Source organism: Parasteatoda tepidariorum, chromosome 9 (assembly GCF_982258835.1).
Source record: "Parasteatoda tepidariorum strain Cologne lab strain chromosome 9, Ptep-v5.0, whole genome shotgun sequence".
Lineage (NCBI taxonomy): Eukaryota > Metazoa > Arthropoda > Arachnida > Araneae > Theridiidae > Parasteatoda > Parasteatoda tepidariorum.
The window spans coordinates 71530469-71674647 of record NC_141763.1 but is presented as its reverse complement, the minus strand read 5'-3'; the positions used below and the strand labels follow the sequence as shown (position 1 = coordinate 71674647).

The following is a 144179-nucleotide window of genomic DNA, read 5'->3' as shown; positions in this document are numbered from 1 at the left end:
GCTTCTTTTTTTCTTTGTATCATCGACCGCCATTTCTTTTCATGCACAATAGCGGAGCGAACGCTATAGTTAAATAAACGAATTTTCAAATAATTTGCGTACTTCAGTGTATTTAAAAAAATATATACAACATAAAAAATTTTTTTAAAAATCTCTAAATTGAATTTTGAAAGTTTTATCAATAAATAAAAAAGATGTTATATTTTTAAAGTGTATAGGTTAAAAAAATTCATTCATATGAAAAAAAAGTTATAACATAAAAAACGACATGCACTTTTTTTTTTAACGTTCAACAAATAAAACAAAATGATGAATCCTAAAAGTGCATTACAAAATAGTATATGTTAATAACTATTTTTAAAAAAAAAAAAATGCTTGTCATGGGAACGTTTATAGTTCCACAGAATGTTGTAATATTTTAATTTTAAATATATATTCATTTACCATAATGATTCAGCAATGCAGTACTCTAAAAACTATTCAATTTTACTCGATGATTGTTTGTTTGTTTTTTCCAGGAAAAACTATATGTGCAATAGGACTTGAGTAAAACAAGCTAAATTGAAAATGATGCATACTTTCGAAAACCTTAAAACAGAAAGAAAATAAAAATGATATTTTACGATTTCTAAATTTGTGAACTACCAAAATTAAGGGGAGTTCACTGTAAAATCCAGTAAAAAAAAAAGGATTTTTAATAATATTAGCAACAATTGAGATAAATTTAACTTAATGCATTTCTTAAATCTTATTTTAAACATTTTAAATTTCATTTTATCGAGTTACATATACAAACATTTAAAGAAAAATTATCACTTGCATGGTACAAAGTTTATAAGTTAGCTCTTAAATTTTGAATTATATAAATCTTTCAGTAGATCTATTGTTATTCTAGTAACAGTTAATCTTGCAATATTTTGCACAACTCAAATCATTTTGACTTTGAATTTTTATTCGATAGGTATATCCATTGTTATTCAACTAAAAGCCGAACTTAGAATAACTCAAATCCTTAGCATAATAACTATCGAAACAAATCCGCATTTTCTATCACTCGCTTACCCGTTTCAATGAAGTACATAATTAAGTATTTTATAAATAAAATATTACAATTAAATCATTTCAGTTTCAAATAAAAAAAAGTGTTACAACTTCTTTATTAACTTTGAAAAAATATTTTAATGAAAGATTTCAAATATGGTAAACCTTTTATAATAAAAGTCTTTTTTTAATGTCGTTTTAGTTTTATGTTGAAATTACAGAAACAAAAATACAGTTAAAAAAAATTTAAAACATTATGTAAAAGATTAAAAAATATTGCATCTAAAATTTCAAGATAATATAGAATGGAATATATCATATTCATCATAGCATAGAATGACAAAACGTCATAAATCAACATGCGTGATTCTTTTTTATAATTGACATTCAAAAGATAAAATTGAACAATCAGAAAATAACAGATGTTCTTTCTTATTAATTCGAACAAATTCTAACTGAGTGCAACTCAGAAGTAGATCACAATTTTTTTCCCCTTTTGGAAACAATCCAAAACTATTTGAAACTCTTATATGGCCTTATCTAAAAAAGAAAAGTATGATTCATTTTATTTATCTTAACTTGAAAGAAAAATTTTTTATCAACGTTTACACTGCATCATAAATTAATACTCTACATGACACTTTTATTCTAATCATTTGATGTGATTATGTTTTCCTTTTATGATGCAATTCTATTGTTTTCCCAGTAAAAGATTTTATTCTAGTCTTCCCTAATATTAATGTTACATCAAAAACCAATAACTTTTTTTTCCCCCAGTAATGCAATTACACAGTATATTTTTCCTCGGAACATATCTCCAAAATAACTTGAAATGCTCGTACTAATTGTTAATCTGAACGTAAAATCAATTTAGTCTCAGAATTTTAATAGTTTTTATTTCGATAATACAAAATGAGAATTATTGTAGCAAAAAGAACTTTAATAAAAATTTTAAATCATATTAAAAATATTAACAAAAGAAATTCTAAAAAAATCCAGAGCACCACAAAAAGTCCCACTCATATTTAAATTTTTTTTTTTTTTTTTTTTTTTTTTTTTTTTTTTTGTTTAGAAAGACTATTATTTTATGAGAAAATCTTTAAAAATGTTGGTAAAATTAACAACAAGATATGGTTTTGTAATATGTTATAAAATTTGGTAAATGTGACAAAATTTGGTATTTTCATAACGATACCTTAGAGCATAGCATATAGAAAGCATTTATTCGATTAAATTTACTTTTCAGTTTTGTATTTTTTACTAAATCTGTGATAATCAGAGCTATTATTTTGAAAACCAGTATACCATCACCATATGAACAGAAAAATTACCAAATGGATGGTTTGAATACTGTATATTTTCGTTTTATTGACCAGAATAATATTTTTTTTTACCATAAATTTGATTACCATACGTAACTTTACAATAGTTTTTCTCCTACGCGCAAAAACGTTTTTATTTACTTGTTAAAACGTCGAAACATTCTCGTTATGGCTCTAATTTATGAACCCTAACAGTTTATTTATCTAAGCAATGATGAACTTAATAAAACATTTCAGAAGAGTTTTAAATCTTTATAAACTCTTTTGTTCAAAAATTCACATTAACGGCACTAAAAATTTATGCTTACATAAACGCACTTACGTTGAATACATAAATTTTTGAAAAGGTTTTTCAAAAATTTATGTATTTTTTCGTTAAAAAAAATTTTTTTTTGACTGAGCTTGACCATTCGAAATTTAAAGAATGTTTTGTATAATGATAGATTATGATTTCAATTTCATTTGCAGGAAAACAAAAATTTGATGCTGAAATAATTCATAACGTTTCGAATACTGTTTGGGACTTTTTTGATGGGCTAATAAGATTAAAATTGTTTACAATTTAATACCTCAAACTACTTCACATTTGCCTACAAATATGAATAATTTTTTGCATACAAAAAAAAAGAGTCGCTAAAAAATTATATGCAATTGCGAACTGCTTATAATTTGTATAGAAATTAAATGTATTTCAAATTTAATACAAATTAAAACTGTGTTTAAAATTTAATACAAATTAAAACTGTGTTTAAAATTTAATACAAATTAAAACTGTGTTTAAAATTTGTATAGACATTAACATGTTTAAAATTTGCACAGACATTAACATGTTTAAACTTTGTTTGAGCATTAAAATTGCTCAAAATTAAATTAGAACCACATAACACAATCAATTTTCCCGTTGAAATTTCTAAAATAAAAATATTTGACAGTTTATTCGCATTAAAATATAATTTTTTTTAAATTTGTACTTATTTATAAGTAATTTAATTTTCGTTTTTATTATTTTAACTTTTTTTATTTACTTATTTTTTTACTTCAGCTACTTTATTTTAATTTATTTATTTATTTATTTTGTTAAGTACCAGCAACACAGCTGGAGATATATAAATAAAAAATACATTTTTCTTTTTTATTAAATTATTCTGTTTACAAGTCTATGATATTGTTTACTTTAGATGCACAACAGCATATATTGCTTTCTTTCTTTAGTACTTATAGAAAACCAATATTTGTTTATCATAAATCTTGTCTTACCAAAGTATTAATAGATAGATTTTGCTTCCATTTTATGAGTAAACAACTTAACAAGATTGTCATCTCCCTTCAGAGAAAAACTATTATCTTAACTGCTTTTTTTCCCTGTCAGTATATTTTTATGATTTGTTTTTTTAAATGGTAAAATATCTGCTCTAAACCAAAATAGATCAATAAATGAAATAAAAATATAAATTAATAAATTTGTTAATAATAGGTAAAATCTATCATCTCATTGAACTTTTTTTTAAGAAAAAATCAAGCAAAGGTTAATAACAATTTATTTAATTAAATTACAATAATATAATTGCAATTCATTTAATTACAATAATAACAATTTATTTAATCAATTGGTTAAATAACAACTTATTTAGTTGTTATTTTACTATACTCAAACAAAACAGTCAAATAACTATACATTATCTAAACTGTGGGAAAAAACGTTTATAGAAAAACGGTTAAATGCTTTCCCTTAATATGGTTAAACAACCAGAATTTTATTGCACTATAAAGTCTAAAAATATTTTTTAAAAAATAATTGGCTAGCAAAAGCATGAATAAAAGTAAAAATATTTCTAGTCATACTAGTTATAAACGGTTTCAAAACCATAGAAGTAAAAAGTGTTTCTTACTGCAAACTTACTGTTAATTGGATGGACAAACTACGGCAGGTTGTTTTACTGTTCTTATAGATTAAAAAATACTAAAATTGTATTGTGAAACAATGACAAGTCACAATTATATTTTCGAAAATTATATTTTCATCACCGTAAACCTATATATTTTCCTTGTTAAAAAATAATACATTTTTTTCGTTGGAAAACTATATATTTTCCTTTCTGAAAAATTATGCATTATCTTTGTCGATAGATTAGATTTTTTCTTTGTAGAAACCTTATGTATTTTCACTGTCAAAAAATAGAATATTTATTTTGCCAACCATCAGATTGAGATTTAAAATCTAATTGTGAAAGTTACAAAATTAAATCTGAAAGGTTACATCAATTACAAAAATACTGCTTTTCATTGTTTCCCCAAAAGCCTCAAGATAATAATTCTTCACTAAAAAGAAAATTTGAAATTGTCAAAATAGCCAAATCTTATTTTCTATAAGAAGGATATTTAATTTATTGTAATCTCTAAAAAACATATCGTTAATTAAAATACTTACGTATTATTATTATTATTTTTCAACATAAATATTTATTTTATTTGATAAAATCTTACCCTTTTTAAGTTGTATAAATAAATTAACTCACGTAATTAAACTGAAAGTTTCACGAAAGTCAAAAACTAATTTAAAGATGATCTTTTCATAACGAATTACAATTTCATATTGTAAATTAAAATATTAAAATTCAAAGATATAAATTATATAAATATGTAAGACGTTGACAATTTATAATTTTTGCTTTAAATAAATTGGAATTTTCAAAAGGTTAAAAAATTTCAACATTCTGCGATTACTTTAAATTAAGAATATTTTATCTGAAAAAAATTGCAGAAAGTCAAAAATGTTAGTTATTACAAAATATAAAACATAAGAACAAAAAAGATCTGATGACGTTTTTGTGAAAATGTCATCACCTTTACTTTAAACTGTACATTAATTTCGTTTTATTCCAAACTGATTGTGAAATTTCTATTTAATATAATATAGTAAAAAAAGTTATGAAATTTTAAAAACAAAAATTATTAAAATAAATCAGTTTTTTTAAAAAAGTGTAAAAATGAGATAAATTAATCCGGAAACGCTGTATTATTTTATTTTATTATTTTTACTTATTTTCTTGAGTCGTTTGCAAAATTTTAATTTATTTGACAATGTTTATCGAACACTTACGAATTAAGAATTCTAAATTAATTAAAATTAAGAATCGAATCAAGAATTCTAAATTAATTGAAATTATCAAATTTTAAAAGGAAATTTAAACTAGAAATAAATAAATAAATAAAAAGAATTAAATTATAAACTTAAGTATGAAACGATGAAATAGAAAATAAATTTTTTTACATTACTATCATTAATGTTCTAAACTAAAATTTGCTTTTAAAAAACCTCAATTTCAAAAATCTCAGACGATTTTTTATTCCTTTTAACCATTTGCTCTTTTTCCTGATTGAGCAATCTATTGAAAAACTATTTTTAAGCTTAAATTTCATTTTTCTCAGACGATATTTTTTTTTTTTTTTTTTTTTCAGATGCACTTTCACATGCACTTTCACATGATCTAGCAATCTAGTTCATTCAAATTTTCGTTTATAGGAATTTACCTAATTATTATAATAGGTGGGCACAGATTTATTATCTTGATTTGTTTTCCCTCATTTCAAATTAAGCATAATTCTTTAATATTTGTTTAGTTTTTTTTTATGAATAATTCTATCAGAGAAGAGCTTCTAAATCGTTTGGGTAGCCGGAAATTGGGTATGGCTTTTGTGAACGTCTGCCATCAATTCCAAGAATAAATCATGTTACACTGCAGGACACGAATCCTCCGAAGATTTATTACCATTTTGGTCCATTGCAAAACCTGTTAGTCTACTTAAATGCCTATTCGTTGATAAGGCGAAGTAATTATGGTAGCTTTCATTTATCTATAATGACTAATAGTAAAAATTTATTCCATCGACTAATGGTTTCAGATTTCGCTGTCGCACTTCACTTTGAGTGAGTTTTAAAAGTTTGTTTATCGATTTTGTCATTCATAACACATTTTAGATAGCTCATTATGTTCTTTTTAATCGTAAGCACGTGAACAATGGTGATATTTAAGTTCATTGTAAGGATGATGGACTATAGTCATATTGATTTTTGATATTTAGGTATTAATGGTATGATACAAAAAATATTAAAATTCTTGCTTAAAAGAACACTTTTTAAGCAAAAATTCTTTTGAATTTTTTTTTTTTTAAATTATTTATAATTTTTTTTAATTAAATGTTTTTTTTTAAATTATCAATTTCATTATAAATATTTTTATTCTTCTTCTTTATATTATTATTATTTTACTCAATTCGACAATTTTCATATTCGATCATATTTCTTTAAGAAAATATGGGCTGAAGTGTTGTTAAAACAAAAAATAGCTATTAGATGCAGTTCTAACTTCTTTTCAATTTCCACAAACAGTTTTTTTTCTTCTTCTTTTTATTAGATATTTTTCTGATAATACTGATCATTGTAACTATTGTAAAAAAAAATTCCAAAATTACATAAAATAACATTATTATTATATTAGCTATTAATATTAATTATTTAACGCAATTTAACAGTTCGGGCAATCGAGAAAAATTTCTCTTATTTTCGTAATTCTTCTAAGAGGCTGTATTGCAAATCATACAAGCGACGAAGATACAATACATATTTGATCAACTAGCAAAACCTGTAAATCTGCACTGCACTAAAAAATTACTGTAAAGAGTCCCGGCCCCTTGGTGCATCATCCGTAAAATTAATTCCACCGTAAAATCCATTGTTACCGTATATTGTACTTTAATAATTATTTCACTAAAGTGATTCAGCGACTTCACAATAAATATTACTGTAAAAAATACGGCATATATTTTTTGTTCCGTAAAATTTTACGATGGAAATGGATTTTATAGTTTTACGAATTATGCACCTAGTACCCAAGGCTGCCGGTACATTTCACAGATGAATACTGATACTACAGATAAATACTGATTTTGATCCGGAATGCTTTGCAATGTACAGTTACAATATGACTTAATTTTTTTTTTTTTTTTTTTTTGGATATTGTTACATTTTATAAAGAATAATTTTTAACTGAGAATAATAATATATAATAATAATAATAATAATAGAATAATAATAACAATAATATATGTAATTGTAATTCTTTGTTTCGAAATACCTCATTTCCGTAAGGGAATGTAACCTAAGAAGAATCTTTGCATTTATTCCAATTAGTTTTTACTATTTTTTTATTATTATTATTTTAATATTTTTATATTTATTAAGGATAATTGTTCTGCTGCAATTTTCTGCGATTACTACACTATATTTATTTATTTTATTTTTTCATGCTTCTTACTCGTCATTGCAAATGTTCTCCTGTTGCTTTAGAAATGGTTGCTTGTACATAAGATTTTCTTCGAAATAATTTTTTTGGTTCTTTGCTGATTCAGGCAAGCATCCTGCTCAGTTCAAATTTCCCGATAATAATTCTGAAGATAAATACAAATAAAAAACAAATTAGTTATCGAGTCAAATGAATAAAATTGAGAACTTTTTTTTCGTTCGTTGCTTTGTTAAAGTATTCAATATGTACTCAATATATATAATATAGTTCTCAATGTAACTCACAATAATTATAAAAATAAAAATCTATATAAACTTAAACTAAAATAAACACATCAATCGGAAAAGTAATTAACATTACGAGCAGAAATATTATCATCATACAATATAATATTTTGCCCTTAATTTATTTTCAAACAAAAGCAAAGATATTTGAAAAATTTCTGTGTCTCCACATTTTTGAATAGTTAGTTTAAACAGCTTTGAATAAACTTTAGATCTTTCTATAACTATAACATTTCTCGTAAACACGAAGTATATCCACAATTTATATTTGAGCAGTAGAAAAATGTTCTTTTTCGAATATATTTACATTTACGAGCGGAGAATTCTTACAAAATTGTATATTAAACATAATACAAAATTTGAAGGGCTGCGTTTGAAACAAATAAAACCCTTTGTTTTGAACTATTTTATTTTATTCCAACCTTTTATTCCTTCGCAGATTGTTTGACTCTCGTGATAAGAAACCGAACGATTTTTATCTTCGTATCTTTTTATACTCTTTTGAGAGGTTAAGTTTAATTCCAAACAATTTACTGGGACTAAACTATTCAAGAAGGTAAATACCTTCAGTTCGGCTTTGTGCGTGACGTATTGATTAATAGATATCGATTTCGTGTATCTGTTAAGTCAAGCATTAACAACCGTTACTTATCTCTCGTTATCAAGGCATTCTGAGTTAAAGGTTCTGGAGTAAATTATGCCCTTAAATCATGTTACTTGTTGTTTAATGATATATTATTAAGTGAACTATTATTCTAAAATATTTTGTTATTTATCATGCTTTTCAGAACACATTGTTTATTTTATAAATGGCGTCTTCACAGTAAATAAACTTTCAAAAATGTTTTTTTTATTTTTTTTTAAATTGTGTTTTTATTTATTTATTTATTTATTTATTAGATTTCGTTGTTCTGGTATTTTATTTAATTAATATAACATAGTGAAAATTTAGCATTTTGTACACTGTAAAAATTCCAGATCTAATTACGGTAAAAAGTACGGGCACTTGGGATCCCGGTACTTTTAACCGGAACGTGCTAGGGACCAAAATATCTGATATACCGTAATTTTAACAGTTATAATTACAGCAAAATCATTTAATCACTATAATTAAAAAAAATGCTGTAAAAATTACGGTATAATATTTTACGGTTTAATTCAATTTTACGGAAAAATGGATTTCACGGATGATGCACCCAAAGTGCCGGTACTTTATACTATAATTTGATCCGGAATCTTTTACAGTGTGAAGTTTAAGGTCTGGTGCTGTAACAGTCTGTTGCTTCGTCTGATTTTTTATTTGCTTTACGAATTCACAACTCAACTGGAAGAAAAAGTTCCAAAAAAATATCCAGTTGAAAAAAGAAAACCCATTTAAGATTACATTATAACACCGTTATGTTCCGAATTTAATGTAATTGGATATTTATTCGAATATACTTAAATATTATTTTAAAAATTTGTTAATATCCAAAGCTTATGGTTTTGAAGTTCATGGAAAGGAATTTTCAGATTTTTTACGTTTTAACAAAATAACTATACTATAAAAATTCAGGATGAAATTACGGTATAAAATGCAAGCACTTCGGGTGCATATCATCCGTAAAATGCATATTAACCGTAAAATTCATTTGTACCATAAAATATTATACCGTTATTTGTACAGTAATGCTTACTTAATTCGAGTGATTCATTGATTTTACTGTAATTATTGCTGCAAAAATTACGGTATATCAGATATTTCGTTCCGTAACATGTACCGGTAAAAATAGTTTTTACTGTAATTTGATCCGAAATTTTGATCCGAATTTTGATCCTGTAAGTTGATCCGAAAACAAAATCATATACTATTTGTACTAATTATTTACGTCAATTCTTTTGATAGTTAGAAATTAATTTTGCGTCAGTTATACGCATATTAAAAACATGAAATTTATGTAAAACTTAAGTGTTAAATTATAGTAAAAAAAGAATATCAAATAAAAGTATCATTAATGTAAATAAAAACGTAAAAAAAACTAGTTTTATTTACGTATATTTTATCACAATCTCTTAACTAGGTAAAAAAAAAAAAAAAAAAACATATGCTATTTAAACTAATTAATTTACGTCAATTCTTTATGTTATTTGGGCATTAACTTTGAGTCCGCGCATGGCAAAAACATAAAATTTACATATAACTTAAACGTCAAATTACAGTAAAAAAATGGATGTCAAATAAAAGTAAAATTAACGTAAATAAATGCGGAAAAAAACTCGTTTTTTACGCATATTTTATCAGAATCATTTTACTATGTAAAATAGTTTACTATCTTAACAAATTATTTACGTCAATTTTATTGTTGTTTGGATATCAATTTTCGTCCATTATTCGAATATTAAACACGTAAAATTTATGAAAAACTTATATTTTATCTTAATCTTTTTACTAACTAAAAAAAAGCATAGGCTATTTTTACAAATTTTTCATTTCCCTTTTATTGTTATTTGGACATTAATTTTTTGTCCATTATACGCATATTAAACACGCGAAATCTACGTGAAACTTAGACGTCAAATTATAGTAAAACTAGACATCACATCTAAAAAAAATTGACGTAAATAATCATGTGAAAAATACGTTTACTTAACTTAAAATTGATAATAATAATTTATTTTAAAATTTATAATGCTCTAGTATATTTTATAGCTGATGATTTTATAGTAATTTTTTATTCTAGGAAACTCTTTTTGATGTTAAAACCATTTTTGATGTAAATTATGGCATTTTGTTTTATGATTAGATTCTTTCAGTTTTATGCATGCAATTCGCTTACAATTTGATAATAAGTGGTGTATGAAGTCCGGATCTGCAACAATTTTTGAAATAAAATATTTTGTAATAAAAAAAATTAAGAATTTATACAAAAGTTGTGGTATTTGTTAAAATAAGGTACTCAAATTAGAACAAACAAAAAGATAATTAAAGATTAAGTTTTGTTATTATAATTATTTTAATCAATGTAGTTACGAATATAAATAAAAACTCTTTTGTATATTTTTATTTAATCATCCAAATTGTGTACAGAAATTTTTTTAATAATACGGTAATAAAATAATAAGTAAAATCAATTTAGGTCAGAATTCCAAAGTTAATAAAGTATACTAATAATATAATTAATTTTATTACAAAACTATAAATGTGTGTACATTAAATTGTTAGTTTACAATCATAAAACTCATCTATACATTTTTCAAAATTATAACATTCTATGTATGTTTTTGGGCTTTACAATTTTGCTATAAACAAAAACCTTTTTGATTCATAAACAATTCATACAAGACCTATTTTCAGAAAAGCAGAATAGCGCAAATTATATTCGTGATTTAAGTATAATAAGTTAACATTAAAATGAAGTAACAAATCAAACTAGAATAAGTATTTTGCTATGATATAAAATAGTAAAAATTAAGCTATCACAAAGTGAAAAATACATCAACTGATATTGTTTTATATTAAAATAAACTATTGACTCTTCGCTTCTCCCTCCCCCTCAAAAAAGGGGGGTGACTAAAGAAACTACCAAACTAAAAGGAATTTAAATTAAATTATACTATTTATTTTCGTTCCCCAAAGCACTTGACGACAGAAAGAAGTACCAGAACAATTTTTAGCTCCGCACACAACTAAATAACAATAAATATTAAATAACCTGCAATGAAAACTAAGCAGGTCATATCTAAACTTGATCGTTTGATGTAAATGGCGATTACAGACTATATGTAGCATCCTTTTTCAAACCTCCAGTTTAGGAGGAGTTAACTCATGATTCGACCTGCTTTTATTCTTCTAATTTAGAAATAAAAGAAGAACAAGTTGATGTCATTTACATGATCTCCTGACTTTAAGGTGACCCCTGCCATTGAAAGATACGCCCTGCAGAACTGACTATTTATCTTAACCTACGCATATTCCTTCAGGTAACAATATGGCGGATAATTCCCGTCTTTTTTATGACTTGTTAATTCGAGCAGACGATTTAACTTTGAAATCTGACAAATATGGAGAGTTTTTGAATCTCGTTTTCAAGTTAATGACTTCGAGCTCAAAATAAATGAATTAAATCGCTCTACTGTTGCTTTTTTTTAATTTCATTTTTTTTTTTATTTTTACTGAAATAAGAAAAATTTACAAATTTATTTTTTAAAATATTATTGCTTCATTTAAATAATTTTTTAGTTGTCTAGTTTCATGTAATTTTAGAATTTTTCTTATTTTTTAAATTTTTTTTTTTTTTAATTTAGTTTACATTTTCGAAATCTGACCATTATTGAGAACACCTGAACATAAAGTAGTACATGATTTGATCGCTTTAAACTTGTTTGATTGCTTTCAATATAGTTGAGATTCGAATGTTTTTAGCTTTTCTTTGGTTCTTCTTTCAGGCAATAAACGCCACCCACTTCTACCTATTTTTTTAAATTCAAACAAATGAAATTTAAAATTTGTGTAAGAATCTAATTCATTTATCTAATCTAACTTATATATTTATTTATTATTCTAATCTAAATTATTATAATTTATTTTGTTTCATTTTACTTAGAAATCTGATTATTATGAATGATTCTTGAACAACGATTTGAAATTATTATGTAGCTTATTTCCTTCTTTTTTGGTTTGTTTATTTATTTGTTCATTTATTTTTTAATTAATTTTTTTGTACATATTTATTTATTTATTTATTTATTATTAATCTTACTACTATTTGGAGCTTTGAATACAGAATATAGACCTTTACTATCCTTTCTTTAAATTCAAATAAATAAAATCTACATATTTCGTTGAAATTTTATTTTAATCAATAGAATTGTTATTATTATTATTGTATTTAACTTAAACTATGCTACAAAAACAAAAATATTTTTTCTCTTCTTTCCACGACATTTTTTCGTAATTGATTAATTTCTTAAATATTTCATTTAATCGTAATATTTTTTTCCCTTTTCAACTTCCAAGCTATGTCTGAAATAGCTATTATTTGCGATGTATTCAACCGGCATTTTGCAAATAAAATTCGTTTACACAAACAAATTACCTTGATATGCACCATCTTAATAAAATAAATGAACAAATAAGAATCATACAAATGGAAAAAGGGATTAAATTTTTTTTTAACAAACAATTATTTGAAGTGGCAGAATTTATATGTTTTTTTTTCTGATTTCTAAAAATTTTTTTTTTTTTTAACTAAAATGAGAAACGTATAGACATGTTTTTGAGTAACTGTTTATTTTGTCGAAATATTTTAAAAACATATTTTGAATATTGAGGCCATTTTTTTTTCTATTCTACAATATTTTTTTTCTTTTCTCTTTTTTATATTATTCTTTTTTTTCCCCTCAATAGTTAAACAACCGATTAATTTTGGATTTGAGGCAATAAATGTTCACCTCCGTAGCCTTGTGATTTTGAGCCCAACCCAAAACTCCTGAATCCTGCATTGGGACTAAATCGCGTTTGTGGAGAATTTTGATAGAACTAGTATTCACTTGTGTTACAGGGAGAGAAAAACCACAAAATGTTCTTACAGTTACACTATAAAAAATTACAGATTCAATTTCGGTAAAAAGTACCGGCGCTCAAGGTGCCACGTAAAATCACTGAATCACTCTAATTAAATAAATACTACTGTAAAAGTTACGGTGCAATATTTTACGGTAAAAATGGATTTTACGGATGATGAAAAAAACAAAAAAATTCCGGGACTTTATACCGTAATTTGATCCGGAATTTTTTATAGTGTAGTTGCATATTTTAACAAAAAGGGGATTTTACTTATGATCTTTCCGTCACAGAGGTTATGTTACGTCAGCACCGGAAGTAGTTTACGAATCGTCCAGCCATCACCATTTGAACCTAAGTCACCTCCCAGGTAGGCATTTTTTAATGTCAGACGACAACAGCCTAAAATTATGTTTTTAATATTTCGAAGTAAAACAAAAGGATAATAGTAATCTGCGCTCAGAAAACTATTTTGTTAAATTTAATTTTGTAGTCAGAACTTTAAAAGAAAAAAATAAACCGGAAAGAAAGAAAAAAAGATTCATTCTCCGACGTAAATTCGCAGAAAAACTATAAATCAAATGCTTCAAACTCTATAATTAGGGATGAAGTCTGGTTTGAAGTAAAAAAAGAAAGTTTTCTATGGGGAATATCTCGGAAGAAGAAAAATAAAAAATCTAAGGATAGTGAAAATATGTATGTTGATTCTAAAAGGATAGGGCAGTGATAAATTGTTTTTAGATTCTTTATTTCAACTCAATGAAGCCAAGTAAAATAAAAGTTTACTTTACGGACATAAAAGCTGCTTTATTTCAAATTATTTTATCTACTCCAATTGGCAACATGTTCAACAACTTACTGATAATAGTGCAAAAGAAAACGCAATCTTTTCCAAAAGTTATCTGAAAAATAAAGTTTTTTTTTTCTCTCTTCAAAAGTTGCCTTTGATAATTTTTTGTTCTATTTATTTCCCTGGCGCTATCTCGATGAGACGGCATTTAAAATGTGTTGGTTTTGAAACGGATATTGAATATTAAAGTTTCTTAATATGTGTTATTAGGTCACACCTTATTAGTTTCTTTTATTGCTGGATTTTATAGCATTAAGACTTGATTGCCGGATTTTATTCAGCAATGCTACCGTTTTCGAAAATTATGGCTTTCTTTTATACGTAAGAGGAAGCTATAACGAGAAAGAAATTTTTTATGGCAAATTCTGTTTCATATCCATTGGTACATTAAAATTTTTAAGTTCAGAGAGAAGTGAGTTCATGAAAAACTAGAGTAAATTATGATGTTTTAAAAGTTGAGGAAAAGGTTTCTAAAACTTCAAAAAGCAAATAAATTATTGAAGAATTTCCCCGCAGCGTATTCCTCTCATAAGTTATTTGCTTTTCAATATTTTGGAAACGTTTTTTCAGTAATTCAAACTTCATGGTTTTCTCTAAATTTATTTGAAATAACTTTTTCTATGCTTTAAATTTTGATATTCCAATCGAGACAAAAATAATTCGTCGTGAAAGATCTTCCAGTAACAGTCAAATAAGATCTTAACAGTCAAATAAGCAAGTGTTGTGGCTATTTCAAAAGAAGTGATATTTTTAGTTCTTAAATAAAAATTATAGTTTTTAATATATTTAAATTATTATTCAAAAAACTTTTGTTATTTCGAAATTAAATTACTTCAGATGTTTTTTTCTCTCCATTAAAAACAAAAAGAGCAACTTTTTTATTACCTACAAGTATTGACATTTAATATTTTACGATTATTTTAATCAACTATGTTTTTAATTTGATTATTTTTCAAATTTTAAATGGAGCTCTTTAATTTTATTTTTGGAATAAAAGCAAGTTTCGTGGTTATTTTAAAATAGGTGATATTTATAGTTTTTAAATAAAAATTATAGTTTCTAATATATTTAAATTATTATTTAAAAGCCTTTTTATAAATTAAAGTAGTGAAAATAAATGTAAATCAAGTTTTCTAATTCCCCCCCCCCCCCTCCTCCTTAGGATTTGATAATATTAATGGCGTAACTGCATGCAAAGTACCAATATCAGATTAGATTTATCCCTAAAATGTTTTAGTTTGTCATAAGAAAAAAAAACTATAAATTCATTGAAAAATTTATTAGTTATTAAAACTACGCTATTCGATACATTCATATTATTATAACAATATTTATAAATAAATTTAAAATATCACACACCGCGCTCAGAAAAAAGTATCGTCAGAATTATCAGAATATGGTAAAATTTAGCGTTTCTCTATGGAAACACCTAAAAGCACAGTAATTTTTACCGAAGCGCTTTGGTAATGATTTTGGTAAAATTAGCAATAAATTATGGTTTTATAATAGGTGATAAAACTTGGTAAGTGTGGTAAAATTTGCTAATTTTATCATGATACCTTGGAGCATGACATAAACACCATTTATTCGGTTAGATTTAATTTTCAATTTTGTCTTTTTTTACTAAATGTGTCGTGTTAAGAACTACAATTTTGAAAACAGAATTTCCGGCAAATCGTTACCATATGGAAGAAAAAATTTCCAAATGAATGGTTTAAATACTGCATATTCTCGTTTTATTATACAAAATTGCGTTTTTCTTTTCCTTTTTTTTTTTTTTTTTTTTTTTTTTTTTTTTTTTTTTTGCTAAATCAGAAATTCTATTACCATACAGTTTTTATGCTTAACAATTTTTACAACAATTTTTATGCCATACAACAATTTTTATGCTTTATTATTTAACTGCTACCTTGCTGTCCAATTATCGTTATTTCTTAAATCCAGCTAAAGGTTTATCATCGCGAAAATTTTAAATTTTAATGTTAGTTTTAATTCTAAGGTAAAAAATAAAATCCTACATTAGTAAACTATTCAGTATTTATGCAAAACAATTTAGCTAAACGCTCAAGACCAATTATGGCTGTTGAGTTAAAAATTCCTTAATTATAAATTAATTAAAAAAAACAAGTAAAATATACGAATAAGGTAAGTAAGAAGTTTATGGAGGGAAAGAATTCTTACAAAGTAGCAAACATCTCCCTTTAAATTGAAGAAAAGGAGATTCCAAACAATGGTTTTTGGAATGTTACATTTAACTTCTTAGGTTTCTTACATCATTTATTTATTTTTTGACAAAACGCCATCATTGTATCTTTGTTAATCTCGATTCTTTGTGAGCAATAGTTGACAATGAGAATTTATATGACAAATTTAATTTTGATGTACGATTGAATTAAACACTCCTGACGTTTTTTCAATTTTTTTGATTCAATTGCATAAGCGAATTTAAATTAAGGATCGTATAGTTTGTGGATTTTAAAAATTGTAGGGAATGCTAACAAATTGTAAACGTTCATGTTTAAAAATTATCGTTCTTACGTTCAATTTTTTTTTTCTTTAAATATTTTATCGCGATATTTTTAAATCATTTTTTTTATTATGACGTACTAATATTTGAGGGAAGTTTTCATTGTAATAATTTATTTGGATTACAAAATATGTGCGCCTAAATTCTTACTGTGTAACAAAAGCCTAATTTTTGTATCTAAAATTATCAATATTATTGGCGGGATATCTAACTAAAGAACTAATTAATATTATAATTTTTTTTTTTAATATTCGTGCAATTCTATAATGCATTATTTTCAATTATCACTCAAATTTTTAAAGCAAATTTTCTAAATCGGAAATCACTAATTTGGTTAGCAGTAAATTCAACAGTATAAATTATAATTATTTTTTTTTCACAATTAATTATTTACTATGATTTTTTCTAATATTCTTCGAATTCTACGGTGTAATTATTTTTTTTAGAAAGAACCTCAATTTTTAAAGAAAATTTTCTATGTATGAAATCCTTAATTTATTTAGCTTCTCATTCATGTGCATAAATTATTATTCTTAATTATTTACTAAGATTTTTCGTTTTATTTAATCTTCCTACGATTCTATGATGCACTTATTCCCGATTTTTAAAGAAATTTTCTGCATCTGAAATCCTCAATGTGATTAGCTGTATATTCGACTACAAAACTCAATTGCATAATTAAAAATTCTTAAGATTCATTACTTATTACGATTTTTAAATGAGTTCTTAATATTCTTACGATTTTACGATGTAATTATTATCATTGAAAAGCCACATTTTTATAATAAACTTTCCGCATATGAAACCATTTCTTTATTGGAAAGCTATTGAACAGTGCAAAGTGTAATTTATTTTCGCGTATATGCAATTAATCGTTTGCTAAGATTTTTTTATTAATAGTCTTGCGATATTACGAAGTAATAATTTTCTATCAAATCCCAATTTCTATAGCAAATTTTCTGCATCTGAAATAATTTATTTGATGCGATATTCTTATAACGATATACAGTCGAACTCGTTTATAACGAGCACAAAGGGACCGTAACATGCACTCGTTAAATCCGAGTGCTCGTAATAAACGGGTCCTTAAGGCAGACGTGCAACCAGAAGATATGGGGGGCTTGGGAGGTCAAATTATTGAGTTGACTTAAAATTTAATTAATACTTACTTACTTTAATTACATTAATTAATTTAATTAAATACTTATCTTAATTTATTGACAACTAACCCCACCCCCAAGCCAGCAAAAAATTTCTAGTTGCCCTACAGTCTTAAAGGAAAGGAAATATAAACAGAAAGAAAAATAAAGGAAAAGATTCTTACCAAAACATTTATTTTTTTCATTAATCTACATATTTAAAATAGTTTGTCAGCTTACTTTCATTTGAATCTTACTTTCATTTGTTTGTTAGCTTACTTTCATTACTATCATTTTGAAAAAAAGATGAGAAGGAAGATTGCAAGACAGAAAAATATTGCTCGCTAAAACCGGGTCTTGCTCGTTAAAAGCGACTTCTGTTCCATAGACTTAACATTGATCCTACCAAATATTCTCGTTTCCCTCGGTAAATCCGAGTTCTCGTTAAATCCGAGCTCGTTATAAACGAGTTCGACTGTACTCATAACTTAACCTCATAATAATTTATGAGGCAATGCATTTTAATAATAACTCAAACAAGTGTTTCAAACTAGCATTATAACGAAGTATAATTAGTATTCTTATGATTAATTACTTATTACGTTTTTTCATTTTTTATTGAGTTCTTAATATCCTTACAATCCTACGCTGCAATTATTTTTGTTCAAAAGCCACATTGTTATTATAAATTTTCTAAATCTGATACCATTACTTTTTAAGAAAGATATTCAACTGTGCAATTTATTTACGAGTATATTCTTACAATTAATCGTTTGCAGAGTTTTTATTTTTATTTTTTATTAATATTCTTACGATGTAATTATTTTCAACCAAATCCCAATTTCTACAGCAAATTTTCTCCATCTGAAATAATTTATTTGACACGATATTCAACAGCATAGCCTAACCTCATAAATTAAACAAATACAGACATGCATTTAAATAAGAAATTCTCACAAGTGTTTCGAATTAGCATAATGACGAGATAGCAGTAAAAGGATATCTTCAAATCTGACATTAACGATTCCTTTTAAAAACACCCCTTTAATTTTAAATGACATTTTCTTCCTTTTATTACCGGGGAACAGTTGTCTACTTAAACGATGAGCTTGACCATAACAATTGATAACTGAAACTGTAATCTGATCTGTAAATCAGAAAAATTGCTATTCTTAGTGCAAAGTCATGTGGCAATAGGCTTTCAGACACCCCACATCGTTTCCGTCGTCTCCAACCTAACTACCCAATAAATTTCCCCACATCACCTTCCCTATAGAATATGACCCCTCCACAGGGGGTAGAAATTGAAGAAGGAATTTTAGGTCGGGGGGCTGATCATAAGCAACTGTAAACTCCATCCCCTTTTAGCCTTCTGTTGCCCTTTCAGTTGGATTATTGCAGTCCCTGAAAAATATCTTTTCTCCTCTTTGTAATACGAACCAAAAAACATGATTTTGAATTACCTCTTTATAATTGGATTTCTAAGTTGATGTTGTTGCTTTACTTAAATTATTAAATTTTATTGTTCAAAAATTCGCATGTTTTGAAAAATTTTTCAAGTATTTGAGTGTTGTAATTAAAATATTGAAATTTAAAAAATATATATGCATGGATAGATATATATTTTTAAGGGCAAGTTACACAGAACCACGTAAGCCAGAAATATAAGAATACCATCCCTTAATCCATCAATTTAAATTTGGCAAACAATTAACATTTCTGTGAAGAAACAGATAAATTAATAAATAAGAACTATACCCCATCACGTCTTCTTCAAATAAAGATAATTTAGATGGAATTTTATTGAAATTTAAGAGTTTTCAATACGATATCACAAAGGAGAAAAAAATTCATAACTTCTTTGAACCAGGACAATATTTTTAACCCTGCAGCCCACAATTATTCTGAATTTCTGTTAATTTTTTATTTTTAAACGGATAAAATTTGACTAAATTTTACTACGATATTCTTGGCACCGTGGCGACCTGGGTTTGTAGACTATCATATTAAAAGAAATTTTTAGTTTAATAAAACAAACATAGCAATTTTCTTTATTGTGTAAGGAAAATGATCTACGTTTGATCTCCCAATATCCGTGCTTTTAATTTATTTTTATCTTTTCATTGCATTTCTACAGTACTAAGATTTTGATTATAATTTCACTATTGAGTGTTTAGATGGTAAACGCTTGTATTAGCTTAACATTCATGCGAACCTGTAACCTTCTCTACCTTGGATCTGCATCTTAAGAATCTCGGAGGCAACCTTTCAATTAGTTAATGTTTTTAATGTATCAAAAAGTTTAATCACCGAGATATATCATATTTTGCTCTTAATGGCACATTATTTTATACTCGTAACAATACTATTATGTATTATATAATTGTTTTTACAATTAAAAGTATATAAAGTATTAAAAGTTTCTCTCAGACAACTTCAAATTTAACTTTGTTTTTTAGAAATTATTTAAAAATATTTTAAAAACATTTTTTAAAAAATATCTAAATACGTTCGAATAATAATTTAATTACATTGAATAATTATTTAATTGACTCAATGACCTGAATCAAAAACGTATGTTGAATTTACGTCGGAGTTCATGAAGAGCTTTTTTCCCCGTTATTTTTTACAGTGCCTTTTTTCAGTGCTTTTGTTCGTTGCATTTTTCCAGTGTTTCTTCAGCTCTTTTCCAAGTGTTTTTTAAATGCTTTTTTTCGTGCTTTTTTGTGCTTTTTTCAGAGTATTTTTTCCAATGTTTTTTTTTCCAGTAAATTTTTTCCCGTGCTTTTTTTAATGTTTTTTCTCCCAGTATTTTTTTTGTCAGTGCTTTTTTCCGAGTGCTTTTTTTCTTCCGTGATTCACAATAACAAAGTGTTTGTAGACTTTTTGACATTAAAACCAACAATTTCTTAAAAATTTCTTCTAGGTTCCTTCACCCGCTACCAGAGAGAGAAAAAAAAAAGAAGAAGAAAAAACAAGCATCTCGTGAAATCATGGCTCGTATTAAACAAGTTCAATTTTTCAAATAAATGAAATTTTTTCCTCGACGTTTTTTTATTAAAAAAAATAAGAAAAAACAAAATGAGCAATCCATCTTTTTATTTTTCTTAACTTTATTTTTATAAATGACTGTACAACTTCCACGTTATCTTGTCAGTCAGAAATTAAAGCATCACTGATTTTAAATTCTGAAATGAATCAGCGGAAATTCGACGAGTGAATGATTTATCGTTTGCGCAAGTTTCATCCGTTTTAGAAAGAACAATTTTTGTTCTTTCCAAATAGGTTGAGAGGAGGCTGATTCTAAAAACGTCACGTAATGTACTCAAATTTTAGGCAGATGTTTTTCTGCCTTATCACTCACTGCCTTCTTTATCTCTGGAAATTCACTTGTGATCATGAATATATTGTTTTTTATTTTCTAAGAAACGAAAGGCTTCAAAAATATTTATTAATAACTTCATTAAATAGCGGAAATGAAATGAGTGATATACAATATGATATAGTGATATAATTTTGAACAAAATGATGAGCAATGAGTGATATAATTTTGAACAAAAGTTAATTTCAGAGATATTATATAAAATGACTTATTATATAATTTATAAAAATACTTTCAGGATTTTATTTTTTTTAATTGGTGAGTCAACTTGTTTCCAGTATTTAAAACTATTTACGAGCTTGATATTTTTTGTCGATAGCCATTAATTTTTTTTTTTTTTAGGTTATAGATTGATACTAATAGTATATTAAAGCACTAATAGTATATTAAAGTACTAATAGTACTAATGGTACATTAAAATTGCAAGATCAGAAATAAAATATTTACGTATGTATACCATGCTACGCACATGTTCCAATTATTAACCCCTACTCATTAACTAAGTAATTGATATTTTAAAAAAAAATATCTATGCCTATAATTCACCAATTTTGAGTGATTTTATTAAAAACACCTACTACCTATTTTCTTTATTTATATATCATATTTTTAAACAGCTGGTTTGTTTTTACAATATCTGTTTTTAACTTGCACTATTACAGAAAGACAGTTAACAAAATAAGCAATTAAGTTTATTTATTTGTTTTTTATTTAAAAATATGTTTAAGATACTTTATAACTAAATAAAGAAGATAAAACCAGCCAACGCACCTAAATCGAAGAAAATCCGCCGATTTGTATTGTATTTAAATCAAATCAATACAAAAGCATATCATTTATTTATTATTATTGCACAAAAGAAAACTCATATTTACTTTATTAACATTGTCTTAAAATAATCTTAATCTCAACTAAATTCGAAAACAACAGAAATAATTTATATCCACGGTTGAACGAAGTTTTCTGCTTCTCCGATTTCGAAATTGAACATCTTCAATAAAAATGCGTATTGAAATATTGTCACATTTCAATGCAAAATTAAAAAATAAATAAACAATAATAATAAAGAGAGTAAAAAATTATATTTGTTTCTTCTTAGATATTACTATATTACAACTAATTACATGATACTTTTAATAAAGACACTTTATTAAAAAATCAAGTTCTTCAGCTTAGTATTTCCTTCATCAAGCGTGAAAATTAAATAAGGAAAAACATATCCTACCACTCAATTTTTTATATAGCAACCAAATTCACCTAGTAAACATAGGGATCCTTAAAAATTGGTCTTAAAAAGAATTGAAATTTAATAATAAATCATGAGCCAATTTTAGATGAGTGGAAGAACTTTTCAAATGAAAAAAGTTCATTACTCGTCTAGGAGGGGAAAAAATTGTTCGTTAAACTCTTTAGATCAAATAAATAGTTATTAAGAATTTTTACAAAGGAATTCTTAGGATATTGATCCACGTGAATAATTTTAGATAAAAATATTGAAGCACTAATTATTCGAGAGACAAAATTCCAAATTACTTTAGATGTTTTTTTTTTATTAAAAACAAAAAAAAAAGTTACTTTTTATTACTAAGCATTGACAGTTAAGATTTTATGATTACTTTAATCAACTAGGTTTTTAATTTGATTCCTTTTCAAATTTTAAATGAATAGAGCTCTTCAATTTTATTTTTGAAATAAGAACATTATGTTAGACTTGAAAGAAGTTATTTAGTTAGCGAAAGGAATTTTTTTTATGCATAATTATTATTTCAATGAATGTCAATTAAAATAATAAAACTCTCGAATTTTCATTTATAAAAAAAATATTTTTAAAGAATATAATAAATTAAATGTTTTAAACTGTTTTTTAAATTCATCGAGTTCTTCGAAACTATTTTGTAAAATTTTCTTTTTGATTTCAGAAAAAAATAAAAAAAAAAAGGTTGAGTTCTTTTAATGAAACACAAAGTATTGATTTTTTTTAATCTCCTTTTAAGTAATGCTTTGAGACTTGAATTAAGCGTTATTTTTTTACTTATAAAAAATAAAATAAATTTAAAAATAACAAAAAAGTTGTTCAGCATTAAAAATTAACTTTCGAAGGTTTTTTTTAAATTTTATAAGCTAGGTAAATTTTTTTTCGGATTTACGAATATGATAATTGATTCATAGATTCCGAATATAATTATTTACTTAATTTATTTGCTTTTCCTGAAAAATTCTAACTATAAAAATTATTTATTTTTTAAGATTTTTTAAAAGTTGAATTTTAGAGCATAAGAAATCACTTGCAATTTTTTTAAATAAACTATTGATGGTTTCTAAATTAGCATAATTTAAAAATGCAAATATTGAAGCCCTTTTTTTTGTTATTGAAATTAGTGACTAACAGCAAATGAAAAGAAAATAATTAAAATTAATTTTTTAAAAGAAATCGATCTAAAATTTGTGTACGGGTAAATTTTAAACATACGGGGCAAAATTATGTTTTTCCCCACTTAAGCCCTATTTAAAATAAATTGAAATATTTTGTTTTTTAATTTTCAGCCCAACACGATTAAACAGGCAAAATTTAAACAGATGGTAAGTATTTTATTTTGAATCGCAGATTTGTATACATACCAAATTTTGATTCGTATATATATTGATTGTATATACAAATGTGAGATTTTATATTTTTGATGCCGCTTCCCTCTGTCTATAAATTATAGATCAAGTATTTTGGTTTTCCCTGAAAATTCACAACTTCAATTAATGTTTACAATTTTAAAAATGATTTTTTCAGATGTTATTTTTATTATTAAACACACTTAAACAAATATTATATTTCACAAAATCTTCACATTTTACTCATTGATGCATTGATTTAAATCGTAAATGGTTGAATAAGATTTACATTTAAGTGGGTTTGCTTGACGTGCTAGATTCGATGCACAGAGTTATGGATAAACTCACATACTGCGCCAAACAATGAACGAATTCTCTCAATTTCGTATAAAATATTACTACATTTTATTATGCATTAAATATTTTATTATTCAATTATATTTATTATTTTTATAATTACTATATTTTATTAGATATTATTTTTAAAAAAAATATCAAAGGGACAAACACCAGCGTCAGTTTTAATCGGAATATTCAAGTTAAGAGCTATTTGAAAGAAATGACTGGAAATTTTCAAAGGAACACTTTCTTTTTTAAAAGTAAATAAATCAAACAGTTTTGACCTTTAAAAACAGAACTTGTTTTGATAGTGCTTCTCTGTTCCGTACTTTTAGCACTTTCCTCCTCCCTATAAAACATCACTTTGCGAGTCACCCATTTCCCCCCCTCCCCTTCCTCTGGAGACTAGGAAATCCTCTCCTTTCTGCTTATCCATGCTGTTTCACTGACCCTTCCTCGCTTCCCCCTACCATCAATAGCTGTAAAACAAAGATAAAATAAAACTGGGAATGAGATTGATTGGTAAATATTATGCTTTTACTCCCCGTAGGTTTCCGTTCGGGAAATCTGTTCTGATAGCTTAATAACAACTGCAAATAAGTAAATTAATGAATATTGTTTATCGATCGCTAATGATCGTCAATATGCGTTTAAGAATTCGATATTTTGTTGTTCGAGTTTAGAAAATGCAAATAATTATTGTTATCTGTCTCTGCGCATCTCTAAAAATGGGTTCGTCATCCGAGTTTGAGTATTTGAAATCATTTTCTTTTTTAAATTTGTTCTTGGTAATGCACCTTATTTGAGAATTTAAAATTAATTTAAAATTAATTAAGTTCCTGAAACATATTTAAATTTCTTGAAAAAATTTATTTTTGAGCTGAAATCCCATTATTATTTGCAAAAAAAAAAAAAAAAAAAAACATTTTTCTTTTAGTTTATTCTGTTTAAGCGTTGGAAAATTCTGTAATCAGGAAATGTGTTGAGATTAGTTTTTAGATATTGCACTGAATAATTTGTTGCAAAATCAAGGTAAAAAAAATTTTTAAAAAAATTATTTCTTTTAAGTGGCGGATTAACATAATAACTGAAAGAAATTCCAATAGGCAGTGGGAATAATATGAATTTAAAATTGATTGTCATTAAACAAAAAATAGATCAGCAGATTTATCTAGTATAGTGCGCAAAAAAATAAAAAAAATAAACGGATCCTAACATTCGGATTTTCACGTTCTAGGACTCAATCGTAATGGTTCAAGGGCGTGATCTCAAATATACTAACTAATTAGTGCGGACGATTATTTAAGTTACGAGATCGGACACAAAACGTACTTTCTCTAAATAAACATACCTTTTTTTATGGATTTGATTTTCTGACAACCAAAATATAGGGGTGGTCGCAATCTGGGAAATATGGAAATATGGTCTCAATAGTTTGGTCCGGAGAACACTCCAAAGTTTGGAAACTTTAATGTTAATTTTACTTTTTGCGTATTTCCCCATATCTCGAGAACAATTTTAGCGAATTGAAAATTTTTGCACGCGATTATATAATTTTTTAATCCTAAGATACTTCCATGCAAAAAATAACTTTTAGTAAATATTTATTATTTTTTATGCATCTAACAAAATATTAATCCCAAGACTCAGATTCACTCAGGTTCATGGCTGCAAGAGAGAAGGTCGCGAGTTTGTGGTTTGGAAATACTGCTGAAATATAACACAAGCGAAAAACAACTGCAGAAATAGTATAATTAACTAAAACATCAAAGTTTAGGAAGCCTGTTTCAACATTTTAACACAGATTGAACACCAGTGTCCCGCTAATATATGTATCTATTTTTTTTCCGGACCCTCTAATTACAAGCAAAAATATATTTTGTTATAATTTTAATTATAAAAAACAATTTAATAGTTACTTAAAAAACAAATCTGTTCGACTATTGAAATTATCTTTGTACTAAAATATAAAATCCATAAAAAGTAGTTTGAATTTTTTTTTTTTTTTTTTTAAATTCATATTCAAAAATGTATCGATAACTGATTTTGTAAATTAAGGAAATTTTAATGATAAATAACTGTTTCTTTTGAATCTAAATAACTTCAAATTTGAAGAAATTATTGTAAGGAAGTGAACCATGTTTGGAAGATCTTGCTTTTTCAGTTTCACCGGTGTTTCATGCCGTATTTCATAACTGTAACTTATTAAAATTCTAAATTTAAAAATTTTCACTTATTTTGACCAAAATTAATACAAAATAATGTAAAAAGTAAAAAAATTTGTTTAATAAAAATTCTGCTGTGAAGGGATAGATAGAATAACTAAATTGCCTAACTTATAAAATTACATGTACAATCGCATTAAGAAAAAAACTATTAATTTAAGAGAATAACAAAAATGGAGATTGAAGTACAATTGAATTTACTAGGCATTATAATAAATTAAGGGGAGTCCGTAGGGCATATACCAATAATGTTAGAATGGATTTTTTTCGATGTACCTTTTCTCAGCATCTAAACAAGATGTTGCTTCAGTTTTTTTTTTGCTTTTTTTTTGGACAGAATATTTGCATGCACATGTTTACACTGTGATAACTGTTAATACATATCTTTCGCAGAAATTTTTAAAAAAAATAAATTATAAACTGAGAATTTTTAATTTTTAAAAACAGTTTCATTTTGAGCAAAAATCTTTCTTTACTCATAAAGTATTCCTGTTAAAACTAAAATATTGTCTCAGCATACAGCGGATATAATCTCAAATATCTCCAAAAAATGTAAAAACATGATAAGTAGTTTCTTAGCAAAGATACATAGAAAAAGATCAGTTTTAACATTATTGATTTATGCCCTACCAACTCCCTTTAAATATTACAATGTTTTGCAATAAATTAAGTGTTACGATGTATTGTAGTAAATTAAATATTACAATAAATTAAAAGATAATTATTTGATTACGAAAAAACAATAAATATTTAACAATTATGGAACTTTTGTTGTCAAAAATTACGATACCTGCTCTCCTGTCATGCTAAACTATTTTTCCAAAACTATTTTTTAGACAAATACGAATTTTATTTTAAAACCTGAACTAAGTGGTTTATGAGCATAACAATAAAAGCGATGACATACGTACTTTTACTGATGATAAATATATAAATTATATAAAACTTTTCAGTCTACTGATTTCAAAATTTTTGTTTTGACCAAAGTTTGATGCCATACATTTTGTTACCCCCTCTTTCTGCCTTGTCCCAATCTGATATATTTGTATTATATCATTTGTATACGGCTTCGTACTTTAAAAACTGCAAATAAAAATAATTATTTTTTTCAAATAGTTCTTAGTAAAAAAATTGCTAATTAAAAATATTATTTTAATCGAAAAAACATTAACTTAAATACTTCTAAAAATATACCAATTCAAATATCAAATAGAAACTGTTCATCAAAATCATAATCCCTCGCCCCTTGTATGATATCAATTGTAAACGGCCCCCTACTTCAAAGACTATTGATAAAAATAATTTTGATTAATTTATAAAAATTACTAATTAATAAATTTAATTTTTATAGAAAAAATTTTTATTTTAAAAAATAATACTTTCAAAATTATAAGATTAAAATATTAACTTATAAAAACATGCGATTAAAAACATTACTTTTAAGAAATAACTTAAATTAGCAATTAGCACTTAAAATATGTTTCGCAACAAACCTGTAATTTAATATGCTTTAATACTAATAAACCTAAACGAGTAATGCAATACAAATGAGTAACGTCAACTTTACTCGATCTTCTAAATCGATAAAAATCTTTCAGCTATAAGCTAAAGTAAAATGAAAAGCCTCATACGTATAATTTTTTCTTTTCCCTTTTTCTATTATTTGTTTGAAAGTCGATATTACACCGCCAAGTTGAAATGTTTTCATTCCTTACGTTGGCTGATTTTATTCCCGCCATCTTGAAACTTAGTGAAATTTTTTTGGCATTATTTATTAACAACGTGACTTAATGAGTTATAATTAAAATAACATAATTTTTAATAAAAATAAATTAATTAAATGACTAAACTGAAACAAATGAATAAATAAATAAATGAAGTAAATTAAATAAAAAAAATTTGAACAATTAATATAAAATAAATAAATATATGAGTAAAATCAAATTTAAGTATTGAAATTGCAACATAGTAAAACATCATTATGCCACATCTTGAAGTAAATTTCCAAATAATGCTTAATAGTCTTATTAAAATAATTGTAATTGAAAAAATTAAAAAAAAAATTGAACCTTTCTATTTTTGAAAATATATTAGATATGCGAGAATAATTATATTTATTATTATTATTATCTTATTAACTGTTTATATTTTTTAATATTTTAATTTTTGATTGAAAAAAGCATCTTAGAAATTTCAAAAAAAATACGAAAAGGATTTGATTACGCATCAGAAAACTGTAATGTTTGAAATTAACAAGAAATCTTGCAAAATACCACATCCAATCTAATCTGGCATTGATCTTTTTTTTTTATATCAATTTAAAAGATATTATTATTTACAGAAAGCAGAAATCATTTGTTTACGGGTAGAAATAAAAAAAAACGTCGAAAAATAAATACAAATATTGTGCTAGTTGACTTTAAAAGCGAGTCCTTTTAAATAAGCGATAAAGGAGCCATTTGAGGTAAACCCTAGTTTTCTATCTTGAGAAGGGGAGAGAGAGATTGCGCAAAGCATCTTGGGATTGATAACTGACAGAACGAGCGGCCGCTCGCCCTCTAGGATATTGTTTGCAATTTGTTTTTATTTATACGGTGGTCTTTTGGCGCTGTGAGAAGTGGTTATGTCAATTCTTCTTTGCGCCAGATTCCGTGCGGATGTTTAAGCATGCGTTTCAATAAAACTGCGCTTCTCTGATTCAAGGATAATGGAATATTATTAATTTGTGCAACATATCGGGAATTTATTAATCATTTATCCTTTTGGTGAGGTTATGTTAAGGTTTATCAAAATAAACTGGATTTCATAAATGCGTCAATAATAATTTGTCGCCAATGGAGGCGCAATCGCCACAGGTAAATATTATTATATTTTTTAAAAATCGAATTATATAAAAATGAAAATATTTAATTTTTTCCGATTGCTAAAAAAAAAAAAAAATTGCTCGTTTTAAAAAAAAATAAATGTATGTTGTTTTAAACTTGAATATTTATTTTGATACGCATATTTTTATGAATAAATATTATTTATATCATTTCAATATTTAAATTTTAAATTTGTAGTTATTTTTGAAAAGTTTGATGTATATTTAGTATAGTCACATTAATGTTTTATTTGCTTTTTAAAATTCGTATTAAAATGTTTATTTTATTAAAAATAGTTTAGCTTTTTTTAATAAGTTGATTTTAAATTGTATCAATTTGTTAAATTTAAAATATTTATATTAGCTTGAATAGGTATTGCATAGCTCAAATTTGCGTTCTAGTTTCTAGTAAATCTTGGTAATTGTGAAACTTTTATATTTTTGTCATAATATTTTATAAATGTTAAAAATATATGAATAAATGATTAAAGGCGATTATATATATATTATTTGATAAATATATAATGTGCCAACATCGTGACTATGCTATCTTAAGTTATTTATTATACTGTGTTAATTTATATTTAGATTTGCTGATTTAAATAAAAAAAATATCAAAATATGTAATTGGTTCATCCCTAGTTAGCTATCATGCAAATTAAATATTCTTAGGATTCAAAATGGCGGAATTTAAGTTTGGTATTTTAAAACTACTCGTTATACTAAATAGATCTTTGTAATTGTTTTAAATTGAGAATCGTATTTTTTTTTAACCATTCACAAGTAGCTAATATTTTGAATTTTTTTTAAAAATATTTGTTAATTGTAATTAAAATTCTATTTTAATTGATGTGAATTTAAAAGCTTGAAAGAATAATACGAAAATTAACTTGATTAATCTGATTAAACAGATTCGCAATAATTATAAATAAATAATTTTTTTTAAAAGACGATTTTTTTACCATTTATTTTCTAAATAATTCATCATCTATTTTTAATTATTATTCATAGTTTGTATTAATTTGAAATAGCAAAAGATAATTAGCGAGATAAATCAATATTTAAATACAACTTTCAAAATTATTTTTGATTAAACTTTCAAATTTTTCTATAATTTTTGCTGATTATTTTATATTTAAATCATCACGTTTTTTTCTGCTTCTTTGTTTATTATTTTGCTTTTCGACTTTGCAAATTCGAAAATATAACGGATTATTGACGGAGATAATTCAGAATAATTATTAAAAAAAAGAAGCTTTTAGAAAGGATAAATTGAAAGTCGATGAGTTATTGTATTCGCGTTCCGAAGATAAAGGGGGGGAACGAAACGGTCTAGTGAGGGTCGGGGGGGGGGAAGGAGAGGAGAATTCAACTCTATCGGTAGGTCGGGTTGTTGAGTTAAGAATCCCATCAGTTTGAGTCTGGATTTTGTGCTATGTGCATCGTGTTATTTTATTGTCTTTGTTCTAAATGTGGATTTCACAGTTTACAGGTGTTCCTTGCGGTCAGTATAAATCTCACACCTTTTACAGTGGATTCAAATACAGCAACAAACAAGGAAAGTGTAAAAATTTGAAATTGGGTGATTTTTTCTTTGTGAGGATTTCTGCAGAAGAAGATCCTTGCATTGGTGAACTACAGTTATTGTGTTCTAATAGGAATAATGACCAACAGTTGTCGGCGCTTAGGTTATATTTTTTACCGGAGCAAACTCCGGAAGGACGACTAGCTCATCATGGGGAGGTAAGTTGTTTTATTGATTTTTTATTAGCGCTGTGTTTATTATCGTTTGCGCTTTGGATGTTATCGATTCGTCGCATCTTTAATATCGCATTCTTCTCTAATTATAGATTAGCGTGTTTTGTGATAAGGTTTTACGTAATGCGCAGTGTAAATGCCTCGTTTAATTTGTTCTTTATAGATTTTTATTTGTTAGCATTATTATGTTGAACTCTTAACGCTTTGTTTTTGTTACAAATTTGCATATTAAATTATTTATTTCAAATTCATGCATATTTTATTTTAGTTTAATTAAATGACTGTTTTTAATTTATGGAATTTCGGATTATATAATAACTAAGCTAATATAGTTTTTTAAGGAGATTATTATTTATTAAATATTATCATCACAATTTCATTTTTTTAAAATTTATTTATTCAATTGAAGTAAGCAATTTAGTTAATTGCATTTTTAATTTTAAAGATTATTGCTAGTTTTATTTTTTTATAGAAATATTGTGAAGTTTACATTTAATTATAAATAATTCTTACCTTTAATGACAAAGGGGTTTAATCTAATCTATATAGCAGTAGAAGATGCCTAAAATTTATGAGTCATTGATTAAAAGCTAGTTTTATATTTTATTTAATTAGTTCTTTAGTGTTTCTGCACTATAAACTTTTTTAATTGCAAGTTTCATATGTCTTTTTTATGACTAATGCATTTGATTTATTGAAATGTGTGTTATTATCAATTAAAGCTCAGTTTATTCAGTGCTAAATCTAAAAATATTTATTTGAGAGTTTAAATATGTTAATATTTATGTAAAATTTTATTGTATTTTATGAGCCAATAAAAAAAAGGTGAATAAATCTTCAGTTTTCTAAAGACCATGATAAGATTTTTGCAAATCCCATGGGAGGTGCAAACTTCATTTCTCTAGGGGGGGGGGGCTGCAATTTTTAGATACAAATTTAAAGTTTTATCTCAAAGTTCTAAGTTCATGCTAATTAGATTATATTTAAGTAAACGCCACTGAAAGTGTGAAGATTATCGTTTATAGTACCATATATTAATTTTATGCATGCAAAATCTGTTTCTTTTAATTTCAGTTTCATTAACATCGACTAATTTTAAACAATTTTCAATTTTCTAAGCTGATTTAAGAAATTATCTACAAAGTGTTATTACACCGTATTGTTAATTAAATTTTTTAATATTTTGATAATTGTGTTTTTCATCGCATGATTATTTTATTTATGAGTATTTATTATTTGCGTGTTTTAATATTTTTTTACTGCAATTTAAATTGTATCTTCACTTAAAATATTTTACAATTTATTTGAACTTCTATTCTTAAAACACGTTTTTTAAATTGTGTGTTTAAATGGATTAAATATTACAGAAGCTGTGAATTATGATTTTTATTTTGACTATAAAGTATATTGTCTGAAATTTTCTTTTTTGAGTTTTGAAATATTTATTCAGAGGAAATAGCTGGTCGAGTAACATCAAAAAATCAATAACTCTGAATCAGATGTTTCATCCGGAGTAATATATTAGAAATTTCTCTAGTACATATTTATATTATCTGCAATATTGATTATTCGTCCCTGCATTATTGAGCGTTTCCTAGTGTCATCTTTTCTTGATACTTTGTTTCATGAAGCGTTTGTAATATTTTTTCCTCTCTCGCTAAGCGGATGGGGGTAGGGTTGCTATAAGAATGGATTATTGCTTTAGAACTTGGGAATGCTTAAAATGTGCCATTCTTGGTATTTTATGATTAACTGTTCTATAATTTTTGACGTTTTATGGTTTAAAAAAAATTTAATCCGATATTGAGTTTAATCATTTAGTATCGACGGATTATCAAGAATATATATATTTTAATAATAATTAATAATTTGTTTATAATTACTTATATTTTAAATTATAATTTAATTAATTTATAATTTAATTATTCGCGTGATTAGTTTATAATGTCTTTAAAAATTTAAACTTAAAAAAAAATTTGAAATTTGAACCCACGTTTAAAAATTATAATAATAATTATAGTTTTAATTGATCATTATTTTAAATTTTAGATGTAAAAGTAGTTTAATTTGAATTTAAAAAGTGAAAAATTATTGTTAATAATTTTTATTAAATGCCTTACGATAATTAGATTGCAATTACAATTTACGATAATTAGACTACGATTTTTTATTTAAGGGGCAATATTTTTTATTTGAGATAAGATTTCTCAATATTCTTTCTTACTTATTGTTCAAATCTAGTTTTCAGTTATTTAAAATTTTTACTGTTGCACTTATATGCAGTGGCAAGTTCATATCCGAAAAATTTCTTAACGACATTAAACACGCATATGTAAAATCCTTTTATGACCAAATAATTCGAGTTATAGATATTTTAGATTGAATAAATTAAAAATTACATTGCATTTAAATTCTTGTGTAACATTTTTATCTTCCTTGCCTTGTTCTAAACTAAGATTTTTATTTGATTTATTGTTTAATGATTCTCAAATCTTGACCGAAAAAAATTGTTTTCGTTTTTACAGCTATAGCTTTTTTTTTTCCCCTTAGAAGAATATTTTGTTCCACATAAATACTGGTTGTATTATGACAATCGACTCAGAAATCGCCCAAGCCTATCTTAATGTTTTTTCGACTCCGCCTGTATTAGGTTGTGTGTTCGTGTTGATTAATGTTTGAACGTGATTTTCAAGTTTAGGTCTATAATTGATGTGCCTAGTTCTGTCTTTTTTTTCTTTCAATATTCGTTTCTATTTTTTCTATGTATTGAGTGAATCCCGATGATCAAATTAATGTCCTCAGTACTAAATGTTTAATAGTTTTTTTTTTTTTAATTATTAAGGTTAACCACTCAGAAATGAAAACGATTAAAAAGAGTTGTTAGCTTGTAAAGTTGGCGAATTCTTCTCTTTCGTAGCAGAAGTGAAATTTAAATAAATTTTTTTATTAAGTCTTTTTTTACTTTATTTTTGTTAATTAGACAGTGAATAAGTAATTACAAGTAGAACGACATAGGCTTGTACAATGATCGATTGTTGTGTTCGGGTTCATTACTTTTTCATGTTTCAATTTCCAAGCTTCAATTAAGTAAGAGCTACAACTTTTTTAAGTTATTTGTTTAGAAAATAAAAATGAAGTCGTCCCCACTTAATTTGCATATCGGATAATCGAATAACCCACTTATACGAAACCAAATCATTTCACATTAAATTTTCTGGTTTAAGTGGATCTTTGTTGCTTCCAGTCCTCGCTTAATTGCATAAAGATACTGAAATGAAAAAATCTGTTTATTTTTAAGAAATGTTTCACCAAAAATGACAGTTAAGAAGATAATACAGAATGGGTCAGTTAAGAAGATAAGAATACAGAAAATTGGTCACTTCAATAAGGACTTTTTGTTCATTTGTTGCCCGGAACAGGTGTTAGGAGTGTAGTTAAAGAATTAAAATCTTACTGGCAGAGTTATATATTGTAGTGAATGAAGGGGTTTTTTCTTCACTCACACATTATTCAGAATGTAAAAAGGTACGGAGTGATTTGTTTCACGGTGAAGACTTATGGTCCCCTCCTATTGTGCTATTAGTTTTGATCAGAAAAAGTTTCAAAACTCTGACACACTAGTCTACAGTGAGTCTTTCTCTAAAGCAGAATAATCATTGCCTACCCCAGTGAATACAAGATGAGTGTGAAAAGGAATGATTTGAAATAATGAATGATTGAAAGGAATGATTTGAGAAAAGAAAAAAAAATCGAAGTTTTGGAAGACATAATTTCAAAAATCCCAGACTGAAATAGCAAATTAATTTGGAATTTCTCAAATTTCAAGGATTAAAAAAAGAAAAAAAAAGAAATTGAAACTTCCTTTTTAATCGAATAACCCACATAAATAGTATTGGTTGGAACCAATGGTACTCCTAAAAGCAGGGTTGACTGTATCAAATTATAGTTTCTATTAGTTTTCTTCAAAAATTAGTATTTTTGCAAGTCTTGTCCTTTAAAATATTTATTAAGTTTTTACTCGAAATTTTTGCTGCATATAATTAATAAAATTAACAAGAGTATAATAGCAAGAAACAGAACTAATTATTATTTTAATTTGTTATAAAAACAATGAGATATTTTGTTAGAATAATATTTTGTAGTGGCAAAACTCTTTATTTAAACCAATTATATATACAAAGAATATACTGGTGATTAAAACACATTTTGTTTTAAAACCTGTGACTAAATATTATTCATGAGTTTCCGACAGAAATTCGCTTTTTCTTTATAGTTAGCAAGTGTCAAAAATGGTCACGTTGCTAGAGTTCCCCTTGAACAAATCTATTCAAATATTTTTAAAAACCTGTTTAAAGGGTTTGCAAGATCAGTTTTTTGAAGATGAAAAAAATCGTAACTCATCTACTCCCATCAGTTCTAACAGAGTTTCAAACAGGAACTAGAATAAATTTCAAATTTTATTTTTTACATCCTCACTTCATAGAAAGTTATGGATATTTTTATTTCGTACCATTGCATAGTAAGACGTGACGTATATTAAACAAAATAATAAAAGTTTTTTTTTCTTCTAAAAATTGATTTTTCGAATCAGCGGCTAATTAAATGTGAGTTGTATTATCATTCATTGCTTTTTTTTTAGAGCATGTGGGGATGTGATAGTGGACACATGAGATAATAAAACGACAACATCACGAGTTCAATTGCAATTATATATCACTCTGTAATTCAATAAAACATGTCATTTTTTTATTAATTTGTTTGTTTACACGTTTGCTTATGTATTTTGGATTCGAGGTAATTACGGAATTACTTATAAGTAGTGCATTTCAAATTAATGATGCGGCATTATAAATGAAACAAAAAAAAAACAGTTGAAACTAAAACTACGAAGATTTATCGCAAAATCGATAATACTATAAGTTTTACATCATTCTTAAATATTCAACAACTCTGGGAAATAATGATAAATTCTTCTCTAATAGTTCCTTAGCGTAACCGTGACTGTATCCTTTTCCCCATTGAAATGATGTATGTCTCCCCTGTTGATTACATTCGAATTCTCTTTTTCGAAGTGAAAGGGGAGGGTGGAGAAAACGACCTTATCCCTCCCTGCATTTCTAGAAGCTACTCCCCCCCCTCCACCTTGACGACTGCACTTCTGGTTTAGGGATGAATCGATCCAAGTGCTAAAGCCTTTTCGATATGTGCATTTTGGCAACTTTTATCTGGGCATTGTGGGCAAAGGAGGGAAAAGGTTTTATGCTTTTTTCATTTTCTTCTGCCCTTGGCACCTCTTTTTGCTTTTTAGAGGTACGATTGGATTATTTATTGTTTTTTTTTCTTTTTCCGGGCAGACGATAATTAAAGAGCGCTGGTGATAATCTTAAACGATCTCCCTTCGTTAAGTTTAAATGTAATCTGAAATGAATTCGATGGTGTAATCCTTTAATTATTTATTGAGTCGTTTTATTATCGAATAATGACTTATTAGTCCGATTAATAACAATGATGTCTCATTGTTACGTCATTAAATACATTTTAAAAGCAATAAAATTGCCTGCGCTTTAGATTGGATTCGATTTTGTTTACTATTTTTTTTATCAACATGTTTTTTTTTTGTTAGTAATTTTGTTTTTTTCTTCCTAATATTTTGTTATTTCTACGGAATTAATATTTTGGTATATCTATAGAATATAGATTTTAAATAAAACAAATTCGGTTTTTTATTTAATTGAACTTTATTCTGATCTTAATTTATGATTAAAAAAAAATCGTCAACAAAATGCCGAGAAACAATTTTTGGTTTTGATTAAAAGCAATTTTTCTGATTAATAATATATCAAGCTATTTTATCTGATAATATTTTATAACTTAACATATGTTAGTTTATAGCACTTGAATGGTTTGTTTCTTATTTTAAATTGTTATATAGGAAATATTCTCTAGAAATTTTTAAATCAAGCTAGTAAACTTCAATTTTGGTATTTATTGAATTCTTTCATTGTCGGATTATAGATGAAATCGCATTTAATCATTGCGAAATTTCTTAAATTCGACGATAAAATACGAAATGAAGTTTTTGAAACTAAAACATAAATATGATCCTAAATTTCTTATTGTTAAAGGCTAATTTATCTTTTGAATTTATAAACATAATATTAATTCATTGAAAGGTGAAACCTAGTATTTATTTTTTTACCGACATTTATTAGTTTGATTTCAGTTACAATTCGAGATAAACAGGATGCTCAGGGTTCAATTTATGCCCCAGATATGCGTCAGATAAAAGCCAAATTTCCCGGTCTCGCCATTCGACCGTTGTAAACTAAACCAGGAAATTTTTTTTAATCACATTTAATTATTAAAATATAAATTTTTTTATACTTAATAACTAATTCATATGTTTTTTTTCAATAGTAGTAAAAAGATAATAAGAATTTTATCTTTAGTTTGAGTCAGTTTCCTCTCTAGCTTTTAGGAGGAAAAAAATATTCAGAGAATGCTATCCTATGTACAGAGTTTATTTCTTAGGAAATATTTCCGTGCTTATTCTTGCGCTAAATAATTTCGTAACTTTTTACTCTATTAAAGGAAGAGTCGATATAACAAAATTAACTTAATTGCCGTCTCTCTCTGAATATTTCATGTTTTTACATTTTTATTAGTCTATTGATAATCTAATTTGTTATGTCTAGACTACTTTTTACTTGCACTTCTAATCATTTACGATGTTTTGATAGTAGTTTCCAAATATCAAGAGAATATTAATTTTCTTTGTATCTTCTTTCCATCGAATGTTTTACGTCAGTATTTACTCCCCCCCCCCTCTTTAACAGAAGATATGAAACAAATTAGGTATTTCTTTTATTTATTTATAAGTTAAAAAGAGACGTATAAAATTAAAATTTCATTACTGCGACTGCTGTCTGTTTTATTATTGTGAAATTAATTTTTTTTTCAAAATGTCTTTCTTTAAATGTTACACTTATGTTTGTTATTTTTAAATTTTTCAATCTAAGTTTTATTATGATGCTTTATTCTGTATTTTTTATCATGATGAGTAATAGCATAACCCTATTTTATAAGCATTCAATTTACAATTGATATGCAAGCCGATAAGATTTAAGTTTTTGTGACATTTCTTTCTGTTTTTATAATACAATTAATTGGCCCACCTTTTTTAAAAATATTATTTTTCCCATTAACAAGACATTTAAATATGCATTACCATCATATTAATTGTGTCTATAAATTTCGCTATAACTGAAACAATTATGTCTCATCCCATATTAATCTTAACAACTTATCCCATTCTCTTAAAAAATAAAAAATTGTATACTCCCATTTTTTTTAAAAAACATAAAGCTTGTGTTTGCTATAAAACCGATAAACCTTAAATCAAAATTTATGTCGATTTTTTGTCTGTATTTTTTTAAATCTCTTTTGTATTAATTTATCCCATTTTACTTTTCGTTTCATATTAACAAACATAAATAGAACAAGCATTGTATAATATCATATTTATTGTATCTGTCACTCAATTTCAACACCCAACATAACTTAGCTTTCATTTTTTGCTGAAACTGGAGTAATCTTATCTTTTATAAGATTCAATTTCCCCCTCTGCATAGAGGCAGCTGCTATGCAAACTCAGGGGTTGCCGATTTTCAGAACTTTTTCTGCGTTTGCGGTTTGGCGATGCTTTCTTCCCGCATATTTTTCTTATTAATATAAGCGTAGGTAAATAAATCTTTTTTTGTTTTGTTTAATTTCACGCTTTTAAAGTTAAAATCAGCCTATTGCTAGGTATTTTTAATAACATTTTAAAATGTACTTATTCTTAATTAACGTTCTATAAAAATTTTTATTGTTTTGATTCAATTATTTTCAAAAAAAATTTAATTTAGGTATAATGTTAGTTTTGTTTGAATTGAAAATATATTCATAGCTAATTGAAAATATATTCATTTATTTTGTATTTTTATACTCTTATTTGGCATAAGTTTTTGTGTTTTAATTATAGAGTAAGTTTTGTAACCATATTCAATGTTTGTAATATATTTAGGAAATAATGCCCTTTCTATTATATATTCCTAAAAAGATTTTTTTTTACTTTTTAAATAAAATAAACTAAATAATGCAGCATTAATACGAGCTATAAGTTTTGAATATGGCAAAAATTCGTAAAAAAGTTTTTTTTCTTCATATATATATAAAAAAACTTCAAAGATGTTATTTTTGCGTATTATAAATAGAGACAATTGCATTTTTATTAATCGTATGGTAGTTTACATTATTTGCACAAACCATTTTAAAAACCTTAGATCTGGCTAATCTTCATTTAAAACAAATATAGTTATTATTAAAATTATTTTATGATTTACCAATGCTTAATAATAATAATAATTTTAAAAAAAACTTTTATACTCCAAAACAGTCCTGTGTTAAAATTCAAATTCTATTATTCAAATAATTGCATGATCCGAAAACCGTGCGTATTTTTAATTACTTACCTTAGTTTAATAATAAAAAATACTGTTATTAAAAAAATATAAACCTCTGTGTTTAAATTCTAATTATTAAATGTGATTATGATAAGATTGTGACATGTGTTGTTTATAATTTAATGCAAATTAGCAAAATTATTGAAAGAAAAAGAAAATTTATTAATAAACGTGGCTGCATTTTATAATAATTGATGCGAAAGGAAAAGCGCTTAGATGCCAAAAGAGCCAAGTCGTTATCGTATTATAGTTATTTCCAACTCTTCTGCCATTCACCGCTTTATCAAATCATGCATTCGTTTTGGATGGACGCCAAAACACTGCTTTCGCTTTGTCTTCACTCCCGCCAAGATATATATATATTTTTTTATGTTGCTGTTCCTTTTTATATACTTAATCGTTTGCGTCTGGTAGCTGTGATTGTGTTTAGAACAAATTTGTTTTCTACTTCCCTTGAATTTGAATAAATTATTTATATAATACTGATTTATTTAACACCGTGTGTTTGCGTTCAGCTAACTTTAAACAATTTTGTTTAATATGGGCCCAAGTTAAATGCGTATTGTTATCGTCTGTTTGTTTATCCCTAAATAAGTAATTTTTTTTATCGCTTTATTAGATACATCTTATTTGTAATTTTTAAATTCATATTTGTTAATAAATACGGAATAAATCTTTTAATCTTCTAAAGAATAAATTCTTTAATCTTCTGTAGTATGTGCTACTATTATCAAAACAAGTATAGTTGTAGTTCATTAAATACGGATATTTTTTTTTGAAATTCTTTTCATGATGTTGGCAGCTTGCTTTGTATTATCAACCAAAATAAACTCATCGAATCTCCAAATATCAAATATATGACATAAATTTATCTCATTTATTTTTGCAATTTAAGGGATTTCTTAGGACAAAGAAAAATACTCTTTTTCGCAATCATTGTTTAGATGTAATATTCTAACAGCCCTTTGAGTAATTTAGGAGTGTTTAAATTTGTCCATATGGCTTTGTATTGTCAGTTTAATTTGTTATAAAATATTATTTAATTAATTGCGTAATTATATGTATATATTAATTGTAAAAATTCTGCTTGCTGTACACAAGTCTTATTGAAAAATTTTGTCTCTTATTAAATGTGACAAGTGCCAATGGCAGATGCATTTTAATTTATTTACTTCATGCTTAAGTATTAATATATATTTATTTTATTCTATTTATTTGTTATTATTTTAAATAATGCGCATGAAGTTTATATAATCCATCCCTTAAATGTTAATATTTTTTAAACACGAGCTCGTGTTATCTGATTTAAAATTGCTCTTTATTTCATATTTAATCCTTTAGTTTGGTGTCGATGCACGGTATAAAGGAATATTATCTTTTCGTTCGTTTTATGATAAGATATTTTATCTTCTTGCATTGACTGTTCTCAAAGTCTCAACACCTTGTATAAACTTAGAGCTGTCTAATCTTATCTGGAAGTATGCGAATTTTGACAGTAAACTTTCCATTGTTAAAAATCAATAAAAAAAAAGAAGGTTTTGATGTGTTGTTTGTCATAAAGACATGAAATATTAGCATTTTGACCCTGATAAATAAAAATATTTTTTTGCTGAAGTAATTTTCTGTTTTTTAAAGTTTTGCGTTCAAATATTTTTTTGTTTTTAAAGATTTTTTCATCGTTTATTTTTTCTGTCTAATTATTAAGAATTTTTAATTGTCATACTTATTAAACATAGTTTTTATTAAATGTTTAATATATTGACTAAATTAATTTTTAAAAAAATTAACAAAATGCGTTGCTTTAATTGCGTTTAAATTAAGTATACTGTATATGTTTTTATTAAATTGTAAATATTAAAATGTGTATCTGTATTCTGTACTTACAGGAAATTACAATTCCCAACAGAGTTTCATTGAAAAAATTAAATCATGGCTAAGATAGCTCTTTGAATTATGGGTTACATTTTTAGACACTCACTTTTTTTTAAATTTCTTACAATAAAATGTTAGTTGTATTTTTTTAATAATAAAAAGTAAGAGTTACTGCAGACATTAAGAAAAATGCAATCTCTTACTTTAAAATTGAAAATTGTATTGTGATCAAAAATATAGCTGAAAATAAGTTGCAAAAAGTAACTCGTTGTAGAAAATAAATTAATTTTAAAAAAATGGATTATCAATATTCCGGTTCTGATGACATAATCCACAAAAACATTTTATTTCTCAAATGCAATTACTTTATCGATTCTTTTTTAATTATGGATTATTTAGAATTTATTAAAATTAAATTTTTACCGAAATCTTTTTTTATTAATTTAATCCGTTCTAACTAGAGTGGGGATATTTTTTTATTGTATTAACGCGTTATTCGTGACTATTTTAATATCTTCCTGTGAATTGATTTTTAATTCATTAGAGTAATGGTATTTCTTTATGTCAGTGTTATATTGGTTGCGCAAATATAACATTCGATATGTTGTGTAAGTCATAAATTTTTCTTATTTTTAATTTAATATATTAAAAAGTAAAATTTAAAAAAAAAAACAATAAAAAAGTAAATTTTACCGAAATTTTTTTCTTCTTTTCAATATTATAACTCAATATGCAAATAGTGATAAATTTTTTATTAAATAATCACCTTTAGCCTATTATTTGAGCGTATTTTTAATACTTTATTCGTGAACTGATTCTAAATTCTTGAGAAGTGAGAAACATTTCCTTATTTCCAATGTTATTTCACCTGCTCAAATGTAACATTTCGTAATCTGTGGCGATGGTAGGCATTAATTCTTTGTTGCATAAGAATATTTTTTTGAAATTTTTTTTCGTTTTCTATATTACGTAGGTTCCGTATATACCGGTAATTTTTGATGACGAGATTTGGTCTCTTATGTCAAATGTCAAGTTGATTAGTGAAAAAACCAAATATGAAAATTTCATCAGTTTTCATATTTTTTGAAATACTCTAATGAATTATCTTAAATTTTCTCGTTCTTAATTTTTTTTTTCTGATGGAAATGTGAATTCCTGAAAGAAAAAAATATATATATAATGGCAGAAAAGGCAAAAATACTTGAATACAATATATTTTACTTGAATACAATATATTTTACTTGAATATAATATATTTTATTACTTGAATATAATATATTTTATTACTTGAATACAATATATTCTACTTGAATATAATATTTTTTATTACTTGAATACAATATATTTTACTTGAATATAATATATTTTATTACTCGAATACAATATATTTTATTATTTGAATACAATATATTTTATTATTTGATTACAATCTATTTGTATTTGAAAGGGGTAAATCGATACAGAGTTAATTAAAACTATCTCATTGGTTATAATGCACCGATGTTTGCACCGTTATAATGCACCTATTTTGGCGGTTAGACAAGTCGACTTATACACCGGGATACTACGCCATTTTGGATTTCACGTTAATTTTATTCATAATTTTCTCGAGCATTTTAGTTTTTAACAAAATTATTATTAGATTATTCAATATGTAATATCATTAATAACTAATCGTAGATTCCATTTTATGAAGTATGAATGCCTTCAAAAATTAATAAAAATATAGCCATATTTTTGTTTTAATTTATGAATGGGGAACACGTTTAAAGGTATGATTGTTCAGATTTTTTTGCTGTTTAAATTTGATAAATCTGTAATTTAATATTATTGACCAAAATAAAAGGCGTGAGTAATTTAAAAAAAATATTTTTTTATACCAAAACAACTTCTGTTTATTTTAATGAAATTTTTTTTAAAATAATTTTAGTGCGATTTTTTTTTCCTGCCTCTCTTTTTTTTTATTTCTTTTAAACTAAAATTTTATGAGTTTTTTTTATATTGGCGAATTAAAGAGATTTCTCCCGTAATATAGTAACCCTAACAGCTCTGAATCAAAATTCAACCCAACTTCGCTCTTTTAACTTTCTGCTTCAAGGAAATAGTGGCGATTAATTTTAGGCTTAGAGGAAATGCCTTTTATTTTTTCTTTGCCTTATTAATTCTTAAACAATTTTTTTCCCCTCTTGTCAGCGCACAAAACAGCTGTTTATTTTCTTGCTGTGTGTTTGATTTTAAGAATATTTAGTAACAAAAATGTGGGTGGTGTAAATCATTCTTTGCCATGGTTGAAATATCAGACATTTTTCGGTCGACAATAATGTCGTCGCTTTTAAAATCAATCCTTGGTTTTGAATGTTTGTAGGGTTGGAATTTTCTATTCTCTTTCACTGAGTTTAATGCTTGGACAGCTGCTTGTTTTAGGTCATTTAACGCACTTAGGAATGCAAGAACTATTTCTGAACGAATGGATTCTACGGATTATTTTATTTGCGATTGCGTTATCCGTTACTTAATTGTTAATCTATTATTTTATTTAATATTGCGATATCAGTAACTTATTAATCTACTATTTAATATTGCGTTATCTGTAGCTTAATTAATCTGTTATTCTTTCTTTAAAGAGATTAATTATTAGTATGAATTTTATAACTGTATTCACATTCGCTATAAATATTTATTATTGGTAGGGATGGAAATTTTTTAAACGTTTTTTTAAATATTTATTAGTTATCGTTATTTTTGATTAATTGTATCAAAAACTAATAAACTGAATTGTATCACTGTGATAAAGTATAAAATTGGTGCATAATTTAAACAGTTTTTTTTTTTCTCTCATTATTTTGATACTATTACATATTTGCGTTCTGTCTGATGTTTATTTAAATCGTATATAAGTACAAAAGTTATGGTAATATAAATGTAGAACTAAAATTAAATTTAGTTTCAGTAAATATTTTTATTGGTTTATTAGCCTTAAATCTACTTTTTATTAACGAGTTCTTTGTATTTTAAATATTATGAAATTTGTTTGTAAAAAAATTGCTTTCAATTAGTATTTTTCTTTGTTAAATGATTGGTATTACAGTCAAGGATTAAAATAAGTCATCTTTTTATAAATGAGTTCTTTGTATTTTATTTTCATGAAAATTTTTTGTAAAAACATTGTTTTCAATTAATATTTTTCTTTAACATTACAAACAGAAATTAAAATAAATAAGTTTTTTTATACGTTTTTTGTATTTAATTTTCATGTAAATTTTATAATATAATAAAAAAATTACTTTTAAATAATACTATTCTATTAAAATGTTTGCCATTATAAATAAATAAAAATTAATTACTATTACCCTATGTATTTCTTTGCTGTCAAATTTTTGTATTAAAAATAGTCGATTTCTTGTAAAAATTAGACAGAAGGAAATATTCTAACTTTTTCTCCCCCCCCCCTTCTTTCATTAACATTAGGCAATGGGAGTTGTGGTTTAAAGTTGCAAAAACTGCTCTATTTGATTAATAGTGTATTTTTTAAATATCAATTGGAGGCCACTCAAATATCTATTAAATAACTATTAGTATAACTTCCTAAAAATTTTTAAAAAAAAACGTAAATTAAAAATTAATTAGCACTTTTTTAATTAATTAAAAAAATTTAATAAAATACAATTTTATTAATTTTTTTAAATTTATACTATTTTTGAATATTTTGTCGCTTTAGTTATCGTAATTTATCTCTAAATTTATGCCATTAGTTATCTTAATTCATCTTTTAAGATTGTTAGCTAAGAAAAAAAAAATGCACTTTTTAATTTTAATAGAATTTAAAACTTGTCGAGATATTTAATTCATTATCAGTCGATTCATTCGAGATAATGCTGATGGATTAACTCACAAGATCAGTTTATACCTTACTGAGAATTAAAGAAGAAGAAAATAATTCTAGTTTATTAGGTGTTTCCTATCTTGTTATCTTTCTGCCTGGAAGCGAACGGATATCCGCAAATCGTTTTTAATATAAACATGCTATGAGCACACTGCAAAAAACTACTAAACACTCATTGTTTAATCGCTTACGAATACAGCGATAAACTCTTTATTTTGACAGTCAGTGTAGTGCATATCTTACAAGCGATTTCTTTTAAGGGTTGCCATTAAGATGAAAGAAAAAGAAACCTTTTCCTCCATTAAACTTGTTACCTTTTTTTAATGTCGTTTTCTTTTGTTCGGCAAATAAAAATGGCGAGAATTTACCTCCTGCCTCTCTGGAAGATGGACTGCTATTAATTAATATTTCAAAAGCTTGTAAGACCGGAAATTCTTTTTAGTCTGTCTTTCTTTTTTTTTAAGCCTTTCTTTGTTACGATTCCTGCTAAAGGAATGAGATTAACATAATTTTTAACTAAAATAGTGTTTCAAACTTAAATTTTAAAAAAGATTTTTCTTTTAAATTTGAAGTATATTTTAATAAGGGATTGTAAAATTGTATAATTTATTTACAGAACCGTATCTGAAGTGTTTTTAATTTATTTGTCTCTTAATTTTCAAATTTTTTTCCTAATGTTAATTCTCTAAATTATAAGCTTATATTCTAGATTATTGGAACATGGTTGGCAAGACACATTTTTTTTTTTAAATTTCTTTTTTAATTTCATTTTTTTTTCATTTTCTGCAGGGTTTATGAACCTCAGGATATTTTAGATTAGTTTTAAGAAAAATTACGAGTGTACTTTGGGAAAATAAAAAATTTTGCTAAGAACCAGAAAATTTTTAATTGTATGTCTTATTTTTAATTATATTTTTTTTAAAGAATTTTTTTTCTTCAAAATTGTTGACTTTCCATCGCGATATTGGAATTTTATAAATATTTATTTACTGTGATGTCATTGACATTTATTTGCATTTAATTTATGTTTCGTTTCGAACCAAATTTTAATTCTTTTTAAACCTAGTTCTCACTCTTTTAAATTACCGAGTAAATCCTAAATAATATGGAGAGCTACAGAATTTTAATTATTATTATTATTATTATTTAGAATTATTATTATTATTATTATTATTATTTTTTTTTTTTTTGAGTTTACTAAGTTCTCAATTCCATAACCTAATTTTTAAGCAAACAGAATCTATCACAATATCGCTATTAATGTTTTTTTTTTTCCCAACCCTTTTAGGCAGAATTTTTATTAAACAAATTTTCATCTTTTTATCTTCTTCGTTTTTTGTATTTATTTATGTCAAAATAAGTGAAATATATCATATTTAGCATTTTAATAATTTATGGGTGTGAAGTACAGCATAGAACGCCGAAGCTTTTTTTTGCACTAAAGGTAAAATCTTCCAAACACTGCTCACTTCCAGACAATAATTTTTCAAATTTACACTTATTTGCAGTTATTTACATCGACGAGAAACAGATATTCATCATTGAAATTTCTTCAATTTAAAAAATAAATTACTGAAATTTTTCTGATTATGAATAAAAATTTTTTTTTTCAAGCTGCTTTTTTTATATTTTAGAACAAATATAATTCCGATAATCTAACAGATTTTCTTAATAACTGTTTTTTATAATTAAAAAATTCCACAAAATATTTTTGCTTGTAATTAGAGCGTCAATTTTTGCTTTTAATATATGCGTATATAAAAGAGACACCGATGTCCCATCTTCGTCAAAGGGTTAATTAAATACCGAATTTGATGTTATGAATTGTTAAAAAGTCGGAATGCAAATTTTTATAAATATGTTGATTTTAAGAAAATTTATATATATTTTAAGGGACTTATTTCCATTTATTTTTTGTATTTACTTAAACGCTATTTTTTCCTCATTCAAATAAATGCAATCATTATCTATGAAATAGTTTGTATTTATATTAGAAATAAATGTAGTTTTGTAACATAACTTAATTAATCGATTTGTGCGTTGTATGAACGTTGAAAGCATTAATTTGCTTTCTTTGAATATATTCAAATTCAAACTGTTTTAAACAAAAAAAGTTAGCCATCCTCAACCTATTAATTTTAATTCCGCCGTCAGCTGGAAGCTATTAGAATTTTTATCGTTTTGTGTAAATTCAAAGCCAAGTCAACCGGTTTCTCTTTTTCTAACCTTGATATCGCTGAACCTGCAAACCTGAGGAAGGGGGAAGGGAGAAAGGTGGGTAGAATTAAAACATAAAGAAAAGGAAAAGCTGTGTGACCTAATATTGGAGAAGCTTTCCCTATTGTGTGTATATGCTCATGATGTAAGGCCCGCACTCTAACTCTAGAGGGAGGAATGGCTATAACAACTAAATAAATAAAAAAAATGTAATGTTACCAGCAGTAAGTATAAAAAGCTACGAGACGGGAATAATAAATCGTTTATTTTTAGGCGTTACTCATTGCACGCGATGTGTTTGTATTCCGTTTGCTTTTATTGTGCCCGTTTTACGGATTTTTCAATTTACTCATCTTTTTATTTTATTTCCTTTTCCTTATACCAAATCGTTTTCTAAAAGTTTTCTGCGTCGTAATTTAAATCGTTTTCTTTTTTAAGTTCACGTTCATAATTAATTAGTTATCGATTTCGATGCTTTAAAATTCTACAAAATTAATTTATTTACTTATTGTTTTGAGTTGTTTTAATCTCAATTTGTTCTTTTGATAATCTGTTTCATATATCGTTTTCTAAAAGTTCCTACTTGCATTTTAATTTTAAATGCAAGCAATGTATTTTTATGAAATTCACTATTTTCTTCCTTTAAAAAGCTTTGTTTTGGGCTTAATGTTAAAAAATATTTATTTCAAGGCTTAAAATAATAAAATATTAATTTTCCAATAAATTATTGTTTTAGGAAATTTAAAATCAAAATCGTTTTCTTAATTAAAACTTTTGTGTAAATTCTAATGCAACATTTCTTTATAGGTTGAGGTTTGTTCCACAAATCAAATGATTGAAATCAAATTATAACATAGTTTGATATTTATTTCAAGTAAATTAAGTCTAATATGGAAAATTACTTAAATAAAGTATTAATAAAATGTAGCTAACGATTTAATAACGATATCTCTTGTCATGAATTATTAAAATTGAATTGTATTCATATAATATTTGTATTCTACAAAATAAATTGTTTTGGTTCTTCCATTGGCATGAAAAACAAATGGAAAAATCTGTATACAAACGATTTAAATTTAATAACTCTAATTATATAAACGAAGAAAACAAATAAAGAGTTTTATACTTTTTTAATATATTTGATTTATAGGGTAGAGAGGACACAGTTTTGCTTGCGCTTTTGAACTTTTTTCTTTTTTAATTTAATCAATCCATCTAGAAAAAAAAAACCTCGTGAATGCGTAGTGCATATTTTTAACTTCAACTATATTTGTTTTTAAACATAAGTCGCAATATTTTTCAGACCTTCAAAAATCTTTCAATATGTTCTATGTTCTTTTGTACCCACAACATTATAAAAAATGATCGTATCCAGTTTTCCTCTTACTATTTTGCATGGCACACTTTCAAGATAATAATTTCATGATTTCGCAATAAATTTTCTTATTAATGTATACATAATAGATATTTTAAGTTCGTTTTATTACTTTGTGATAATTATTGGGTTTATGGGTGTAATTTGCATTTATTTTTAAATTAGTAAAACAATTTTCTTATTTAGCCTCATTTATATTTTATTGTTTTTAAATTTAATAAAATTAATATTTAAGAGTGATATTTTATTTACGAATATCAGCTTTTCTTTCTATATTTGCTAATACAATTATTAAATTGAATTGAAAATCTAATTGAGTTTATGAAAGATTTTTTTTTTTGTGAAGATTATAAAATATTTTTATTGACGTTGAACAAATTTCTATGGAATAAATATTGGCTTCTGTCATTGAAGTTTATTTAGATATTAGATTTTATCTATGGGGATTATATAGATCATTTTATGTGTTATTTACTAGATTTTTTCGATCAAAATGCTTATTTATGAAAATAATACATTTATTTAGATTTATCTTCAATGGTACATTATATATCACAGTTGGAATAAATTTCTATAGACATTAGCTTACAATGATTAAATTTACCTAAAAAAAACAAACAACATATTTGAGCATTATATTGGTGATTTATTACCTAGATTTTGTCTACAAAATGCTTATTTCTATTACTTGAATTTACCTAAAAATATATTTGATCTAAGAGAATTATATTGATGTTTATTTTAGATTTTATTTATCAAAATGCTGAGTTATAAAAATTCTAAATTTAAATAAATTTATCGTCAATAGTTCATAAAGACGTCGACCAAATTTCTATGGTGAAATATTAGGAAGAAATATTAGCTTCCATTATTTAGATTTATCTAAATATTTTTTATCAATACGGATTACATAGGTTTTATTTTTGAAGAAAATAAGCTTCTGTGTAATAAAATAAGCCACTCAATTCTTTCCAAGCCATTGCTATCCATATTTTCCTCCCCCCCCCTAAAGAAAAATTTTGAGAACAAATAAAATTCTTTAATTAAATCGAAAAATCTGATTTAGTTTATGAAAGAGTTCTTCGCTGTTTGGTGAAGAGCATCGAATATCACCATTGACGTTGAATAAATTTTGTTCCATTAGTGTATAAAAGATTAAATACCCCTAATGCCGATCGTTACTTACGCCGTTATTAATTTAGAATTCCTGCTTATGTGCCAGGACCGCCATTCATTATGGCGACCGCTAATTTCCTTTGGCGAATGCATTTTGAATGCGACGATAAATTCTCTCTTGTTCTCTGAAGTTGAGTTCATAATGAAATAAATTCACTTGTTTCTCTGCTCCTTTTCATGTAAGAGTTGGCTAAATTTTAGTAATTTCAAATTGGCTGGCTAAATTAGTTTTATGGTGAATTGTCTGTCAAATGCGGTTTTAGCTTCATGCTTTGTAAGTTAAAGTTAATAATTGAAGCTTTTTGTGAGTTTAATCATAATATATTGTATAAGGCATTAATATCAGTCTTGCTTAAATTTTACTTATGTAGTCTTTTTTTTTTTTTTTTTTTTTTTCTTTCTTGTATTTGCAATTTTGAATGTTAGGGGCCGTTCTACCTCTTCAAAAAATTTTAAAAGTGCCAAAAAAAAAAAAAAAAAAAAAAATTGTGATTTGTTTATATTTTGTGATATTTTGTAAACTGCAAAAAACATACTTACGTAATATATGAACGTCGCCTTACGAAATTAGAATAATGTATTAAACTACTGTTTGTTGATAGTAATATACTTTAGAATAACAATCAGATCATAAACAAGTATTTATTTAACTAAATGATTATGACGAATAAATTCTTACATTCCAAAGTAAATATTCAACTTTAGTTATATAAATTGTAAATCACTATAATTTATTTTTTGAAATCTTGCATATTTAAATTTGATTGTTGCTTTCCTTAAAAGGAAATTCAAATATCCTTTAAAATTGGATAAAAAAAATTTTTGGTCTGTGCTATATTCACATTGTTTTCGTTTTAGTATTCGCTAATCAAACATTTTTAAGTTATTGTTTAAACAATGCATTATAGAATCGAAAAACATCTATATATTTTTCAGAATTTTCATAAAAAAGTACGTGAAGTACCCGGTTTAATTTGTTTACCCTTTTATTCTAATTTCATAAGTAAACAATTGAAATTTCTTGTCACAGTTTTATTTCAGTAAAGTCTATAAGCCTTTCACTTCACTTGCGTCAAATTAACTTAGAAGTGATTTCAAATAAGATAAAAGGAATAAGATAAAGAAACAGAACTTATTGAAACATCTGCCTCTCGCTTGTCGACCCGATGTATCCTCTTTTCTACCTGCCGCGGGCAATCCATTGTCTCAATTGCGCATGTTTGCGTGCCAGCCATTATTTCCGGTGTGTGTCAATCTTTCAATTTTCTAATAAGTGCAGAACGTGTGTGAATTATAGCTCCTATTGAGGCCCCTGCATTTGGTTTCAAAGGGCTCCCCACTTGGTATAAGAGTTACTGCTCCTCTTGATGTTTGTATAAGAATTAAATGGTACATTTTATTAGATTTTCAATTTTGTTAGCTCAAGAAGTAGGCGGATCATGACTTGGAATCCCCTTGCAGTCGGGCTAACAGTAAAAGGTTTTCATGATTTTCCTCTCCATGTAATGCAAATGCGGTTTAGTCCCATCAAGAAGTCCTCCACGAAGACTAGATGTCTTCTGAGTTGGGATCAAAATTACATAGCTACGGAGTTGAACATTGATAGTCGTCAATTGGGTTGTCTGTTCAATGCCGCTTATAAAATAAAATATTAAAACTGAAGAACATTACAAAAATTTTTGATTTTAATCATTGTTGATTATTAATTATGTTAATTATTAATGACAATTTTTTTAAATTTTTAATTTTTTTATTTGATTTTAATTATTGTCGAAAAATTAATTATTATTTCCGGGAAATGATAGATGGTGTAGCTCATAGGTAATTTTTTTTTTTTTTTTTTTTTTTTTACATCATAGTAAGGCAAAGTTGCAAACTTAATTTTTATTATAATTTTGGCATGTAACATAGTCTAAAATTTCAACTTAGAAGCAAATATATTAATTTTTTTTAAAAATTTATTTGTGTTCTAATAATTTTTGTATTGCATAGTGAAAGAAAATTAAATTTTTCTTTTTTTTTATTACATTGATTGATAATTTACTTAAGTATATTTTAATGCCTAATCTAAATTTTAAGTAAAGTGCCTAGTAAACTTATCGTTGGTTTGAAAATTATTAGCCTATCATTGGGCTTATTACTTTAAACTTGACAACTAAGATTTTCCCCTCTATTTTTAGTAGCTGATAATTTTGTACCAAAATATACGAGAATAAAATCATTGAAAAGATTTACTTTTTTTTAATCCAATTTCTTATTGCTTATGTTAAATAAACAGTTCTTTTTATCCTGAATTGTTTTTCAAGTATAAAGTTAAGCCATATTTTTTCCGAAGTTGACACTTTTACTTCAAACTTTTCCCTAATATTCTTTCCCTATAGGTATATTACATGGTTTTGAGGCTTTCATTAATAGCAGCAACATACAGAAAAACATAACTATCAACAAGGAAATTTTGATGTTTTTCACCGATAACATTCTTTTGAAGAATTTAAAAATTTATCCCATTAATTGAAAAACGACAATTTTTACTTTATAATCATGGCACTATATTGTAGTTTTTTTTAGAGATTATTATAAACTCAACCTCATTCAATTTGAAATGAGTACGAAAAAATGATCTTTTATTTATTGCTATATAATAATTATTATGATTTTGCTAATTTTTTATTACAATTTAAAGCTACTTATAATTTCACGAATTTAAATTGTTCTTGCGTGCAAATAGTGCTTTCGAAGAAAATACATACTATATCACTAGTCTCTTCTCCCCCCTTAACCTTTTTCAAATGAAAATGAAAGCTTCGAAGAAAAGAAGAGAGTAAGAAGTAAAAAACAATAAAAAAAGTGGGGTAGGAAACGAATACGGAATTGCTGTTTAGCGAAAGAGAGCAAAAAGGTTTTCTTAAAAAAAAAATGGCGCAACGAGACAAAATCTCAGAAAGGTTTCTCTAAGTGCTGTTATGTATTATGTATGTGGAATCGTTTGCCATCGCATCCGTGTGATTACTCAGAAAAAAAAGGGAATGACTCAACAGTGAAAAGTTTCCCTTTTATTTAAAAGATCCCTTTTGTTTTTATTTTGCGGTTTAGTGTGCAGACGGAGAAGTCATTTATATTTTGTGGATGCTCTATAAAAAAATGTAGATAATTAGAAACATGTGGCGAGAGGTTTAAAGGGATTACTCTGTGCTATGAAGGTGTTGGATAATTAGATACCGTTGTCACGTGAGGGTATTTGTAAACAGCTAATTTATGGAATATTTTGCGGAGTTAAGTCCAATCTTTACCTTGATGTAAAAAAAAAAAAAAAAAAGAAGTCATGTTTGGGTTTAGGCTTAATTATTTTTTTTAGTCTTATACATTAAAATTAAGTTTTTTTTTTTTTTTTTTTTTTTTTGGCAGCGAAGCTGTTTTTATTAAGCACAATTTTATCTTTATGTGATATTTAGATAATAAAAACTGTAGATAATTTTGTAAACAATTTTATCTGTCATAAATTTGTATTTAAGGCGATAATTATTTTTATTGTTTAGCTTAAAGAATTTATTCGTAACCTATTCTGTTATCTATTTTAATGGTTTCGTTTTGTAAACATTGGGAAAATGTTATGCCTTGATTGTTTAAAGGTCTCCCTCTTATTTAAAAAAATTTGCTTAAGTAACTGCATTAAAAAATATTATTTTAATATATTCCTTTTAAAATTCCATTTTCTTTAAGAATTATTAAAGTATGTTGTAATAATTTAACTTATATTTGAAGAATATAGTCTGTGTACACATGACTACAACATGGAACATTTAAAATTTTTATTTGTTGTATTATTTTATTGTTACTATTTTTTAATGTTAAGTCTATAAAATGTGTTTTACACTAAAGTAATTGGAAATTACTACTGTTCTTGTTTTTTTTTTAAATAATTATTGTTGTCATTATTATTAAAATATTTGAGAAATAAATTAGTTGACTTCCTTGCGTCAAATAATATAATTATATTCAATTACAGAAGGTAGTATTTTTCTAAGGAATTCGGATATTTAATGATTTTCAATATAATACTTTCTTATATTTTTGTTATTAATATTTTCAAAATATAAAATATTAATTTTCTCCTTACGATATTATCTAAGTTAATGTATTTTTCTAGCAATCGAAATTTCAGTACATTACTTTACAGAAATTTTTTTACCAATTTATAATTTAAAAAAAAGTCATCTGATCGAATTATTTTTAACGAAAATAATAACGTTTACTTCTTTAGTGAAACGCAACCCTATTATTCTTATAGATTGAGCTATAAACGGTGTTTTTCTTTTAAGACCTAAAGGCATGACTCCGTTATGCATGTTATGTATTCTTTTTTTATCTTTATTTTTTCCAACTACGCAATCTGTCCAAGCGTGGCTAGAGTAAAAGCGAGATTGTGGCAAAGCATTATCTATCTACGCGCCATTGACTCTTCCCGTGAGTCAGTGTCTCAGCTTATTTCCAAATAACCAATGATGACTGTCCAATCAGCGACTGGGAGGTTTTTTACGTCATTATGTATTCTACTCTCTTTTCCCTTTCTTTAAACCTTATGATAAAACGTAGATAAAGAGGAAATATTTGTTGGTAGAAGAATATATTCAATGAATATCCGTTTTGGTTAATGATTTGAATAAGCTAAATTCTAATATCAACTTTAAGATTTTCTTGTACAATAACGAAATAATTCATTGTTTTGTTTATTGTACGAATTATTTTTTATCGTTTTTTTTTCCCCGCTACTATTCTGCTTATTCATTTATTTGCTTTTCCTAAATATTATTTATTATTATAACCAGGGCAAAATTAAATTTTTTTTTCCATTTTAGATTGGGTTTTATTAGATTGGTTATAGGGCATTATTTATGTTTCCTTAATTTTTTTTTACGCATTTTAAATGGCATTTTTCTTTTTTTAATTTAAGAATGTTAGCTTGTGAATTAAATTTTTTCCCATGTAAATTTATCATTTCAATCTTGTTATTTTAAATATCCCTCCAATAACAAGTGTTCATTTTCAAGAAATAAGAATTTGCCTTAGGGCAAAAGAATGAATTGAATGAAGAAAGCAAAAACATTTGACAATACAATGCTATTCTGATGTTAAAGGTAATAACTGAAAAATAATAAAATTCCTATTTATCTTATTCGGATATTTATTTTTAATTTATTTAATTTAAAATGTATATATTTATTTTAATTATGACCTTAATTTTTACTAAATTTATGAATACTAATTACAACTTTTTTTTTGTTATTTTTTTTATATATAAAATAATGTGAATTATGCTCTCGAAAGGGTCATTTTTAAATTTTTTTATTTATTAATATTTACTTCTAATGGAATTAAAAGATTTTATGTCATTATTCTAGCCTTGATAATAACTTTCAGTTGATTTCTTTATTTATCATTCTGTTTTTTCAAATAGAATATAGGACATTATTCTTAGTAACATCCAAAAATTTCGAATAGAAAATATTAATTAAAAATGTAGGATTTAATAATGTTATGTATTTAGTGCTATATTTACTTGTAGTCGAGGTTATAATAATCATTAAAAAAATAAAGATCATTGCAGAAAATACCCCTTCTATACAAATAGATTTTATCATGTATTATCTATTTGTACAGTCTAATGTAAACATTACAAAAATGTTACGTCAACTTATAGTGGTTTTTAATTGCTTATTGTAGAATAAAAATAAATTAATAATAAAATAAATAATTTCTATCAAAATTTTTTATTTTATTGCCATTTGCTTGTACTTAAAAAATTAATTATTAAAAAGAACTGTAAACCAATATCTTTATAATTTTTTTAATTTTAAATGAAAAACTCAATAAGGAAACTTAATAATTTAAATTATTTTGTATTTCTAATCTCACTTTTTTTTTTCTAATTCTAATTGTAAAACATACAATTTCTTTATAAGATGTTTTTTTTCCCCTCTTCATAAATTACGTTTTCGACTTTGTTAAATTTTATTTCTTGTCAAACTTTTATTTTTAATAGCTTTATTAAAGAAGTTACAGTAAAAATACTCATATTTTACAAGGTTTCTTTGTCTACTATGTAAACTGCCTTTTTTTTCTTCTTTTTTTTAAAACTTCGATAAACGCCTGGCGAAGTAGATTTTGTTAATTTTTTTTTCTCCCTTTAAACTACAAATTTTGCAAGTTTGTAATACTTCTAAATGATTAAATATACTGAAGCTAGATAATTTATTTACCTTATTCTGCAAATTTTTCTATCCAGCTTCAGAATCCTGTTAAAATTTGTTTTTCTTTTTCTCCCTTCTTAAATTTTTCTATTTACTTGCAGCTTATCTTTCTTTCTTCATTTTCTTCTTCTCTCTGTCTCTTTCAACTGATCACCTTGAATTTGCCTGAGGCGACATAATCAATTATCTTCCGTAACTCGGTGTGGCTGAAACACATTGGAGTTTTTCTACGCCATTTTTGACTTTGATTTTTATAAAACTGCCATCTATTTTTTTTATTATGAAATTGTCATTCTATTTTACTATGTTTGATAAATTTCTACCATTTTCTTTTGTTAATATTTTTTACAGCACTTTTATAAACTGTAATTTTATTTTTTTGGTGGTAAAATACGAAATGAAAAAAAAGATGCACAATGATTATGATAATTAAAACTTGTTAGTGATTTGATCTAATTTAAGGTATTTATTTCATGCATTTTATTTTCTATATTGAATCAAAAGACTTTTGAAAGATTAGCATTTAAAAATAACGAATATTCTGAAATTAGCTTCTTTTTTTTTATCTTCGTATCTTATTAAATGACAGAATCTTATTATTATTATTTTTTTTTTTGAACTCTTTGGCCGAAAAAAGCTTTTTTTATAACTTTACTTTAGTCTAGATACTTAAACTGCAACTTTTATTTATTTATTTTTTTAAATAAATAAATAAATAAAGTTGCAGTTTAAGTGTTTAGACCTAGAGTAAAGTTATAATCTTAATCTTTATACTCCATACTGTGGTAAATTGTTGTTTAGGCTTAAGAACTGATCAATAACTTAATTTTAAACTTATTAAACTTTTTCAAAAATCACCTATTTGGCGAGATATATCCACGAGATCACAAGTGCTTTTAATTTTCTTAAAACTGTGGCTTTTCGGGATATTGACATTTGGCGTCGTTTTGAGGATTAGTTTAGAAGGCGCTGGCTAAAGAATGCCTTAACTTGACATAACAGTTATGAATAACTGTTGCAAACTCACTGAATATTCGCAAAAGAGCTTTATTTCATGTGATGATTAAGCCTCTGAAAAACAGTCTAAATTCACCACGATGTTTAGCGGCAAAAAAAAAAAGTGTTTGGATTTGTGAAAGCTAAAAATCTTATAAGTTATAAATTTTATTTACTGTAGCACAAACTGCAACGCTTTCTAACTACGCGTCACCATTTTAATTTATTCTCGTAAGAAATAGTCACTCTTACTGCCGTGTTTTTATTCTGATTTTATATATACTATTTATTAAAATGTTTATTTACTATCGAATTATTCAAAAAGATTTCTTTTTGTAGCTTAAAAAACTATCTTGTATCTAATCTTTAAATTATTCATCTAGTTTTTAAAATAAATATCTGTGAATGGGCTAACATTTATTTCAACGCTGAATAAATTTTCTGGGAATCAAAAAAATATAAATCGTCACCACACGAAAATGAGGGAGAAAAAAAGCTATTAGTGACGCTTTTGTTACCTTGATAATTGCCGTTGGAACTAGAAAAAAACAATTTATTTTTCCGTTGTTTTCTTCACGCGTAAAACTTGTCTTTTATAAAAACCCTTTTTCATAGTTAAAAAGATTTTCGGTGTCGTTCCGATCTATTTCGAAAGTAAATCATTAAAATTTATCCCGTGTGTCTTTTTACTTTTTAAATTGCGATTCTATTAATGAACTTACATAGGCCTATTACTTCTTCATGTGTTAACTCATAAAAGCCAGCAGTTCTGACAATAAAGACATATAATGATTACTCTAACGTTCCGAGATAATAATAATGATAAAACCTTTCGAACACAAGGCCAACATACGTTTCCATCAATGGGTGTGTTAGTTTAGTATCTTGAATATATTCCTATCTCGACATTCATGCACCAATTCATCCATCCGCTCTAACACTCTTGACAGGTGAATCGCTGAGCCGAAAGAGACGCCATGTTTGTTCCCCCGGGGATAATTTGAGCCCATAGTTTTTTCTAAGTTACCCACTTTTTTTTAATAATGAAAATTATCTGTCTTTGAATAATGTGATAATGGATGGATATTTTTCTAGTTTTTTTTTCCTTCCTCCTTTATGATTAGATGTATTTAAATATTTAGAAACACCAGAAATTGATTTTAAGACTGCAAGTTAGCCAATAGTTTTTTCTAAGTTACCCACTTTTTTTTTTTTTAATAATGAAAATTAATTATCTGTCTTTGGATACTGTGATAATGGATGGATATTTTACTAGTTTTTTTTTTCTCCTTTATGATTAGATGTATTTAAATATTTAGAAACACCAGAAATTGATTTTAAGACTGCAAGTTAGCCAATAGTTTTTTCTAAGTTACCCACTTTTTTTTTTTTAATAATGAAAATTATCTGTCTTTGGATACTGTGATAATGGATGGCTATTTTACTAGTTTTTTTTTCCTTCCTCCTTTATGATTAGATGTATTTAAATATTTAGAAACACCAGAAATTGATTTTAAGACTGCAAGTTAGCCAATAGTTTTTTCTAAGTTACCCACTTTTTTTTTTTAATAATGAAAATTATCTGTCTTTGAATAATGTGATAATGGATGGATATTTTACTAGTTTTTTTTCCTTCCTCCTTTATGATTAGATGTATTTAAATATTTAGAAACACCAGAAATTGATTTTAAGACTGCAAGTTAGCCAATAGTTTTTTCTAAGTTACCCACTGTTTTTTTTTAATAATGAAAATTATCTGTCTTTGGATACTGTGATAATGGATGGATATTTTACTAGTTTTTTTTTTCTCCTTTATGATTAGATGTATTTAAATATTTAGAAACACCAGAAGTTGATTTTAAGGCTGCAAGTAATAAGATTTTTCTGTGTTTATTTTAAATGAGAATGGCAATTTGAAGTTGTATTGATTTTATGTTGGTAAGTTAATAAATGGAATAATCACATACTGATGTAATTTCTTTTATACATATATTTTAATATTAAAATAACATGAAAAATAATATCGAATATTTCTTAATAAAGTGATTAAAATAATTTAAAAATAAGATTTTGCTTTTCAAATTAACTTATTCTGAATTTCCTTGTTTTTTTATTCGATAATATTTTGTTGAAAAATTGTTTTTTGTTTTTCTAAATTTTTCAATTATTCATTAATTATTTATTCACTAATATTCGTATTTTCCAATTCGCGTATTATATTTATATCATCAAAGTTGCGATTAGATGTACTATCTTGAATTTATTCACCGGATTGAATTTACCACTTTTTAATACCTAAGTGAATTTATTCATTTTAATGAATTTTCCTTCTTCGTGAACCAAGTTGAATTTATTCATTTGATCGTTGAATTAACTTTTTTATATATCTCGCTGAATTTATTCATTAAAGTTGAAAAGCAAAGAAGCCATCGATTGCATTTATACGTGAGCAAAAATGGATGGATTAATCACATATAATGTAAAAAATTTTCAGTATATTAAATTAATGTAAAATCTTTTTTATACCAAATAGTTCTTAATAAGATAAATTTTTCCTCTGAAAATTAACATTTTCTGAATTTCTTGATATTTTATTCCATGAAGTTTTAATAAAAAAAATTCTTTGTTATCATGTTTGGATTTTCTAACTCATGTACTATATTTATTAATCTCATTGAAATCGCGGTTTGAAGCCCCATGTTGAATTTATTAATTAGATAGAATTAACCACTTCGTTATAATGTGTTGAATTTATTCCCCAGATTGAATTTACCACATTTTAATACCTTAGTGCATTTATTCATTTTAATGAATTTTCCTTCTTTATAAACCAAGTTGAATTTATTCATTTTATCGTTGAATTTAATATTTGATGTATCACTCCGAATTTATTCATTAAAATTGAAAAGCAAAGAAGCCATCGATTGCATTTATACGTGAGCAAAAATGGATGCAGAAGCCCCTTCAATTGCGACAAACCGAAAGAAAGAAACTATTTCAGCATTCCTTTCTCGTGCTTCTTCCTGAACAGGAAGAAATCAATAATGAATAAGTAAATAAAATAACGGGCAAGGAGAGAGGGGGCGGGGTGAGGGTCTTCACTGCAGATCCTGCGAAAAATAGAGGGTATAAGAGTTCTTGCTTTTCATACACAATATCAAAAGTACCTCCCATCAAGATATAAAAATGAAATAGGGGAAGGAATATATATAAATATAATAGAAGAAAACATCTCCGGAACTCTGAGAATAAAATACAGAATATCTTGTTCCACTGAGCTTAGTGAAATTGGGTGGATTTACTTCTTTTATGATATTTGACCTTTTTTATAAGAAGCATTTCTTTGCAATTACGTTTAAGTGTTTTTGAATTTCAAAATTCAGTTGTCGGAAAAAGTATTTGGATAAAATGAATAGATAAATGTAATTATTTTAAGCAAAAAATGAGAGTTTGGCTGAGGTTTGATGTTTTGTGAAATATTGATTATCATTACATCATTTTTTTAAATATTTTTTTATTTCCAATGAGCTGCACAATTTGTCTTGCCAATGAGCAGACCTAGTGCGTTCTCCAGAGGTGGTATCCACTCTTTCAGGACCACCACAATGGGTGAGATACCGTTGGTTATGTTAATTTGGACGTCTAGTTTCTGCCACACTAGATGGCAGCACCGAGACTCTATTTGGATGCTAAAGTGCACTAGGAATTTAATTTTGCCGGAAATGCCAAGAGCCAATGAGGCTCTCCAGGGATCTTTTACATGCCGCATAATCATACGACATGGCCGCTGAGGATTTTTTGCATCCCGAAAATCCGGTGTCTGGGCCGGGGATCGAACCCGCAGACTTGGGCTCAGAAGGCCGACTATAAACCAACTGCGCCACCCAGCCACTTTTTTTTATATAAGAATATTAAACATCATAATTACGAAGTTACAAAAAGTATTCGCATGGATATTGTGAGTTACAACAAATATCGAACATGCGAGAATCATCAACATCGATAATTTCGGTGATCACTATTGACAATGATACTATCACGATCATTATTAATAGATAATTATCGAACTGTGTAGTGAGTCAACATAATCAAACATAACATAAACATATCAAACATAAATATTTATTGTTTTAAAATAATTTTAAAAGGGAATGGGGAAAAAATACCACTCTATTCATATAAATAATGAAATAGTGATTGTAGAAATATCTATCATTACTATCTATTTATTATATATCTATCATTATTATTTAAATTTCTGTATCATCCAATACTAATAATGAGTTCATTGCTGCTATTTTGAAATATTTAATGTTGCTGTGTCATAGAGTATTTGAACGTATAAAATTTATTTTTATGATTAACATTAATCTAGTCAATTTCTTAAAAATATTTTGCTTTGTAATTCGGTTTAGAAAAGAACTTACAGTTACCGCCTCCTAGATAAGAAGTTACATTTTACTGATAAAATTTTCTAGGATTTTTATTAGAATTTAAAGCACAAAGCAATTTACATAAATTAAAAGATTTGAAATAATATTTTACATATAATGCAATAAATTTTGCATATGCCATTAAACGGTTCAAACTCTACCTGACATACGAATGCAGGTCTATAAATCATAGAAAAAAGCATTCTTATCTTTGCAAATATTTTACTGTATTATGTTTATTGATAGATTGTTATTTTTAAATTTTGTAATTAAAATTTATTTTATTGCATAGCATTTTTTACTAATTGAAATGAATAGGAATTAATCTGGCTCAAAGCAAGAAATTTACAATTACATCATATTTGTTTAACAATTTACATGTTTTTGAAGAACGAACTAACCATAGAATTGAAAATGCCAGATAAATCTTAAATACAATTAAAATTCTAATTATTTTTTAAAAAAATAATAAATTATTGTTTATAAAAAAAATCAAGTGGTATATAAACGAGCCATGTTACTTCATATTCATATTTTTTTCAATTAGTAAAAAATGCTATGCAATAAAATAAATTTAATTAATTAAATGAAATTTTTTTGTAATTTTTGAATATGAATGTCGTATTGAAAATAAATGTAAATAAAAGTGAATTTTATTTTTCAAACGCTTGTTCGAAGTAAGAAACAAAAATTATTTATCAAAGCAAGAAATTTGCAATGACTATTGGTTTTTATAGTGAAAAAAAATCCATTTTTTAATATTTTCTGTACCCTTATTCTCGTAAAATGCTCCGAAGTTTTTAACATTTGAAAAAAACGTAGGAAAAATTATTATCACAATTTATAGTGTTCTTTCCTTCTAATATAGATCAAGGTATTGATGTTTTTAGTTTCTTAATTATTTTTATAAGTTATATTTATCCTTATTAATAATTATATTTATCTTTTTATTAATTATATTTATCCTTAAGTTTATATTTTTGGTTTCATAGTTCATATACTTTGAATTCCTATTTTATAAACTTCATGTCTTCATTTGAACTATTAAATAAAAATTAAATTCGCTTAGCTTTTTAAATGACATTCTATTCAACTTTATGTTCAGAGAATTACTTCAAAGAAAAGGGGGAAATGATCTTGCTAGAAAAAAAAAATTTCAAAATTGCTTTGACTTATTCTCGAAAAATCGTTTTAGGTTTCGAACATTTAAAACGAATTATCTCTATTACCAAACGAGTTTTAAAAGCGAACATTACGTCATCCAAGTCAAAACGAATGCCATTTTCTTTTCAGAAATTAATATCACAGATTATCATGTTCTTTTTATCTACGTAGATTAATATCTTGATATTTCTACTTTATTGTCAGCGAGGACAAAAAAATATTTATAAAAGGCAAGAAATGAACTATTACCATAAGATAACATTTTATTTTTCACTTTGATAATTCAAAAATACTTTTAATTTCTATCTTTAAAACTTCTCATCATTTGAAGCAGAGAAACAACAAATTAAATCCGCTGGGCGGTCATTATTCAACTTCCTCTACGCTCGAAGAATGGCTTTTTCGAAAAGCAATAAAAAAATAAATTTTTTTCATGATCTTTTGTCAGAAGAAAGAAAATAATTTCTAAAAAATTGCTTTCAGTTATTCTAGGAAATAGCTTCTAAGTTTTGAACATTTAAAAAGAATTATGTCTCTTTCCAAATGAGTTTTTAAAGTGAACGTTACGTCAACCAATCGAAAATGAATGATGCCATTTTTCGGAAATTAATATCACAAATTATAGTCTTCTGCGTGTTCTTTTCATCTATGTAGATCAGTTCCTAATGTTTTTTATTTTATTGTTTAGGAAATGTTGGAGTTTAATTTCGTAATATTAATCATGCTTAAAAGATGTTTAATATTTTAATTACATCGCTCTTTGCACTGATTGTTAATTATTCTTTTAATTACGAGAAATCCTTTTATAACGACTGTTTTTAACTATTTTTATAACAGGAAAAGTTCTTATGAAATAGTTTTTAAAAATTACTTTGAAATTATAAACCATTGTTTGTTTTTTCAAAACTATAATAAAAGCAATTTTGTTTAGTTTTTTTAATAATGCGAAAATATGATAGAATTATAACTTAAATTCATTATTCTTATAAACACGTTTCTGAAGAATAATTGCTATTGAATAAAGTAGCGTATTTCGAATCTTTGTATTTAATTATACTCGCTTTAAATTATACTAAAATAATTGATTTTAATTATACTCATATATTTTGATTAAAAAAAAAGAGCTGATATTGTACAATTTTGTTTTTAACATTGATATTTAACTTTTACTTGTTATATTACGATAAAATGTTTGTATCATCCTTATTTAAAATTATTTTTATTATGACATTCCTTAATGCATATTTTTAGAATCCTAATAAAAAATTAAGTTAGAAGTACGCATTTTTAGGATCGCAAATTAATATTTAATGTAGGGTGTAACAAAAAAGCTACCTGATTCACCAGTGTGGAAGGCTGGATGGAAATATCAAAAACCAGTTTGATTGCTAAATGAAGGTTGGAGTTAATAATAGTCTTTAAATTTTTTTTCTGTTTCCACCGACTATCAAACAAGATTTGATGCTTTTATTCAAGCCTTCCTAAGCAGCGATTTATATCGCATTTTATTTCTTCCTGGCCTAAATATCAATATGCCACCTCTAAGGCACGTGCCTCATTTTTGATAAGAATTCTTATGTCATGGGCGGTCGTTATGGAACACCCTAAAGTAAAAATATATGCTTCATAAAAAGAAAGTTATCCCCGTTAAATTTGAATATTTAGGTCTAAAAGAAAATATACAAAATTAAAATGCTTCATGTATTCAAAAAAAAGAATTTTTGGACAATATTTTTGATTCAATCCTAGAATCATTATTTTCACTCTTCTCTGTTTTATCTTATTCTCTGTCCCTAGATGAAATGCGATATATTCTGTCTTTTAGTATTGTTCTTGTACTGGAGTGAATGTAGGGTGGGGTAGAGGGTAGAGAAAGGAAAGAAAAAGGAAAATGTCTTTTACCGCTGTTTTCGGCTGTATACCGGTACTAATAAATATTTCTTTCTTTTTGGAAGTCGGACAAAGAGGGCTTTATTATTATTTATTTCTGCGCCGCTATTTGTGTCGGTCTCGTTAATTCCTAAAAGATAATAAAAGGATTTTTAGGAAGATGAGTAGTGTTTTATGTCTGTGTCTTTTGGAAAGTTTTTAATTTATATATCAGGTTTTATTCTTACATATTCGTTTTATATTATATCAGGTTATATTCTTATGTACTGGTTTTTTTTTTCATTTTATCTGTATTTGGCAAATTTTAATTTATATTACATCAAGTCAAGTTGCATTCTTACTTACTGGATTTCTGTTTATTTGCATTTGGTGGAATTTAATTTATATATGTTATTATTAAATTATATTCTTAGTTGCTGGTTTTCTGTTTTTGTATTTGACAGATTATAATTAATAATATATCAAGTTATATTCTTACTTACTGGTTTTCTATTTTGTTAAATTTCGCAGGTTTTTTACTTTGTCTTGTATCAGGTTATATTCTTTCACACACCTGTTTTACTGTAAGATTTTATTTTTCATAGTTTTATAAATGTTAGTGTTTAATTTTTATAAATTTGCAGCCCGAAAATTTAGTATTTTTTATTTTTTTTTTAATCTTTTTGGAGTGTTTAAAAAAACTTAAGTGGTGAAAAGTTATCTCCTATTTTACTGAAGAAAAAATAATCATTTTATTCTCTATTAGTCAATAATTCTCTCGAAAATGTGCTAATTGACTGTTTAATTCCAAAATAATGGTTTAAAAAAATAAGTTATTATTTTTTTATTTAATTATAAATTATGTTTTGAACAGTAGTAGTTATGCGATAAAAATATGTTAACCTCAGTTTTGTATCATAAAAGGATATTTAAAACTAATAAATATTTTTGTAGTATGCTGAGAAATACTATTCAATTACAATAAAAACTTATCTAAATAATGCTGACATTCTATTTAAATTGTGCTGTGCATTTACAAAAAAAAATTTCATTAAATTTTTTATCTTTCCTCAAAGTAGTGTTATCTACCTATACTATACCCTCTTAAAATTTTTGTTTTATAATGCTTAAAAACATTGAATATTTATCACGATATTTAACATAACATGACTATAATTTAAATTTTTTTTATCTTCATTATTATTTACCGATTTTATTAAATTAAATTTACAGCTATTTTCAAAAATCAACCATTGATAATTATAATTATGTTACGCAGTAAAATATCTTAAAATCAATTGACGTTTTAATTATACTTTATTTGCATTTAACATCCGTGTTTTATTTCGATTGAAATAATATTTTAATTGAATCGTTTTAATTTATTGTGCGTTGGGCCCATTAGGTGAATTCGCCTAATTTTTTATTGCTTTTAAAAGCAAAATAACTTTCCTCCAAATTCGTGACTGCTTTATCTCCTCCCTTTCTTTTGTAGGCAACCATTTGCATAAATAATCGACGTTTGTTGTATAGCAAACGCCGAACGGAACTTCTTTCATGTTCTATTGAAACACCTGCGAGACACAAAATTTCTAGAAATCCTGCTTTTTGTTCGATTAAATATCTAAGCGTTCTAATTCTTTTTATGTTATTTTGTTTTCAATTTTTATGATACCTCAAATTTTTTAAATTTTATATTACTATTTCTAATGATTAGTTCCTAGAATGTGTTATTTTGCGTATTTTAAAAAATTGTCTCTTCAATATGTATTTATAGTTAGTATTATATTAGTACTTTGCAGTTCTATACTACATCATAATACAATTTTTGTTTTATGTTTCTTTTTGTATTTTTTATTTTGTAATGTCTAGTTTCTATTAATTTATCCGAATTATGCTTTATTTAACAGGTTTTAGAGAAATTTATAAATTTTTTCTTTATAATATAACTGAAACCAAGTTCAGTAATTACACAACGACTATCAAATAGACAATGTCAAAAATGAAATTGCAAAAACAAACTATAAATGTGTCCTCAGAATACTATTATTATAGCATAATTATTATTCTACTTTTATAATTATTATACCATTATTATTATTATATCATTATTATTGTACCATTCTATTAGGAATACTATTATTATTTATTTTGGGTACACATTTATTGTTTCTACATCACTATGCTAATGTAACCCTTGATTTCAGTTATTTTATAAAGAACAAATTTAGAAGTTTATTTAAAGAGTAAATGGAAGCATAATAAATTAGTGCCAGTAGTGTATTTTTTTAGAAATATTTTTTCAAATTTTCAAAGAGATTTTTTTTCTGTTTTGTTTAAAAAATTTCTTAAATATCTCACCAAAAACCGTAATTAATCATAGTAGTATAAGTAGCAATTCCGAGTTGTAAGTGTATTTCTTACATTAGCATGTCAAGGCCTTAAATCAAACTCAATATTATGGATTGTTAGTAATATAATGCACAATTCTATTTCTATATTTGCTTGGCATGTTTATCAACAAGAAAAAAAATATTAGCGCTTTGAAAGTCACTATCAGCCAGGTATTAAATGAATAGTGTTTTTCACATATTAGCAATTTTCGTACGTCAAAGTCAGTATTAAATAAATTTCTTTGTTTATAATAATATTTTGTCAATATACAGTTTTAACATAATAAGTAGAGGTTTTGCGTATTTAATTACTCAGTCCCAGCCGTTATTTTACGTGTATACTATTATTATAATATTGACATTTGCTCTTGCAGAATTTGTTTTTATTTGACCAGAAATATGGAGGGAAAAAAATGAAAGCTATATTCGACTGAGCTGCTTGAAGAGATTCAAATTTTATTATATAACGCACAGGAAGGCTAAAATACCTTCCACTGCTTGACCAAAAATTTTTGTGTAGCTTTGTTAAAGCTTTGACTTAAAATTTTTTGCTATTTATTATATTGAAACCTGCGTTCTAAATCTATATTGAATGAGAAAGTATATCAGCTGTAAAGATAATTTCTTTTTAAACCCTGGCACATTCTCTTTATAATTCCATTATCAGTTAACTTAAAGTTTCTGTTGTACTATGTAATTTCTTATTCATTGACCATGACTGTGCACCCCCATACCCTTCCACCAACATCATTTTACCTTGTAGGGGAACAAAAAAAATCGTTTGGCGTTGGGCCAAAGAATAGACTATCAGATCATTAGTAAAGAAGCATTTCATAATCTGATGAAATTGTTTCTTTATATCATTTTTATTTTCCGTTGAAGTCCTTGTATTTAGCTGTCAGTAATATCTTTATCACTTTTTTTTTCCCTGAATGATTCCCCCCTCCCCAACCCTTCCTTCATTATGTATGGCTCGATTATTCCAACGACAATGACCGTGAAAAAAAGGACGAATTGCGTTATTTTAATAACTTCGTTTTTCGTGGAAAAAATTGCGCGATTAAACGTGTTTTTCTTATACAGTTAGTTGATTAAGTTTCATGTTAGTTCGTGTTATTCATTAATTTATTTCATTTAATTCCTTAGAAAAAATTACTTAGTTATTAAATTTTTTTTATTCATAATTAGAAAAAAATCCTTAACGAACCAATGCCAACCATATATCGCACTTGACGCTTTCATTTATTGGGTCAAATACTACGCACAAGATCGCTAAAATCATTTTATTATTTTTGTTACGCTTTTCGTTGTCATGCTTGCAGTATATTTAATTGCAATTAATTTTATAAACATAAATAATTAATCATTGTAATAATACCTACATCCGGAACGTTAGAAGTTAAAATTTTATGTTAATTTAGTTGAATATTTTTTTTTCGTGTCTTAACTATTGAACTTTTATAAATTAATTACTGTTGCCATTTTTTTAGAAGGATTATTGTACTATGTAGTGTTATAATTGTCTAAGTTTCCTACCATTTCATGCTATTAGCTTACTGAACTCTAATAATTTCACTAATTTGTTCCAAGTTACGTAGATTTTTTTCCGAAGTAGATTACGAGTAATTCCCTGGCTTGTCAATTACTTCTTTCGAGCTTAAAATTCTCTAAATTCTGTGGAAATAAATGAATATTATAACATTTTTTACAAGATCTTTTTTCTCGGAAGCTTTTAAAATATTATATTAGGCTTTTTTTTATTATTTTAAACCCCTTTTCACCTTCGAACCAAAAATAATCAAATCGCTAAAATATTCCCATTCGCATGTGTTCGAAATAAAATATGACTTCTTTCTCTAAATACAGTCTCACAATCACCAGACATATTTTTTTCGATAAAGGTTATTTCATGCCTTATGTAAACATTGCCATACTCGTTGCTCTTTGTGAGTTAAAATAAGAAAATCGCAAGCCCTTTTATAAATATATAATATTTGAACAGACCTTATAAAACATTTCCAAACTCTTATTTTTTTAAAATTTATTTTTTGTTTTTATTTTTATTTCTCCACCAAAAAATCGTGGAATTTTGCTAAAATCCAAATTGCGCTTATAAAAACAATGATGTTTGTTTAATACTTAACCCATATTTGCTAATTTTAAAAATTGTATAAACAAACCAAAGTTTCTATTTTGTGTTCGTAAGGTACTTCATTTTTTGAAACTGAAGTACCTCAGAAGAATTGCCAGTAACACACCTTAAAGAATTACAATTTTTTTCTTGCAACTTTTTCACTAATATCACTCAACTATTCATTATTTTAATTTAATTATTATTTGAATGTAGTGGATGGTGGATTTTCAATTCTACTCTTTGTTATTTTTATTCTGCTCTTTTAAATTTTTTGTTTATAGGCTTTAAATATAAGAATTTTTTTTATTAATGTTTTAAAAATTTAAATTTAATTAAATATATGAATTGAACGCTTTCAATTGAACCAAACCCATAATTCAAAAGAAATTAAGGAATTATTTTCTTTTATTCTTATTCCCTTTTATTCCCTCTAGCTATTAATTTTTAGAACATCAATCATCCGTACTTTTCGTTCTTGGCGACAAAACAACAATAGAAACTTCTATTCGAGGACAATATTGGCAGGCGTTCTCCCTTTTGGCTGCCTGGGTCACGGCCAGTTCATTTTCAACCTTTTCTTGCTACCTGTTTTTCCCTCTTTTCCTGTACAATTACTCTCATCACAAGAAGGGGGGGGGGGTGATTACTTTTAAGAATTGTTTTCGCTTCGGAAAAAAACTGGTTTGTAATCTTTGGTAATGATTCTGTAACACAATGGCCTTTTCCTTAGCTTTCTAAACTCTTTATAAAATGGGTCAATATATGATTGTGTGTTATAGTTTATTGTTTTTTATGTCGCGTGCAATGTCTGTCCCCCCCCCCCTAAATACGTGCAGCGTATGTATTTCGGGTAGTTTTTGAGCGGTCATGTTTTTATTTTGGTCATTTATTTCTAGATTGGATGCATTTTAATAGAGATTTTGTGTTTTTCGGCAGACGTGTTTGAAAAAGTATTAGCTATTATTTTAATTGTCTTTTCAACGTATTAAGTTTTAATATGCTTTTATTAGATTGCTAAATAATTGAGGTTACTGCGCAAAAATAAAATTTAATTTAAAAAAATTAGTCCTCAAATGTATTTTTTCAATTGTATTATTTTTCAACCTTTGTATAAATAAGTATCGATAAAATATTACAAGAATTCATTTTTTAAGCTTAATTAATAAATAATCCACTCTGTTTTAGAGAACTAAAAAATTTTTTTTGTTAATAATTGTAGTAGTAAACAGCTTCAAATATTCTAAATTGGACTGACTCCCAAATAGTCTGTTTTTAAAGTTATAGTAATATATTTCACACCTCAAAATTAAAATTATTTAAGTAATTATTTTTTTAAAAAATTTGTGAAGTTTTTTATCGCACTAATTTTTCTATTCAATTTTAATGATTTATGTCTATGAAATACAACACGAAACACAGGTGTCTTTTTTTTTTTTTTCTTCGTTAAAGCTAAAATCTTTCGAACACAACTCACTCCCAAACAATAATTTTTCAAATTGCTCTTATTTAAAATTATTTAGATCTAAGGAAAACAATTATTCATTGTAAAAATTTCTTTTAATTTACAAAATCAATTATTGATAAATTTTTGAAGTTTCAAACTACTTTTTTTTTGGATTTTATATTTTAGCACAAATGTAATTCAAATAATCTAACAGATTTTTTTTGTAACTATCAGACTGTAATTAAAAAATAATTAAAAAATAAAATATTAAAAAATATATAATAATTAAAAAATACCAAAATATATTTTTATTTCTAGTTCGAAAGTTCGAAAAAAATATACAAAATGGACAGCGTTGTTCCATCTGCGTCAAAGAGTTAATGAGTCATTTAAATATTACGTAAGCTTGGTTTTGGTAATTTCTAATTTCTGCAGTTCATTGCCTGATTTAGTTTTTTTTTTCTAAAATTTAAATGTCTTTGCAATATTAAAAAATCGTTTAACTTTAAGGAATATTTAATTATCATATATTAGCCTTTTAAATGCATACTTGATATTTGATTTCATTTATTTATCAAACTACTTAAAATTTAAATAAAGCTTAAAAATCGAATTACTTAAATAATAAATAAAACACTAAGTAAAAGAAAGACCATAAAATAATAGAATTTATTCCTTAGTATTCTTTTTGTTTTATTTTATCAGAAAACTTAATTACGATTGGCTTAATGTATTCTGATTTTTCTTGTTACGTGTTGTCTTAATTTTTTGTTAAGTTATTGTTATTGTTCAAGTTATTCAATTCAAGTTATTGTTGTGATTTGTTCATCCTTAAATATTTTGCCTACCAACTTTATAAGATAAAGATAGACGTAGTTTATTTCTATCAGGAAATATCTACTTCCTGACTGGACTTGCTATCTCTTTCTTATTTTTACACATACTTTTAAGGAATACTGGAGACAGGAAGCGTTCTGATAATTTTTGCTCTTGCTACAAACTTTTAATTTGCTCTTTTTTTAAATCAAGCGACTTTAATTAAATTTGAAGAATACGTTTTTATTGTGAATTCATATTAATTAATAAGATTTATAATTTTGAATTCTTATTTAAATATAAATGCACAGTGGATTAATTTTATAGTGGATTCAAATTAAATTGTATTGATCGCTTTAATTATTATTTGAAATTCTGTATTATTGTATTTCCAATATTTTTTCATTAACTATATGCTTGATTTATACTTATCAATTGTAAATGATTACTGACTATCCACCCTTCTTATTTTAAAACAACTATTAATTTGGATAAAATTTTAATTTCCTTATTTTTCTTTTTCCCAAATCTGTTTAATATTTTTTGTATTTTTTTATGTCTAAAATCTAATTAATTTATATTCATGGATATATATGTTAAACCAATTATTGATTATTATTAAGGATTTTAATGATATTGGATTTCTTTCCACTTTGTCAGAAAAATAAACAAATTTTACTGTTACTCCTCCTAATATTTACACAGGATTTACTTTTAAATGTAAATTTATTTTCGATTCAAAAGAATAAAAAAAAATTTCAAAGAATTTCTTTTTCTGCTTGAATTTAGTGTTTCACGTAAGCATTGTGTAACTTTGCTTACTTACCCTTTTTTGACTTTATTGCCGGAGGAGGGGAAAGCATCTGAAGTGCTTGTTTATTTCTTAAACAACCTCTAGCTAAAGCTTTTCATGAAAATAAAAGTTAAAAATGATTTTTTTTTGTTCTAAAATATTAATATAATTTTAAAAAAAACCTCAAAATGGAGCACATCAAGAAAAATTTTAGGATTTCAAATTATTCAATATTTAGCAGAAGCTCATAAATTGCGAAAAAACTTAAAAGCTAAATTTAATCAATTTCTTCCATGTATATGTAAAGAATATTATAACCTACTATTTAATTATTATTTCTACAAATCTAAAAGTTAAGAGTTAGGCGAATTTTATTTATTTACAATTTTTAACGTGTTTTGACAATTTAAGTTTTTGAATTGTTTGTATATTTAGTAAGAATTTTATTTTTTTGTATAAATAATGGATATTTTATTGAAAGTTTCAATTATGAAATGGTTGCATATTTATAAGTATGCAGATTCTTTGCACTTATTTTTTTTTCTTAATTAAAACGTTTAAAGGAATTTTAAATGCCCGTAAACTCTTTCTAAGTTCCACAAAAGAATGGCCTAAATTAAGCCCTCTTAAGTGAAGAATTATTGCGTTCAAATGTTTTTATAAGAATTCTAAATCGTGTTTAAAAAGTAAAAAACCGTATATACTTATGTTCAGTACTCCTGCTTCCTCGAGTAATCACTTTGCATTAACCCAAATTCATTTCCCCCGGTTGCTATGACAACTGAGCTTCTGAAATTCATCCAAGGATAACGAATCAAAGTAGCTCACGTAAACAGGCGATACAAAAATGTTCGTAGAATCTTGATTACAAATGGGGAGAACCTTTTAAATTTATATACCTTTTTCTTTGACGTCATTTTTTCTTCGCTACAAACAAACGTATTTGTCCTTCCTTTTCAGTTTCAGATTTTATCGATTCTTTTTTTTTTTCTTTCTAAATTGATGTCGTCATGGCTCTGCGTTAAAATCTTTCCCTCGTCCGTGCTAAACATTCTGCTTGAAATGGTAGGCTGATGTATTTTATTATTCTCAATTTGAGAGTTGTGTTGAAGACAAAACCCCTTGAGATTTTTAACTGATTCTGGCTTATAAATACAAGCGCGATTTGTGTCTATTATTTTCAGAACAAACTTATAATTAGTTATTCTAAGAATTTAAATAATATTTAACTTTTTATTGATTTTCATCGATAGTATTCCTATTTAAATATTGTATAAAATCATTTTTATTTAAACTGCTTTGTGATTTTATTTAGTTAAGTAGTAATTCTGGTTGGTTTATTTATTTATTTTTTAAGAAGGATTTATAGAATCTGAAGTTTTTGTGCATTTACGTTGATGCTTTGTCCAATGTTGTACACACAAGAAACGTAGCATTTTCTGCAAAACTTCAACATTTTAATGCTGATATGTCACCGCTGTCCCATTTATATATTTTTTTCTAGGGTTTAATTTCAAGGGTATAATTTTTAAATTAGAAAAACAAAAACAGTACTAGTTACTAAGAAAATTTGTTAGATTATCGGAATAATATTTGTACTAAAATATAAATTCCAATGAAAAGTAGTTTGAAACAATACAAATATAGTAGTACAAATTTTAAAAAAATTATTGTTTAGTAGTGAGCCATCTTTGGAATTTGTAAGATTTTATCTTTATCGCAAATCTGTGTTTCATGTAGTATTTCATAACCATAAATTATTAAAATGTTAAATATTGTATTTTCTATTTATTTTGACCTAAATTAATACAAAATAATGAGAGAAAAAATTATGTTTAATAAAAATTCTGCTTTAAAGGGTTAATGAATATTCCCTTAATCATCATAGGTTTTAGTTTTCTTACAATTAAAAATTCTATTATTTTTTACTATTAAAATGCTTTTTTTTTTTAATATTTTTTTACCCCCTTGTTTTAGTAAATCTGTGATTTTTCGTCTTTTTTTTTTAATTGCTTCTGTTAATAAATCAGATTTCAAAGTTGCTGTGTTATTTGATATTGAATTTATTATATTTTCTGTATTTCATACTTTATTAATGTGTACAGCTCAGGTTTGGTTTGGTACTGATTGTTTTCATTTCTTATTTTTCAGAGAAAATAAGAATTAATAAATTCTTTGCTGAAATAATATATTTAAAAAAAATATTTTTTTTTTCTTTCTTTTTCAATTTTAAAATAAATACGAAGAATTGCTATTCTAATTACTTTTGCTCATGTAGTTCATGTGATCTAAGTTTTTTAGTACGTATACCTAGTAATCTGTATTGTATGAGTTTCATTTAATAAATTATTATGTATTATTATTTATTGAAGCTTTCTATAAATAAGACAAAATTGTAACAAGTCTAGTTCAGCTTCTATAGAGATCAGTTTTTTAACAGTTGGATAAAAAACAAGTTGATATAGAAATAAGTCCTATAAAATTTTACATGTGACTTAATTTTTTTCTACTCAAAATATCAATTCGAACTTATTAGCATGTTTTAGTTTATTTTTAATATGATTAATTTATTGTTGGTAAATAAAAGTTTGTTTCAAATATACAAAGAAAGATGAAGATTTTTTTTTTGGACGCATTTTTCTATATTGAATAGTTTATTATAGTCTAAAAAAATATTATGTAAAGAAAACTTTTACGAAATTGAAAGATAAGATAAGAAAAAGTCGGAAGTAATTTTTAATTAATTCGCTTTTATCATAGTATTTGAACCCTTTGTTGACTAGATGACGAACAACATTGAGCCAGTGTATTTAAAAAGCCTGAATTATAATTATTAGTTTTAAGCTCTCAATTTTAAAAAAAATGAATTTTTGGTTTTCAAATTATAGTTTTAATGTTAACGCTGCTACTTCTTATACGATTTTTTGCCATGATTTTTAAAAGAACAACAACCTTTCGAAATCTTTGTGTTTAAACCGCAGTTGATAGAATGCCAACTACAGTGAGCCAATCTTTCATCAATGGTTGCAGCTTTAAAGTGTCTGTTTTTATTTATTTTAGTTAAAGTTTCTCTAATGCTTTTTTTTTTCACCCAAATTTTTTTTAATGCGAATCTTTCTTTCTCACTAAATGGTCTTTATTCTATCCTTAATGGTTGCTTCACGCATTTAATAGACTTTTGACTAGTGTCTAAATTTCTATTCATTTAATTCTTCTGGTTTAAGATTCTATTACTCATTGTTATTTTTATTCTGAGAACTAAAATTTCTTATTACACGTAATATTTTAATTTTCACCATGATTCAAACTAATAAAAATATATCCTTTATTTATTTTAATGTTAAAAATTTACTGCATAAATTTTATTTTAAAGAAATTTTAATTATAATAATAAATAAAATTTATTTTGTGTAAACTTCTAGCACCTGGCAAACTGTGTAGCATCAACAAGATTTAAATTTCTGAATTAGTAACTAAGCCTTAGCAAATGTACTCTTAAAGAATCCCTGTTAAAAATCCTTACTTTAAATTTTAATACGCAATATATATTACATTCTGTTAAACACAACATACTAACCTTATAAATATTCCAACTGCACCGACTTTTATCTTCTAAAAAGAATCGAAGGGGGATGGGGATCATTTTCATTATAACCACATTTTTGTCGCGTGAGGAAAATGAAAGCCAGGTGCATGAATACATTGCACACTAGATTACACTAGCGGCAGTTATAGAACTTTTCCGTTCTATTTCCCCCCACCCTTGATGTGTAAAGGGAGCCAGGTGAATAAGTAAAGTACCCGAATTCCCGCTGATGATAATCGAATATGAAAGATCCATTAAATGGTGGAATTATCGTCTGCGTTCTAGATATTAATGTTAATTAATTTGTTTCAAAACTGTGGAATTGTGTTTAAATGTTAAGCCTTTTTTTGCGTTTTTGTATAAGGGGTCTCTCTCTTTTTTTCTTCTCCTAAAAAAGCATTTATTTAACGTATGTCTTTAATGTGAGGCAGATATCTGTGAGCCAAAGTAAAGAACAATTCTCGTAAAAATATATCAGTTGTTATCGCTGATAGAAACTTAAAAGAAAAAATTCATTTAGCTGTAAAGTAAAAGTAAAATAATTTCTTTTTTTTTATTTTTTAAATTGGGTTTTTCTGCATTTTTATTATTATATCCGTGAAATAGTTAGTTAATTTTTGTATTGTCATTGTTATTATTATATCCGTGCCATGAAACCGATTATTATTGATATTTCTTTTTTTTTTTATTATTTATTATTATTATTTGACTTGGGAACATATCTGCTTTCTCATTTTTTTCCCCAATTGCTTTCGGTACCATTGCTTTACTTATAATTGCACAATTTTTTTATTGTTTAATAGTGATTAATTTTTAAATTCTTAATCAGAGCAAAGAAATAAAAGAATATAACTTTAAAAAAAATCTTACATTTTTTACTGGGGTATAATAATATAAAATAAATTAAATGCATATAATAATAGTCATTTTTATTGGCTTTCCCGATTTATCAATATCAAATAAAATAATGTTTTGTAATGAACAAAAAATACTAACCAAGAATTATTTTATCATTAAACAAAAAAGCTTTCTCCTGGTTCGATTGTTTATATTAACTGACCCAGATTTTTGCAATTTCACCTCGTCAATCGATGTGATGTCGTGTGATTTTAACATCAATCTTTCTCTTCAATCTTTTCCTCGCCAAATTTATTGCAAGGGAAAAATAAATTACGATTTTATTTTTTCCTTTATAGTGAAAGAACATCTCAAATTTTATGCCCATTTAAACACTCGTTTAAAATTTAACCGGTGGTTTGATCCACTTAAACCGCGCAATTAATTTTCTATTTAGTGAGCCAGCGGCATTGGACTTGTTATGCCTATTATTCAAGATTTCATTTTTTCTCCCTCATCTGTCGTTAGCGCCCTCTATGAAGTTATTAGTCACTGTTTCAATGTTAGAACGGCTTCGTCATTTTCAGCTGTTTTTTGTGGTTTATTTAATGACTAGAATTCGAAATTGCGTCTCTCTTTTTCCAGAATAAGTTGTCCTCATCCTGTTTCAAATTATGTTTGCTGCTCGTTTTTCTTTTATTCGAGACTTGTTCAACTAATTTTATTATTAAGTATATTTATTCGGATAAACAAGACACGCTGCATTAATTATCGATGTCTTTTTCTTTGACCCTATTTTCGAAACATTTTCTATCTTCTGTGTTCGTGTGAATTTATTTACATAATTAAATAATTAAAATTATTATAATATTTCCAGTTTTGATCAAAGTTTGAATATTTTCAGAGTATTAAATATTTTCGTGCGTTTCGTTTAATAATTGGGTATAATATGAAAAAAGCACAACTACTTCCACTTACTAGGAATAACATTTACCTTTTAGTTTAATTAATAAACTTAGTTTTAAATATGTTTACTAAATTCATAAACTTCGGTAAAACAACAATATAAATTATTTCCAAAGGAACTAGACTAATACAATTCCAACCCGGCGAGTAGCGACTTATTAACAAGACACTTCGTTTGATGCTTTTACTTGTTGTTGGAGTCAGGTTCGCAGAAAATGCTGTTTGCTAGTTAAATTTAGTAGGAATAACACGATCTGTGACGTAGGCTATAGTATACCCAATTTTAGTAAATTTATTTTAAATAAAATTTAGTTGCTTGGAACTTGAAATGTAAATATTAAAATAACTGTCATGAATTTTGTTGATAGTAGGATAAAAGTAGTTATGATTGAAGTTGCTAGAAGATTTTTGGGGTTAAATTTTTTGCTTTAATATCTCTTGTTATCCCCAATATTTTTAAACAAAATTAATGTTTTTGCTGGGATTTTTCGAATACTGAATTCACCATTCTTTATAATATATATTTTTAAAAGTATTAATTCATTCGAGGTTGTTATTTATCAGAGTAATATTACACAAAGGTTTTAATTTATTAATTAGTAAACAAGATAAATTAAGTTAACTTGCATTCTAGAGAGTAGGTTAAGAGTAAATTGTTCGTATGAATTTAAAGGCTTAATTATTCGTTGCATTAAAATCGATACTTCCCTCCTCGAAACTTCTCTAAAATTTGGCGTTAAAACTTACGCCAGCGATAAAGACGCCAATATATTCGCCACTTATTCCAACTCCCATCCTTTCAAAACATTCACCTGATAGATTACAAAATCAATAAAAATGTCTTCCATCATAGATGAAATGTTCCTTTCGCTTCTCTTTTGGCGCAGTTTACCGTTTCGGAGGATGGTTTTAAGTCGTTCCCTTAAGCTTATTTATTCTTTTTAAACAGCGTTCCTGGAGCATTGATTTTGAAAGCAAAAGGCTTTTCAATAAAGTATAGCGTGATAGTTTTTGATTCGGAAACAACAATGAGATTTTTTTTCTCGTTCTATTTTCTGCAGTTGCGGAAATAAGAAAAATAGAAATTTGGAATATACGAGTTGATAATTAGAAATATATGAATATGACTTTTTGAGAAATAAAATAATTATTAGTACATATGTACTATTTGTATGTGAGATATAACTTCAGTGTTTATAAATGAAATAATAATCTTGGAAAGCTCCAATTCCAACATGTATTTTTATTTGCTGTTTTCTGAATATGTTGGTTATAATTTTTTTTAAAATTTAACTTATAATTTGTAGAGTATAAGACATAGAACATACGAATTTTTGAATGAAAAATACATTAGTTGAGAAATTTATAGTTAAAACGCTTATCGAGTCCTGTTTGGCTTAAAAAAAATTTTCTTTTTCTTCTGCTGATTATAACGCTAACCTTTTTTTTTGTGTGTGTGTGTGATTATTAATGTTTAATTTAATCGCTTAGTATATCCTCTTTTTCTTTAGTCTAAAATAATTGTCTCATATATTGATTAAAATGATTTGATTCTTATTTAATAAATACTAATTTTTTATATTTTCGACAACTAACACATTCACATAAAGTAATGATCGATTTAAATTTCTTTATTTGCTTAAAATTTTTAAAAATATTACTTGAAAGGCTTATTATTGTTTGACTGTATTTATACAGCCAATAATTGTGCTTATAAATATATATTTAAAATTTCCGGAGTCAAATTCAGTGTTATAATTTAAAATTTCAGGAATTCAGCAAAAGATTTCGTGGCATACTGGAATCTTTACTGTTCCTTATAATTGTCATTTAATACTTTTTCATTATCAAAGTAACATTAACAACATTTTTTTTATCTCCCTGCTGTAGATACTTATTGACAGTCTACATTTATACATAATATAAAAAAAAATAATTTTTTATTTTGGGTAATAATAAGAAAAACTTTGATCTGAGTTCTTCATTTTTACGCAGAAAACTTTTCTGTAATTTGCCCAAAAAATAATTGATTTTATCAAGTTAAATTCTAATTTATTGTCTAATGTAAGGAATTAATTTGTGAAATTATAATAGTTAGTTACTTAATAGTGTTGTTTCAAAGTAAATGGTTTATATGCTAAATTTATTTACAAATACATTTAAATTAATAACTGTATAATCTTCAATGCACCAAAGATATTCTATGGATATTATCCCTCTTTGACGCTGCTCGTTCTATATTGTGGGGCAGGGGGGGGGGGTACTCTTTTCATTCATGGGAAATTGCAATAGATTTCTGACACGCCAACGGCGATTTTCCTCCCCCTCCCCAACCAAGATTAATTTATCTTGATTTGTATGTCACGTGCAACGAATAGGATTATTCTAATGTATTTATTGATTACATTTTAAATCTGAAATTTAAATGATCATCCCTAAATGTTTCAAAATCTCCCTTTTATTTTCTTGCAGTCTTCTTTTTGATAAATTGATTGATTGATTTACGTTGAAGTTATTAAAAATGCATTAACTGCTTTCCCTCATTCCTGTGTGTGGGGAATCATTAGGGCATTCAGTATTTAGGGAAGTATTTTTTGATATATGTGTTATTCGTTTTTATGTTTGCGCCCCTCATAAACCATTGCTACCCAAAATAAGCCTTAACGAGTCTTTTATTTTTTTTATTAACCAATGTTTTTAAGTGCAAAAAATTAACACTATTTTTGACGTAAACAATTCTAAATTATTCTTCAATCATAAAATTTTTTTAACAAATTTTTTATATAATGTTTTTTAGATAAAATAAGACATACTAGCTAGATTTTGTTGCTATTAATTTTTTTTTTGTGTGTGTGTGTCTTATATTTATTAAAACAATGATTGAAATTTGGAGGAAAAAACGTAATTTTTGAGCGAACAATTCTATACGTGATGTTGTTTTCAGAATCGTTTTCTAATTTTACCATTTACTATTTTGTTTTCGTTTAAAATAAGACGTAGTAATTGGCTTGCTACTCAAAGTTTGTGTTTACTCGTGTTATTTTCACAAATTTTTTGACGCAATTTTTTGAGATAGCGATTCAATGAATAATACTTATTTTGCAATGATTTTAATTCTTTTTTCCCCTAACGAACACGAACTTTTCGGGGTGACAAATCATTCGAAAGCCGCAGTTGACAACGAATATGAAAAACGACACATGATTATTATATTTCTGTCTATTGTTTATTTTTAAACTGGAGTAAAAGTAACTTAATATTTAAAGAAGAAGAAACTAATTTTTAATATTTGCATGAATAATATTCTCATTGAATTATTACTTCTTTAGTAATCAGTAATAAAGGCAGATTTAAATTCATTAATTTAAAACAATAATTTATATTAAGGAGAATATTTACTCACTCATATTATTTTATGTAAATAATGACGTCCCAAAACTCATTTTCATAAAAATAGTGACATTAAAATAAGCCATTTGCACACACAGCCGAACTAGCGCCTTAAATTTATTGCCAAAAACCTTTTTTTAAAGCTATTCTATAAATCTCACCTCAGCTTCTCAATTCATAAATACATAATCTTAACCCTCTGTCTTTTAAACATATGCTATTTAAAGAAGCTATCGGACCTTGAAGATTTCACCAAAGAAAACTTATTCTATTATGCGGCTGCATAGTAATTATATTCTCGAGTAAAGTCGGAAAAAAAAGAGAAAGATATTTGCTAGAATAGAAACCTCTTTTATTTCTTACTCTACGTTGTTATGGCAACCGCTGCACGAAATAAGCTATTCCTTTTTCTTTGTGTTATTTCTTTACTGTAGCTTATTCCTGGAAGTCTAGTGAAGCTTTACAAAATATTCTGGTGCTTTATTATTGTATAAATATATATATTTTAAAAAATAACCCTTAGCGAATTGTTAGGTCGTCATAAATTATATTTGATGTTTTTTTATTTATTTAATTATTATTCATTTTAGATTAATTTAAGTGCACATGTTTTTTCCGTTATTTCTGACAAGTTAATTTGATAAATTTGCAAATTTCTGATTCATTAATTACCAAAATGATTTATTTAACGTAGAAAGTAATATTTTTGTTAGTGTATTAGATTTATATAAATTGAATGAATTATTGTAATTCACTATTATTCAGAATTAAGTAATTTGATTTTAAAAATGAATAGGCCTATTTTAAATATAAACGGTGCAAATAAGTTTTGTTCGTTATCAAAATCCAACCGATTTAATTAAGTAATAAAATAAAAATTATCTAAACATAGGAACATTCTTCCACATTTTATTTTTAAAGTGAATTGTAATTAAAATGTTAAAAATAGTGTAAAATTTTTTTGCCTTTAGATGAGGAATAAATAATTGAATTGGAATTGAATTTTTATCTCAAAAATTTCATTATTAATGAATTTATTTCTTGTTCTAAGTTGTTATTAATTTTCTCAATATAATTTTTTTGTCACCACATTTAAATTTTCATAATTCATTTAATTTTGTATTTAATTAATTAAAAATTTAAAACGAGTTCTTTCTAATTTAAATAAAAAATTTTACCAATTCTGTTCATTGCAATTTAACTCGCTGAAAGAAAATTATAATTAACAAAGTGAAAGATTCATACTTTTGTTTTCACAGGTTTTTTAATTTTTCTCAATAGTTATTATTAAAAAAAAACACCGCATGATTTGTTTTAAATATTTAAAAATAAATCTACATACCTAGAGTTTTCCTAGTAATTTGATATGATAATTGGGTTAAGTATGTTTTTTTAATTTTTTTTATTATGTATTTAGCCGCGGACGTATAATTTTATCACTATCATAACATAGTTCCAAAGTACTTATAGTTATAATAAAATTTTAATTATTGAAAATGTAATCAAATAATTTGGATTAAATTTTATGCTTCGTTCCCTTGAAGAATCTGAACTCAAAAAATAAATATATATATATATAAGAATTTATTTACCATAAAAGTCACTTTGCCTCTCTCAGGTAATTTTATCCACGTTCGATTAATCTTGTGAATAACCCCCCATCTTATCAGCTAATTTCCCCCTCCACATTCATTTATCCCCCCTTATCTCCTAAGCATTCAGTATTTTATGTAGTTATATTTTAAAAAGTATTTGGCGTTACACATTTTCATCGACATAAAAAATAGTTCAAAAGCAAAAGGCCTTGTTACAAAAATTAATTAAAATGCATCACCGTGACAAGACTTGCACGCGAAAATGAGCTTATGAAACCTAAGATGAAAAATAAATAAACAAGTTCTTTTCTATACTAAAAGGATAGTTTTTCTTTCTTTTTTTTTTACTTGTCGTGCATTGCGTGTTCTAGATGAGAAATTTTTTTTTTTTTTTTTGTTGCTTTTCAATGCTTTTTCAAATTATGCTCTTTCTGACTCCATACTATCGTTTTTAAATTATTGCTGTTTATTTTGTAATGGTTTGAAGAACTTTTTTTATCAATATAATAACAATCAATCTTTAAATAATCTATCTTTAAATATATTATTATGAAATAATGGGATTGTTATTTTATCTCTAACTTAAAATCAAACACTCTTTAATAGATTGCAATGTATTTTTTTTTAAACAAATTATATGGTAAAATAATGCAAGTATATCAGTAAAAAATTTAAAGCCGCACCTTTTTTAAACGTGTTACAATTGGGTACTACTTGCGATTCGAGAAATGTGAATTGATTAAACTTAACCACGTGATTTGAATCAGATTTAATTGGATACCTGCCAGCGACGTCACGCGTGTGCGTCGAACCTTATTGGTTTCTGAATTGACAAATGCCACGATTTACCGACGATGACGACACTTGCAATTATCCGATTATTTGTATATTTTTTAAAAGATTATATTTTTATTTTGCTGAATTTTTTTTCTCTCCAGCTGATATTGTAAAATAACGCAAATCGTATTTCGGTTAAAAATTTAAAGCTGCACCTTTTTAAACGTATTACAATTATTTATAGAAAATGCTATCTGATTGATTTTATCTTATCTTACTGATTTTTTTTTCTTTCTTCTGAAATGAATGTAGAAGTTCTATCTTGAGTAATTTATCATCGACAAATCAATAGTCGTGACAATTTAATATGTATGAGTCATTGAGAAATTGTTTTGAGTGTAATGTTTATGAATTCTAAAAACATTCAGTTGGTTTGGTTAATATTATTTTGTTGGATTTATTTATTTTTTAGCATTTAAAAAAAAAATCTTGAATTTCTCCGTTCATTAAATAGTTCGCACTGTTCTTAAAATTTAAAAATTTAAACGAATAAAAACCGTTATATTTGTGGAATTCTTTTATTTATATATAAAGTCAAACCTCGATGACATGAACTTGAAGAGCTGCACTAAAAACCTCATGATATTGAAAATCGTAATATTTTTAACGTTTAAAATAAACAACGAAGAAACAAATAACAGTTTCTTTGAACAATCCAATACTTAAAAAACCTCACTTTAAAAACAATGTTTTTACTAATTAAAATTATTTATTTTTCATTAGTAGTCTATTACGAATTATTTTTTTACATTTAAAATATATTAAACTACTTTCACCTTTCTCATTTCATCAGCTCATTTTTATTTAAATCATTGTTTTTGTTCATTCGTGCACTTGCGAAAGATTGAGGCGGGAAAAATAGTGACTCGGTTTCTAGATCACGGTTGACTGATTTTAACCTTAATCCACATCACCGAGCGAAGGGGGAAGAATGAAATGTTACTGTTGTATTCATTCACTCTCTCCCTCCCTCTTAGCAGAATTTTTGATTTTTTTTTTCTTCTTTTCCTTCCGACCTACCGTTTATAACAATCTGACCTCGAAAAATGATGGTTTTGCTTCCAAGTTCCTGAAGATGTTTTTTCTTTACCCCATTTTAGTTTTGTATGCTTACTAGAGGTAAAAACGGGCTTAACCCGTGCCCGACATGGGAATGGGCTTTAAATTAAACTGATCTATAAAAATTATATGATTTGATTATTGGGTATGAACAATTTAATGCTGTTAAATGTCAATCATCTGGAAATTGGTAATAACTAATTTATATTTTTAACTTATATCTTAAATAAAAAATTTTTTTAAACATCATAACAATGATATTTTAAAATTTATTCTCCTAATATATATACATACAAATAATAATAGAATAATATAAAATAGAAAACTATTAATGGGAAAAGGCAAAAGTCTTCATCAGGACACATCTTTTGCTATAATTTAATGCGATATTTCTGAATAAAGAATAATTATCCTAAGATAAAAATTATTCTTTATAATGTGTCTATATCGCTAAAAATAAATAAGTTAAAAAAGAGTATGAAATGAAAGAAAGCAGAAACTAAACTTACCGGCGTGTAGCAAAGTAAAAAATGTGGCTTAAAAGTAAAATACTAATTTACTAATTTTTATAATAATTTTTAATAAAATACTAACAAATTTATTAAAATACTAGCAAATATATATAATATTATATATATATTCGATACATATTTCGATACAATTCATGATAACTACTGAATACAAATAATATTGCAAATCTTTTCGATAGCAATGGTTGTCGCATACGTTATAATTATTAATATTGATAAATATCAATTGGGTAATGAGAGAATATTTACTACTGTTAAATTAATTTAAATATTGATATTTCCTGAGGGTACATCACTATATTAAACTCTCCATACAGTTCGGCATAACTTAAAAGGGAAATAAATGCTAAGATGATTTTAAAAATGATTTTATTTATTTGTATTCTTCCGCATATTCTAGCTTAAAATTTTTACTGTGTTTAGTCAAAACTATTTTTCCATTCATAATATCAAATGCATGCATATAGAAAAATGAAGTGTTGATCATGGACATATGCAATAATTTAACATTTCTTGTGTGCAACAAAATTTACATGTTTCATTTTAACTTTATTTGATATTGTGATAATTACATAGAGAGTAGAGTTTTTAATTGGCGTTGTCTCTTATTGTAAAGCAATATGTGTTAAATACATTTTGTTCTTTAATAAATATGAATATTAACTGTATGATTTGATTTAAAAGATAACATTCATTGGTTATAATTAACATTATTGAACAAAGAGCGCATTAAGTTGAGTAAACTGGCAATGCGTGCATTAATAAATAACAAACTGAAACTTTATATCATTTTAATAAGCAATTAATAAATACATCTTGCAAACTAATTAACTAGTAAATATAATATTATTTTAAAATGTCAATTTAGTTTTTAACGAGAAATTATTTTATTTAAAAGTTATCCTTTTTTTTTTGCCCCGTTTTTAAAATATTGTGTTTAAAAACCCATTTTTGGTTGAAACCTGCAAATACGCAAACGATTATTTTTATCAGCGGGAGAATTTTGTGGCTCTTATTCTTGTTACATTGTCGCCATCTAGAAGAGGATTTGTGAACTAAAACTTAATCATTATGTTGAATTAAGAGATTGTGTATCGTACATTAAAAGTCTTTTTACCAACGTTAATTGAATTTTTATCTGCTAATTGTTTTATTTGTAAATAAAATTTTTAACATTTTTAAATACAATAAGACATTTTTTTTTCACTTGAGTTGGTGCAATATTGTCGTATGTCATATTTAAGTTGAGAATTTTCTTCAAAATTTTCTTTTTTCTTGTATTCTTAACAACTTGAATTATAATTTTATGTTTTGGTAAAAATATTTTCTTTATCGATTGTGTTGATATTGTTTTTGTCACACTTTGAAATTGATTTCAATTTTTCTCTCTCGTTATCAATAAATATTAATAAATGAAATAAAAAATAACATTCGTTTAAAAATTCAATGTATAAGCATGCAACATGTTTTTAACATATAATAAATAACAAGTCTAATGTGTTAAAATTTGTTTTATAATTTTATTTGGTAATTATTTTTATAGTTACATTTGATATCAGGCACGTAAAATTTTATTTCTCTTCTGTGCATTAGGAATGTTAAAAGATAAAATAAATAAATAAAAATGCCCTACCAAAATTGTGCTGTAATATTGGTCTTGTTAAATTTTGATCAAAACACTTAATTTATTAATTTATTTTTTAAATATTTTAATTAGATAAAATTTCATGTTTTTATCATGGCGAAAATACAAATATATCGATTTTTCTTGTTTTTGTTAATTTTTATGGGATTCGAACAAACACAGGATGAAGAAAAAAAGAACTTCTGCCAAACGTTCATTTGGCGACTGTTTTTTTCTGACCATTTGAAAAAACGTTCCGCTTGTAGCAACCCTTGACGTTAATGTTGAAGAAGGAAAGGGAAATGATTTTCCTCGGGATTCATATCTTCTTTTTAAAAGGTCTTGTTCAGGTTTACTGCTCTAGAGGGCTTTTCAGTAAACAAACGAGATCTTTCCTTTGTTATCTTGTATTCAGATCCAGTTTAGAAGCTCTTTACCAAACAAAAGGCAGTTCTTCACTAAGTTATTGATAGATATATAGTGCTTCACTAAGTTATTGATAAATACATATGTGTATTTTGAGATCTATCATCGGGAAATAAAAATATGTTATGATATTCAGTTCTTTATTTTCTTTCTTGTTTAAATTTTTTTTAATAATTTCAGTTAATAAATTAAATACGCAACATTATAAATACATGGTGTTGATTATATATTGTAATTGATAATATTTATAAAATTATTTTTTAATTATATTAAAAATTAGATAAAATGACTATTTTCTCAAAATCATTTCTATAAAAAAAGGTAGTTTTAATTAGTTTTAAATTAATTCGTTTTATTAATTAAAAATATATTAAATATAGAGGATTTTGTTTTAATTATGGATTTTTATTTTGTATGATTTTAAATTTTATTTTAACCACAAAAATATTAAAAAAATTACAAAATTTTAATATTAAAGATTTTTTTATTATAAATGCAAAAATTCCATTATTAGAATTATTTTATTCTTAACTATTGTAAATATACCTGAATTGTTATAGAATTATGTATTTGATTATTTTTTAAGTTATTTATTTTCGCGCGTGTAAATATTTTTATTTACGCTTTTTCCATACAATGCTTAATAATTTTCTATACGAACTAGTTTTATTTTTATGTCCTAAAATTAATTGTTACGAAATAATTATGTAGTAATTTATCCTTATGGAAGGGGGGGGAAAAGCAACAACTTAAGTTTAATTTTCGCTCTTTTTACATTTAACCTTATTTATTTTTTTATTTGTTCATTTTTATTAGTATTATTAGAAAACACAGCGTGACTCATTATGTAGATATATTATTAATTGCATGAATTAAATAAAGTACGATGGTTATCTACGCAATGGAGTTAAAAATATTTAGTGTTATATTTATACCACCATGCATTTGAATTGAATAAATAATATCCTATTTCCGCCAAAAGGCTTACAACAAATCTGTTCTAACTTATTCTTGGGGGTTCAGTTTTATCTTATTGGTTTTTCAGCAAAAATCAACATCGTGACCCGTCAAGACAAGTTTCATAGTAGTCATAGCAACCTTGGCAGCTTGCCAGTGAATAAAATCTTTTTCACTAAAAGAAAGCTCCCTCTCACATTCCGGAGGGGGGGGGGTGGCTGGAGAAAAAATAAAATGAAATGTGCTAGAGGAAAAATACTTTTTCTCTGTATTTATTTGCTCTAAAGAAGTTTTATAAAAGAGAGGGGGAACGAGAAAAAAATTAAATGATGAATAATTCCGCTCCGTTGACGATTAGCATTTCCTATTTGAAATGTCTTTTTTTTTTCTTCTTTTCTTTTCATTGCTTTCCGTTTAGTTATCTCGTTCGTATTAATTGAACTGGATTTTTAATATCCCCCAAAGGTTTTCATGACTAAATTGCACTTGTGCTATTAAAAATCGGAATTCCCTTTGCAGTTTTATATCTCTATTTTTTTTCATTGTTTGATAGTCTGCCCATGAATAAAGTACAAAGATTTTAAAAGTTAATTTAATGAATTAAAAAAGAATATGAAATGAAATAAAATATTATTAGAATAAAATATTTCAATTACCTACGTTTTTATGTGTTTTGCATTTTTTTGACGTTTTTGTAGGAAAAACATTTTTTTACACAGTTGATGAGGTTTCGTTTATTTCTTTGTTTTATTTAAAGAATTTGTTTTATATGTTTTGATATTTTTTACAATTTCAATCAGTTTTTTAACCTTAGAATTCTTATTTAGATGATTAAGTTCAGGAAATGATCTAAAATAACGAAAACAAAACAAAATATCAGTCCAAAATTCACCTTTATGAACATAATTTTTTTTTAAAGTACCAGTTCTATGAAAGAATTTTATGTTTTTTTTTCTTCCAACATATATTTATACATTTTTTAAAATTAATTATTTAAGTTGCATACCATCGAATGTATTAGCCAAATTAACTTTCAAAAACAACTACTACTCAACTTATTATGTTTTAGATATATTTTTTTCAATATTTTTTATTTTGTGATTCATTTTTATCCCAATTGTCATGAGAGCTAGTGCTCAGCAATGAAATTTTCCGAAATCCAATTAATTTTTTTAAAATCTATCTTGCCTATAAACGATTATTTCAATGAATGCTTTTAACTTTTTGTTATATGAGTATATTTGATAGCTGCTTAAACTGATAAAAAGATTTTTAAAAAATATGTATTTCTAAAAGAGATAAAAAAAAATTCAATTTAAATTTATTTTTTATATATGACCATGGACTTAAAATCATCAGTGATTGCTTCAAATCGGCGTAAATATTTTAAAATTCAAGCAACTTTCACATAACTTTTTCTTTTTTTAATTTTTTTTTATCCATATACTGGAAGTATAAATTTCCTATCACAGATTCATGATTTTTTTAAAAAAAATTTTCATCATTATTATTAGCATTTAAATTAATTTTAAGGATTCATTATATATATATTTTTTTAATCAATTGCTACTACACTTTACCGCTCCGTTCCCACAGTTGGTTAAAGCGTTGCTCACACCGCTGGTGTGGAAGTTTGGATTGGATGATTAAAAATATTAATTGCTACAAATCTCGGTTTTAGTTCGAAATAAAGTTAATTGTAAATTTTACATCTATTTATTGTATTGAATATAAAATGTATATTTAGTTAACTATATAAATTAGTAATTATTGTTTATTTATTTTGATCCATTTAATTTTAGAAAAATGCAACGTATTTAAGCACACCGATACAGGAGAAAAAAGGAAAAAAGAAGGTTTTCTTTTGTAGTCCATTCAAGCATAGAGATATTAATCTTAATAGGGTAAACTAACCAGTGAAGGAACACTTAAGCTTCGCTTGCCTTTTAAAAAATAATATTAATTTCAAAATTCGTAATTTTAGTTAAATGACAATGTCAACATATTTGTTACTAATTGCAAATTATGTAAAAAAAATTGTGGAGAACTTACATAATATTGTTTTAAAGTCTTGGAGGTTCAAATAACAAGTAGTAAGAAGACCAAGTGAAGGAACAGCTCTTACCAGTGAAGGAACACAAAATTACCCAGTTAAGGAACACTTAATTTTGGTTATTTTTTAATGCTCTTTATGAATTTATAAGCCATACAAATATTTAAAAACAAGCCTGTTCTTGAAATTATAGCATATAAATACTTGAAAAATGTTAACTTTTTTTTGTAATCATGAATTGAAAATTAAAGCGTAAACATATTTACACATACTGTTCATTCACTGGAAAATCTATGCCCAGTAAAGGAACATACCTGTTCCCTCTCTGGTTAGAAGTTGTTTTTCGTATTCCTAACATACTTTTGATGCGGAACATCACTAAAGTTACAAGAAAATTAAAGTTTATCTTTTATTTTCATTAACTTAGAAAAAAAAAACAGTAAAGGAACACTTGTTCCTTCACTGGTTTTTCATTGTTTGATGATCCAGTGAATAAACACCCCCTTATCTCCGTACTTTATTAAGCTATGATGCTTAAAAAAAATAAAACTTAACTTCAATAACTATATTTTGAATTCTCTTTTTCACAGTGAGAAAAATAATACTATTACATGCAATTAATTCCACTTCAAACATATAAATACAAACATTCACCTTATAATTTTTTCAACGAAACAAGGTGTTGCAGAGATAATAACAAATTCAAAAAATTTTCCAGCGAAGTCAATTTGACCAGCTAATCCAAAATATTGCTAGATGACTTCCTATTGTTTGGCAGTAAGCTATTGTTACCAATCAATCTAAAGAAAAACTTTCAAATTCTTATTTTTTATCAATATATATGAAATGTTTCTTCACTGGGTGGTTTACCCTAGATAGATTTTGTATTTAATATGAACGCAAAAAATATGTTCGTAATAAATATTTTTAGAATTTTTATGAAAATCTTAAACCCTAATTATTGTTATTTTTGTGATAAAAACTGGTTACATAATCACAATCAGTAATTATATACAAAAATCATATTTACTCGCTTTATAGGTTGTTAAAAAAAACTTAATAATAATTAAAGATGAAAAATAAGTTCTCCTAGAATGAAAATACTTAAGACTCACGTTCAAGAAAATTTTGAGATTAAAAGATTCTATATGCGCTTCTCCCTCTAGATTAAATGTTGAAGTGCAGAGGAGGGTGTAAGGAAGGGTGGTTCGTAATTAATTCGACATTATCTGCTTTTCAAGCATTTGCGATGCATGGCTGACGGCTTGCACTTATGCATTGTTGATAACATCTAAAACTAATTACTTATTGTTTAAAGCGACGAAAGATAATTATAAAGTTAGAAAAGATGAAATTTTTTTTTTATTCTTCTTAAAATTTAGCCGGCGGGATTTTAAACTCCTTGGTAATGTATGCATATTTCGTAATTAACTTGGTTAGAAAGGAAGCTTTCCTAGAAGAAAGAAAAACAATCGTTTTTAATAAAAATGGAATTTCAATGGAATAAAAAAAAATTATTATAATGAAGTTTTGTTTTTCATTCCTGCTTCCTTTTTTTCCCTTTCTATCTAGCATTACGATTATATCGTTAGGAAACGTTTTCTTGCGTTTTATTTTGGTGGAAATTTTTTTCCCATTCGTTTGGCATTCTTTCTTCCTCTTTTTCTTAGCCAATTACATTTATTGGTGCTGTTCTTCTATCTCATTTTTTATTGCTTAGATCATCCTTTAAAAACCACTGTTTTCACTGCGAAGAGTATAATTAAAAATAGTTTTCTCATGGCTTTTAAATATATTTTATACCTTGTTTTAAAATTAAATAGATCTTCAGTTGTGATTATTGAAAAAATTATCATTTGTGTTTTTATTCCCCCCTCCCTCTTCTCATTTTTAAATGAAATACATCAGATTTTGTTTGGGTATTACTCCTTGATTTATAAGAATTTCCAATTTTTTTATAGTTTTCTGCCAATTTTTTTAAAAGTTATTATAAAAACTGATTGTTGATCAATGTATTTTTTGTACTTAATTAAATAGTTTTTAGCCTTTGTTAAATATCAGAAAGGAAAATATTTATTTTTATTATGTATATGTTAAATATTTGTGTCTTCATCAAAACCTTTTTATGTAGCATGTATTCAAGTTAGTTTTAGCTGAAGCGTACTTCCTTACCAAGTTTAATTGGATATTAATTAAATAAATTTAATACGTTACCTTTTCTGATTATTTTCTGATCTTATAAAATTATAGTTTGCGTTTTAACATATTCGATGGAATTTATTAATATTTCTTTAATTTATGGAACAAGTTTTTAATATATCATTTAATTAAGTCATTAGTATATATTAAATTTAATGATATCTTATTTATTAATTGGTATAACATTTAATAAAAACGCTAAAAATTTATCTTCCTTGAGGATTCTTTTTCTTGGAAAATCACTTAATTTTTTTAGCTTTAATTTTATACTAATGTCAGAATTAAAAATGTGAAATGAAACGTAATATTTGATTCAATTATTGTTTATGTGTTGTAAATAATTTATATTATTCCCAGTGCCGATTTTATTTATTTATTAAAAAATAATCTTTCTTTTGGTTTTTATATTACATTGATTATTTGAAAACGACTTAGTTATATTTTCTAGCTTTAATTATAACTTCGTCAGAATTAAAAATGTGGAATAAAATTTTATATTTGATTCAATTACTGTTTATGTGTTGTAAATAATTTGTATTATTCCAAGTACTGATTTTATTTATTTATTTATTAGAAAAATAATCTTTCTTGGGGTTTTTATATTGCTTTGATTATTTGAAAACGACTTAATTATATTTTCTAGCTTTAATTATAACTTTGTCAAAATTAAAAATGTGGAATAAAACGTAATATTTGATTCAATTACTGTTTATATGTTGTAAAAAATTTATATTATTCCCAGTGCTGATTTTATTTATTTATTAAAAAAATAATCTTTCTTGGGGTTTTTATATTACTTTGATTATTTGAAAACGACTTAATTATATTTTCTAGCTTTAATTATAACTTCGTCAGAATTAAAAATGTGGAATAAAGCGTAATATTTTATTCAATTACTGTTTATGTGTTGTAAATAATTTATATTATTCCCAGTGCTGATTTTATTTATTTATTTTGTTTCCTTAGGATGAAGTTTTGGTCGCTTCAGACCGTGTCGTGTTGAAATTAGATGATCTCGTGAGCTGGATCACGGAAGAAGTCGAATGGAATCACGGAATCGTCGCTCCCCGACCTGAAAGTTCAGCACCCTCTCCCCCATCATCGGCCCCATCTGAAGTATCCAGCGATGACACCATAGTCATCAAAAAAGAAGAAAAAGACGAGCAATTCAACGACGACAACAATAATGACACTTCTTCTTCCACGCTACCTTCGCGGAATTCCACAGAAACTGAAAGCAATCCCGCTGTTGACGAAGGGGATTGCGACAAGAAAAAAGCAACCGATGTGAAAGAGGAAAATGTTAGGGATATTGCCACTCAAGGTAATATTTCTATTTTGATGCTTCCCATTATCGTCTGCGTCGCTTTTTCTTTTATGTTCTAGATTTCGCGAAGTGTGGCGTGACTGCTTGCGCGCTCCAACGCTTACTACATATTTATTTATAATTTTATTAACGAAGAACAACTAAACAAAAACATTAAAATGGTTTTGTCAAATTAATTGGTTATAGTTCGTAATAACCCATATCATGTTGGTATGTTATTACAGTTATATTGTTTTGAATCTAAAAGTATTTTTGCTTGATGAAGTAAAATCGAAATGAAAATACGCATTTTTTATCAATTATAATACAAAACTAATGTAATTTTTTAAAAATTAACATATAATAGGACTAATAACTTCAAAATAAGTTTAATTGAAATAAGTATAAATTTGTGTATACAGCGTTATTCATAAAGCAGTAAATGCACTGTTAGTTTTTTTTTTTTAAATGAAATGTTATTAAATTATAGTTGTCTTATGGCTATTACCGAATACTATAATTTCGTTTGAAGTTTCACAATACTAAATTTCTGTTATTATTTATTTACGAATTTTTAAGAAAAGCTCTCTACTTCCAAAGTGACATGATTTTAAATTTGGGTTAATTATTATATCAATATGCGCATTGAATTTCGCTCCCAAATTGTTTTTCTAAGAAACAAAGTATTTAATTTTAATAGACAATAAAACTAATTAACATTATTCGAAAGTCGTGAAACTGAAATGCCCGCATTATTCAAATTAAAATTAAAACATAAAAACTATTAAAAGTTATATATTGACATTCAAAAATCCCCCAGGTATATTAATTAATGCCACCTTTGAACGCTATCGAAGAATCTTTTTTTTTATTTATTAATATTTCATTTAATGATATTCATAAATCTTAATGTCACCACATTATATATTCCATACTACGCAGATGCTTAAAAAGGACAATGACGCACAAAAAGCGAGGAAAAACCAAGGTCGGTTTCATTATAAAAAAATATATAAAAGAGCGTTGAAGAGTTGTTTGCATCCTGCTCTGTAGAACTCGATTAAATAATGAAAACGATATTTTTTGTAAGAAACAAAAACAGAGGCGCGGAGTTCTTTTTCTTTAAGAGTCATCTCACGTATGGATTTGCAGGCGGCAGGAAATTGTAATTACCGCTAGGAGCCAATCGTTGCTTTGGATTCAATAATAAAATTGGAATAACTGGATGTCTCCTGAGATAAAGGAGGACATCTTTAAAAGAAAAAAAGCCAGATTTATAAATCAGATTTTTTTTCTTCCTTCTCCTCTCAATTCGACCTCAATTTAAATCTAAGTCAAATAAATTTTCGTTAAAGGTGCTATTTCTGTTACTAACTTTATACTATTTAATCACTAATGTTTCTGAGTTAATATGCAATATATCGAAAGAATACAGATCGTTATGAAATAGTTCGTATTCTCTTAAACTTTATTCATGTATGCATTTATACATTTAGATTATTTTGAATAAATGCCTTGTGAATAAATTACTTGTGAACTAATGAAGAAAGAAATCCCTTTAAAATTACGAAAATATTCAGTTTGGCAGAAAAGAAAAAAAAACTTCTGAGTAAGTATTAGGGACAAGGTTTGCGATTTGTTTAATTTTGCTCACAAGGTCTGAAATCACAATAAAGAAGCTTGCGTTATATTTGAAGGGTTCTTTATGGTATCTAATAAGCTGAGGTGCTTGCAATTTTAACTTAAAAAATATTTAGGTTGCAATACAAGTTTATATTATTATTTTTAAGATTTGATTTGTTTTTAATGAATTCGAATTTTTATTTTTAATTTTGCAAGTTTGAAATCTATTTGCAACCTTGGCAATTGTAGTTAGCGCGACAGACAATGACAAAGTATTCATGAAAATTGATACTTCTTTCAAACTAAACAAATTTACAAAAAAATTTTTTCTTCAGTATTTAAGTATAAAGAAATGGTGTAAAAATTAGTAGGCGTTAAATTTTCTTACAATCGATGTTAAATGTTACATCTTTATATGTTATATCTTTACCATATGTAAGTAATCTGAATATTATATTTTATTTAAAAAAATTTTCTCCATAAATTTTAACTAAATATAGTCATGAATTTCCACATACTGAATTAGCGGGCTCGGGCCCAAAAAATCCTAGCGATCTTGTGCTCGGATTTGAACTTATGGAGCTTCTAAGAGTGAAAGCAAAGTCACTGTCCTCGAAGTGCTAAATCTTTTACTTTTGTTTTCACAAACAATGTACGTATCTACTTTCAGACGCATACAATTAACTATGTATGTTACTAGTACTACTTTTTATTAACTATTTACTAATTTTAAGCAACGTGATTGTTTTCTACTGTATAATAACAGTAATACATAATTATTATTGTTTTTAATATTATCGTTTTTAGAGAATTATTGCTTAAAAACAATTAGTTTCACTAAAATATTTATCTTTTGATTATCCAGAAAATACTACCTTTTAAAATATCTCTTTGTTTATAAAATTAAAACTGCTCTATCTTTTTTTTAACTCCTGCGTGTACTTATTCAAAAGAAATTGTCCTTTTCAATTTATTTAGCTTCCTTTTTTGTCCTGATCTTAAACGTCATTGTTGTACTTTTTTTTTATCTCTTTCTTTTATCTGATCATTAATCTGTGAAACTGGCGGTGGAGAAACGAGTGGAAAAAAAGAAACCTGTTCCCCTTATAAAGTTATTTTTTACTTGACCCAGCTGATTTTTTTTCTCTCGTCTTTGTCTTATTTTTTTTCCTATCATCTCCCTCTTTAGCGTTTTCAAGGTGAGGGTGAAGCTTGCTTTCTCTGTAATTGGGCTTAATTGACTATGACCTCTTTCTGTTTTTTTTTTTGTCCCCCCTTTTTTTTCTCTTAAGTTGTCTAATAGAAGATTAAAAACAATAAACGTTACTTTTTTCAGCGGATAATCTAACTAAAACCAAAGTAAAATGTTTTCTAATTGTAATATGGTTGTAAAAATCGTGAAACTGTGAAATTTATTTAACAATTTTCAGATATATCTTTCAAACCATTTTAACCAGTATAAATGAATATCATTATACATAATTTTAAGTGTATTAATATTATTTTATTTTTTCTCTTAAATATCCCATTAACCCTACAATGCCGAAAGCATTTATATATATCAACAACAAGGTTATATAATATAATGATTTCACCTTGTTTTAAATAAAAAATTAGATTAAACTTAAGATTCTTTATAATTTAGTAATTAACAAATTGTATTTTGCAATCTAACTTTAGTAATCATAAAAATTTTATGCACTGTAACGGGAGTATATTTATAAATAAAAACCTAAATAAAAATTAGAGAGCGTTGAAGAAAATTTTTTCATCTGAAAACCAGCAATTTAAGAAATCAATAAAATATTTCAACGGCTATTAAATAAATAAATTTAAAAAAAAAATGCGAAACAGATGAAATAAATAAATCACGGATCGCTGTTTACAGTGTTTTCATCGCAGAAAAAAAATGGGTGAGAATTTCTCACCCTTTCTCAAAAACAGGGTGAGATTTCAGAAAGTTAAGTGAGATTTCTAAAAATAAAAAGCACAAAGAGACTTGAAAAAAAATCATTTCTTTAATTATAATACATTTTTAACATCTTCTAATTTTTAAAGCATTGAATATTTTTGCTGCATCATCATATGCAAAATGTTCTACATCTACTTTTTCATCAGCTATTCTCATTAGGTTGCTCAAATGAGTGTTTGTTTCGTTTTGATCGTTTCTACCCACATTTGTTTCATTTTCATTTGTCCGTTTCGGAGTAGAAGATATTGCCTTTTCAAGGTATTTGTCCATCTTACATTAATGGGCAAAAAATTTGAACTTCTTACATGGAGAAACCTTAACTTCGGTAAACACGTGGTTGCAGAGAAATGCGTTCTGAAAGAGGTTTCGTGGTTCGGAGGGATGGTGTTCTGTTGTTCTTAAAGGTTCTGAACAATACTGGTAAATAGGGAAGCTAGATAATGGGGCAGATGTTGAAAATAATGAAAGATCCAGGAAGAAAAATGTAACGGATTTTATTCTAAATGGCGCAATGAGAAATTTTTTTCAAAATGCGAGAAATTCGCGAATTTTGAAATTAGTTTATAGAATGCTCGAATTTCTCGCGGTAATCATTTTTTAATGCGAGAAAAGAAAAAAATATGCGAGAGTCTCGCGTTCTCGCGCTGTAGTGAAAACACATGTAAAACACATGTAATTTTGTTACTACTAGTAACAAAATAAAAAAAATTTTATTGCCTTTTAATTGATATGAAAGATGCTTGAATTCCAGTTTTTTTATTTTTTATTTTGAACCGCTTTTTACATTTTGGCGTGAAATCCCTTTGAAGAAACTAAATTTGTTAATATCACTTTATATTTATGTATGGGAAATTTTTTTTTTTTAAATTTATTTTACTTATTACATTCTTTAAAAATTCTAAAGAAAAATCATGCAGATTATAAATAAAAAAAGCATTTTAAACAATCAACTTTATTGCATTGCAAGCACTCGACCCGTATGATTTGCCATTTTTTAAAAATATTTTTATAAATTAACGTTTCATTATTATAATAATATTTGAATTAACTATTGAGAAAATTTCTAGACAGTTTAATTCAGTTGTTACGTTTTCATATTAAACTACGCTTGTACCTGGATTTAATAAAATCTTAACTCCTTAATTTTCTGAACTTATCCCTGTAAAATCTTATTTTAAATCTAGTATCTTTATTCTATTCTTTCTACGTTGCTAAATTCTAGATAATCATCAGAATCAACTTTTCTTTCCGTGTTGTCTAGAAAGATTAGTTAAGCGAGCGAAAATCTATTTTAAAAGCGGCCAATGTCAGGCGACTAAACTCTACTTTTGAATTATGATTACAAAATCGCTTGTGAGAAGAGATGATTTATCAACGTTGATGACATATTTTCAGAGGGATTATATGGTGGATGTGCTTTTGGAAGAAAATGTCCAGCTTTCACTTTCACAGCTTCTCGCATTTATTAAATGATCGGATCATTGTTTACACTTTAGCGTACTTCATCTCAGTTAACGAGGTTATTCTTCAAATTTATATTGCATTTGAAACGCAATTAGAATTGACTAAATGAACTGTTAACAAATAGGTTGCGTTTTCCTTTCAAGGAAAAGTAAAATGTCTTTATTGAATTGTAAATTTTAGAAATTTCGTGTTAAAAAAATAATTAAGCGTTTATAAAAAAAAAGTCTCTCTCTCTATATATTTGTTTATTTTTTACATAAAATAGATAGATCGAAGTCTATTTTCTCATACGCATTTTCATCTTTTGCATCTATTCTGAAATTGTTAAATTCATTATCTAATTTAATGACTTTTCAGATGGTCTGAAATTTTTAACTTAAATGCACATTAGAACATTTGCTTGAAGGAGCTGTTCCTAAATCCCGTAATCTTTTTTTTTAGAGTTCTCTTCCCTCAATGTAATCCCTGCTGACCCCCCCCCCCCCCGATTATCTAAGATGTAATTTTCTTATGGTAATAGTACAAAAGACATTATGTAATTCTAAAGAAAAATCTTTTGTACTCCGGTGTAGTTTTTGAGACCTTTTAAAGAACCTACCTCTTAATCCTATCTCACAATTTGTGAGGGAGCAAGATTTGGTGAAAACATGGAATGTAAAAAACTTCCCATTCCATTCTTTCTTATGTATTGCTTCTGAAAGCTATAACCATCTTAGAATACAATTTTGCTGTAAGGTGAATACAGCACCCATAAATTTCTTCCACCCTTAATATATAATAATTTAAACCTAATCATAATATTAATTATTTAAGCCGTGGACTTAACACATTCTAACTATGAAATAAATCATTTATAGAACCTGATACGCTTTTTATTGTTACTCTTGCTTATTGTGCATATCATAATAATTTAAAGTCATATTAAACTATACATACAGAGTATTAAACATTGTAAAAGTCCTGCCTTTTCTAAATAATCTTATCTTCATTTTATTACCATACAACTACAGCTATGTTATTCTTTAAATATTTAATGTCGATGTTATAATTCGGAGGCGAATTACTTATCTAATAATTGCATATACCTATTATGATGTGAAGTAATGTAGTATTTGATCAAATTTTTTTTTACAGAAATATGAAAGATTTTTCAAACTGTTACATTATTATTAAATATTAATATCCAGCCAATTGTGATATTCTTTCAAGTTTTATGTTGCATTGTTATTATCAGTAATTGAATTTCAAATACTTGTTTCCTTTCAAAATATGATATATCCCCACTATCACATAAGCTATGGAGATAAACTGATAACGGGCAATGGGAGAAAAATTGAATAATTTTGAATGAATCTTTATGAATAATTCATTTTCATTTCCATAATAAACGGCATTATATATTTTGCTGAGTATTATTCAAGGCAGAATGAGTTGAAACATTTAGGATTTTGTACATGGAATAGTTTTTCTTTATTTTTTGATTTCTTGCACTTTAAAATCTAATTTAGTTTTAATTATAACTAACTTTTGTTTATTTGTAATTTTATTTATTTCTTTTTTTGGTTATTTTCTTCGTATAAATTATTTTCTTTTGTTGATTAAATTTGTTATGTAAGAATTTTTAAAATTTACATTCAGCAACTGTAATTTAGTTTTGAATTTATTTTTTTTATATTTGATTATAGAATAGTATAATATTTAAATATCTTACTGTATGTTTAATTTTAAATCTAAACAGTTTTTTTTTAAATAGTTTGTAATTATGCTAATTCTATAGCATCTCTTGACATCTGATTTATTTTAATTAGCTTTCATTAATAATGCTATTAAGACTAAAACAAGATCTTTGATTTTTGTTTGAGGGAGAAAATGTATTTCTTAAAAGAAATTATTTATTTATTTATTTTGGAATATTTGTAGGTAAAATTAGTATTGCAATTTTTTTTTTCTCCAAGAATCTAAAGTAATTTAAAGTAACACTTAAATAAAGGCTATAACTCTTAACGTACAAAATTATGTAAATTATTAATCAATCATCTTGAATTTCTATACCATAAAGAACATTTCTTCTGAGCCAAAATTTTTTTTTACAAATTTTAAAAATGGTTTTTTGACGATCTACATTATACAGTTGATTTTTCCAAAACTCAGTAAAATGCATAAAACTCCCCCACTAGTTTCTCAAGGGTAAAAAGCAAAATAACGTAATATAAATTTTTTTTTTCCAATTACCTTTTTTATTTAATGAAATATGTTTTTTTAATGGTTATTATAAAAATATAATTATTTTTTAGATGATGAATCAAAGGATACAAAAGTTCTTGTATTATCATATCAATCATACTGCCGATATCGGACCATTTTACGACGTCTTGATGGCGGAGATCCCAATGAATGGTTGCAAAATGACATGGTCCTTGCTTTGGGTGGCTTTGCCCCTCCGAGTAACAAGACACATGTTTTATTCTGCAGAGACATGTTTGAACATGATGAGCTTGCCCACCATGAACTTAACTGTGAATACTTAGGTAACTAGTTTAAAAAGTTTTTGTCAATTTCAAATTAAAATATGTAATAATCTTTGAATTGTTGCATTTGTTTTCAGAGACCCGTATTTGGATTACAATATTTGTGTGTGTGTGGGGGAGGGGGAGATCCAAATATTTTTTTAGAAAATTTCTAATCATATGCATATACGTATATGTATATTGTGATAATAATATAGTATTCAATCTTGTAAGGAAATTTTTTTGGGGGACAGATCCCCTTTAAACTTTCCCTCGGTTATGTTTCTGGTGGCACCAGCTTGTTTAAATAGTAAATTTGGCCTGTATGCAATACCAACTCCATTGCCACAATCATGTACCATTGGTTTTAAAATTGTACATCCTTAACCTCCATTACCCCTTGGCATGCCACAGGCTGTTGCAGGAATATTTTTCTAGTGCCTTTGAGCCTTTAGGACATATATTTTTATTTAAATTATTCAATGCAGAACTTATAAGTATCATACTTAGAATTGTTTGCACAATTTGTTTCATACATTAGTACATTTAAAAGTTTAATAGCTGAAGACACGTGCCTCTTTCAACAGGCTGTTGCAGGAATATTTTTCTAGTGCCTTTGAGCCTTTAGGACATTTATTTTTATTTAAATTGTTTAATGCAGAACTTATAAGTATCATACTTAGAATTGTTTGCACAATTTGTTTCATACATTAGTACATTTAAAAGTTTAATAGCTGAAGACACGTGCCTCTTTTTCTCCCCAAGACCACAAATAGCTTTCTGCATCAATTGTGCCATGTTCTTCCAGTATGAAAATTACTTCATATGTGCTTGATTTCTTCTTTATTTAATATTTTTCAATGTTATAACTATTTTGCTGTAAAAAAAATTTTTAAATCTTTTTTATACTTAAATCTTAATTCTTTTTATAAAAAAATATGTTTTAGTAAATATAGAGCAAAAAATAACTGATATAATGCTTTTTATTAACTAAATGTTTTTGTTACTATTTAGCCCCAGTACTGAAAGCCAAACGTAAAAAGAAAAAGCCAAAGAATGCCAGGAGCACTTCACCTGAATCCATAGCTTCTGAAGAAATCAAAGATCTCATTAAGGTTTGTTGCTTAAAAAGATCTCGCTGAGATTGATCTCTCTCTTTTTTTTCTTCTTTTTTGAAAATTATGCCCCCCCCCCTTCCGAAAAATTTTTAAGTCATGCCAAACTTTTATTCATGTAATTTATAAAAGACCTTGAAAATTGTGCTTAATACAGCTCATAAAATATTGCTAAAAATTATATATTTGAATTGTTTTATTTTATCACTAAATTAGTGAAACTAAATAACCATAAATGAAATAAATATTATTTATTGATGACTGTGAAAATATTAGGAACATTAATTGTAAACTTATCAATAATTATTTAATTATTGAACCATGATAAATTTAAAAATAATAATTATAAATAGTAGTTATAAACGGGTTTGGCAAAAATCATGTTTTTCTTTTTAAAAAATAGATTCTTTGATTTAATTCAGATTTTTTTATTTTCTTACATTTACCAGCCAAATCATCTGATAAAATGCATTAGTAATAATAATAATTATTTAAAAACAATAATGTAGCTAAAATAGTTGATATTTCTGACTGAAATGTTATAAATTTAATTATTACAAACTGATCACTGAATAAATAAAATTATGGTTAGTTTTTGTTCAAACTAAATATCTGAAAATTTTAAAGCCCGGGGGGGGGGGGGATCAGAATATACTAATGGATGGGGGGAAAATTTCTATGCAAAATAAGTCTTTTTTTATTATTGATATACGCGAACTGCGTATTTAATTATGTTTTAAAAATACTTGTATTTAAATAAACTGAAAACTAAATGGACCAGCAAATTATTATACACACAACTAATGGAAAATTCATAATTTAAAAGTTTCCTGTCACTCTTATATGTTTATTTATTTATTTTTTGAATTATGATAATTTACATCATTTATCCCCTTTTCATTACATATATATATATATATAGTGATATTGTAAAAAAAAAATTATTTTTATTTTTTACCTAATGATTTATTTTTTTTAAAAAAAATCAGGTGATTTGATCATGATGTTAGAGCAATACTACAATAATACAAAATCAATGCAATTATAATTTTCATCACTATCTATTTATAATATTAAATAATAAAAAATAAAAAATGGTCAATGAAATGTCCTATGATTGTACGATCAAACAAACGAACATATTTTGAAGATCTAATAGTTTAAAATTTATAATTTTTCTATGCATTTGATGACTTTATAATGTGAAGTAATCAAAATGTATTTAAGCGCTAAACTATATATTTGTATTCACGTGTTTACCTAATTTCTAAACTATGAATTTATTATTTTTTAACTACAATACGTTTGTATGTATAGCTTTGTATGACTTCTGAATTTGTGTTTCAGAATAATCAAAAGGCCAATGGTTTGAAGCAACCACCAGTCAAAAATGAGCAAGAATTCCTGCAGAGGTTGTTTAAATTTATGAAAAAGAGGAATACTCCAATTCATAGAGTACCTCATTTAGGATTTAAGCAAAGTATGTCTTCATTTATTTATTTCTCTTTTTTGACTGTGTACAAATCAAAGTAACTAAAATATGTTTTTATATTTTATTTTAGTTGACCTGTATGTATTCTACTCTTTTGCACAAAAACTTGGTGGTTATGATAATGTAAGTGTGACATTTACATAACTTATCACAATTAAACAGACTACATTATAATTAATCAAACTATATGATAATTAAATAAACTAAATAATTAAATAAACTACATAATAATAATTAAACAAACTGCATAATAATAGTTAAATATACTTTACTTTAATAATTACATAACTGGTTACTGTTGTTTATATTGTATCTTAATTAGCTAAGTGTTTATAACAGGGTTGGGTTTTTGACGTCAAAAAGTGGTTTTTGACATGACAAGGGTATATTACTGGTTTAAACCGTCAAAAACCCGTCAAAAATGTCAAAAACTAAAGTTTGCCAAAAAAATATATAAACTTCAAAACTACCAACAGTTGCCATGCATTATATTGAAATTTAATTATACTATAGTAATCAGCAGGTTTTAAAATATTTTTTTAATTAAAATTAAGGTAAAATAACAGATTTAAAATCTCAGTAATTTATATTCAAATGCATGTGCAGAAAAATTTTGCACAAAATTTTTTTAAATATTTATATTTTGAAAAAAAAAAATTTTTTTTTGATACTTAAGAAAATTAAAAGTTTATTACTATGCATTTTTGACATATAAGGATCATATAACTAATATTTATAAGGAACTTACAAGTTATGTTGTATAAATACAAACTTGATACAAGTGTATGAAAAATTTTTTTAATGTTATACCGAATATCTTTATTATCCAGTATGTTAATTTGAATTTAAAAGTAGTTATATTTGTGAATAATGATAAATATAATTCATATTGTTTATTATATTTATTTATAATTATTACACTTATCATTTTAAAACAATTTTTACCTCTTAATTTTTTTCCCCCACTTGTATTAAGAATACAAATAATGCATATCTTGAAAGGAAGAAGTAATTATTCGAAGTAATTAATAGAAGTAATTATATTTAGATATTCAACAAAACTATGTATATAGTATTCAGCAAAATGAAATTCACAAGTATTTGGATAAACTAAATTTTCAGCATAGTAAATTAATAGGCTGAATATACTGTAAATCGACACTAACTACCCTGTGTATTTAACAGAAAGCACTTAAATTTGTATTGTCTTATGTTAAAAAGATTATTAAGAAGATTTAAAAGAATATTAAAAAGATTTTTCTTTAAAAGATGTCTAATGTGCAAAACTGCTAATGTTTATCTTTAAAAATGTCTAATTTTTAGTATAATCTATACTATACACTAAATTTGGTTATAAATAAATTTCTTAATAATATCACTACAGATTTTCAATAACACATGAAAATGAATACATAATATTACAAAAGATGTGAGCTTTCAAAAGTACAAGATTTTGGTTACTATTCAAAATATAAGTGTTTCTTCAAAATTTTAAATTTATTTTTTCTAGAACATATTTAGAAACACTATCCTTCTTTAAAAAATATATAAATTTTATGTATTAATTAAATTTCACTTATGAATACAGGTTTTTGACATTTTCGACATTTTTGACAGTGAGGTTTTTGACGTGACGGTTTAAACCATGGTTTAAACTGTCAAAAACTGCCACATGTCAAAAACCTGCCAACCCTGGTTTATAACACTCCACAGTGAATTAATTTGTATTTTTTAGTTATATTATCAGGGGTTTGTCTAGGTTTTTCTGAGAGGAACCTATTTTGTGAAAATTTAGACGTAATTTGTGAAAAATTAAAAATTGTATTAAAAATCATCACAAAAACATAGTAAAAATATAGACTTATCGTTTCTTAAGGATACAAAAATGAAATTTTAAGAAAAAGTATTTTGTGAAACTACCATTTTGGCTTAAATTGAATTTTTGAAGGTACCGCTAAATGGTAGTAAATTCGGCCTGGACAGACCCCTGATTATGAATAAAAATAAGTTCAAAACAATTTTTTAAACTAATTAATTTTGATTGTTTTAATACTGCTGTTAATGTCAGTTTCAATGAAAGAAACACTTTCTTTGTTTCATAATATTAAAAAAAGTCATAAAATGTGTTGAACATAAATATTTTCTTTCTGATAGACTGATGATAGTTTCAGTTCTTTAAGAAGTACAGAAAAGACAGACTTTGAGATGCTGATATGAGATTTATGCTGCTTATATTGTTTTTCTACATTATTTATATAATTTTATTTTTAAAAATATTATAGTTGTGCTTCAAGAGTTTAAGGCAATGCTAGTTAATTGTCTGTATTTATTTTTAGGGCAGTATTTTTAATAGAAAAGTATGTCTGTCTTAAACTTTTAAGTTTTTTAATCAATACCATAAATGATGTTTAACTATTGTTGCTCATGCATTTTCTCACAAGCTACCAAGAAAGTTATCACAAAAAAAAGTCTTAAAAATGATTAAAACCATGCAAATGCACAATTAGTGTTATGAAAAGGATATTATGTCAAGTGAACTTATTTTTGCGATTTTTGAAAGCCTTAATTAAATTTCTTTTCTTTCTTATGTCTTATGGCATTCTGAATATATTTCTTTAGCCTCTAAAAAAGGGGTATTATTATTTTTTTTTTAATTATCTTCTATATAAAAAGTTTTTGAAATTTTTATTTTAGATAACAGGCAAGAAGTTATGGAAACATGTGTATGATGAGCTTGGCGGCAATCCAGGAAGTACCAGTGCCGCAACATGCACTAGAAGGCATTATGAGCGGTATGCTTTAAATATTTATCTTTTTAAATTATAGTGACCTAAAATTATATTAAGTAGAAAAAATAATAAATTTCAATTTTAATGTTGATAAATTATTGATATGTTTAAGCACAGATAAAAATTTTGCATCTGTTTTAATATTGTTTGCAAGTATTTAATTGTATTTTTTTCTGCAATTGTCTATTAAACTATGAGTTAACAAACATTTAAATAAATATAAGTTCAAATTTAATAATATAAGTTAAAATGTATTAAATTAAAAATATATTATATTAAAAATATATTTAATTTAAAAGTAAATTTGGTTTGAAGTTACCACCAGTGGGGCTCCCACTTTTGCCTACAGACCCCCAAAGTTTTTGAAAATGTGTTTGGATTTTATTGATATACTGCTTATAAATTAAGAACTTTAAACAATAGAGAAAAAATTTTTTTATAACCTCACAGATCTTAATTGTGATTTTTTTTTTGGAAAGTGATTAAAAATAATTATGAATTAAATTATTAATTAAATGATTAAAATTAATGCAGGAGTTCCCTTGTCTTTTGGATTGGATTCAAATGCTATGTAGTTAAACATTAGTTGTCATAAACCCAAAAAAAAATTTGGATTGGCCGTTCAACGACGGTTATGATATAAAATAAAATTAACAATGTTTTGTTTTTCTTTATTATTTTCTTCAATCATGATATGTATATAAATCTTAGCAGAGTGTTAAACTGTCAATGTACACATATAGTAAAAATAAAAACTGTAAATGAGTATATAAATAATATAAACATTTTCTTTATCTGCAAAATTTTTCAACATTTTTTAAAAAAATTATTATTTGAGTTGATGCATATTTTATTTTAAAATTTTCTTTTCCTTTTCTTAAGATATCCTTATATTTAGCCACATTGAATATTCGTCTGATCGAATAGCGGTTTAATAAATTCTTCCGCTATTCAGCTGGAATAAATTTTTTCTGCTTATGCCAGATTTTTGTATAGTGTTTTTAAAAACTTATTACCTTAAAATCGGGTTACATAGTGATTTCTATCTATTTATGACTACTGCCATGAAGATAAAAAAAATTGTTCTTTTTTGCAGACTATTACTACCATTTGAACGGTTCATGGCAGGCATAGTGTATAAACCGGCTCAGCGAGGAAAGAAGTCTGTGAAGAAATCTGTCACAGAAGAAGAAAAGACAGATGGCGTTCAAGTCAAAACTGAACCAGCGTCTGATACAGCAAATGAAACTAATGCAAATCCTGTGTCAACAGAAGTGGAAGATGCTTACGCATTTACAGATTCCAACCAAGAAAATAGCAATAGCAAAGATAGCAATTCCAATGAATTTAATTCTGCTTGTGAGGAGTTGCCGTTGGCTAATGAGCCTGTGTTTTCAGATGAGGACAGCAAAACAATATGGAGTATACAAAAGCAGCCAGATGCTAAGGATGATGTTGATAAAGATGATAATAAGGCAATTAAACCCCTTATTATTCAAGTGAGTAATTAATAAAATAAAAAAATGTAATAAATTTTAAAGCTCGTCATGTCAGTTATAAAGGATAAAATAATTTTATTTTTGTTTGATCTAAAATTAAAATGATAGAGCACATCACTTAAAAAAATATGGGCAAATTTTTCGTGGTTGTAGATATTTATTACGAAAGTAATATTTTTTTTGTTGTAGGAGTGAAAAATATTTTCTCACTTTTAGCCTATATAAAAGTATTTTTAACTAAATTATTTTCTTCTTTTTAATTTTGTCTGTTTTTTTATGCAAGAAAAAGTTGATAGCACAAATTTTGTCCGCTTCTTTTAGAAAAGAATTGTAATTTGCATTGGCATAAAGCACAGAGCTTTAGTTGATATTTATTTGGCCTAATTTGAAAATAAAAATTTCAGTTAATAATAAATTCCATTTGGCAATATAAATTGCATTCTTGATGCAAATTTCTGCAACAAAAAAATTGTGAGTCAATTTTGTCGAATATTTTTTTTTATTGTTGATTACGTTTCAGGTTCAAAAGGTTTTCATTAAAATAATGCTTTTAAATTATGTAACCACAAAACATATTTTCAAGTTTTTTACAAACTTTAGAGTTATAACCAAAATAAACAACCCATTTATTTAGTAAGTAATCTCAAATTTTTTACAAAATATACCTAAAATAAGTTCACAATTTTCTGCTTTATAATTGCAAAAATTATTTATGCCAGAAATTTCACATATTCTTCATTGAATAATTAGCTTAGAAAAATTGGTTACGTGACATGTGTTCCCCAAAACAAACATTATAAAAATAAATAATCTTTTTGATTTTTAATTGCATTTTTAAAGATTAAAACTTTAATAAACTAATTTTAGCATGTAAGGAAACCAAAACTAAGTCTAATTTAAATTTTTCTAATATATATTTAATTTTAATTGTAATAACTAATTTTCCTCTTTTTTTTTAATAGAAGGGTCAAGGCGAAACATTTGCAGAAAAAGAACGAAAATGGGATGAAATCCGCAGAAAAAATGCTGCAGAAAGAAAATGGGTACTCATTATATTTTTAATTACTAACACTAATGCTTACACATATTTAGTGTTCTTAATCGAATTCACTTTGTGACACACGAATTAATATTCTTTGAAATTGAAAATAATGAATTTTTTTTACATATATTAAAAAATTATGTAACTAAACTATTTGTAAAAACACTTAATGAACAACAATATGTTCACCGTAAAAAATAAATAATAATTTAAACTATAAGCATAGCATATAATTTTAGCATAAATGCGAATGACTTGTCTAGAAAATTAATGCAAAACACGATACATTTATAAATCCATCCAGTTTTCCATCAAAATGTGATTTTTTTCTGGAATTTTGATACTTTTAAATAATGTTTATTTTGTGCCTTGATTATTTTCAAATATTATTCAAATACGTTCATTATTGATTACTATTTTATCTATAGCTAACAATAAGATTATATTAGCAAAACGTAGGGTTTCTTTTTTAAATTAATTTAACCAAGCGTTATGTTTTAGAAATTGAAGTGCGTATATTTTTATTTTATAATTAATGATTATTTTAATTTAGATCCTTATATTATTTTTTTATTAGTATAATATAAATCAATGTTTATGAACATTGAGTTATCATGACTCTTAGAAATAGCAAAATTTTGTAAATTTGTGGAAATAGCAGAATTTATGTTTCAAGATTCATATTTTTGATAAAGTTTTGTTTAAGGGAAACACATGTCATATCTTTTTTTATGCTTGATTATTGTGGTTTATAACAAAATGACAAATTTCTGATTCAATCGTTTTTAAAATACAAAAAATTTAAATTTTATTTTTATTAAAAAATTTTTAAAAATATATTTCTAACTACAAAACAAATATTAATCTTAAACTATTAAAACATTTTAGGTATGCTATTAAAAGAATACCAATTGTACATTGCAAGATTTCAAATCAATTAAGCTTAAAACATTCCATGCACTTTTGTGCCAAACTTTTTTATTTTTCGAAATCAGATAGGACAGTAAACAGCTTTATTTCAGACAAATAACTTTTTAAGTTGTAAACTTAACACATGAAAGTTACATCAATTGCACTGTGAACACATATAAAACCTCATTAGTATCTTGTAATTAAATTATTCATCCCATTTTTTACATTTTTTCTTAATATGTTTTAAACAAATTGTTTCATACTTAATAATTTTTTTTTTTTAAATTTTGATGTAAATGTTAGTCAAAAAGTCAATAATTTTGTTCTTATTTATCTTGTGATAGTGTGACTGACCAATTTGCCTCTTTTGATAACTAATACCTTTTATATCCTTTACAGGTCCGCCAATCTCGTTCATCTTCTCGTGGATGCAAAACACCTGTTCCTGATGGTTCCCCTGCTAATCAGGATAAAGTTGCTGGAGACTCTGTGAAGTCAGAAGACATGTTGTCACAACCACCCTTAATCAAATCTGAAACTATTGAACCTATAGTTGAAAAAAATATACCTGCTCTCTCTACCCCTCCTAAACTAACTGTAAATAATGAAATAAGTCACACCTCTCATTCCAATAAGCTCAGTTCATCTAAGTTCCTTCCTCCAAATGGAAATCCAAGTGTAAAAGTTAAAAATGAGCCAAAGAAACGTGGAGCCAACAAAGAAACATCAGCAGGCACTCCAAACTCGAAAAAATTCTCACCGCCTTCCAGTAAAACAGGTTACCAGGATAATCGTGCTAAATCATGGTGCAATTATCCCATTAATCCGGATCAGCCACATTATCAATCAACTGCATATCCTGGAATGGATAACTACGTACCTGCTCATTTAAGAGGGCAAGCCCCAACTTATTACAAGGTTGGGTCACGCTCTGAACCAGATATTACACGTGACCATTTGATGCATTCGGGTAGGCTGTCTGTCGGCTCTATGTCCGCTTCTAGTGTGGTTTCGGCTGAAGCCTCTGCAACAGATGAGAAACTCACTGTGCCTCAGAGGAGGCCATCAGTCATACAACATACTGAGTATGCAGCTACCTCTCCATCTCCTTCACTTTCACCCAAACAATCCAATCCAGAAATAAATCAAAACGTTGGTCCAAAAGAGGGATTAATGAACGTTCCCTTCTCAAGTCCAAAAATGAATCTCCTCCCAAATCAGCCAGGCTACTCTACAACTGGCAAGGTTGCTGAATGGTTGACAAAAGGAGTGCATGAAGTGGTCGCTTGTAAAACACCAACCACTGCCATTGAAAAGACTATGGAACTTCATGATAAAGTTATGATGCCTTCCAGTTGTAAGACACCTGGGGCTGTTGGAACCAGCAAGGTGCCAGTAAATAATGTAAAAGGAAAGCACTCCAGTACGACAAACAGTTCAAAGTCCCCTCGATCAAAGTACTCGAGTTCTCACCGCCATCGAAATTCTGACAGCACAAATGGGAATTTCAATCCTCAATCTAGAGCCAGTATGGCACATCAAAAATCACTCCATCCATCCCCCGTTGCATACAACAACTCTGTGATGTCGAACGCAAGTGGTATTCCGAAAGGTGCTGCAAAATACCATCATCAAACTATTCATTCTAACATGAAACAAGAGTTCTATCCAAATGTTCCCTATTATAATCAACCAAAGCGTCACAAAATCAACAATATAGTACCAACCATGTTACCCCCTGTCAATCCCAGTCCCTCACCATCACCATTTGTAAGACAACAAACATATGTCACACCACCCATGAGTGATTTACCCAAGACGACAGCTTCTACGCACAATGACTATGAATATGCTGTCCTCGATCTTAGTGTTAAGAAGAAGTCCATTCCAGCTCCTAGACCTCGGACACCACCCCCACCTGTGCCCCTGATAACTTCCATACCAGAAGAAGGTGTATGCCTGGATTTGTCTGTGAAAAAGAAATCCAATGCGAGCACGGACAATGGAATCGAAAACATCACGCCACCCCTTCCCTTATCTCCAAACCCCTCGTCTCAACAAACTACTTCATACATGCATTCATCTCTTAAACCATTACCCACTCTTCTGGCTCTTCAAGATTTAGCTGCCGAAGAGGCGTTGCGACGTAACTATTCATCTGATAGAAGAAGCGTACCCCCAGTTATGTCCACACCTCCAGTATCTGGGCCCCCTATTGGAATGCCCCCAGCTACTATGTTTCCTGGAAGCACGCACAGTAAAATGCCACCAGGCCTTATGAATTCTATTCCACCCGGATCGTACTCCAAAGACATTGCCAAAAATATGTACATGCCCAGCAATGCACGCCATTCACAGTTCTCCCCTTATGTGATACCCCCATTTTTCCCATCTAATTGGCCTTCAGTTGTGAATACGTCATCTCCGAGTGTAAAACAAACAAACAGTAATTCTCAAACTAGTCCAATGGGTTATAAAGGTATGGTCAATCATAGTGTCTTCCCAAAAGATTACCCATATAATGTTAAATCGCAATATCATCCTGTGCTTTGTAAAGATAGTGGACGTTATCCATCCAATGGTAAATGATTGTTTGCATTTGTCAAGTGTTACTTTTAGAGCTTTTATTATAGTGTTTGTAAATTTAAGAGTTTGCATGATGTATATTATTCAAAATTACTAAATTATTTACTCATACACAAAAAGCAGCATTCATAAGTTTTTACCTGTAGCCTTACGAGGCTTCTTTCCATTATATAATTTTTAATACCTCCTGGAAAAGGGGGGCTCTTAAAATTCTGAAGAACTGGACTGTAGGACCCATATCACTGAATTTTACCTGATGTATACTTAAATTACTTTATTTGTAAGTTGTAATACAAATAGACAAGTTTTTGTTTAATGCTTGATATGATGAGAATTTTTTATAAAATAAGTTATATTATAAGAATTTTTATTACTCAAAATTATATCTAAAATGCAATAGATATTTATTTCAATACATGAAATTTAGATTATTTTATAACTAAATATTTCTTAAACTGTTCTCTTATAACATATCACTTACCCGATTAACCTGTAAAAAGTTAAATTTTTTTTTTAACTGTTAAAAATTATTGCAAAATGATTTTTTGTATTTTGTTGGACAATAGCATGTGGGTTTAAAAGTAATTTTAATGGCTATACTTTCTGTAGTATCTACAAAAATGTTATCAATAACAAGTTTAAAAAAATAGGATTTGGTGAAATTTAACAATACGATTTTAAACTATTGTATTGCTAGATTTCATAAAATATTTCCACTGTAATAAAATCAATTATAAGTTTTAAAATTTGAAAATATATATATATATATTTCTTGAAAAAAAATCTTACATATTACATTTAAAAAAAAAAAAAAAGTTTATAACAAGCATTATTGAGGATTATATTATTTGGAAATATTATTAAATGGGTTAAATGATATGTTTTAAATTATTTGTTAAAGAAAATTTTTTAGTTTTGAAAGTTTTTTCCTACCTTTTGTAAGGTAAATATCTATTTCAATTCAATTTTTTTAAAATTTATTTTTCATAAAAAGGGTACAGTGTTATCTGATAAAAAAAACTTCACCTGTGCAATAAATTGCATGTTACAATAAATAAATTCTTTAAAAAAAATTATTATCCTTAAAAAGAAATTTTTTTTCAACGAAAATCAAAGAAACATACAATAATTGTAAACAAGGTGTATAAATTTCTGTATAAAACTGAATATTAATTGTTGTATATTTTATATGTTTTACATTTGTACTTTTATAATTTTTGTTGTTTGTTAGATTAATTTTGTAAGGAATATATTGATGTTGAGATTTCTTGTTTGCTTTGAGAAAATGGCAGAATTATTTTGTATAATAATATTCAGATGAATTGCGTAATGATATATACTATTTAAAGCTTTCAAATTGTGAGATTAATAATGACATGTTGCTTTTTCATAGTCAGTGTAAATTTTTTTAAAGATGTACTTAAAGACTTAATTTTTTTTTTCTAACACAATTATTCATTAAATGTTAACAGAGGTAGGGCCATTGGAAAAAGGTAGGCCTATGTTTGCTTTACCTGGAACTACCCCTGTATGTTAATATTTTTAGTTTTAGAGCAGTGATAGAAATTTTAACTAGCTTATCAGTGTGCCCGTGATAATATTTACACAAAGTTTCTGTATTGTATAAAGCATGATATAGAAGTGTTTACATAGATTATTATTATGAAATTATTTTAAAGTCTATGGGGATTTCCTCTACAATGAGTTAACTCATTAAGTCTATAAAGATTTTTTGCATAATGAGTCTTTACTCATAATGTCTATGGGGATTTTCTGTATAATTAGTTTTAATAAATGAACTCATTAATGTGAGAAATTATAAGAATATGATATAAATATTTAATGTATTTTTATCATAATGAGTTTCGTAAAGTCTGTGTATAATGAGTTAATTCATGAAGTCTAAAGGTATTTTCTGCATAATGAGTTTTAATCAACTCATCATTTCATGAAGTCCATGGGGATTTTTTATGTAATGAGTTAATTCATGAAGTCTATGGGGGATTTTCAGTGTAATGAGTTTTAATCAATTAACTCATTCATGTGAGAAATATTAATAAGAACATAATATAAATATGAAATGTATTTTTGAGCCTTACTGTGAAAGAAAGTGAAAAGTTATCTTGTAAATTTTATTTGTAATGTCCATTTCTTGTAAATTCATTCATTTTCCCTCATCATTTTAAAATGATCTCATCAATGTGCTATTCAAACACCATGTGATAACACAGTGATTGTAACATTAAATATACTCGAATTTAAAAAAGAAAACATTTGTGTGAAAAACAATTCTTGGCATTGTAAAAAATATACATTTTGATTGCTATGTTGTTACATTTTTTATTTGTTTTGTTTGTTTTTAGGATGTGCTACCTCCTTTTATCTCAGTGCTTTTGTGTAAATGTAAAAAAAAATAAATTGGAATGGAATTTGTGAAGAGTAAAAAATATATAAAAGAAATTGTCTTTAATTTTTCTTCAGTGAACACTCAGTAATTTTGCAAATTTTAAGTCTAATCACTAAAGAACCCTTAATTTTGAATTACAGTCACGCTTTCTCAAAGCGTATGTACGGACAAGCTTCTGTTTGTTAAAAAAAGTTATCAAAAATATTGCGCAGTGATGAACTAGATGTTTAATAGGTTTACTTTTTAATATAACTAAAGTAAAAAAAATGACCATTCATAATTTTATACTCGTCTGTTGCCATGCGAGACCAGTGGTTTAAGTCCTTGCTTTATAAATAAGATGACCTAACATTACTTATCTACTTTATTTACAATTTTTGAGCTTATGATTGTTTAAAGCACTTTATACGCTAATAAAATTTCGACACCCTGGTCGTTTTTCGTATGACAGCTTCAATAAATTGTCAAGGGTTTATGGGTCAATATTAAAACAGATTTTTCCATGTGTGTTCTTTCAATGTGCAAATAAAAAATTTTAACCAGCACAAATTACTTCTATTTAAAAGGTAATTATTCACCTTTAAAATAGTGGTGATAATAAATTTTCTACATACAAAAAAAAAAGGAATATATAGCTTATTTTTTCTTTAATAGTTATGTTCTTGATTAAATTGAACATTTTCTTCAATAAGATAGCATAATTTAAATACATTAAACTGGTTAGCATTTTATAACTTTTTTAAAACAAAAATTACTGATTCTATCAACACCACAGTATCTGTGCCTATCTTGAAACACACTTCATTACAATTACTGTACTTTTGATTATTTGAATAACTAATAAATACTTTACAATCTTCTGCACTTAAAGCAATTTCTTTTGCAGGAAATTTTCTGGGTGAAAAAGGGAGACAACAGGTACGCATTTATAGGTGTAAAACAAAGAAGTCCAATAAAATAAGTATCAAAGAAACTAAATGTGATCTGTTTTTTAATGATAAAACAAAAATGTTCCCATAAGTAATACAAATTCAGAAAAGCATAATTAAATAATGTACAAAAAAAAAAAAACACACGTTATGATTCTATATTCTTGCAAATGAGTTCACCATGTGAGTTAATATCAACTCATAACTCACCATGTGAGTTATTATCAACAAAAACAGTTCTTAAGAGACAAAACATTAAAATCCTTCTTGGTAATTTCGAGTTGACATCTTGTTGATAAGGAATTCAAGCTGTCTCTTGGCCTCACAAGATGGGAAGCTATTCACATCATAATACAAGGGTGCTATTTTCAGTAACCTTAAATAGAATGCACACAAGTTAGACGCATGAATTGAAACAAACATGATTAAAATCAAATTCTATTTCTAAGCAACTGTTCTGTAATAAACTCAAATGTTCAGATTGAATTTTGTTAAGTTTGCATGTATAGAGATACAAGAGAATATGCAAACAAAATAAATGTTTCACCACACATTATAAAACAAGGGAACGAAACGTTTGTAAACAAAACATAAATAAATAAAATAAAAATAATTATAAAGTCTTAAAAACTTATTTCGAGCAGACTAAAAAAAAATAATTCTTCGCATAGCAAAAGCAACTTGTGTTAATTACATTACTTTCAAAAGACGTGGAAGGAATTTTTAGTAACATTACAAGTTTTTTACAAATTGATGTGCTCGACTTTTTTTAATTTAAAGACTGATTAACAATATTAATATAAAAATTAAAATAAATCAATATAAAAATTAAAATGATAATTGTATTACAAAGAATCTGATAAGTCTACTTAAAAATTCCTTAAGGAAATAGGAGCTCTCAAATACAAGAAAATATGTTTCTTTACTGTACTGAAAAATGTTTCTCCTGCACAAAAATACAATTTCCACATTAATTATGTATTTATAGATTTAAAAATACAGTTACTAATTTTTGCCACCGCTTTTTGGAAGATTCTAGGTAAGCTTCTGCAAATATTTGACTTTAAGAATAAAAAAAAAACATTTTACTGTGTGTATAAAACACTAATTTTTTCAGGTCATTAAACAAGACAGTTTTAAATGTGCTAAAATGTTACTTAAAACCTTCCATCAAAAGAGTTTTTCGAAGACTTTCTGCGAGAAAAATAAAGGAGCCACAGTTAAAGTGTCTTGCACTTAAGCTAGAATTTTAAACCAACTTTTCTTAAAAAATCAAGTTGGTTTTAAAATGGAGCAATAAATTGTATCTTTTCTAAAAAATGCCTTGTAACCTTTTCAATAATAAAAAATTAGATCACAAACACTTTTTGTAATCACATGGTTTTTCTTCATTTTGAAGTTTTGCGCCATTTTCAAAATAAGCATAGAGGGCACTGGCTGAAGGTAGGCTAAACTTAATTTTTAAACTAAAATTTAATTTTTATTATTTAAAAAAAATATATTTTTTAAGAGAAAAAGCATATACATTAATTATAAAAGTTATATACATTATTTTCATCAAAAATTTAACCAATACTTTTCGCGCTTTTTGAGAGGCAGTCTTCTATCACATCATCAAAATCAATTTCCTGTAAGACATCATATTCAATGCTCGTAATTGACAAATGACTCAATCTTTCTTGAGTCATACTATTTCTTAACTCATTTTCGTCTGGAGAATGAATGTTTGCTACTACAATTAGTAATCATGAGTGACAAAAAAATTCAAAATGAAATGTCAATGTTTGGAAATGTATCTTTGATATTGTTTTCTACTATTTTATGCATGCCATTTATGCCTAATTGTTCTAACTTATTCTCCTGGGCCAAATAATGCTTGATTTTTTTAAATTAATTTTTTTTAATATAAATTTTGAATATATGTGCATACGTTATTTGCAATTTTAAATGTTTTTTTGCGAACTTTTTTCTCAATTTTTTTTCTTTTTACGTTATATTTTGCTTTGCTGCTCAAAATCTACAAGATATAGAAACATGAAATTATGAAGGTGTGTAGAAAATAGGAGCCAGAAAGAATGCATGAAAATACAATTTTATTACTTTTATTTTTTTTATAATCGCGTTGAAAAACTGACTAAATTTTGAGTTTACAAATACCAACTACGTAGCCTTGTAATTTTAAAACCAACCCAGAAGACAAGGGAACTCCTGGATCAGTATTCAAGTTCTCATAATAATTCAATGCCCAGAGGTATGGAATTGTTATGAAAACTTGGTGGAGTTTGTAAACCCTGACAGATTTAACATGCACCAGTCACCATTTTATATTTGGGTATTATTTGGCCGGCTGAATTGGAACTCCCATTCTCACGAATACGAGTCCATAGCCCTACCAACCAAGCTATCACAGCCAAATTATTAGTTTATTTTATAACAGTCATTGAATAGCCCACCCGATTTCGAGTTTACGAATACTAATGTTCAACTCCGTAGCCTTGTAATTTTGAACCCAATCCAGCAGACAAAAGAACTCCAGGATCAAGTATTGGAAGTTGGAAGAAATTTTTGCCTTCGTGGAGGATGTTTTGAGGGAACTAGCCCGCATTTGAGTTGCATGGAGAGGAAAACCACGAAATCCTCCGGTTTGTCTGATAGCAAGGGGACTCTAACCCATAATCCGTCTACCACTGAAGATATTTTACGTCAGCACAGTGGTCGGTATAAGCCGGGTGTGGAATTCATATCGACTAGCCATCACTGGGATTCGAACTCGGTGCACCTCATTCGGAGGAGAATGCTCTATCCCTTGAGTCCATCTTCTTTCAGTAATAACTCTGCGGGATGTACCAGTTTTCCAATTTTATTGATTTGCCTAAATCTAGTCATCTTCAAAATGTAAATGGCAATTTAATCATAATTTTTGCAGGAAAAAAATATAAATAAACCGTTTTTCCTCTTTATCTGCAATGCTTAATGAGAAGCAACCACAAGGGTTACTAAGCAAAATGAACAGGAGGCGGAGCCTCCTAGTTTTCTTTAATTAATTGTAAAATTATTAGTTTTTAACTTGCATACTTTAAAAAAAATAAGAAAAACATTTTTCAATATTAAGAAATAATAATTAATATCTGTCATCAGGTTGAATAGAACCCACGATCTCACAGTTTTGTGTTAGATTTCATAATCATCAGCCCCAAATATACACATCTGCCTTAAGTATTTTTTTTTTAAATTTCTTTTTAAAAATTTAATAAACTAAGTCATTTGGATACTTGACATTCTTGATTTCATTGAAAATTTTCAGATAAGTTTCTTAAGTAAAACTTTTAAACACGTTTTTTTTCTTCAATTTTGCGAAAAAAAATTTTTTTTTTTAAAATTTAACATATTTCATATTTAGGGGAAACATGTAAAATTTGGTCATATATGAGGTTTAAAATTTTTTTCCCTGATGTTTAAACATTTGTTTAACTGATGATCATTTGATTTCAATGCTCTATTAAACAAAATCATATGTTGTTTCTGTCTATTAGCAGTAAGTAAAATTAAAATAAAATCACATTTGTTACCCAATTTCATACAGAATAGACTAAATCAAGAATTTTGGCAGACCGGCCTGTCAAAGAGTGCACTGAATAGTGGCCCGCCATTTAAATAAAAAAACAAGAAATCACAAAATATTTAAAATAAAAAAAATATATTTCTCTCCATATAGCTCAAATTACTGAATCAACCTTAATATTCATTTTAACAATGTTGCTTCAGATTTGATACTTTTCATCAGTAAATAACTATTAGACTTGATGTTTCTTTAAATAAAATTATCATATTTTTTGCACACTTACTAATTGCTTTGTTGGTTCCTTAAATACTCATCCTTCAGAACAAAGTGCGTCAAAATACCCTTTAGTAAGAAGGTTTAACCCAGTTTTTTAGCTTTTAAAAAATTGACAAAGTTTCTAAGTTAATTACGTTAAAAAATGTGTAAATAAAAAACTGCTCAAACCTTCCATGTTTTCCCTAACCACAACCAAAGTTGATTTAAAACATTTGCTTATCTCCAAAGGTGAAAAATTCATATCTTCTTAATATCCTACGAAAATTTGATTTAGAAATTCCTAGTTTCACGAATTCATGCACGATTAATTTGGAAAATAACAAAATAAAATCAATTACAATAATAAAGTAAATTAAACAATTAGGCTAGTTGTAGCATTTAGGATGATTAAAGGGAAAAAAAAGCTTTTATAATAAATTAGAAAAAATATCTAAATTTTGTAAGAAAGAAAAATTAGAATTGAACGAGTCCCAATTTAACGATAATTAATGTGACAAACGGAAATCTCAAGACAGAGTGACCCATGGAAATACTAACAAGACCCTCCCCCTATTTACAGCCCTAGAAATTTTTTGTTCCAAGCAATTTATGATCAGAAATCAGACAAAAGGGTGATTCTGTGGATGTCTGATATTTTTGAAGTTAGGAAAAAAGAGCCCAAGGTGATATAAAGAAGCCACAGCGTAAAGTGAGGAGGCTATTTAACAACATTGTGGGTGGTAGGTACGAAAGTGGGGATATTTTCATCAGTGGAAAGAGCGTTTTATTGCTCTTTTGGTTAGAAAAGTGAAGAGTAACAATTATTTTACATTTGTAAACACTTCGATTAGATTTTGAAAAGCGTCCGACAGTGCAAAAAAATATGTATTATGGGCTTCAGAGGGCCCCAGCTCCGAATAAAACTTTGAAGAAAGAAAGAAAAAAGTGAGATTAAGTTATAAATAATAAATGAGTTAGAATTTAAAAAAGAAAAAACAATTATTTCAATGAGAATTTAGACTTTTCGGGGGCCCCATCAGAACTCGGGGCCCATCCTTAAAAACGGCTCTGTGAGTAACAGTTGCAAACGCAAAGCAGTTATGAAAATAGCATATTATTCCCTAAAGTGCGTAATTTCATATAAGAACAGACTTAGAAAAATCATATTGATTCTTTTCAATTCAAAATCATATTGAAAGACACGTACCATTCTGGTTTAACATCTGTGACAGTTTGAATGTAGTTTTTGGTTGTCAAGTCGAATTCATTATATACAACCCATTCAGGTTTGTGATCTAGACAAGTGGATGGGTGAAGCTGAACTATTTGATTATCTTTGATTGTAAGGTAATGGCCAGCACTTTCAAGGTGAGCAACCTGGAAAAAAAAAATAAACCCATTAACATATAACTATTTACGCATGACATCAGGGATGTACAACTTAGCAGGGTTGATTGTATTCCGGGTGTGCCCCGAAATTCTGAGTTTTACTTATTATTCTTCCGGGTAGAATAACTAAAAGCAAGGCATGTGATTTTTCGGAGAATATCGCAGAATTCCGTGAATCTCAAGACCATTGGTTAGTGGACGAATAAAAAACTTATAATCGGATGAAATTTTGAAACGTTTTCAAAATCCTGTCAATGAGACATTTAAATATTATTCTTTTGATCTGGCAGATTTTTAGCTATTTCGAATATTTGGAGCTGCACCAGAATATGCTAATATCTCGATTCTTATTCAAACAATTTTAATACCCATTGTCGATATTCGCACATACATGCTTGTTACAAATTGCGATCCGTATTCTATTCATGCGATTTAAAATCAAACATCGCGATTTGTACTTAGTACTTGTTTTTAAAACCTAATATCGCAATTCGTTTTCATGTGCGTTTAAAATTCGATTTTGCGATTCGTATTTACGCGGTTGTAATAGATCGATTTTTGTATTCATACGTAATTTAAAAACTATGTATGCGATCTAAAAACCACGCAGCATGATTCATATTTACGAGATTTAAAAATTTAATAACGAACGCAATTTGTATTTTTGCATTTTTAAATTTCAATGTCGTGATTCATATTCACGCGATTTTAAAATCCAATATTGTGATTCTTGTAAGAAGTTTTTTTCTTAAGTTAGTTACTGAAAAGATGTGATATTCTTCATTAGAAGGTAATTTAATTATAGACGTTAGTTAAAAAAATTATGTTAAATTTGAAACATGTATTGGCATATAAATTTTTTTTGCACTTTTCAGGGTTTTTTACTTTGAGTCACAATTATCCCTGACCTATGGCCCAAAAGTGGCAGTGACAAACAAAAAAAAAACAAAACAAATGCGTAAATATGAATCACAAAATTGGATTTTAAAAACTTTCGAATCGTATCTCGATTTAGGATTTTAAACTCGCATAAAAGCGAATCACTCTATTTGGTTTAAAACTCTTAAATAAATTCGCGATATTGGATTTTTAAATCACTAGAATAGGAATTGAGATTTTTAAATCGTATGAACACGAATCGAATCGTGAAATTCGAGTAAAAATCACATGCCCTACTTTTAGATTTTAGACCCGGAAGAACGATGCAAAACGCCCGGAATACAATCACCTCTGCCCTAGAATAAAGAATGAAACTGCTATTAATATGCAAAATATAACTATATTTCTTAACAATCATCAAAGTTCTTAAATTGCAATTTGTATTGGTTGAAAAATTTCTGAAATGACATAACTAAGAAACACTGATAACTAAGTCATCAACCAAAGAGTAGGAAATTATCAATTGAGATACTAACTTGCATGAAGAAGCCAGCAACCAGTGCTTTTCTAATATTAATGTAATAATCTTTGCTGCTGAATTCAGTAGATGTTTTTTTCAGACTGAATCTATCCATAATTCTAGATAATTGTTGACGGACAATATCAGCACTTTTCAACGATCGATAATTGATGAAGTTGTCGTGGCACCATTGAGGATCCTCACGGTCTGAATTATTAAAAATACAGAATTAAAGCTAATATATAAAAGTGAAATCTATTAAATAAACACTTCTTTATTAAAAAATATATACAGTTAAAATATTTTAGGATAGATAAAACACAAGCAGCTTTAAAAGTTTTCAATTTAGGAACATTTACATAGTGTATATATATATTTTTTACAACACAATTACGTTTCAATTTTTAACAAAATTAAATAGGGAATTAAATTTTCATAAATTATCAAAATAAACTACTTTAATGAAACTTTGGATTAAATTAAAAAATATATAACAGAATAACCACAAACTAGTAAATGATAGTAAATTAAATAAAAGTAAATTTGAACCATATTGATATGAAATTATTAGTGAATAGTACAGTAATTTTTTTAAATGTAATTAAGTATTATCTTTTTCTTAAAATTAAAATTTCAAAAATAAAATAGACTTATTTCAGTAGTTGGTAGGTCTAAAACTTTCAAACTAAAAACTTAAAATAAAACTATGGAAAAATGCATTAGTAAATAATTTACATATAGCTGTAATATTATTCTTTTCATTACCTTGGTCCACATATGCGAACCTTTTCTTTTTGGCTTCTAAAAACAAGCTAAATAAAATTTATAGTTTTACCTTCACTGAAACATTCATGGACGCTTAAGCTTTGTGTGGATTGCAATCGATGCAAAACATCTAATTCATCAGGGTAGAATCCCAAACATTCATGGACGTTTAAGCTTTGTGTGGATTGCAATAGACGCAAAACATCTAATTCATCAGGGTAGAATCCCAAACATTCATGGACGTTTAAGCTTTGTGTGGATTGCAATAGATGCAAAACATCTAAATCATCAGGGTAGAATCCCAAACATTCATGGACGTTTAAGCTTTGTGTGGATTGCAATCGATGCAAAACATCTAATTCATCAGGGTAGAATCCCAAACATTCATGGACGTTTAAGCTTTGTGTGGATTGCAATAGATGCAAAACATCTAATTCATCAGGGTAGAATCCCAAACATTCATGGACGTTTAAGCTTTGTGTGGATTGCAATCGATGCAAAACATCTAATTCATCAGGGTAGAATCCCAAACATTCATGGACGTTTAAGCTTTGTGTGGATTGCAATCGATGCAAAACATCTAATTCATCAGGGTAGAATCCCAAACATTCATGGACGTTTAAGCTTTGTGTGGATTGCAATCGATGCAAAACATCGAACTCATCAGGGTAGAATCCCACTTAAACAGAAGTGATTTTTTAAAAAAAAAATGAAGCTAAATTTATGGGATTGAAAACTTGAGTAATTTTAAATTATATAATTTTGTTATTCTGCAAATATTTTTCTTTTGACTTAGTAGTTCTGTGATCCGTATGAAACTTAAATTTATATTTACTTAATATTTAAAATTAATACAGTCAAGCAAATGCAGGTCCATGCATGTGTACGTTGGTACATATAGTGAAAATGACAACATAGCATTCTGATATCTCAAAATATTATGAGTATTTAAGTTCATATCTATTTAGGAATATTTTTATACATATTTTAATTACATAAAAAATTAAATCAATTGTTTTATATTAAGGTACATACATACATTTAATAACTTTTTATGTTTTTTTTTCTTCCATAATTTTAAAATTTTACCTTTAAGTAATAAATATTTTTCATAATTAAAGTTAAATCATTTTTAGTAATTACTTAATTTGTGTGGTTTGCATTATTAAAATAGTTTAGAAACTGAGATTTAATGCAGTATTGCATTGTATTTGCATTGTTGTTACTACATAACTAAAATTAAAATCATTTGTAATTAAAATAATAAAATAGCTTTTGTACTGAAAATCCAAATTAATAGAGAAATGGTACTAGCCCAGAGAGTGGAAAAAACGTTAAAATAAATAAATAAATAATATTATTATTGTTAAATAAATAATATTATTATTGTTAAATAAATAATATTAGTATTGTTAATTAATATTGAAAATAATTAGTAATTGAAGTAAAATAATAAACTATGTACTACAAAACAAATTATTGTAGAAATTGTACTAATTCGTTGAAAAGAGCCTTGGAAATTGAAAAAAAACTATTATTAACGTCAATGAAGCTGAATTTTGTAAGTAGTCACTACTGAACTTATAAAAATTGACGCAGTTTTAATATGTAGCAAACATAAATAATACATAGGTATAAAATATTTTGAGTAAATTTGGTGTGCATTACAGCTGCATCAATACTGTACAATTTTTGTGATAGATACTGAAGAAATAGGTTTTTAGGGCTCCTTGAAGATACAAAAACAGGAGGAAGTGACTTGATTGTGGTGAAGTTTAAGTATCATGAGTTGTCTAAAACAACAGCATGATGTCGGATGATACTGAATGCACTTTATTTTGGTGGAAAGAATGCCTAAATATGTGCTTTGCTTAATTTAATTACCTAAAGCAATCAAGAAAGGCAACAAATAGCAAATAAAATAATTGAAATTGTTTTAGTTTTATAAATTGAAAAACTTGGTGGAAAAAGCAAGTAAGTGATATTTTCAGAATAGTCAGAATATCATAGTCGTAATTTAGAATAATACAACTTATAACAATTTGTAATTTTAAGAACGTATAATAGAACTATTTTAATCATGCTCATATGAATTATAACACACGCTTCACAATCACGTTTTAACAAATCACAATGTGCGATATAAGAATCTTGGTAATTTGACGTATGACACGATTAAACATGTAGATTGCAATAATATGAACTGCCAAGTGTAATTACGCAAATACAAATATAGATGGCTGATTTGCGAACTCTGTTACTATAAATTACAAATTATTATTTTTTAATTTCCTTGTTCTAATTTCAATGTACAGTCATAAACGCATATAAGCTTAATATAAAATGGAGATAAAAAAAGACAAAAATTCATTTAAAAATGTCGAAATAGAAGCCTAAAGTTATTGTTGCACTTTACTCAGTTGGGCTCTGTACCCATTAGAAGAAAAGGTACTCACATCAACTGAGAATAGAAAGGCTAGCGTTCAAATATATTAATGAAAAAAAATCTTTTTACACTTTCTAACACCCATTTATACTTCCATAAACAGGCACATTTTAACTATACATATTTTCCGGAGAAAAAAAAGCTAAAAAACCATCAATTTTTTAGGCCGTTGTATGCATTTCTGGCTTAACACTATAATGTTTATTGCATATAAAAATAAATAAATACAATAAAAGAGAAGACTTACTCAGCTTGAAGGCGTGATAAACATTTAGAAGAGTCAGGTGGTCTCCATCGATATGTGCAAATCTCATCTTAGCATCATCCGCAGCTTTCTTTGCTTCATTGGGTCTCACAAAGCACTGTGGAACTAAACAGTGTTGGGTGGGGGGGCCGCACAAAATACAAAAAGGAGCAGCCCCACATCCACTAAACTTAATGTGTATGCAAAGCAATACGCACATATCCTAAACAAGAACACTTGTTTAAGGTTTCTAGAAAAAGATGTCTCAAATAAATACACCTTTTTCAAGCAAACATCACTATAAAACTAAGTACTTTATCTTGAATTAACTTTTATAGGAACCCATTTTTGAGTAAGAGGGTAAAAATATTTAAAAAAATTAAAACATAATGTACGGCATGTAAAATTATCCCAAAGAAAAATTTGTGGTCAGATCTTTTAGTAATGATTCAGAAATAAACTTAAAACTTTTTAAAACGAATTTCCTAATAACAAATCATGATAATCAGTTAAGATAATTTTTCTAAACTATAAAATAAATGTATACTTATAGTACACCTTTTTTAAAAAAATATTTTAACTTCCTTAACTTTTATTGTTTTAACCTTCATTTCTCAAAGAAAACTCTTAAGCTTAACCACAATTTTATATTAAATATTAATACAATAAACTAATAAAATATAATAAGTTTATAATGTAAAAAAAAAGCTGTGGCATTTTTGATTTTCAACTATCTTAAATAACAAAAAATTAAATGAACAGTACACATTCGATTTTAAAAAAAATTAACATAATAAATACTAAAACATATGAACATTTGTAAATTTAACAAATTATTTTATTAATAAAATGCTTTGTTTGGGAAAAACTAGATTTTTAAATATCTTCAACCCAGTGGAAAATAAATCAGAAGTTTAAAATAATTTTTTTTAAACATTGAGTTATTATATTTGTAATAATAATTGATAAAAAGATTTTTTTTAACAAAGAGAAAGATGCGAACAATTAAAACTTTAAATGTAAATCAAATATGTTGAACAGAAAATGTTTTAATTTTTTTTTATTTAACAATCAACGTTTATGAAACTTTTGAGATATAACTTGTCATCTAATTATAAATGTTGAAAAAAAAATATTAATATACAAGATCCCTGATAGTACACACAAACATGCGTAAAATATCACTTTTAAGTATGAAAATAATTTTGCTATTAGTTTTAAAAATGACTGTTACAAACATTTATTTAACAATCCTATAAAGAGATGACGATAAAAAAAATTTAAAAAAAATGAGCTATTTCCCAAAACTTAAAATTTTTCAGAAAGCAAAAAATTAATTAATAAACTTTATTATAATTTTATTAATTTATTAACACACTTTTACTGCAAAAGTGAAGAAAAAAAAACTTTTTTTCATAATAAAAAGTAACATTTAAAACATATTAAAATGGAAATTATTTACACAATATGGAAACTATAAATCACATTTAAAAAACTGATGTCTAAACTGATGTAAAAACTGACAAAGTGATATCTAGGACTTTATGATGAGAGCTCTTTATAGAATACTTTAGAGGCTAGACCATTCACAAGTTACTGATGTGGGTTGCAAGTCACAACTAGCTTTAACGATGATGCGTAATTAAAACCTTTTAAAAACATTAAAATTTCAAAAAACAAAAAAACTAGGAAAACATTAAATTCTTGGTAAATAACAAAAATAATTTCGATTAAGCCGTAAACATAGCTATTTAGTTTATATGTAAAACAGGAAAAATATGCAGAATCTTTTAAAACACTAAATAAGCTAGCCACTCAAATTTAATATTTAAAGGTGAGGTAAAAACTGGTAGTTTAGGCCTAAAAAATAGATTGTTGTGAGGATATCTTCACCCAGAAGGCCTTGACTCACCTTGAGTTGTCAAACCAAATGCGATGACAATGAAAGGTAAGATATATTGTAAATAAATATTTGGATTGTATAATATATATGTTTCATTGTGTTAAACAAATGTAGCAATTTCCATAGTTGGAAGAGGCAATTAATAACTTTAAATTGAAAATTAAAATATTTACATTCTTATAAAATGTAAAAAGGGGGGTAAACAAAATATTTGTCAAAAAGTATTTAGAATAAGTAACTGAGAAAAAAATGAATAAAAAGGAGAAAATTTTAGAGCAATCGTAATCTACTGCTGTCATATTATTTTTTGTGTTTATTTGGTCAATCCTCACAAGAAACCAGAATTATAAACTACAGCTCACGAGCACTGTTTTTCAATTATTTAGAAAAGAACAGCTAAAAGTTTACTATGTAAGTTATTAAATATTAACCTTTTGGTTGATACAACAATTACTGGCTTTACCATGCTAAGCACCATAAGCAGAGATTAAGTAACTTGCCATTAGTTTTTAAATTACAAATTTGCGGTGTTGAAAATGAGCAATATAAGTGCAATTCCTCACTTTGTGATTCCACCTTGCACTGGTGAGTCGATCCCAGTGAGCTACGACTCACCCATGTCGGACAGGGAACTAGTGAGGCACCTGTAGATACTTGGACTAAAAAAAATCAGGACAAATCTAACTTACTAGCCTTTGAGAGGAAAATGCAAAAAAAAAAAAAAAAAAAAAATGGACCAATTAAAGTAAATAATACACAACGGAGAATATGAAACAATAGCGAATTGACCATTTAATGAAACTAAAAAACATAATTTGTTTCATTAAATCCAGGCCTTAGGCTTGACTGGGGAGCACTGAAAGATTAAATGATAGAATTCTAAGAAAACTTTTAAAATACTAAGTAGAGAACAAAAGGCAGAACAAAAAAGAGATGGTTGAATGATACAACAAAAGATTTAACCACCTTGAAAAAACTGGAAGTTGAATGCCAAAAATAGGAAAATTTGGAACATTGATTGGCAGGAAGAGGATCACGGCAGGCTGTAGTGCTGTACAAGTAAGCATTATAAAATAAATCTAATAATACTACAAAAAAATTGTAAATATGACTAGTATCTAGATAAATTGCAGATAGAAATTTTTACATAACTTTTGCAAGCGTCATAGTCCATCATAGATAGCATTTTCGCCATTAATACACACTGACATCAACAATTCAATGGATTCATAGTTTCTATACTAAAAACTCAACAATTTATATTGAAATTAATAAATAAAAAGATTAAAAATCAACACAATACATTTAAAAATAATAAAAATTTTATTTTCTAAAAAAAATTCCATAATACCTGATAACATAGCAGTAATTGAAAGAATTTCATTGGAACAGTTAAAGTCACATGATGAGATAAGCATTTTAGCCAGTTGTGGATCTAATGGAAACTCAGCCATTACTGCTCCCAGATCTGTAATATCTCCCTCATCGTTTAAGCTTTGTAAGTAGTTCAACAGCTCTAATGCCCTCATTAGTGTTTCAGGAGCTAAAAATTAAAGTAAAAGTTCATTCCCATTACAGTGCAATTCAATCAATTTTAAGAGTTACTTAATGCAAGTACCAGAAGTAAATAAGACATATATTTTTAAACATGGGACATATTTTACATGCCAGTACATCACATCATATCCATAAAGATAGAATATAAGTAGAAAATACCCTCTGTAAGATAATTCTTGTCTTCCAGAGTGAGATCATGTGACTGGAGGATGAATTGAGAGATATTTTCAACCTTCAGTTTCTCCTTATCATTCCCAATGGACTAAAATCATCACGGAAATTTTAAACTTAAAATATAGTGGCGTACTGTGCTGCACTTGCATACTTGCCAAAAAACAGGCAACAGTAAAAAATTTTATAAAGAATTTAATGAAGCTTAATAGAAATAAATTGAAAAGTAGGATTACATAACAAATCAAATAAATACATCACAAGTTTGCAATGTTATTAAAATAATAAACAAATTATCTTTAATTTGCTTAAATTTCCGTCATGTTTAGTTATTTGGTACATAATAAAAATACATCTCAATCATTTCAATTTTAGAAACAAATATTTATCAAATAACTAAGACTTATCAAGTCAACTAAAATTACTATCATAGTAATGCTACTCTATTTAAAATAAAATTATATAATAACCACAAATTAACTATTAGAGAGATGGCGGAGGGCTTGAACATTGCCTATGGATCCATCCAAGACATTTTGGTTAATGATTTAGGTTTCCGTCGTGTAGCAGCAAAGTTGGAGCCAAAAGACCTTAATTTCATGCAAAAAAGAGACCGTGTTGAAGTCGCAAAAGACATGATTTGCGAGGTTGAATCCGATCCCACATTCATCAAAAGGATCATTACTGGAGACGAGACGTGGGTTTATGAGTACGACACGCAATCCAGACATCAGGCAAATGAATGACGTTCATCAAAGTAAAAATCACAGGAAGGATGGATGGATATACAGAATATAAATTTTTTTTCGAGGATTGGATCAAGCACTGGCATAAGTGTGTTGCAGTTGATGGGGATTACTTTGAAGGGGACAATATAGATTTAGATGAATAAACTTGTATTTTTAATTTTCTGAATAAATTCCGGGAAATTTTTGATCAAGGTGGTATTTCATAGATAAGTTAATTTATCGATTTTTGGAATTACAATTGCTTTAATTACTATATAAAAACTTTAGGCATGTTCTTTTTTTCTTCTTTACAACATTATATGAATCACAATCACTAAATTTTATACATTCTGAAATCCAAATCTATTCTTTTAAATCTATGTTGCAAGTAAATATAAATGGACACAAACTCCTGCAACTTCAAAAAATGTGTAAACTTCGGCAACTTCAAAAAATTATTTATTTTTTTTTAAAATGTAGTTTCTTTTTGAAAATATATAAAACTTTATTAGATGACAATTTTATTAAAATAAGTTTTAACAAAGGTAACAATTCAACCAAGGTAGTTCAAGGTTTTGATAACTTTAAAATTATGAAGTTTAATAGGAAAAAACTAGATATTTAACTTCAATTACAAATATGGACACTTTTTTGTTAGTGTAAATTATGCAAAACATTCATTTTTTGTGTGGAAAGAAAATTGAATTTTATTCCACATTAAAAAACAAAATTACCTTTTTCCTGATCCAAAATGCTTAATTGATTGCAGTCAGATTGATTCAATGGAACATGTGTGTTTAACTTAAAATTGTAACACTTACCAAAAACTAACTTCACAATCATTATATGAAATATATTAATATAACACAACTAAAAATACTTAAATATGCACTTCACAAATATTCTCAGATTTTTAATAAAAAAAGTACTAACCAGGAGGGTCCATAAAACAGAAATGTTCCAAATCATCAATGCCAAGCTTCTTTAATTGCAGAACAACAGTTCCGAGATTAGAACGCACGATTTCAGGTTCGGTTTGCTCTGGCATTTCAGTCTTGTATGCTTTTTCAGTGTATAAACGAAAGCATTTCCCAGGCCTAGTTCTACCGGCTCTTCCAGCACGTTGCTGAGCACTAGCTTTACTAACAGGAGATACTAACAAAGATTCTACTCTGATCCTAGGATCATACACCTGTGAAAAAAATATATAAACATACATCAACAAAAGTTCAAATTTTTCAAAAGCAAGAACTAATTTTTAGGAGCCAGTGCATCATAATTTTCCAAATATGGAAACCCAAATAATCAACCTTCTTTCGGTGGAACCCTAACTTTTTGAAAAAAGTAGGTATATGAAGACAATTGAGTAAGCATTAACCAAGAACGACTATTTTATTATGAAAATACTAATCTACCTGCTGTGTAAGTGGCCCTTCACTGAAAAAAGTTGTGCACCCCTAAAATAAATGAATAAAATAGTTTCTGTTAATATGCTCTAACACTTAAAATGGTTATCAGGGAAACATATCTTCATTAATGAATTTAATTATTTTATTGTAATTAGAAAGGTGTGAATATAAATACTTATGCAATTTTTTTTCATAAATGCATATAATTAATATTTTTTCAATATGTTAATAGAAGAATTTTATTTTTTTCATTGGCAATTTTTAAATAATTTTATAAAGACACCTGAAATATTAAGTAAATAATGAACAACTGAATGATCTAAACATAATTATAAGCTAGAAATGTTATTTTTTTTTTTTTAAAAAAAGCACAAACTTTTGACACCCCTTTAACTCTATGCATGGAATCCTGTGGAACATTATTTGAGAATCATTGCGTTTTAGAATGGGAAGTAGAATAATTGCTTTTTGTCTTATTGAAATTACAAAAAAAATTTTTTTTTCTAAAAAATAATTAAAGTGCTTAGATCTAGGACATAAAACACGCATGTAATTATGCATGCTTATTAAATCCTACTATATTCCAGCACAATACTAAATGTCCTTCAGTTATTGTAAACAAATACCTGCCATTTGCTTAAATGTTATGTTCAGAAAAAAAAATTCATAGCCCTAATAAAATATTTAAATTTTCATGTTTGTAAAAGAAAAAAAAAATGATATATATATATATGTAATACAAGAGTTAAATACTTTTGTATTAATAAAAGAACTAAAACTCTTTCGTTTTCATAAAATGTCTTTGTTAAAGAATAAGCGTAGAGAGATTCTATTTTGGGAATTCAAGGCTGAAAACATACCATTGAAATATAAATAGATTTATATTTCAAAGGGAGAGTTATTTTTAGAATCGTTCCCTCTTTCAATTCCATATAAGGAAGCAGAAATGATTTTCCTTAATGCGTAAGGATACAAGGAATGTACGAATGTGCCTTTTTACCTCAAATCTATGTTGGTATAAAACGTAAGAGCGCATAGTTTTGCGTGTCCTTTTCATCATGATGTGATCCCGATAAGCTGTTCCGGGATTGTCCGGAGTCTTGTCCACTCCCCCTCCCATAGGGAGTGTGGACGTAAACTGTTAGCAATACCAGCCTATATTTAAATAAACCTGTTAAGAACGTTTGATGGCTTATGACTGCAATTATTTCAAGCTAAATACAACACTGATAACAGGGTTGGAGCCCTGTTATTACATATATATATATATATATTATTTGCTGTTTTAGCTTTGTAGAGGTATTCGGGGGGCCGGGATTAAAAAATTAATAGAAATTATGAAATATCTATGGCTGAATTTTATTGCAGTTTACAAGCCAAAACACACAATATACCATTGTATATTAAGACATTCCTAATGCTTATAACAAGGAATATATTTCAAACATAAAAAAAATTAGAACTAAAAATAAGCATACCTTTTGTTTTACAAATCCAGGATCAATCACAAAAACTACACCATCAATTGTTAAAGATGTTTCTGCTATATTGGTTGACACCACAACTTTCCTCCCAATTGCACCATTAGGTTTATTTGGAGGAGGAGGTTCAAAAATTTTCTGTTGCAATTTTGGTTGTAATGTGGAGTACAGTGGAATACATTTCAATTCTCCAATTTCAGGACCCAATGTATCAAGTTCTCTTTTGATTCTCTTGCACGCTTCTTCAATTTCCTAACATATACAAATTGTATCGATTTCAGAAATAGAATTACATGAATTCTCAGGAAATAGGCAATTACAACAAAATTATAGATCACCTTAATAATGAAAACAAAAAATTATACAAATGTTCTTAAGGTATCCGACAATTAGAATGCATAGGGCATGTACAGAAAAGAGTTGGTTCCTGCTTGAGAAAGTTAAAAAAAACTATCAAAGGATTAGGTGGTAAAGGTAGATTGACCGAAAAGTTTATTGATATGGGCCAAAATTATTATGGTATTGCTATTTGTAGCAATGTTGGCAATCTACCTGTCATGCAAGCTGCAGTTATTATAGCGTTTTACCACTGTTGCTCCACCGATGAAAAACCTATGCATGCACAATGCCTAACTGGTGCAAATATCAGAAAGCCAAACATGAGGGAAAACAATATTTCCACCGTACAAAAGGCTTACCCACTGCAACCTTAAACAAAACTAGGACTTACTGGGACTTGTGCGATAAGAAATTCTTGCAAAAATGTTTGCATGGGAAAACCCAAAATGCTAATGAGAATTTTAAGCTACTTTTTTGTTGCAAATAAAAAAATTTTAGCAGGTGAAAAAAATATTCTGTATTGCATCTTTACAAAATTATTATTTTTTTTTATTGAAAAAGAAACTTAAAATATGTGTCATCTGGGGTTGATCTAGGTCTTATTTTTTGGTGCCCATCTTTGAGAAAAATGAAAATAATTTTTTGGAAAATTTCTTAATGAAAAATATTTAGTTATAGCAATCACTATTTTTATTTATTTATTTTGATCTATTTCTTTGTTAAAAGCAAAACATTAATTTGCATATAGCAGTTTATTAGTGATGTAACTAATCATCATGTATTTATTTGGATTAATAATCCAATAAATTCAATTTTAACAACTGATATTGATAGATATATCATATCTGCTATTAATTTCAGAGAAACTATACGAAACAAAAGGATCATAGATATTTGTACTGACATAGTTAGGTTTATTTTTTAATTAAAAAAACCTTAGAATTGTTTATTCTTATTGGTACTTTAGTAAGTTATAACAAATTCTTCAATTCCCAAGTTTGCTGTATATCGTTTAAAGGTTTTATATTACTAAAAATCTCAACATTTCACTCCTATCCAAAACTGAATTACATAACAAATACAGATTTTCTGTTTATTTAGCCAATGCTTCAGAACAAAACAGACTTGATATCAATCATAACAGTCTCGAAATATATCAGAACTACTAGCATATCATAAAATAAAAAAAACTACCTCTTGGTCAGTTAAAAATAGTAAAATATCCCCTTCTATTTCTTCACACCTATGAATTTGAATTACAGTTCGAATAGAGGCTTCAAGATAATCTTGTTCAGGCTCTGGGGTATAGAAGATTTCAACAGGATGTGTTCTTCCAGGAACAGTCATTAATGGTGCATGATCAAAATAATTCTAAAATATTAAGTAAAAAAATATTTAAAACAAACTTACAGTGAAAAAAATTAATATAACAACATAGTAAATTATAGCTAATAAAAATGACTTTTACTTTTTAATTAACATCAACATAAAAACAATTTAGAACTGTAAAACTCAATTGAAGTCTACTTTAAGTCAACTAACACTTTTCTTTTTATGATTCAACTACATAGAGAGAAAAACAAAGACAGGACAACTGGATTTATAACATTAAACCATAAAAATAATTTAATGCATAGTTCTAAAACAGAATTTTGCAAATAAATAAATGGAACAAAACGTAAAGGAACATAATAAATTGCAGTTTTTTTTAGAGAAAAATAATGGAGAGTATTAAAATACTGTCCCTAATCAACTTGCATAGAAAATTTTGGCCGTAAATCAAAATTGTATACTTAAATGTATACAAAATAAACCTATTAAACCGAAACAAAAACTTTGGACAAAACATCTTTACGTACCGTATATTCCGGCGCATAACGCGCCCCGGCGTATAACGCGCACCCGTAATTTCCAATGACTTTTTTTAAATTTTAAGATACATTCTTCGTACAACGCGCACGAAAATTTGGATTGTACATGTGCAATATCTCGTCTTTCAAGATTGTAAATAAAAAGTATTTTTCCCTATCTTTTGCAAAAATAAAAGAACTGAATTTGACATGTATGTGAGGGTAGAATTGAAAGAGCAATAATGTGATTCTGGATGGACAAAAAAGGTGTTAAATTGTGGGTAAAAAACATCTGGCAAATCCGTCCTGGTTGCGTAAGAAAACCAGAAAGCCTTTTAGAGTGGGACATGTTTAGGTCCTACCTTACAGATAATACAAAATTTTTTTTTAATTATAATACAAAAGAATTTTAATAATTGTAATTGATAACGGAAGACGAATATAATGAACTATTTATGTAATAACGAAAATCAATGAAGTATATAGGTAAAGGTATGTTATTTCTTTAAAATAAAAGTATTTTTCTATATTTAAATTTTTTTAATCTATAATTTTTTATATTCGGCGTATACCGTACACCTGTAAATTCCAATTTTATTTTTTGCATTAAAAGTGCGCGTTATACGCCAGAATATACGGTACATAAAATTTTGCAAGATTTAAGTTCAAAAGAAGAAGGAAAAAAAATATTTGCAGTAACCAATTATGATTCCACCAATAAATTAAGATTAGATTCACAACCTGTTATCAGTTTACTCAACAAAAACTATTTGCATTAAACTTCTCAAGCAGGATGGCAACAAAAATCATTGATACCTGGTATTTAAAGCGAAGCTTTAATAATTTATAAGTTATCCAACCAACTAATTTTTACCTTTGTGAAAAAATGTACTTTTATTGGACAAAGTCTATCATAATTTTTAGAAAAATGCCAGTTTTTAGGATAAGACTGGACATTTTTTTTTTTTTTAAATTTTCATTTAGAGTAATTTTGTGGTAAAATATCTGCTTTTGCTCCAGTTCTAGTAAAGGCAATTGACAATTTTAAACCAAAATACATTTTTTTTTTTGTAGAGCAACAATCATATTTGAAGCCAGTTAGTTGGGAGGTCTGTAAAACAGTTTAAAAAAATCACTCTTTAAAATAAAAGACACCAAGATCCAAACCTGAAATTTTCCAACATCAAGAGTTGCACCAATGACAACTATTTTCAGATCTTTACGCCTAGACACAACCTGTTTCAAAACACCCATTAAAATATCAGTAGCCAATGTACGTTCATGAGCTTCGTCAAGAAGTACAACTCCATAAGCTTCAAAAAGAGGATCACTCATGGCTTCACGGAGCAACATACCATCAGTCATGTATCTGAAAAATTAGTAAGGGTTTAATTTAAAAAGCATAAATTATCTCTCCAGCTAAGAGAAAAAAGAGTAAACAATTTAGAATAATGTTTTGAAAATTCAAGCCTATGGGAAGATACCCCAATGGATAAACTAAACAAACGTTATCAAAAGCAAACAGCATAATAATAAGAATAAAATCATTATTTAAATATTAATATCATCACATTGGTGGTACAGGTACCATAACTAGACTTTATAGATAAAAAAATACTTTAAACTATAACTACAGTAGAACACCGAAATTCCAAAAACAGACAATCTGATACTTTGAAATCTTTCTCCAAAATTATAAATGAGAAGATTCTTTAAAAAATATTTATAACATAACTAAGAAAAAGCAAAAAATTTGTGAATAATACAATAGAAAGACAAAAAAGGGATTCTACTTAAGCTGAAGAATATACAAAATTTAACAAATAAATCCACTCAAACTTCTCAGTTATTGTAGATAATTAAAACATAATTCCATGACCTTTTAAAGTATGATATAGTTTAAATAAGAAAGTAACACTGATTTGAGCTGCAATACAACATTAAAAATGCTATCATTCAAGTGATTGAACCATAATTCAGAAGAATATGAACAGCAATAAAGTATTGCTTTATGTTTGTATTTTGTTTACCATGTGAATAAGACTCACAATATACTGTCGATTTGAAAGCGATCAGCTAGTAACACACTTTTCTTTCATATTTGAAAAAATACAGCTTTGACGCATTAAAAAAATTATGGGTAAAATCCAGGTGCATTGGAAAATAAAGATTTAATACAGTGAAAATTTAGGATAATTCAGATTTTTTTGTATTCAGAACAGGTAAGATATAAAAAAGTTCAGAGTAACGTGCTCTACTATACTTATTACAATGGCTACAATTATTTGTTAAGTTTGTATTTATATGTTATTTTAAATGTTAAATTGAAAACTAGATTAAGATTCTTTTCACACGAGGTATTTCTGAGTTAAGAGTTGCTATAATTTTGAAACTTTTATCCTAATAGTAACTTTAACATTTGAAAATGTCAATTGTAACATTAGATATTACATCTTAATGGGTAGTCACTTTTATACACATACAAATATATAAGTTTTCAGCGAATTCTCTTCAAAAGCAATTATAACCTTTATAGAATACATTAAAAATTTTATGATTTTGAAAATCAATCAGTTGGGTAAAAGAAATCTCCAGATGATAGAACAATATACAACATATAAAACTTCCTTAAATTTTGAAAATAAATTTCAATTTGGCATTTTCACTACAAAATCTTCTCAATTCAAATCTAGATTTAAATCTTCCATTACAAAAGACCAAACAGAAAATTTACACAAATCATGACAATCTTAAATTTAAATATACATGAAGTTTTCAGTAAAGTAAAAAGACAATTAGAAACTTAGATAAAAAATGGAACATTAAAATACATACTTCAATATTGTTTTCATAGATGAACTATCTTCAAATCGAATGCTATAGCCTACTTCTTGTCCTAGCGTGACATCCATTTCTTCAGCAACTCTAGCAGCTACACTCATTGCTGCCATTCTTCTAGGTTGGGTACACGCCACACCCTTTCTTAAACCTTGTTCACGCAGCCATTCTACACACCATTGTGGAATCTGAAGTAATGTAAATATTTTAATTAATATTATAAACAAAATGTAGAAAATGTTTTTTTAAAGAAAAGATAACAGCTAAAATAAAAGTTTTGTTTCCAAAATTAAAAATAATCTACCTGTGTTGTTTTCCCAGATCCAGTTTCTCCCATAAGTACCATAATTTGATTATTCGTCAACATCTCAAAAAATTTTGGTTTATATTCCCACACAGGTAAAGTAATTCGTTTTTTAAGCAACTCATAGTAGTGCCCAGTGTGAGGTAGGCCATTAAACTGATTTATAGACTGAAAAAAATAAAAATATATTAATAGTAATGCATATTTTTTTAAATTAATACATAAAATAATTCCAAACAATTAACTATATTCTGTTAATGAGCCTAAAGTTGATGAAAAAAATTTAGTTTTCACAGGAAGTAAACTAATTAAATCTTTAGTCAAAAAGACAGTGTGAAATTCCTCAATATAGGACAAATTATAATTGCCTCCAACAGGGAAGAGATTGGCCGAAAGGCAAAAAAGCTGAATTCTAAGCAAGTAATTCATATGCACGTATAATCGTTTAATAATACATTCCAGACAATTTCAGATAATAAATAATTATGATATAAAATTAATTGCATACTACTTTATTAGTATATGAATAATTACATTGATACTTAACATTTAGCAAAAAGTAAAATAACCCATTGAAAAAATAGTGCTAGAACTTTTATTTTTCTTCAGTTCACACAAAGGAGACAATTATTACTTGAGAATCCTGCCTACTTCAGCACATTAAATTACTAAAAACATACATAAACATTCAATTTTTTTTTTTAATAAACACTTATGTGATTTATAGCAAAAATAACAGTAACATGATTTTTTAAATTATTTAGAAAAAAAATAAACTATTACAATTAGAATCACGTATGTTCATATTAAAATTAAATCTAGCTAAGGCCTTGTGAAAGTAATCAATACTTGTGAAGTAGAAACATTTAGTAACTCCTTATCATATAGAAATTGCTGTTTAGATCATTATTTTTCATTTGATAAGAATTTTGCTTTTTATAGCATAAATAACAGGAGCATTATTTTTTAAATTATTTACAAAAGAAAATAAACTTTTAGAAATTAAATGCACAAATTCATTAAGTACAATCTTTATAAGCTGCAATTTTTTTAAACATTGCTTTAATAGTTAAAGAATTGATTCTCTTTTGTTTTTTCATTTGAGATCCCTGTGTTTGTGTTGGAATAGGTTCTAAATATGCACAGGCATGCTTTACAGCTGATTTCCCATTAGAAGTGTTTGATAATTTTAAGTTTTTTTCAGTATCTGGTGAAACTTTTGCCATATCCTCTGAAATGTCTGCAAGAATTTGATTATCTTTACAGTCATTTTTGTGTACATATTTTTTGTGTGTTTGAGTCTGTCCTTTAGCAGCATTTGCACATAATTTTTTTACCGCCTCCTTTTACAACGCTTTTTCTTTTAGCATATTTATTCTGTTTTCTTTTTCTTCCTTCTTGGCAGGCTTTGCAATGAGAGTTCAAATTTTGAACAAGATTTTTATCAACTGGATCTTGCAAAAAAATCCTTCTTGGCGAAATAAGTTAACGAGGATTGTTTAACAACTAAAAGATGATACTTGATTGGAAAAGTGAAATAATTTCTAACCCCACCTGTTACATTGGTTGCAATTCTTTATAAATGGCAAGACTTTTTTTTTCTAAAGCCGATTAATACGACTACTCAGTGGCCATTATAGAAACTCGTTTAATAATACTAACACTGAACTTGTTGCATTAATTAAGTTTAAATCTTAGTACATTTCGAAATTATATTTTTTTTGATAATTATTAATGACCTCTCAACCAGAAGATTAAATACTTAGGTAAGTGTTAAATACTTTATTAATAAAATTTTTTTAAAAAATGAAAAAAACAGTGCAGAAGTAATTAGTGGTTGATCCCTATTTATAATTACTATGTAAAAATTCTGTAATTAATTATCGATTTTTTGAAAAAAAAATCATTGTATTCAATTGTTTTTTAAACCACGTGAACTCAAAATCAAAGAATGTGTGAATCAAAGAATTTTTGTATAAGATAACATTTTGTACAAGATAATAGTAAAAATAAATGACCCCTCAATTTCTATGATTCAATTTTAAGAAATTGCAAAGCTGTCTACTTTTTTTTAAAAAAGGCTCATAAACCTCAAAAATTCTGAAACAAAGAAATTCTGTAAGTTAGACCTAACAGTCTTGAGGAATTAGTGGACGGTCCCTCAATTTAACATAGAACTTCAAAAATTTTTTAAAATTATAAAATCGAATAAAAATAAGAGACACTAAAATTAATGATATAGAGAACAAAAAAAAAATTGTACAAAACAAATATTTCTTATAAATTGTTAAAGTAAATAAATAAATGATCCTTCCTTTTTTATGTTTAAATTTCAGTAATTTTGATTAAGAAATTGATTAGTTATCTACGTTTCTTTTTCTTTTTTTTTTTTTCAAAAATGGCTCATAAACCACAAAAATTCTGAAACATACAAAATCTATAAGTTAGATCAAACTGTTTTGAAGAATTAGTGGACGGTCCCTGAATTCGACACAGAACTTTCACGATTTTTTAAAATTGTTAAATCAATATTAAATATAAGAGACACAAAAATTTCAAAGACTTTTTACATACCATGAAAACTCGTTGACTTCGTGCTAGTGAAAAATCAAAATAATAAAATTAATATTTGATAAAAGTATAATAATCAAATATTGAGCTTGTTGGAAAAAAATTACGAGATTTTGCAAACAAACTTTAAAAATACGTATTTATTTCTTTTCCCGCCCTTATCACCGTTATTAAGAGAGATAAGAGTTAATGGGAAAATTCCCAAGTTCATATAGCCTCAAATTATTTGTTTCAACACTTGATAAGGGATCGCCTCTTTCTGCTTTTTTTTTCTTTTCCAGATTAATTTATTTGCTTATCATGCTCCGTAGTAGTTTGGTTTTCTTAGAAATTTATGTTATTCCAAGTAGATATAATCTTAAGATAATCAATTTCAGGTTAAAAGGAAATAGGAAAAGAAGAAAAAAAACAGCTTAAATATGAGTAGATAATGATTTATAAAATTATGTTCTTTTATTTCAATTAAAAATAAAATCTATTAAAAATGCACTTAATAAATACTATTCTACTTAACTTTGCTTAAAGATTCAAACCGATTACCATACAATCAAGTGTTTCTTAAACACTTGATTGTACACTGAAAGAAAGTGATAAAATAAACTTTGAATATTAAGTGTTGAAAGAATTGGACCAGGATGTGAATTAAAATAAAGGTTTATGCTTCAACACAACAGTTTTATTTTATTTTTAAATCTATCTTGCATTTAAATCCTAATCGAATTTGATAACATACCGAAGTTCTCTTGAGCCATGTCATATGTCATTATAGAGCACGACGAAATAAGCTTTACCACTTGTGTTTAATTTTCTGATAACTTCTTGGACGGAAACACCATCCACTTTCTTTTCTAACCAATCCCATCTCCACGGATTTTTTATATTTTGAACACATTTATTTTCTCAGAATGAGAAATTATGTCCGTTCTAACAGTCGCCATTGTGGTTAATTTTAATATATTAAAAATTCAATTTAAATATTAGATTAATCTATATGAACATTAAAATTTCTTTAAAAAAATAAATATGGTTTATAAATCCTTTTCTAAATATCTTAATCCCTTTCTAAAAGCTAGCTAAAACTAAAGTAGAATTGAAATGAACTTATGCACAAGCTCAAACAGGAGAAAAATAAATTACGCGATTTTCTTTTTTGTTGGGCAAGTTATAGGGTGAAATTCTTGACAACAGATAGAATCTTTTTTGACCTCCTCTCCTCTACTGTTTTGAAGTACTTCGGGCTGGTCCTGGTATAGCAGAAGTTTCAGCAATCGTACATCATGGGCAGTACGAATTTTGATTGATGAATTGGAAGCAGGGGCAGGGCGTAACCTCCGAGAAGCCAGGGCTGCAAAAACCCGTTTTTCCAGAAAAACCCAACCTGGGTGGGATTTTCATGTTTTATTGGGGTTTTTATTCAAAAGAGAGGGCAGGGATAGGTACCTTATTTTAAAAAAGCTTATATTAATATTAGTACTTATGTTTTTTTATGAATTGACTTAATATATATGTAATTAAAGTGTAATTAATAGAAATAAATTGGTGCAAAAGCTGTAGGGGTGGGAGTTACCAGTTATTGCACATTTCACCTGAAATTCTGTCAGTTGTGCTTGAGCAGCAGATAAAATACTGTACCAGATACTTGATGGTTTTCTACTTGACGCTTAACTTGTTACTAAATTTTATTTGATCATTGTGCTTTCATACATAATTTAAATTAAAAAAATGTCTAATGGAGGTGGTAGAAGAAGTGCTCCAGAATGTTTGGAGGTAACTAAATTGAACTTTGAGAATAAAAGGAAATGTTTATGCAATCACTGTAACACAGAAATAAGTGCAAAAATTGAAAGAATTAGAGCTCATCTAAACAAGTGTTTAAAAAGATCTCTGGGCAATCCTAAGAATACACTTGCCCTATAGCTGCTGAGCCTACAAGTGAAATACATACTCCACCTGAAACTGAAGGGGGTGAATTTAGTAGAGTTTAGCGACAATGCATGACGTAAGCACAACAGATAGTAAAAAAAATAAAATAATAATTTGGATTTAAAAGTTGCCAAGTTCTTTCATGTAAATAATATTATTTTCAATGTTGCCACGACTATGGAATTTAAAGAAATCGTGTCAGCTATGAGACCAGGTTATTCTGGCCCTACTCGCCCTGATTTAGGAGGGAAACTGTTAGATGAAGTACATGAGAATATAAGCAGAAATTAAGAAAGAAATGCAAAGTATTACTGTTACATTATTATTAGATGAACGGTCCAATGTAAATAGGGATGCAGTACTTGCAACATGCGTTCATACAGGTAACTCTTCATTCTTATGAAATGCTGTTGATTGTAAAAGTAACAAAAAACATCAGAATACTGTGCAGAATTAGCAGAAAAAGATATCGAACATTGTAAGAATAATTGGGGCTTAGAGGTTTTTGCAATATGTACCTATAATGAAAATAAAATTGTAAAACTAAGGCAACTTATTGAAGAGAAACACAAGGGTATTGTAACATATTGGTACTCTGCGCATTATATTAATCTCCTTGCAGATGAGATTACAATCATATTATGGATATTATCAAATCTACATTTTGGAATTCTCAAATTTATTGTATTGATACATACATTAAGAATTACCATAAGTATGTATAAATATCAACTGAAGTTATAGTAGAAATTCCTACAAACATTATACGGATTTTGGACATGTTGCAATATAATATATATAGAAGCCTTGCACCAAAAACAATTATCAGAACTGAGCGAAGTATTAA

At 26.5% G+C, this 144179-nt stretch overlaps 2 protein-coding genes across 4 annotated transcripts; one reads left to right on the top strand and one right to left on the bottom strand.

The window, feature by feature from the left end:
- Nucleotides 1-29064: 29064 nt before the first annotated feature.
- On the top strand, nt 29065-113570 carry LOC107446878 (uncharacterized). 2 transcript variants are annotated; one of them, XM_016061650.4, is made up of 11 exons: nt 29065-29413; nt 30907-31164; nt 93522-93879; nt 101215-101448; nt 102442-102542; nt 103890-104022; nt 104105-104157; nt 106729-106826; nt 107920-108322; nt 109285-109365; nt 110676-113570. In XM_016061650.4, exons 1-11 carry the CDS (start codon nt 29393-29395, stop codon nt 112863-112865), a joined length of 3930 nt encoding a protein of 1309 aa, XP_015917136.1. In that variant the 5' UTR covers nt 29065-29392; the 3' UTR covers nt 112866-113570. The 2 variants fall into 2 exon arrangements, with proteins under 2 accessions (XP_015917136.1, XP_015917137.1); XM_016061651.4 differs by lacking the exon at nt 109285-109365.
- A 2673-nt stretch (nt 113571-116243) lies between these two features.
- Nucleotides 116244-141614, bottom strand: LOC107446879 (putative pre-mRNA-splicing factor ATP-dependent RNA helicase PRP1). Of its 2 annotated transcripts, XM_087152111.1 has the most exons (13): nt 141413-141614; nt 138839-139006; nt 138532-138722; nt 136864-137065; nt 135041-135217; nt 133505-133759; nt 131551-131809; nt 129513-129704; nt 126262-126384; nt 122820-123010; nt 121223-121392; nt 116420-116574; nt 116244-116389 (listed from the first exon to the last, which is right to left on the bottom strand). In XM_087152111.1, the coding sequence occupies exons 1-12, from the start codon at nt 141413-141415 to the stop codon at nt 116454-116456; spliced, it is 2052 nt and encodes a 683-aa protein (XP_087008237.1). In that variant the 5' UTR covers nt 141416-141614; the 3' UTR covers nt 116244-116389; nt 116420-116453. The 2 variants fall into 2 exon arrangements, with proteins under 2 accessions (XP_087008237.1, XP_071042212.2); XM_071186111.2 differs by lacking the exon at nt 141413-141614 and adding an exon at nt 139622-139686 and having other exon boundaries at nt 116244-116574.
- Between the last annotated feature and the right edge of the window lie 2565 nt (nt 141615-144179).

What these genes read in the sequence shown, in the direction of transcription:
- LOC107446878 (XM_016061650.4), top strand. Translation starts at nt 29,393, where the DNA reads ATGGAGGCGCAATCGCCACAG. An exon ending in GACTAGCTCATCATGGGGAG is followed by an intron (nt 31,165 to 93,521) that starts GTAAGTTGTTTT and finishes TTGTTTCCTTAG; the next exon opens with GATGAAGTTTTGGTCGCTTC. An exon ending in TCATTTAGGATTTAAGCAAA is followed by an intron (nt 104,023 to 104,104) that starts GTATGTCTTCAT and finishes ATTTTATTTTAG; the next exon opens with TTGACCTGTATGTATTCTAC.
- LOC107446879 (XM_087152111.1), bottom strand. An exon ending in TATTTTTAACTGACCAAGAG is followed by an intron (nt 133,760 to 135,040) that starts GTAGTTTTTTTT and finishes TGTATATGTTAG; the next exon opens with GAAATTGAAGAAGCGTGCAA. An exon ending in TTATCACGCCTTCAAGCTGA is followed by an intron (nt 123,011 to 126,261) that starts GTAAGTCTTCTC and finishes TTAATAATTCAG; the next exon opens with ACCGTGAGGATCCTCAATGG.